This window comes from Lissotriton vulgaris, chromosome 9, assembly GCF_964263255.1.
Source record: "Lissotriton vulgaris chromosome 9, aLisVul1.2, whole genome shotgun sequence".
In the NCBI taxonomy this organism is placed as follows: domain Eukaryota; kingdom Metazoa; phylum Chordata; class Amphibia; order Caudata; family Salamandridae; genus Lissotriton; species Lissotriton vulgaris.
The window spans coordinates 909,860,278-910,004,456 of record NC_141697.1 but is presented as its reverse complement, the minus strand read 5'-3'; positions in this window follow the sequence as shown (position 1 = coordinate 910,004,456).

Here is a 144,179-nt window from a genome sequence, read left to right as displayed (position 1 = left end):
CTGTGAACACCAAAATGAGTAAATGCCTTCTGTGAATACCAAAATGGTAGTAAGTTTAGGATTTTGTCTTAAGTTAGTTCTGTGAATTGGGCCCGAAGCCACTACTCTATACCCCTCTACCCTGCACCACTCCGTTTCACTTCACTCTATGTTATGCCACTGCACTTTATGTCCCTCTACTCCCTTCTGTGCCACTCCACTCCATACCACTGCAATCAACGCTGCACCTTTCTACTGTACGCCACTGTTGTCTACTCCACTAATCTATGCCACTGCACTCTACCCTGCACCACTATACTCTTCCCTGCACCACTCCACTCTACTCTGAAACTATCTACTCTACACCACTGCACTCTATGCTATTTTACTCCACTCTGCGCCACTCCACTCTACACCTCTGCACTCTACGCTGCGCCACTCTATGCCACTGCACTCTATGCTCCACCACTCTACTCTAAACTATAGCATTCTATGCAAAGGCACCTTACACCATTTTACTTAAAACTAATGAACCCTACACCTTTGTACCTACACCAACTACTTTGCACCACTGCACTTTACACCACTATATTCTACAACATTGGACTCTATGACGCTGCACTCTACGCCACTGTTCGCTATGTCACTCTACACCATTGCATTCTACATCATTGCACTCTAAGCCACTCTATTCTACTCCGTACCACTGTACTCTATGTCACTGCTCTGCAACACTCGCGGCTTTGTGGAGCGTCGCGTGTGACTGCTGCATGTCTTGCACTGGTTGTTTTGTCCACCTTCCTCAACAGGGCATCCAGCATGTATTTGGTTTGTTTGTTTTTTAAGTTTTACACCAGGGTACCCTACAGGTTACTGGCATTACCATAGGAATCATTGATTGTTTTGTATTTTGTTCTTTCTGGGCACTAGTGGGTACTTGACTCGTGGGGCAAAGTATGAGCGCATGAATTTATGTGTTTGTTTGTCTGTTTTTGTGCTCGCACGGGCACGGGACAGGGCTACATATTGAGTATTGGACTGGGCGTTTTCTGGACGTCCTGATGGGGGCCTGGGGGCCTGAGAGGCCATTGTGGGAGGCTGGGTAATGTTGACGGGTTGGGTGTAGGAGTGCTGATCCCCCTATAGACACCTGTGGTTCACAATTTTGACCTTGACAGTGACACCCAATAGTGGAGGGAAACCAGGATATCTAAAGGATTCTTTATGTGGGGTGATACTGGCTAGGTTGCTCTGCTCTGGCTGGAGCTACAGAGTGGCAGAGAAAATCAATGAATGACGAGTGATTTTCCCGGCTAGTCCAAAACTTGTATTCTAAAGTGCCTGGTGGTCACCAGTTATTGATAATTTCCTCATAAGGATACTGACAGTGGAGTACGCAATGGGATAGGACAGGGGCCCAGGGCCAAACAGAGCAACACCATCACGCAGTACACATTGCAATAGGTTCTTCCTCAGAGGACTATTAGATGGCTGGGGCTCAGCCTCCGGCAGAACAGTAGGTCCAGGTGGAGGAACCATCAAGGGCCGACATTCTGGCGGCTATACATGGCTCAAGAATGGTGTTGGAAGGGGAAATTGAAACAGACTAAATAGAGGCCAATCTGCTATGCATGGACCTACGAGAAGTATTTGGAACAAATGGCTAAGATGACACCGGTAACCAGAAACCAGGAAAATAGGGCGGAGGATGCTGAGGGACAGTCATGCCGTAACTATTTGTGGTGGCTAGGCTTCCTGGAGCAAGGGAGAGTGACTCAGTTTAAACCTTCCTCGAGGAATGGTTTCTTTAGGAGATATAGCCTCAAGGACTATTCAGAATGCTTGCAGTCGAAAGGGCTCCCAAGGCTTTGACTGCTAGGTTTCTACCAGGTGCCCTGATTGCATGAATCTTCAAATGTAATGGTAGGGATTCCATCCTAGGAGCAGTCTGGGAGGCTGGTCCCCTTCAATATAAGAACCATAAAATTGCTATCTACTTGGATTACTCAGTGCAATTCCACAGGAAATCTTTTCTGAAAGTGAAGCCAAAACATAAGGTTGCCTTTGACCTTGTACAGTGCTCAGCTGCCTTCTGGCTAGGTTTGCACTATACAAATATCATATACATACATACACAACTATTAACCTTAAATATATGTTGTTGTATTTTGCACTGATGATCTGGGAACACTGCCTAAAATATCAAAGGAAGTAAGAAACCTCAGAATGACCATGGACTCCAAGCTATCGATGAATGCCCAAGTGGACAAACAAGCACGATCAAGCTTTGTTACTATAAAACTTCTGCGACGAGTCTTCCCCATTTGAGATTTCCACACAAGGTCCAGGCTACCATCTCATTTGTTTTGTTCAAACTCGATCATGCCAATAGCCTCTACCATGGATCACCTTTAACGACTGTGAAAAGAGTACAATGGATTCAGAGCTCGGCTGTCAGACTACTCTTACATATAAAACCGTGAGACAACATCTCCCTTGCCTTAAAAGCTCTGCATTGGTTACCAGTTGCCAGAAGATCCACTTTCAAGCTGCTTTGTATCACCCACAAAGCGATACATGGAACGGGATCGCTCTTCATCAGGAATAAATATACCAAACACATTCAACAAAGGAACCTCTGCTCTAGAGTGGCACCTCGCCTCAAAATCCCAAGATACAAGAAAGAAACAATGGGTTGCACATCATTCTCTGTTAAAGCAGCCAAACTATGAAACTCTTTACCCCCCTACATAAGATCCACGAATAACCACCTTATCTTCAGAAAACTGCTTGAGTTTTGGCTCTTCCCTACATAACCACTATATGCAAACAGATAGAAAGAAATAGCATATCTCTTTGTATATAAGCATGTATTTGTACTATAGATATGTACCTATATATGTGTACTGCTTTGTATAAACGTGTAGAATACTTCTATTTAAAAAAAGATTATATATAGATATTCATTAGTTCTGCTTAACAAATGTACATATTACTGATAGTTACATTATTCTGTGTTTTTAACATACATATAAGTGACTGCATAAATAAGTAAATCTTTTTATCATAGCTATTGTTAGATTGGGCGGTCTCGGTGGGCAGGGGTGAGTACCTCTGTCCCAGCCGGGACCTGCCTCCTCTAGTTAGGATAGGGGGCTATCCCCTTAGTAGTATCACCAAGCAGTCAGACTGAACCTCGAGGGACAGTGTAAAGCATTTATGATCATATACAGTAATATCTGGCCACACTACAAAGGGACACCACACTGGTTTTCTATGAAAATATAGTATCCTTTATATATTGATTTATCACAAGGCCCAATGACAGTACAATTCCACAATAAGTCAGTTCGGGTTGGGTTCGAGTAGCTAGGGCGACTCAGGTACTCACAGTACAAGAGTAGGGATGCGATTTTCAAGGTACGAGCCGCGACAAAGTCAGCAGGGCTCGTGATGGTGAAATGCTTTGCGTACAGGAAGTACGTTTCTCAAGGTATGAGCTGCGACGAGGTCAGCAGGCCTCGGGATGCTGAAATGCATCGCGTACCTGAGGTACGATTCTCAAGGTCCGAGCTGCAACAAAGTCAGCAGGATTTGGGATGTTGAAATGCTTCGTGTACCGGAGGTACGGTTCTCAAGGTCCGAGCTGCGGCAAAGTCAGCAGGGCTCGGGATGGTGAAATGCTTTGAGTACAGGAAGTACGTTTCTCAAGGTATGAGCTGCGACGAAGTCAGCAGGGCTCGGGATGGTGAAATGCTTCATTTACCGGAGGTACAATTCTCAAGGTCCGAGCCGCGACAAAGTCAGCAGGGCTCGGGATGGTGAAATGCTTTGTGTACCGGAGGTACGATTCTCAAGGTCCGAGCCTCGACAAAGTCAGCAGGGCTCGGGATGGTGAAATGCTTCGTGTACCGGAGGTACGGTTCTCAAGGTCCGAGCTGCGGCAAAGTCAGCAGGGCTCGGGGAGGTGAAATGCTTCGTGTACCGGAGGTACGATTCTCAAGGTCCGAGCCGCGACAAAGTCAACAGGGCTCAGGATGGTGAAATGCTTTGTGTACCGGAGGTATGATTCTCAAGGTCCGAGCCGCGATAGTCAGCAGGGCTCGGGATGGTGAAATGCTTCGTGTACCGGAGGTGCAATTCTCAAGGTCTGAGCCGCGACAAAGTCAGCAGGGCTCGGGATGGTTAAATGCTTGGTGTACAGGAGGTACGATTCTCAAGGTCCGAGCCGCGACAAAGTCAGCAGGGCTCGGGATGGTGAAATGCTTCGTGTACAGGAGGTACGGTACCCCCGGGTCCGAGCCGCGACAAAGTCAGCAGTGCTTGGGATGGTGAAATGCTTTGCGTACAGGAGGTACGATTCTCAAGGTCCGAGCCGCGACAAAGTCAGCAGGGCTCGGGATGGTGAAATGCTTTGCGTACAGGAGGTATGATTCTGAAGGTCCGAGCCGCGACAAAGTCAGCAGGGCCCGGGATGGCGAGATGCTTTGCGTACAGGAGGTATGATTTGTGAGCCGCGACGAAGTCAGCAGGGCTCTCTTGTGTCCAAAAAACGATCTGGCCTCTAGTTCAAGGGTTCCCTAGTTATATCCCAGAAGGTCTTTGAAGTCTTTGATCAAGTAGGGTGTTCCCCTCTACACAGGTTTATGTTGTGGGTCTTTTTGGCCAGATGGCACCCTCGTACTTTGAAGGAGGAGGCCGGGGTGTCAGACGCTCCACGGGAAGTGGGGCCGGCATTGTTGCAAGCAGGACACTTGCCAGAACTACCCCGCCTCTCTTCTCTGGAGGCAGCCAGCTACCCCCAGGCTGTGGGAGACATTCCACAATCTGGGGCCCACTATGAGGTTAGGAATCTGGACATTTCTCTGTAAAGGTCATTTCTATGCTCCGGGTCTAACCGTCATTCCCCGAGAAGAATGTCTCATATAACCCTGATGTTAGGGACACTAATTTAGAGTTCCTACTATTTACTCCCGGTCAGATACACTGTTTGTGGTTATACTTTGAAAGGGAGCACTTGCACCGTGGCCCTGGTTAGCAGGGGTGCAGTACTCAGCGCGTCTTAGTCCAGCACAAAAAAGGGGTCATTCATGAAGAGGGCGAAAAAGTGGATGGGGGACCCACACCAAGGATGTCAGGTCTAACAGCTATTTATCTACAAGTGCTTTACTATTGATCTAAAATATATATATATATAAATAATAAAACTAATTTAAAGTACAACACTTTTAATCTACATGTAATACCTTCCTTTATGCATCTATGTACCTTCCATGTACTTATGGATCTATATCTTTATTACTTTTGGATCTATATATTTATTACTTTTACTTATTTATTACTTTTCTTCTAATTCAGCATATCCAATGCACTACCCTATTTTTCACCCTATACCGCTGTCAATAGATTCTCTACCTCAACTCTCTGACTCATCTCAAACCTCCTTCTACTGCTCTCTCCAATGCACTAACCTATTTCTCACCTATACCTCTTTCAATATATTCATTATCTCCACTCTCCTATTCATCCCAAACCCCATCCCATTACAATGATCCCCAAAATAACCTTTTTGAAACTCTTCCCCACCTCACCCCTCCTTGCATCATCTCATTCCTCTTTTTACTATTCCGATCCCCCAAAACGAGCCTTTCTAAACACTCCCTCTGAATCCTCCCCTCCACCTCCCTTTTACGCATCCCAAACCTCCTCCTAGTGCTATCAGCTCCAAAGCAAAACAAAAAAATACTTCAAAATCCTTCCTTTCTATCCCTCCACTATCCTTTTCAATCCAAATAACAGACTAACATATCCACCACTCAAATTACTTTAATATTTCACTATTCTAAGTCACTACTAATCCTTTATGGGTTCCAAAGTAGCATGCTACTCACAGAAAACGCGCTTCAACACGTCATCAGGGGTAGCAAGAGCTATATAAATGCAAACCTTTTTGCCTTCTTTATCCCTCCACTATCCTTCTCACTCCAAATAACTGACTAACATATCCACCACTCAAATCACTTTCATACTTTCACTATACTAATTCACCACTAATCCTTTCTGAGTTCCAAAGTAGCGTGCTACCCGCCAAAAAAGCGATTCAACCCCCATCATGGGTAGCAAGGGCTATATAAATAAAAACCTTTTTTCCTCTTGTATCCCTTTGCTATCCTTCTCAATCCAAATAACTGAATTACATATCCACCTCTCAAATTACTTTCATATTGCACTGTACTAATTCACCACTAACACTGTTTGGGTTCCAGAGTAGTGTGCTACTCGCTGAAAAAAGACTCTAAACCCCCCATCAGGGGGAGCAAGCGCTATATAAATGCAAACCTTTTTCCCTTCTCTATCCCTCCACTATCCTTCTCAATTCAAATAATCTGACTAACACATCCACCACTCAAATTACTTTCATATTTTCACTATACTAATTCACCACTAATCCTTTATGGGTTCCAAAGTAGAGTACTACTCACAGAAAAAGCCCTTCAATGCCCCATCAGGGGTAGGAAGCGCTATCTAAATGCAAACCCTTTTCCCGTCTTTATCCCTCCACTACCCTTTTCAATCCAAATAACTGACTAACATATCCACCACTCAAATTACTTTCATATTTTCACTATACTAATTCACCACTAATCCTTTATGGGTTCTGGAGTAGCGTGCTACTCGCCGAAAAAGCGCTTCAACGCTTCATCAGGGGTAGTAAGTGCTATATAAATGCAAACCTTTTTCCCTTCTCTGTCCCTCCACTATCCTTCTCAATCTAAATAACTGACTTACATATCCACGACTCAAATCACTTTCATACTTTCACTATACTAATTCACCACTAATCCTTTATGGGTTCTGGAGTAGCGTGCTACTTGCCGAAAAAGTGCTACAATGCCTAATCAGGGGTGGTAAGCCCTATGTAAATGCAATTACAATACAATACTCTACTCCGCACCACTCTGTCACTACACGCTATACCACTGCGCTCTATGCCACTTCACTCTACAACACTGCACTGTATGGCACTGCTCTCTGACACTCTACTCTGCACGATTGCCCTCTGTGCCACTGCATTCTATTTGCCTGCACTCTACAGCACTCTATGGCACTCTGCTCTGCCCCTACTTCCTCCACACCCTCCCTAACAAGGAGCTCTTCAATGTTTAAGCTGCCCCCCACAGATGAAGCTCCATTGGGTCTTGTAGATCTTGGCCCCAGTTGACCCTGTCCACGAGGCCAGGATAACCCTAGTTTCAGGGTGGATAGAGTGGAGGGAAACCATTATATATTGAGGCCATGTCCATTTGCAATTGAGACAAATGCAATTTTTTTAGTTTTATTTTAAAGTCGCGGTGGGTATTGGCTGATTCCATAAAATCCAACGACAAGAAGCCTAAGGCCAAAAGGTGAGAGGTGTCTGAACAACAGTCCTAGACTGTAGGACCAGGATGGGCCTCCCTGTGCCTCAAGTTACATCGAGGTACTCTCATAATCTTCCATGCTAAAAGCATTCAGCACCAGGGACAGCTCCAGAGCTATCCAAGGGGCCGGGCTCTACGGGGTTAACATTTTTCCATCATAACTAAGAGCCGCCGTTTTAGCAAAACCAGACCTGTGAATGGCCCCTCGTGGGCGTGGCCGTAAAATGATTTGCCTGAATATCTCTTGAAAGTTCCCTCTTAATTTTAACTCGCATTTCTTTTTAACTGATTCCTTTTCAAAGCAATAGCCCTGAGTGCACAAGGCCTTTATTGTATGTGTGATTCTGAGGCGTCTTCCACTGTATTATGGATGGTGGGGGGGTGGGGGGGGGGCGTCCTTGCCCTCAGCCTAAACCACTAGTCGCCACCCTCCCAAGTTGTGGCGACAGGAATAACCCCTACCTTAGCAGCTAAGGTGGAGGTTGCCCCTGGAACTTGAAGATAGAAAGCATGAATAAAAGCAAGGAAGAGCGAAAGGAATTAAGGAAATATAAAAGGAAGGAAAGTTGAAAGAAAGGGTAAAAAGAACACAGAAAGAAAGGGTGCATGGGTGGGTGGATATGGAAGGATGGGTGCATTAATGGTTGGACAGAAGGGTGAAAAGATAGATGGGTGGATGGATGGATCAGTGAGTGAAGAGATTGCTCATTGGATGGATGGAATGCTGAAAAATTGGACGGGTGGAAGGATGAAAGGTGGATGAATGAATGTGAGTCGAAACAGAATTGATTGGTCAGTGGATGGCTGAAATGATGAGCGAATGGAATAAAAGGATGGATGGATGGATGAAGTGATAGAAAGATGGAAAGGTGAAAGTCGAAGGTGGACGGGAGGATGAATCAATAGATGGAAAGATGTAATGGTCAAGGAAAATAATCTAGAAAGAGTCAGGCATTCTTGGGTTGTTCACTCATTGTCTTTCGGCGCTTGGTCAAAAGTGGGGGAATTTTGCATTTCTGGCTAAATGTCCCGTTATGTTGCCGAGTGCCCGGTCCTGCCATCTATAATTGTTGGCTATCCCTGTGAGAACCTTGGGACATTTTTCATGCCACTTCCCAATAGCTAGGCCTTTGGAGCGCAACCAAGACTTCCGGGGCAGCAACGGCGGCTCGGAAGGGCCAATTTTCATTGCAGACCAACTGCCTAACGGTTTTACAGCTGGTAACCCATGCGCTCCAATCTCTGATACTGCCCGCAGCGTAACGCAAGATGATGGGGCCCTCTTGGAGAATGTGACGAGGGGCCCCAGAGTCTCCCATATGTCACAGTCATTCGTTGTTTCGAATAGGGCCCTCCGGAAGTGTTGGGGGCCCTCTGAGTGGTGGGACCTTTCTGGCACCGTAGGGGTAGTAGAAGCCTTTGTTGCGCCCCTGGATGCTGCCAGGTGGTTCCTCAACATCCGGATCTGGGAACAAGAAAGACGCCAGGGATAGGCTGGGGGGGGGGCAGCAGGAAATGCGCGAGAGTGTACAGAAGGGTGGGGCCAGCCATATGGAATGAGTGGAAGCTCCTTGACGCATGTGACGTTAGCAGTGGAATAAGTGACAGTCTATCAAATGAGTATTTGGTGTAGGTGAGTGGAATTCTGTAGGTGTGTGGGAGGTTAGAGTGCATGAGAGTGTTAATCTAGGGAGGCAGTGCGAGTCTAACTCAGTGTGAGGGCAATTCTAAAGAGCTGTTTGGAGCTGGCCGTGTAAATGTGAAATTTGAGGGGGTTAGTGTTGCTATCTGAATGACATTCTATAAAGCTATGTTAGGCTGGTGGGATACATTTTGGAATTCTTAATAATTGTGGGAGGTTCATGTTGTGTATGTGATGTTCTGTAGAAGGCAGAGAGAGGTTAGTGGGGTTCTATATGACAGGTTAGTGGGGTTCTATATGACATACTATAGAAGTGTGAGGGGTTATTGTTTATAAAAGTGAAATTCTATAGAAGTTGTGAGGCTGGTTGTATATATGTGATATTTTATAGATATGAGAAGGGTTAGTGTTGTGTAAGTGAGTGAGATTGTATAGAAGGATGTGAGGTTGGTGGTATTTAGATGACATTCTATAGATGTGTGTGAGATAAGTGTTGTGTATATGAGCAGTGGCGGCCGCCACTAACAAAGGGTGGTGAGGCTATAGACATCTGTGGATACGTTTTGTGTATATGAGCAGGGCAGCCACTAACAAAGGGTGGTGAGGCGGTTAGGGGGAGCGCGCGGGGAGGGCAGGTTGGTAATAAAAAAAGAACTTACATGAAACCGCCTCCTGCATTGCGTCGCTAATGCTGTCCTCTTTCTGGCCCCAGCAGCCCCTAGGACAGACTCCCATTCAATCCCTGTGCTGAAGAGCAGTGCCGAGATTGGCCTGAGTGGGCTGGAAAGACGCTCGGCTCAGGGAGTCTGGGGTTTCTCCAGCCTGGCTGCTGAATGCAGCCTGGCTGGAGAAACGTAAGTGCGCATTTGTGTTTTGGTCGGCCTGAGATGGCCGGTCGTACACATATGCACATGTAGGGAGTGCACAAGCACTCTTGCCCCCTTCCATGCCCTGCCCCTCCCTTCACAAGCTGGCTCAGAGCAGGCATACGAAAAATAAAACGATGCTAGAACATCGTCTTATTTTTCATTTGCTGGTTCTGTGCCAGGCAGTAGGGCGACACTCCTCTGCCATTGTGGGAGAGCCGCCGCTGTATGTGAGTGAAGTTCTATAGAGGTGTATAAGGCTTTTGCTGTTTGAGTGAGATTCTATAAAAGTGTGTGAGGTGAGGGTTGTGTACATGAGTGATATTCACTGCAGTGCTGGAGTCCAGTGATGAGGAGTGAGTGAGATTTAAATGAAGAGTGAGCATGAGAAGACAAATGGAGAGTGAGTGTGAGAAGCTGGTGGAAGGAATGAGTAAGAATCTCTTGATACATGTAAGGCCAGTAATACTGAATGAGTGATAGTCTATAAATGCGTGTAGGTTAGTATTCCGGATGAGTGATAGTCTACGACGTGCGTGAGGCCAATGATAAGGAATGAGTAAGATTTATATGAAGAGTGAGTGTGGAAAGATTTAAGTGCTGAGTGAACGTGAGAAACTGAAAGGAATGAGTAGGATTCTCTTGGACTAGTAACATTCTTTTAAAGTGTGCAGCTCTAGTGTGGTGTATGTGAGTTAGTTTCTATTGAAGGGGTAAGATTAGTGGAGCATATGTGGGGGTGGTTTGATTGAAGTATGTGGTGTTAGTGTAGTGTAGGTGGGGGGGTTTCTATTGAAGTCTGTGCTTAGTTTATTTGACAGAGGTTCTATTGAAGTGTGCGAGGTTCAGTTGAAGAGTGAGTTTAGTGTATGTGGGTGAGGGTCTGTTGAACTGTGCTATGTTAGTGTTGTCTACGCAAGAGAGATTCTATTCAACGGTGTGAGGTCAAGATTGTGTACAAGGGTGAAATTCGGTTGACGTGTGTACAGTTAGTGTTCTGAAGTTTAGAGCGATTCTATTGAGATGTGTTAGGTTAGTGTTGTGTATGTGGGTGAGGCTCTATTGAAGTGTTTGAAGATAGTGTGGCATATGTGGGTGAGATTCTATTGAAGTTTGTAATATTAGTGTTGTGTAGGGGAATCCTATAAAGTGTGTGAGGATAATGTATTTGTGAACGAGTTTCCATGGAAGTGTGTTTGGTTGGTGCTGTGTATGTGGGTAAGGTTGCATTGAAATCTGTAATGCTAGTGTTGTATATGTGAAGGGGGTTCTATTGAAGCTTATAAGATCAGTATTGTGTATGAGATTCTGTTGAAGTGTGTGAGGTTAGTGTGCATGTGGGTGAGGCTCTTTTGCAGAGTTTGAGGCTAGCATGGCATATGTGGGTGGGGTGCTAGTGAAGTTTGTAAGATTAGCGTTGTGTAGGGGATCCTATAACGTTTTAAGGCTAGTGTTGTATTTGTGAACATGTTTCTATTGAAGTGGGTTTGGTTGGAGCTGTGTATGTGGGTAAGGTTCCATTGAAGTCTGTAACGTTAGTGTTGTATATGTGAATGAGGTTCTATTGAAGCTTGTAAGATCAGTATTGTGTATGAGATTCTGTTGAGGTGTGTGAGGTTAGTGTGTATGTGGGTGAGGCTCTTTTGCAGAGTTTGAGGCTAGCATGGCATATGTGGGCGAGGTGCCAGTGAAGTTTGTAAGATTGGCGTTGTGTAGGGGATCCTATAACGTTCGTGAGGCTAGTGTTGTGTTTGTGAACAAGTTTCTATTGAATTGTGTTTGGTTGGTGCTGTGTATGTGATTAAGGTTCCATTGAAGTATTTAATGTTAGTGTTGTATATGTGAATGAGGTTGCATTGACGCTTGTCAGATCAGTATTGTGTATGAGATTCTGTTGAAGTGTGTGAGGTTAGTGTTGTGTATGTGGATGAGGCTCTTTTGCAGAGTTTGAGGCTAGCATGGCATATGGTGGTGAGGTGCCAGTGAAGTTTGTAAGATTAGTGTTGTGTATGGGGATCCTATAAAGTGTGTGAGGCTAGTGTATTTGTGAACGAGTTTAGATTGAAGTGTGTTTGGCTGGTGCTGTGTATGTGGGTAAGGTTGCATTGAAGTCTATAATGTTAGTGTTGTGTATGTGAATGAGGTTCTATTGAAGCTTGTCAGATCAGTATTGTGTATGAGATTCTGTTGAAGTGTGTGAGGTTAGCGTTGTGTATGTGGGTGAGGCTCTTTTGCAGAGTTTGAGGCTAGCATGGCATATGTGGGTGGGGTGCTAGTGAAGTTTGAAAGATTTGCGTTGTGTAGGGGATCCTATAAAGTTTGTGACGCTAGTGTTGTGTTTGTGAACATGGTTCTATTGAAGTGTGTTTGGTTGGTGCTGTGTATGTGGGTAAGGTTCCATTGAAGTCTGTAATGTTAGTGTTGTATGTGTGAATGAGGTTGCATTGACGCTTGTCAGATCAGTATTGTGTAGGAGATTCTGTTGAGGGGTGTGAGGTTAGTGTTGTGTAAATGAGGAAGGTTCTTTTGAAGTGTGTGAGGTTAATGTGTATGTGGCTGAGGTTCTAGTGCAGTGTGATATTAGTATTATGTATGTGGGTGGGGATCTATGGGAGTTAGTGGGATGTGTTGTGTATGTGAGTGAGATTTGACTGAAGCGAGTGAGGTTAGTGGAGTGTGTGAGATTCTGTCGAAGAGCGCGAGGTTATGTTGTGCATGTGAGGGAGGAGCTGTAGAAGTGTGTGGGATTTGTGATGTGTGTGTAGTGATACTCTTCTGAGGCGTGTGAGGCCAGTCATGGGGAATTAATTAGTACGAACGCGTTGACGTGTGTGGCCTGAGCTTTGAGGTATGTGCTAGTGCTCGGGGGGGGGGGGGGGGAGGGGCCTGGCACAATCTGGGGCCTTGTTTTTCTGTCACGCTGGCACTGCGCCAGGGCACTTACTGAAAAGCGGCGAGAGAGAAACATCTCTCAAGCCCCAGTCCTAAACTTCCTGCCCTCAGGAATCTCTCCAAAACAGGATATCCATGCCAGGCAACAGCAGCCTGGGGACAGGACCGAGAGTTCTCCCCACTTCCAGTGACGTCTTGCAGCAACCTGCCCTTGGCTGAGAGAAAACAACCACGCGGGCTCCTTCTGCCGTTACAAGGCGGACCCAGGCTCCAACCGCTCCGCCAGCGGGTGCAACCCCCACGGGCACGCCTCCTTCTACCCCTAGCCCCCTCCCTATGGTGGCGCCTACCACAAGTGTTGGTACAAAGCCGTGCCGGAAGCCAGCCAGGTCCTGGCTGGCAGCCTTCTGTCTTATCTGAGACAGGTGGCACCAACTCCCCCCTGTGGCCGCTAGATGGCGATCGGTAGAAATGGTTTAGACTGAAATCACGGCACGATCTGATTTTCCGCACTTTAAAGATTCTCATGTGTTAAGTGTTCTATGTATATAATGAACCGTGTATGCTATTTTATGTCAGCAACCGTAAGAATTCATTATTTCTACTAGTTTAGAATCGTCCAGCGCATTCCAGGAAGTTTGCGACATAAAATACAGGAAAAAATAAAGAACAAAAGCAGCAAACTATAAAGGAAATCGATGGGTTCGCATTGGCACCTTATCACCCATTACAATGGTGGAAGGGGTATGTGTTGCCAGTGTGTGAATTACCGTCACCTACAGAATATGTACGGTTATTACAGCGGCCGCCTCCCCTCCCACACCACCATTTACAGATCTCGGCGTCACCCCTTGCTTGATAGTTGGCATTAACAAAGCTCTGAAGTTTCCCGGGTCCATGCGCAAGTAACTCATCCAGTTCAGGTTTTCACTGTGCGTTCTGGAATTTGTAGCCACGATTTTATGTTTTAAATAGGACTACTGACCCCAGAATTCGATTTAAAAACCCGGATAGACTGCACTGCACGCACAAAAGACCTAGGACTATTGAAAACTCTGAATCGATGCTGGTGAACAACTCAGTCACCGCATCAGGCGTCTGAAATGTATCTTCAATTCATATCGACCGTTTCATGTGAGACATTTTCAGTCCTTCCTGACCTTGTAATCCGCAACACTTTCCTTTTAAGGACTTGTTATTTTGCACTTTCTATCACAGGTATAGGCATTCAAATCCCAACATGCGAAAAAGTCAGGGCAGGCTAAATGTATCAGGCATGACAGTGGGCCCACTTGGTAGCCACGTTTGTATGCAATCCTTCCTGTGTAATGCCACCTAGGTGAGTGAGTGAAGCTTGCACTGCAGCTGGCTGGCTCTACCCGCCCCTTGTGTGAAGGAAGCTTACCTTTCCACCTGTTCTGTGGGTAAGGGACGCTTGCACTGCAGCTGGCAGGCTCTACCCGCCCCTTGTGTGAAGGAAGCTTACATTTCCACCTGTTCTGTGGGTAAGGGAAGCTTGCACTGCAGCTGCCTGGCTATACCCGCCCCTTGTGTGAAGGAAGCTTACATTTCCACCTGTTCTGTGGGTAAGGAAAGCTTGCACTGCAGCTGCCTGGCTATACCCGCCCCTTGTGTGAAGGAAGCTTAGATTTCCACCTGTTCTGTGGGTAAGGGAAGCTTGCACTGCAGCTGGCTGGCTATACCTGCCCTTTGTGTGAATGAAGCTTAGATTTCCACGTGTTCTGTGGGTAAGGGAAGCTTACACTGCAGCTGGGTGGTTATGTATGCCCCTTGTGTGAATGAAGCTTACATTTCCACCTGTTCTGTGGGTAAGGGAAGCTTGCACTGCAGCTGCCTGGCTATACCCGCCCCTTGTGTGAAGGAAGCTTAGATTTCCACCTGTTCTGTGGGTAAGGGAAGTTTGCACTGCAGCTGGGTGGCTATACCCGCCCCTTGTGTGAATGAAGCTCAGATTTCCACCTGTTCTGTGGGTAAGGGAAGCTTGCACTGCAGCTGGGTGGCTATACCTGCCCCTTGTGTGAATGAAGCTTACATTTCCACCTGTTCTGTGGGTAAGGGAAGCTTGCACTGCAGCTGCCTGGCTATACCCGCCCCTTGTGTGAAGAAAGCTTTCATTTCCACTTGTTCTGTGGGTAAGGGAAGCTTACACTGCAGCTGGGTGGCTATGTATGCCCCTTGTGTGAAGGAAGATTAGAATTTCACCTGTTCTGTGGGTAAGGGAACCTTGCACTGCAGCTGGCTGGCTCTACCCGCCCCTTGTGTAAAGGAAGCTTAGATTTCTACCTGTTCGGTGGGTAAGGGAAGCTTGCACTGCAGCTGGGTGGCTATACCCGCCCCTTGTGTGAAGGAAGCTTAGATTTCCACCTGTTCTATGTGTAAGGGAAGCTTGCGCTGCAGCTGGCTGACTATACCTGCCCTTGTGTGAAAGAAGCTCAGATTTCCACCTGTTCTGTGGGTAAGGAAAGCTTGCACAGCAGCTGGCTGGCTATGTCTGCCCCTTGTGTAAAGGAAGCTCAGATTTCCTCTTGTTCTGTAGGTAAGGAAAGCTTGCACAGCAGCTGGCTGGCTATGTCTGCCCCTTGTGTGAAGGAAGCTTACCTTTCCACCTGTTCTGTGGGTAAAGGACGCTTGAACTGCAGCTGGCAGGCTATACCCGCCCCTTGTGTGAAGGAAGCTTAGATTTCCACCTGTTCTGTGGGTAAGGGAAGCTTGCACTGCAGCTGGGTGGCTATATCCGCCCCTTGTGTGAAGGAAGCTTACATTTCCACCTGTTCTGTGGGTAAAGGAAGCTTGCTCTGCAGCTGGCAGGCTATACCCGCCCCTTGTGTGAAGGAAGCTTAGATTTCCACCTGTTCGGTGGGTAAGAAAAGCTTGCACTGCAGCTGGCTGGATATGGCTCCCCCTTTTGTGAAGGAGGCTTAGAATTCCACCTGTTCTGTGGGTAAGGCAAGCTTGCACTGCAGCTTGATGGCTATACCCGCCCCTTGTGTGAAGAAAGCTTTCATTTCCACTTGTTCTGTGGGTAAGGGAAGCTAGTACTGCAGCTCGCTGGCTATACCCGCCACTTGTGTGAACGAATCTCAGATTTCCACCTGTTCTGTGGGTAAGGGAAGCTTGCACTGCAGCTGCTTGGCTAGACCTGCCCCTTAGATTTCCACCTGTTCTGTGGGTAAGGAAAGCTTGCACTGCAACTGGCTGGCTATACCCGCCCCTTGTGTGAAGGAAGCTTAGATTTCCACCTGTTCTGTGGGTAAGGGAAGCTTGCGCTGCAACTGGCTGGCTATACCCACCCCTTGTGTGAAGGAAGCTTAGATTTCCACCTGTTCTGTGGGTAAGGAAAGCTTGCACTGCATCTGGCTGGCTATGCCTGCCCCTTGTGTGAAGGAAGCTTAGATTTCTACCTGTTCTGAGGGCAAGGGAAGCTTGCACTGCAGCTGGGTGGCTATACCCGCCCCTTGTGTGAAGGAAGCTTAGATTTCCACCTGTTCTGTGGGTAAGGGAAGCGTGCACTGCAGCTGGCAGGCTATACCCGCCCCTTGAGTGAAGGAAGCTCAGATTTCCACCTGTTCTGTGGGTAAGGAAAGCTTGCACTGCAACTGGTTGGCTAGGTCTGCCCCTTGTGTGAAGGAATCTTAGATTTTCACATGTTCTGTGGGCAAGGGAAGCTTGCACTGCAGCTGGCAGGCTGTACCCGCCCCTTGTGTGAAGGAAGCTTACATTTCCACCTGTTCTGTGGGTAAGGGAAGCTTGCACTGCAGCTGGCTGGCTATGTCTGCCCCTTGTGTGAAGGAATCTTAGATTTCCACCTGTTCTGTGGGTAAGGAAAGCTTGCTCTGCAGCTGGGTGGCTATACCCGCCCCTTGTGTGAAGGAAGCTCAGATTTCCACCTGTTCTGTGGGTAAGGGAAGCTTGCACTGCAGCTTGATGGCTATACCCATCCCTTGTGTGAAGGAAGCTCAGATTTCCACCTGTTCTGTGGGTAAGGGAAGCTTGCACTGAAGCTTGATGTCTATACCCGCCCCTTGTGTGAAGGAAGCTCATATTTCCACCTGTTCTGTGGGTAAGGGAAGCTTGCACTGCAGCCGCCTGGCTATACCCGCCCCTTGTGTGAAGAAAGCTTTCATTTCCACTTGTTCTGTGGGTAAGGGAAGCTTGCACTACAGCTGCCTGGCTATACCCGCCCCATGTGTGAAGGAATCTCAGATTTCCCTCTGTTCTGTGGGGAAGGGAAGCTTGCACTGCAGCTGGCTGGCTATCCCCGCCACTTGTCTGAAGGAAGCTCAGATTTCCACCTGTTCTGTGGGTAAGGGAAGCTTGCACTGCAGCTGCCTGGCTATACCCGCTCCTTGTGTAAAGGAAGCTCAGATTTCCACCTGTTCTGTGGGTAAGGGAAGCTTGCAGTGCAGGTGGCAGGCTATACCCGCCCCTTGTGTGAAGGAAGCTTAGATTTCCACCTGCTCTGTGGGTAAGGGAAGCTTGCACTGCAGCTGGCAGGCTATACCCGCCCCTTGTGTGAAGGAAGCTCAGATTTCCACCTGTTCTGTGGGTAAGGGAAGCTTGCACTGCAGCTGCCTGTCTATACCCGCTCCTTGCGTAAAGGAAGCTTAGATTTCCACCTGTTCTGTGGGTAAGGGAACCTTGCACTGCAGCTTGATGGTATACCCTCCCCTTGTGTGAAGGGAGCTCAGATTTCCACCTGTTCTGTGGGTAAGGGAAGCTTGCACTGCAGCTGGCTGGCTATACCCACCCCATGTGTGAAGGAAGCTCACATTTCCACCTGTTCTTTGGGTAAGGGAAGCTTGCACTGCAGCTGGCAGGCTATACCCGCCCCTTGTGTGAAGGAAGCTTATATTTCCACCTGTTCTCTGGGTAAGGGAACCTTGCACTGCAGCTGACTGGCTATGCGTGTCCCTTGTGTGAAGGAAGCTTATATTTCCACCTGTTCTGTGGTTAAGGGAAGCTTGCACTGCAGCTGTTTGGCAATACCCGCCCCTTGTGTGAAGGATGCTCAGATTTCCACCTGTTCTGTGGGTAAGTGAAGCTTGCGCTGCAGCTGGCTGACTATACCTGCCCCTTGTGTGAAGGAAGCTTAGATTTCTACCTGTCCTGTGGGTAAGGGAAGCTTGCATTGTTACTTGGCTGTGCTACATCTGATCTTTATGCTTGTGCTTGAGTGGGTAAAGTTTGCACTTCTACTGGCTCTTCTGTTCTGTGGGAGTATGCTCTGCTACAACATGCTTTATAATTGCTAGTGTGAGAACGACTCATGCACTGCTGTCACCTGTCTCTTCTTTGTGGGAGTAAAAGAAGCATGTACTGCCTCTGCCTTTGTTATGTCTGTTCTCAGGGGTACAGTTTCAGGGGTGTTGCATGTGTGACATCTCCCAAGTAAATGCATTCTTGGCTTGGTAGTTGGGAGTTGGGGATCCTGATTTGGGTCTGCTATGTCTGTGTCATTTTATGTCATTTTGATTCCCGTAAGAGGCTTTAACTTGTTCATTTTTTGGATCAAGAAATTAAATGTATTCAGGTCTAGATTTACAAAGTTTTTGCGTCAGGGTTGCGTTACGTTTTAGATGCAGCCCATATTTACAAAGAGCTGTAGACATCGTTTGCAACATAATGGTGTGCCTGAGGATGCCATAACAAGGAGAAATATATGTTTTCTCCTTGTTGTTTCCTTCTTGCATGTGTTCTTCATTTTGCAGCACATATACAATGAAACGTAAGCCTCCTAAGATAGTTTTTGTGCAGGAAAGTACTTTTTCTGCACCACTTCTTTGTAAATATTAGCCCCTTACTGACTGGTTTACCTAAAAAGTAGCACATCTGCACCCATAGAGGTACTCCTTGAATAGAAGCAAAGTTACTACTTTTAGGAAATTCACAAACATTTGCAGTAGTAGGTTTGGAAACCTGTGCCAGTTTCAGGTTTCCAGGCATACTTTTGGCAATTAAATACCCAAAAGTTGATAGCATGAATATTTGCAAATAGTCTAACCTTTCCTCCCGGTAGCATTCCAAACCATTGTTTTTTGCCCACTGCCACCCTAGTCAGAGGGGCTGATTTAGGATTTATCAGCCGGAGTAAAAGAAGACAGTTTGGCAGAGGACATCACTGCATTTACTCTGTCCACCAAATTTAAAGATATTCGCCAGCCCGGCGGAGATCTGGCAGGAACCGCTGTAATGGTAATACCTGTCTTTGCAGAGGTTTTTATTTTACAAAATCAAACTCGCAAAGTGGGAGTGATAATTTTTCTTTTTTTGCTCACCATTATTATATACTTAGGGATGACGGACAGTGAAAAACAATAATGGCATCTCCCCGTCCACTCTAAAGAGGGTGGATGGTCGGAGATCTTACTTCTGACGGAACCTACTCCATCAGGCTGTTGAAGAAAGTTTTACACTGACAGAGTCATTATTATTCTGTCAGCGTAAAACTTGTGGTCCACCCAACTCAGTACCGGGTGGCAGACCTTAAATTTGGCAGACAGGATACTCTCCTGCCATTGCAACAGATTACTTGCCCACCAAACTCTAAATCAGCCACAGAGACCCAGCAAATGCAAAATTGTACTGACCCTGCTCCTCATGAGAACAGGACATTCCGAACCTTGGTCACCTTACACATTCACCCTGTTGCACACTGCTTTATAGGTCTCACCTATTATATCCCGCAAGGATAAATAGGCGAGATTATAGTAAGCGGAAAAGAAAAGTCTACCTAGCCTGCGGAAAGCGTACAGTTCATGTGAGCTATGCGCGTGCACAGAGCCAGCTACATCACACACCAACATTTTTCTGTGCCTCGGCATCAGACTTCAAAGGCTGCTGCTCCCCCGCCCCCGCATGCACATCGCACACCATCATTTGTCTGAGCCTTGGCATCAGACTTCAAAGGAATGCCCTCCACTCCCCTGCCCCCCCCCACTGCCACAGCAATGCCGAGAGCTTGTTTTTTTTCCCATCCATTTCGCGGGGAAGCCGTGTTTTGTTCGGCATTCTCTGCACCTTTCTCGTTTTTATGTTCTGGACGAAAGTGAAAGCCTACTGTGCTTGTTTACAGTAGCCTTGCTCCTCAAATGCTGTTGCTGTGTTGCCATCTCTCTAGGGACACTTAGCTTGAAAACACTCGACTTGCTAGCTGCAATACTACATCCGCTATGCTTTGCCTCTAGATACAATGATCCCTCGCTGACTGTGCTGACTCTGCCCCTCCTGATTCTGAAACTAACCAACGCAGTCACCATGCAGTCTCTTCTCTCTGTCTTATGATGTCTACCCTGCCACCATTTACTTCTGACCCTCACCCTCACACCTCCTCACCCTCACACAACCTCACACCCTCTCACCCACACACACCCTCACTTACCATCACACCCTCACCCACCCTCACACACCCTCACTCACCTTCACACCCTCACCCTCAGACCCTCACCCTCACAACCCTCTCACCCTCACTCACCCTCACCCCCTCACACCACCACACCCCCTCACCTTCACACCCCCTCACCCTCACCCCCGCTCACCCTCACACACCTCCTCACCCTCACACCCCTTCACTCCCACATCCCATCACCCTCACACCCCCTCATCCTCACCCTCACACACCCTCACCCTCATTCACCTTCACACACCCTCTCACCCTCACACCCCCTCTCACCCCCTCTCACTCTCACACCCCCTCACCCTCCCATCCCCTCACCCTCACATCACCTCACCCTCACATCCCCTCGCCCTCCCTCACACCCTCACCCTCACACACCCTCACCCCCACCCTCACACCCCCTCACCCTCACACCCCCTCACCCTCACTCACCCTCTCACCCACCCTCACCCACCCTCGCCCACCCTCACCCTCACACCCCTCACCCTCACACACCCTCACACCCTGACCCTCACACCCCCTCACCCTCACACCCCCTCACACCCCCACACCCACCTCACACCCCCACACCCTCACACACACCCTCACACCCCCTCACTCACCCTCTCACCCTCACTCACCCTCTCACCCACCCTCACCCACCCTCGACCACCCTCACCCTCACACCCCTCACCCTCACACACCCTCACACCCTGACCCTCACACCTCCTCACCCCCTCACCCTCACACCCCCTGTAATGTAATGTAATGTATAGGCATTTATATAGCGCACTACTTACCCGGAGGGTCCCAAGGCGCTTCGACCGCTGCAAAACCCTTCCTGGCTTCCCTGAGAGACGGTCCCTTAATGGGTATCTCCAGGGTGAGACCAGGCATCCCCGGCGGTCTGGTGGGGCCGTTAGTGAAGATGAGGCAAGCTAATGCCCAGAGTTGCCGAGTGTGATCGCTGATCAGAGTGGGCACTGAGGCGAGAGAATTATCGAGTCCGCTGACCCTGGTCCAGAAACCTGCCGCGCCGGGAATCGAACCCTGGTCCCGGGCCGTCCTCTGCTCTCAGGTCTGCCGCCTCTAACCAGTGAGCCACACTACTACCCCTCACACCCCTCACACCCCCACACACCCTCACACACCCCCTCACACCCCCTCACTCTTACACCCCTCACCCACCCTCACCCTTACACACCCTCACACACCCTCTAGCCCTCACACCCTCACCCACCCTCATACACCCTCACTCACCCTCACCCCCTCACCCTCACACCCCCTCACCCTCACAGCCACTCACCCTCACACCCCCTCACTCACCCTCTCACCCACCCTCACCCACCCTCTCACCCTCACCCACCCTTTCACCCTCACACACCCTCTCACTCTCACACACCCTTTATTTCTCACACACCCTCTCACCCTCTCACACCCTCTCACCCACCCTTACCCTCACACCTCCTCACCATCACACCCTCTCGCCCTCACACACCCTGAACCTCACACCCTCTCACTCATACCCCCTCACCCTCACACCCCTCATCCCCTCACACCCCCACACACCCTCACACCCCACACACCCTCACCCTCACACCCCCCTCACACCCCCTCACTCTCACACCCTCACACCCCCTCACACCCCCTCACACCACCTCACACCACCTCACCCTCACACACCCTCACCCTCACACACCCTCACCCTCACACACCCTCTCGCCCTCACACCATCACCCACCCTCACACACCCTCACCCTCACACCCCTCACCCTCACAACCCTCTCTTACCCTCACCCCCTCACACTCCCACACACCCTCACACACCTCCTCACCACATCACTCTCACACCCCATCACCCTCACACCTCCTCATCCTCACTCTCACACACCCTCACCCTCACTCACCCTCCCACCCTCACTCACCCTCCCACCCTCACATACCTCCTCACCCCCTCTCACCCTCACACACCCTCTCACCCTCACACACCCTCTCACCCTCACACACCTCTTTCCCCTCACCCTCACATCCCCTCACCCTCACACCCCCACACCCTCACACACCCTTACTCACTCTCTCACCCTCACACACCCTCTCACCCTCACACCCTCTCACCCTCACACACCCTTGCACCCTCACACCCCCTCACCCTCACACCCTCTCACCCTCAGACACCCTCACCCTCAAACCCTCACCCTCATACCCTCTCACCCTCACACCTCCTCAAACCCTCACCCTCACACCCCCCTCACACACCCTCACACACCCTCACCCACCCTCACCCTCCCACCCCCTCACCCCCACACACCCTCACTCTCACACACCCTCACCCTCACCCCGTCCGCCCTCACCACAATCACCCTCACCCTCCCTCACCCTCCCTCACCCTCTCACCCTCTCAACCTCACACCCTCAGCCTCACACCCTCACCCTCACACCCCCTCACCCCTCACCCTCACAACAACACACCCTCACAACCCCACACCCTCCCCCTCACACACCCTCACACACCCCTCACCCTCACACCCCTACACCCTCGCACCCCTCACCCTCACACACCACCTCACACACCCTCACCCTCCCACCCCCTCACTCCCTCTCACCCTCGCACCCCCTCACCTCACAACCCTCACCCCACACACACCCTCACACCCCCTCACCCTCACACCTCCTCACCCTCACACCCCCTCACCCTCACACCCCCTCACACCCCCTCACCCTCACACACACTCACCCTTACACCCCCTCACCCTCACACACACTCACACCCCCTCACCCTCACACCCCCTCACCCTCACACACCCTCACCCTCACACACTCACACACACCCTCACGCACACTCACTCGCCCTCACACAGCCTCACTCACCCTCACTCACCCTCACATACCTCACTCACCCTCACACCCCCTCACCCTCACACCCCCTCACACACCCTCACTCCCTCTCACCCTCACACACACTCACTCACCTTCATACCCTCACCCTCACACACACTCACACCCCCTCACCCCCTCACACCCTCACCCTCACACCCTCACCCTCATGCCCCCTCAGCCTCACACCCTAACACACCCTCACCCTCACACACCCTCTCCCTCGCACCCCCTTACCCTCACTCACCCTCACTCACCCTCACACCCCCTTCACACACAATCACATACCCTCACCAGCATAGCATTATAAAACATAGCATAGCATAACAAAACAAAGCATAGGATAGCTAAACAAAACATAGCAGAACAAAACAAAACATAGCATAGCAAAACACAACAAAGCATAGCATAACAAAACACAACAAAACATAGCATAGCATAACAAAACATAGCATAACAAAACAAAGCATAGCATAACATAACAAAGCATAGCAAAACTAAACATAGCATAGTAGCACAAAACATAGCATAGCATAACAAAACACAACAAAACATAGCAGAACAAAATATAGCATAACATAACAAAACATAGCATAACATAACATAAAACAAAGCATAGCATAACAAAACATAGCATAACAAAACATAGCAAAACACAACAAAACATAGCATTGCAAAACACAACAAAACATAACATACATAACAAAACATAGCATTGCAAAGCATAGCAAAACATAGCATAGCATAACAAAACACAACAAAACATAGCATGGCATAACAAAACACAACATAGCATAGCATAACAAAACAAAGCATAGCATAACATAACAAAGCATAGCAAAACTAAACATAGCATAGTAACACAAAACATAGCATAGCATAACAAAACACAACAAAACATAGCAGAACAAAACATAGCATAACATAACAAAACATAGCATAACATAACATAAAACAAAGCATAGCATAACAAAACATAGCATAACAAAACATAGCAAAACACAACAAAACATAGCATAGCAAAACACAACAAAACATAGCATACATAACAAAACATAGCATTGCAAAGCATAGCAAAACATAGCATAGCATAACAAAACACAACAAAATATAGCATGGCATAACAAAACACAACATAGCATAGCATAACAAAACAAAGCTTAGCATAGCATAACAAAACATAGCATAACAAAGCATAGCATAGCATAACAAAACATAGCATAACAAAACAAAGCATAGCATAATAAAACACAACAAAACATAGCATAGCATAACAAAACATAGCATAGCATAACAAAGCATAGCATAGCAAAACACAACAAAACATAGCATAGCATAACAAAACAAAGCATAGGATAGCAAAACTAAACATAGCATAGCATAACAAGACAAAGCATAGGATAGCAAAACAAAACATAGCATAACATAACAAAACCTAGCATAACAAAACACAACACATATCATAACAAAACAGCAAAAAACTACAAAACTTAGCATAGCAAAACATAGCATACCAAACACAACAAAGCATAGCATAACAAAACATAGCATAGCAAAACAAAGCATAGCATAATAAAACACAACAAAACATAGCATAGCATTACAAAACATAGCATAGCATAACAAAGCATAGCATAGCAAAACATAGCATAGCATAACAAAGCATAGCATAGCATAACAAAACACAGCATAGCATAACATAACAAATCAAAGCATAGGATAGCAAAACATAGCATAGCATAGCATAACAAAACAAAACATAGGATAGCAAACCAAAACATAGCATAGCATACTACATCACTCCGCACCACCACAGCATCACTCAGGGTCACCACAACATCACTATGTGCTACCACAGCATCACTGAACTCCACAGCATCACTCGTTCACCATAACAACATCACTCAGCGCCACCACAGCATCAATCTGTGCAACCATTCAACAACACCTGGTTCAAATATGTTCTCTCAATGTTTCAAGCTTTATTACAAATGTAACAAAAAGATGTTAATATTTCACTTCTGTTCTTGGATTTTCGTCACAATAAAATAAACTGAACATAATCTTCACAAAATTTACTTACAAAACTTTAAGCTATTGCCATTATAAATTACAATAACTTTTATTTAGGTATTAATTATGGAAAAAAAAGCCATTGTTATTTGTAATATCAATACATGTAAGTCACGTAAATACAGCACATATTGCATTACAAATGCTATAGGTGTCACATTTGTGAAAGTTATAACTATTGGCATTGTAAATGACAAAGCTATTAAGTTCGCTATTTTCAAAAAGAAAACATAAATAAAAAAAATTGCCATTTACAATACCAATAGCTCAAACTTTCCTAATGCGAGACCTATTGCATTGCAAATGCTTGTTTAGTTGGTGTTGGACCTGGGCCTCTTGGCAGGGTCATCCCTAAACTTTTTGCCTTCCTCCAATACTCTCTCTGACCTATTTTGTTTGGTTTAATGACTCTGGGCACTTTACCACTGCTGACCAGTGCTAAAGTGCATATGCTCTCCCTACTGAAAAGTGTACATGTGATTGATGTCCATGATTGGTTCATTGGATTTACTGTTAGTCCCTAGTAAAGTGCACCAGGAGTGCCAGGGCTTGTAAATGCCAATACTGCTAGTGGGCCGGCAGCGCTGGTTGCGCCACCCACAGAAGCAGCCTTAAAATGTGTCTAGGGTCTGCCATTGCAGAACCTGCGTGCAGTCTGGTACTGTCATGCTGGCTGGGCAAGTGCACCCACTTGCCAGCCTCTAAACCTTCCCTTAACTTCATATTAGTCACCCCTATGGTAGGCCTGAGGGCAGGGTGCATTGTAAGTGTAAGGTAGGACAAGCCCTGATGTGTGTGGCATGTCCTAGTAGTGAATTACAACCAAATTCGTTTTTCACTATTGTAAGGCTACCTGCTCCCCTTAGGCCAGAATGGGCTGCTGGAATTATTATACTCTATAATCCCAGCAGGCTCAGGGAACATGGTAGAGAGTCATGTTTAGTATGCCTGAACTCAGAATAATAAAATACTTATTTTAGTAAAGTTTATTTTAATATCCTGGGTTTGCAAATGCTACTTTTAGAAAGTTAGCATTTGCTTGTCTAACCATTTCAGCCCGCCTCTGCTCTTGTGTGTATCTGACTGTCTGAGTGTGTGAGTGACAGGGCTGGGAGTTGACAGGTTGTGAATAGCAGGATGACACCTTAGTGGGTGGTGGGAGTTTCCCCTGAATGATGCATCAGGCTGTGCTCTGCCCCCACAATGCTGGCTCCGCCCCCCTGGGGAGCGACTGATGACTCAGCCTGCACCTGGCCCAGGAAGGACCGAAGCTTGTCAACAAAGTGCTCAAGCTGCCCCTGTCTTCACAATGCCGGCTCCGCCCCCCTGGGGAGCGGCTGATGTGCCTGCCCTCACACTGAATGCAGAAGCAGAAGTACCCACCACAAGTGCTCAGGGACTGAGAACAGTTATGCAAAGCCCCCCCTGGCCTGTAAGAACAAAAGAAACTGGGTATAAAAGTAGGAGCCCTGCTCCTTGTAAATTAGATCCTGTTTGTGCTACAGAAGAAACTCTGCCCGAAGAGAAGGACCTGGAAGGACAAGGAGGAGTGCTGTCTCTGGCCTGTGTCTGGTGCCTTGCTGCAGAAGGAGAGGAAAGAAAAGACTAACAAGAGACTTTTGCTTTTATTGAACTTTGTGCCAAACTCTGCTGAAAGATCTCCAAGGGCTTGCCTGTGAACTTGCCCCCTGACCAGCGCCCCAGGAACAGTGGGCGCTACCCCTCTGAAGGAAGCTGCTGCTGGCGTGTGCTGTGTGTCTCTACAGCGCCGAGTGAAGGAGACTTGAGAGCGCTGTGCCCGCCACCACGCTCTCTGACAATTCGTGCAGCCGTGTCCCTCCCCCGACCACCGTGACTGTGGCCTGATCGTGTGCCAGCTGCAAAGTGAAGACCGGCCCCACGCTGGTCCGAGCGCCGTGACTGTCCGCGCCGTGCCGCGCTAACAAAGGAAAGGGAGGACCTGCCCGGTCCAAGCATCCCCGCCTGTGTGACCCCAGAGGTACAGGCTGCCCCGCAAAGACAGGCACTGCCAAGATTGTGCCCCTCGTAACTTGGGCGCTGAGACCCCCAGGCCCCCGCAGCTGGGAAGTGACTCGCTGCCGGGCCTCGTCTGATCTGGGCCCCGCGCTTCGTGAAGTGCGCCCCCCTCAGCCCCGCCTGCTGCGGCCTCTCCCCTTCGGAGAACGAAGTGAACCTTTTCGGAAGAGCCCGTGACCCCATCGAGCACCGCCGCCCGCCCGGGAAGCAACGCGACGTGGGACAGCTCCCCTTGAAGCCGTCCGCTTCAGAAGTCCAAGGTACTGTGCTTTTTGTCCTCACGGTGCGAGCATCCTGCAACCTGAGCTCGCACCGCGCTGCCTGCTTCACAACGCGAGCCGCCTCTGAAACCGACGCTCGCACTGCTCCTGGTCCTCGAGGCCCACGCGGGAAGCGTGAGCTTTGGCCGGCCGGGCCCGATCTCCTCTCTGAAGTGAGCGGAGACAGCGGAAAGCGCATTGAGGCGCTACAAGACACTGAACCTTGCTGAACCTGGGCAGAAGGCCCAAGAGATTGCTTATTGCTAGAAAGAACTGTGGCAACTTGAAACCAAGTAAACTGGAACCGATATCTAAAGTTTGAACCAAGACTGTATTTACAAGCCTGCTTGAAATTATATAAAGAATATATATTTTTACAAATACAGTTTGGTGTCATTGTGTGGTGGGTTGGTTGTGATGGTGTAATATTGCAAATGTTTAACCCTATGTGCCCCAGAGATTAGCCTAAGACTGCTTAAGCCACACTACCTAGAGGGTAAGCAGAGGTTGTCTTGAAGGTAACCCTCAGCCCTGACGAGGAAAGGAGAGTCCCTGCTTGTCGCTAGTGCTGCACTGCGCCAACTAGGGACTCCCCCTTCCTACATTGGACGCAGCGGTGAGGATCACGAGTTTACATTTGCAGTGTTTTACCTTAGCTACTGACCATTGCACAGTGATTACAGTCCAGTAACTAAGCCACAGACTTTTTTTGATTTATGTGTTGCTAGAAGAGATCTCCATGTGTTTTTGAAGTCATGCCTGTGTCAGTGAAAATGGAAAAGGCACCATCCTTTTCTTCTATTGACTGTGATTGGGAGAAACTAGAAAACTATACCGGGAAACAGCTCAAGAGCTTCTGAAAAAATTTGAACATTTCCATGACTGGTCTCTCCAGAAGGGAGCAGTTCCAAAAGGCGCTGAGGGCCTGGGTCAAGGCAAGGAATGCCCCTGGAAAAGATATTGAATTTGAGGATGCAGAACAGCAGCTGGAGGGACCCCTGACTCCAGAGTGGAGGGGTGCAACCTCCCCATTGAGTAGCAGTGTTTATGGCCGAGGTCTGTCGCCAGAGCAGCTGGCGGACAGACAGGCAACCCGAGATCATGAAATGAAGTTGGCGGAGCTGAAATTGAATTGCCAACTGGAGCTAGAATCTAGGAAGTTAGCCCTGGAAGAAATAAAAATGGAGCTTGCGCATGACTTAAGAATGAGGAAACTTGACTTGGAGCTCGAGGGGCTTGAGGCCAGGCGGGCTTCAGCCCAGCAACAAGAAATATGTGTAGCTCAGAGATTGAGCTTTGCTGAGTTGGAGGTGGAGTCCAGCTCAGATGGTGGCAGCAACATTAAGGTATCTAGTGCTGACAGCATAGTGCGCGCACCTAGAGATAAGGCACCTGACTTGGAGGGGGTTAAGATACATCAGGAGGTTCAAGGGCATGAGGTAGCTCCAGTAGTGCGCAGCGTCCCTGAAGGGAATAGGGTGGCTGGTGTAGGAGTTCTTGGTCCTAGTGGTGGGAGGGATTCCCCCATGGTTGAGGTCCTGGTGGGTGAGTGTAAAGACCGCCCGGAAGAGTGTGGGTTGTGTGACAGAGACAGTCCGCTACTGTCTGGCCAGTCTCAGAAGGATGGCGTGGAGTATGTGTGTGAGGCGCTGGATGGAGAGGCGGAGGATAGTTTGGTTAACCCTGCCAGGGGGCTGTGTAATCCAATTGTGGGAGAGCATACTTTAAGTCCCAGTTTTCCAGAGCTATGCCAACACCTGTTTGAGAGTGAGTTCTCTGACCCCAGGGAGCTCACATTGGAGGCAGACCTTGTGGTGGATTCCAGAGGGTCTGGAGAGGCATTGGGGTGTGATCCTGTGGGGAGTGGCTCAGGTATCTTCCAGCCCAGAGTGGTGGAAGTGGCGCAGAGTAGCCCAGCTAGGTCCTGTGGTAGTGAGAGGGGTGTAGGGCCTCACGTCCTGTCCTTGAGGGGAAGGAGTGAAGGAGTGAGAATGGGTTTTGTCCCGGTAGTGCCCAACCTCAATCTCAGAGCCTGGATGGTTCTTTAAGGGAACACCAGGTGGGGAGCCTAGGCTGTCCGGATGAGTCACCCGCTGAGGGGGATCCCCCAGTGGCTAAAGAACGTGGAGGCTCTGTAAACAGAGCTCCAGTAGTTCTGGTGTCTGGCAGTACCACTCCAGTTGGGAGGGTGCAGAAGTCCAGAAGGAGGGGCGAGAGGGGGAAACAGTCCCCAGTGGAAGAACCAGTGGGTCAGGGGCCAGCTAGCAGGGCTGCGTCCCCAGTGAATGACCATGGGACACCACTTCTGTCCTGGGGGATCTTCCCGCACTGTCAGATGGACAGGGGTTGGGAGATCTGCGCCAGGCAGACTGTCGCACGGCACATGAGCTATGTGCCACCCTCAGGGGGGGCATGCGTGCTCCCCGGGAAGTCCTGGTGCGCCAGGCAAGTGTTCAACTGCAGGGTTGGGTCCCTGAGTTGGAGAGCCAGGTTCAGGTGTTGTCTGATCTGGAGGGCAGGACCACTGTAATCAGTGTCCTGGCCCATGTCGCTTCTAGGGGTACCACTCCAATTGGGAGTGGGCAGTACTCTGGAAGGGGGTGCAGAGGGAGGAAGTCCTCGCCTCTGACCCCGGTTCAACTAGAGGGTCTAGACCCTAGGTTTAAGGGCCAGGTGCAGGGTGTCCCCCCTGACCTGGTGCCCCAGTTGCAGGATAGCACCCCTGAACTGGTGGGCGAATTGTGCAGATCACCTGCCACAGGTGCGCTGACAATTCTGGAAGGGGGTACCACTCCAGGTGGGAGGGTACAGAGCCCCAAGGAGGAGGACCGGGTGTGGGAGAGCCCACCCCAGTTTTTGGTTCAGCTGCCAGGTACAGGCCTAGAGCTGGTGGGTCAGTGCCAGGATGACATACCTGACCTGACAGGAGGGAGAGTGGACAAAGGGTGCCAAGCACCTGGGGCTACTGCCCCCACTCTCTGAGGCCACAGAGGTTTGGGAGCCCTGAGAGGCACGAGGCCTGGGTCTCAGCCCTGACTACTGTCAGTGGCCACTGGGATTTGATGACTTTCTGTTGGGACACACCTGTGAGCGAGTTAAGGTTAGAGGCTGCACAGGTGGTGTCCACAGAGGAAGAGAAGGGTGCCCCATGGAGTAGCTGGGTGGACCCTGAGAGTATGTACAGTGGATTTAAAATAGGTTCTGATTGGCGTAGAACTGGAATGTGCCCCTGCTGTTGCGGGCCAGGTCCATGTTCTATCACCCTAAGCAGGGAAGCCCATCACAGTGGTGATTGGTCTACCCTGCGTTTTGGCTGGAAGGGGGTTGTGTTGGACCTGGGCCTCTTGGCAGGGTCATCCCTAAACTTTTTGCCTTCCTCCAATACTCTCTCTGACCTATTTTGTTTGGTTTAATGACTCTGGGCACTTTACCACTGCTGACCAGTGCTAAAGTGCATATGCTCTCCCTACTGAAAAGTGTACATGTGATTGATGTCCATGATTGGTTCATTGGATTTACTGTTAGTCCCTAGTAAAGTGCACCAGGAGTGCCAGGGCTTGTAAATGCCAATACTGCTAGTGGGCCTGCAGCGCTGGTTGCGCCACCCACAGAAGCAGCCTTAAAATGTGTCTAGGGTCTGCCATTGCAGAACCTGCGTGCAGTCTGGTACTGTCATGCTGGCTGGGCAAGTGCACCCACTTGCCAGCCTCTAAACCTTCCCTTAACTTCATATTAGTCACCCCTATGGTAGGCCTGAGGGCAGGGTGCATTGTAAGTGTAAGGTAGGACAAGCCCTGATGTGTGTGGCATGTCCTAGTAGTGAATTACAACCAAATTCGTTTTTCACTATTGTAAGGCTACCTGCTCCCCTTAGGCCAGAATGGGCTGCTGGAATTATTACACTCTATAATCCCAGCAGGCTCAGGGAACATGGTAGAGAGTCATGTTTAGTATGCCTGAACTCAGAATAATAAAATACTTCTTTTAGTAAAGTTTATTTTAATATCCTGGGTTTGCAAATGCTACTTTTAGAAAGTTAGCATTTGCTTGTCTAACCATTTCAGCCCGCCTCTGCTCTTGTGTGTATCTGACTGTCTGAGTGTGTGAGTGACAGGGCTGGGAGTTGACAGGTTGTGAATAGCAGGATGACACCTTAGTGGGTGGTGGGAGTTTCCCCTGAATGATGCATCAGGCTGTGCTCTGCCCCCACAATGCTGGCTCCGCCCCCCTGGGGAGCGACTGATGACTCAGCCTGCACCTGGCCCAGGAAGGACCGAAGCTTGTCAACAAAGTGCTCAAGCTGCCCCTGTCTTCACAATGTCGGCTCCGCCCCCCTGGGGAGCGGCTGATGTGCCTGCCCTCACACTGAATGCAGAATCAGAAGTACCCACCACAAGTGCTCAGGGACTGAGAACAGTTATGCAAAGCCCCCCCTGGCCTGTAAGAACAAAAGAAACTGGGTATAAAAGTAGGAGCCCTGCTCCTTGTAAATTAGATCCTGTTTGTGCTACAGAAGAAACTCTGCCCGAAGAGAAGGACCTGGAAGGACAAGGAGGAGTGCTGTCTCTGGCCTGTGTCTGGTGCCTTGCTGCAGAAGGAGAGGAAAGAAAAGACTACCAAGAGACTTTTGCTTTTATTGAACTTTGTGCCAAACTCTGCTGAAAGATCTCCAAGGGCTTGCCTGTGAACTTGCCCCCTGACCAGCGCCCCAGGAACAGTGGGCGCTACCCCTCTGAAGGAAGCTGCTGCTGGCGTGTGCTGTGTGTCTCTACAGCGCCGAGTGAAGGAGACTTGAGAGCGCTGTGCCCGCCGCCACGCTCTCTGACAATTCGTGCAGCCGTGTCCCTCCCCCGACCACCGTGACTGTGGCCTGATCGTGTGCCAGCTGCAAAGTGAACACCGGCCCCACGCTGGTCCGAGCGTCGTGACTGTCCGCGCCGTGCCGCGCTAACAAAGGAAAGGGAGGACCTGCCCGGTCCAAGCATCGCCGCCTGTGTGACCCCCGAGGTACAGGCTGCCCCGCAAAGACAGGCACTGCCAAGATTGTGCCCCTCGTAACTTGGGCGCTGAGACCCCCTGGCCCCGGCAGCTGGGAAGTGACTCGCTGCCGGGCCTTGTCTGATCTGGGCCCCGCGCTTCGTGAAGTGCGCCCCCCTCAGCCCCGCCTGCTGCGGCCTCTCCCCTTCGGAGAACGAAGTGAACCTTTTCGGAAGAGCCCGTGACCCCATCGAGCACCGCCGCCCGCCCGGGAAGCAACGCGACGTGGGACAGCTCCCCTTGAAGCCGTCCGCTTCAGAAGTCCAAGGTACTGTGCTTTTTGTCCTCACGGTGCGAGCATCCTGCAACCTGAGCTCGCACCGCGCTGCCTGCTTCACAACGCGAACCGCCTCTGAAACCGAGGCTCGCACTGCTCCTGGTCCTCGAGGCCCACGCGGGAAGCGTGAGCTTTGGCCGGCCGGGCCCGATCTCCTCTCTGAAGCGAGCGGAGACAGCGGAAAGCGCATTGAGGCGCTACAAGACACTGAACCTTGCTGAACCTGGGCAGAAGGCCCAAGAGATTGCTTATTGCTAGAAAGAACTGTGGCAACTTGAAACCAAGTAAACTGGAACCGATATCTAAAGTTTGAACCAAGACTGTATTTACAAGCCTGCTTGAAATTATATAAAGAATATATATTTTTACAAATACAGTTTGGTGTCATTGTGTGGTGGGTTGGTTGTGATGGTGTAATATTGCAAATGTTTAACCCTATGTGCCCCAGAGATTAGCCTAAGACTGCTTAGGCCACACTACCTAGAGGGTAAGCAGAGGTTGTCTTGAAGGTAACCCTCAGCCCTGACGAGGAAGAGAGAGTCCCTGCTTGTCGCTAGTGCTGCACTGCGCCAACTAGAGACTCCCCCTTCCTACAGTTGGGAAATTTGAGATTCATACCCCACAAATCTCACTGACTAAGCTATACCCCTGCCTATTTGGTGGGCTAATGTAGCTTGGAAGGGGGTTGTCCATGCTCAACTGTTTCTGTATGTGCTGTGGGTGACGCCTGCCCTTTTGCTGACAGTGCTATACCTATACTATGTGAGGGGGAAACATCTTAGTGTTTGTCATAGGAAGCTTGCAGTTCTACTGCCAGTGCTGTACACCAGACTGAAGAGGGGAACGCATGCATGTTTTTGGTTAAGTGCATTTGTATACTGCATTTCCACCACTTATATGATTCAAATTCTTTTATTTCCAGGAAAACAATTCTTACAGAAATATAACATATTACCCAATTCATTAGCATGATAGAATTACAAATATTATAAAATCTCCAGTAATTTAAACTTAATCACATTGGTACAACCAGCATATAACACAGACCTAAAGCAAATAAAAAATGGTATATATAAATATCTCTCAACTACAGTGCATCTAACACGGATCTGTAACCCATGTATTCCATATGTTTCAGATTTGTTTGAAGTGCATCAATTTAACCTACAGCGGTACAACGGGGGGTGGTGATGGACTGAGCATCTGAATCAATCAAACACTCCCACCCAGTCAAAAGATCTGGGTTTAATCCATCACCGTTCTTTAGCCCACTCTGCCACCCCAGTTCAGACATGGCTATATGCAAATCAGTCTGACCCTGTGCCTCATGGTAACAGTCCAGCCCGAACTGCCAAGCCATGTCTTCCCTGGACCGGAAACAAGCTTCCGAGGACCGGTTTCTGGCATTCCAGCCGTCTTCAGCCCGGCTTGCTTGAATCCAGTGGCAAAGTGAGCAAGGGACTCACGTCTGAGCATACCCTGCCACACTTATGGCGGCCAAAAGCGGTACAAAAGGGGTTGGTGATGGACTGAGCATCTGAATCAATCAAACACTCACACCCAGTCAAAAGATCTGGGTTTAATCCATCACCGTTCTTTAGCCCACTCTGCCACCCCAGTTCAGACATGGCTATATGCAAATCAGTCTGACCCTGTGCCTCATGGGAACAGTCCAGCCCGAACTGCCAAGCCATGTCTTCCCTGGACCGGAAACAAGCTTCCGAGGACCGGTTTCTGGCATTCCAGCCGTCTTCAGCCCGCCTTGCTTGAATCCAGTGGCAAAGTGAGCAAGGGACTCACGTCTGAGCATACCCTGCCACACTTATGGCGGCCAAAAGCGGTACAAAAGGGGGTGGTGATGGACTGAGCATCTGAATCAATCAAACACTCACACCCAGTCAAAAGATCTGGGTTTAATCCATCACCGTTCTTTAGCCCACTCTGCCACCCCAGTTCAGACATGGCTATATGCAAATCAGTCTTACCGTGTGCCTCATGGGAACAGCCCAGCCCGAACTGCCAAGCCATGTCTTCCCTGGACCGGAAACAAGCTTCCGAGGACCGGTTTCTGGCATTCCAGCCGTCTTCAGCCCGGCTTGCTTGAATCCAGTGGCAAAGTGAGCAAGGGACTCACGTCTGAGCATACCCTGCCACTCTTTTGACTGGGTGTGAGTGTTTGATTGATTCAGATGCTCCGTCCATCACCACCCCCTTTTGTACCGCTTTTGGCCGCCATAAGTGTGGCAGGGTATGCTCAGACGTGAGTCCCTTGCTCACTTTGCCACTGGATTCAAGCAAGCCGGGCTGAAGACGGCTGGAATGCCAGAAACCGGTCCTCGGAAGCTTGTTTCCGGTCCAGGGAAGACATGGCTTGGCAGTTCGGGCTGGACTGTTCCCATGAGGCACAGGGTCAGACTGATTTGCATATAGCCATGTCTGAACTCGGGTGGCAGAGTGGGCTAAAGAACGGTGATGGATTAAACCCAGATCTTTTGACAGGGTGTGAGTGTTTGATTGATTCAGATGCTCCATCCATCACCACCCCCTTTTGTACCGCTTTTGGCCGCCATAAGTGTGGCAGGGTATGCTCAGACGTGAGTCCCTTGCTCACTTTGCCACTGGATTCAAGCAAGCTGGGCTGAAGACGGCTGGAATGGCAGAAACCGGTCCTCGGAGGTTTGTTTCCGGTCCAGGGAAGACATGGCTTGGCAGTTCGGGCTGGACTGTTCCCATGAGGCACTGGGTCAGACTGATTTGCATATAGCCATGTCTGAACTGGGGTGGCAGAGTGGGCTAAAGAACGGTGATGGATTAAACCCAGATCTTTTGACTGGGTGTGAGTGTTTGATTGATTCAGATGCTCCGTCCATCACCACCCCCTTTTGTACCGCTTTTGGCCACCATAAGTGTGGCAGGGTATGCTCAGACATGAGTCCCTTGCTCACTTTGCCATTGGATTCAAGCAAGCCGGGCTGAAGACGGCTGGAATGCCAGAAACCGGTCCTCGGAAGATTGTTTCCGGTCCAGGGAAGACATGGCTTGGCAGTTCGGGCTGGACAGTTCCCATGAGGCACAGGGTAAGACTGATTTGCATATAGCCATGTCTGAACTGGGGTGGCAGAGTGGGCTAAAGAACGGTGATGGATTAAACCCAGATCTTTTGACTGGGTGTGAGTGTTTGATTGATTCAGATGCTCCGTCCATCACCACCCCCTTTTGTACCGCTTTTGGCCGCCATAAGTGTGGCAGGGTATGCTCAGACGTGAGTCCCTTGCTCACTTTGCCACTGGATTCAAGCAAGCCGGGCTAAAGACAGCTGGAATGCCAGAAACCGGTCCTCGGAAGCTTGTTTCCGGTCCAGGGAAGACATGGCTTGGCAGTTCGGGCTGGACTGTTCCCATGAGGCACAGGGTCAGACTGATTTGCTTATAGCCATGTCTGAACTGGGGTGGCAGAGTGGGCTAAAGAACGGTGATGGATTAAACCCAGATCTTTTGACTGGGTGTGAGTGTTTGATTGATTCAGATGCTCCGTCCATCACCACCCCCTTTTGTACCACTTTTGGTCACCATAAGTGTGGCAGGGTATGCTCAGATGTGAGTTCCTTGCTCACTTTGCCACTGGATTCAAGCAAGCCGGGCTGAAGACGGCTGGAATGCCAGAAACCGGTCCTCGGAAGCTTGTTTCCGGTCCAGGGAAGACATGGCTTAGCAGGTCGGGCTGGACTGTTCCCATGAGGCACAAGGTCAGACTGATTTAGATATAGCCATGTCTGAACTGGGGTGGTAGAGTGGGCTAAAGAACGGTGATGGATTAAACCCAGATCTTTTGACTGGGTGTGAGTGTTTGATTGATTCAGATGCTCCGTCCATCACCACCCCCTTTTGTACCGCTTTTGGCCGCCATAAGTGTGGCAGGGTATGCTCAGACGTGAGTCCCTTGCTCACTTTTCCACAGGATTCAAGCAAGCCGGGCTGAAGACGGCTGGAATGCCAGAAATCGGTCCTCGGAAGCTTGTTTCCGGTCCAGGGAAGACATGGCTTGGCAGTTCGGGCTGGAATGTTCCCATGAGGCACAGGGTCAGACTGATTTGCATATAGCCATGTCTGAACTGGGGTGGCAGAGTGGGCTAAAGAACGGTGATGGATTAAACCCAGATCTTTTGACTGGGTGTGAGTGTTTGATTGATTCAGATGCTCCGTCCATCACCACCCCCTTTTGTACCGCTTTTGGCCGCCATAAGTGTGGCAGAGTATGCTCAGACGTGAGTCCCTTGCTCACTTTGCCGCTGGATTCAAGCAAGGCGGGCTGAAGACGGCTGGAATGCCAGAAACTGGTCCTCGGAAGCTTGTTTCCGGTCCAGGGAAGACATGGCTTGGCAGTTCGGGCTGGACTGTTCCCATGAGGCACAGGGTCAGACTGATTTGCATACAGCCATGTCTGAACTGGGGTGGCAGAGTGGGCTAAAGAACGGTGATGGATTAAACCCAGATCTTTTGACTGGGTGTGAGTGTTTGATTGATTCAGATGCTCCGTCCACCACCACCCCCTTTTGTATCAATTTAACCTACAACACACAAAGCTCATTTCATGTAGTTAGGCAACAAGGGTGCAATATACCAGCTCAACATAACGCAAACCGATGGAGAAGCAGTGAGCCCTATTGGAGCATAAGCATAAAATCTCAATATTACAAATAATGCGCATTGTGCAAGTCCATGGTTATCGGCATACAAATCTCATTTAAAGGTTTTTTTAGACAACAAAAGTACATTATAACAGGCCACCAAAGCGTAAACCGGCAGGTGATTAGTCTATCTTTAAAATGCCTTTTGGGAGGCCTCATAAGTAAGTATACAGCACACCACTTTTGCAGGCCTACATAACATGTTCAAATGGACAAATAGTTGACTCTGATAAACATGGGCATAATCTCAGTTTTAAAAAGTAAAGTCCTCTGTGCAAGGCCCTAATTATTAAAAGTAGGGTGGGGCGGAGCTAGCCGGCGAACGAGATGGCCACCTGATCCGTGAGCTCCTCCGCTATAATTAAGATTCATTAAATTATCCTGATATAAGAGGTGTCCTCCGCTCATCAAAGGTCCGCTTTGCTGCTTCGGAACACCGGGGGCAGCTTTTAGCGAAATTCCACCCTTGGACGACTGCGGGAAACGCAGCTACGGCCCGACTGCCCCAGTGGCCTGGGAGATGGAGGTGCGGCCTTTGGAGTGCTGCTCCAGGAATCCCTGGTGCCCCGGAGGTGTTGTCCAACTGACGCCGCTCGGAGGGAACGGGGAGACGAAACGCGGAGGTCACAGCGGCGGGAAGCGCTGACAGTGGAAGCGGCGAGATGAGGTGAGCGAGGAAGCATTGAGGGGGGGTTGCTAGGCCCGGAGGAGCTACGGCGGCCACGACCCCTAAATCTAGTCCCTGGTCTCGCCTGGGCCTACTAGGCTCCAAGACGCTCCCACGTGGAATCACCCTGCGGGCTTGGATGGGCAAAGAGGCGCTCCAGGACATATTCATGCATTCCTGAGGGACATTGCTCTCCCTCCCTAGCCTCACGCTGTGGGGCACTAACAGAGAAGTTCGGCTGGGGCCACCACTACAGTACTTTACAGGCCCCTGATAGTTGCACGCTGCAGAGGCCCAGAAGATGTGTCACCAGAGTGCGCGAATTCCTCAAGGAGACCGGTTTATTCACCCTCTCACCACCAACCTAGAGAGCAGGCGAAGCCCATATCAGACCTTTGTTGGCAGCTGCACCTGTGGCTGTGGGGTACCTGGGATCCTGAGAGGCGATCTGACGCATGTGGTCTGTGCCTTGGATTGCGCGTGTTGGCGCGGCGCGGGCCTACTTCTTCAGACTCGGGGGCCATGCGCTTAAGAAGACACCATACATAAGCGTAGTGGGAAGAGGAGGAGGGCGGTTCTGCTACACTTGAGCCCCTCTCCTCACTGGGGGCATATCGATAACGGCATATCCACGCTAAGAGGGGACAGCACTTACAGCACAGGAGGGGCTAGAGATAGGCTTGCGCTCCAGACCTGAGGACATTGGCACCACAGCTCGGAGTCCCTGATACGGGCTCCCAGCGATCACTGCCCTCACCCCGGCTATACCGTCCGTGGTGGTTCCACGCGCCATACACGCTCCACTTTTTGCGCTAACAGCCCGAAGACTCATTGGATTGGCGATTCTGACTTCGGAGTGAACCAATTGCACCACCATGGGCCGCCCGGATCGCTCGCAGCCCAAACTGTCATTTGATTCCAACAAGAAGCCCAAAACTACTGATCCCATGCCACCTGAATTGAACGAAGGTGTAGGAAATGCGTCAGAAGGAGACACGACAGACTCGGACATTCGATGTATATTATTGGCGATGAAAAAGAATCTGCAGGGCGGCATTACCTCCTTAGGCACCAAAATGGATGCCCTCACATATGTCATGGATCGGATGGCGGAACGACTAGATAAACACACCGAATGCCTGGACATGTCGGAGCGCCGAATAGGGGAGGTGGAAGAGGCGCAGACAACCCTAGACTCTGACCACAAACAGTTGGGCAAGGTGATTCAACTCTTGCAAGACAAGGCAGAGGATTTGGAAGCGCGCTAGCGCCAATGCAATATACGCATTACGGGCCTGCCGGAAAATACGCAGGCGGGGAACATGGAACTTTTTGTGGGATCCCTTTTGAAGAAGCTGCTGGGTGAGACTGCTTTTTCGGAGATGTTAGTCATTGAGAGAGCGCACCGTACCCTGGGCCCGAGACCTAAACCGGGGGCCCCACCACGCCCCATCGTAGCCAAGCTTCTCAATTACAGGGACCGGGACACTGCGTTGAAACTGGCCCGGGGGAAACAGCCACTGACCTACGAGGGCAGCACCCTCTCCCTGTTCCCGGATTTCACAGCCAGAGTCCAGGAGGCGAGACAACAGTTTGCACCGATAAAACGACAACTACGAGAACTTGGTGTGGATTACGCCATGTTCTATCCTGCTAAACTGAGGATCAACAGGCAGGGGAGGTCGACGATCTTCAAAGACCCCAGAGCGCTGCAGAAAGCCATGAAGAACTGGCGTAGAGTCGCTCCACATGAGATGGACGAAGAAAGACTAGACGAGGCTTCTGGAGGCTCCATGGAGGATCAGGACTGAGGGTATTATCAGCTCTTGGGTGAGGTACTCTTTTTCTAGATGATTGCGACACTGGGGACCTCATAGCATGGTTCCTGACAACGCCAGCTTGGGCGGGGGATAATGTCTATGTAAAGACTTTGACACACTATGCTCTGCTGTGATATTAAGGGGGAATAGAGAATTATGTTATGCGATGGATGGGGGACTTTTCTCCTGTAGTGGCTACCCTTCTTCTAATATACCCTTAGTTCCTCTCCCTCTGCGGGGTTGTCCCTCCTACGACTAGACATTTGCTGCCATTGTGCGGGGAGGCGACTCAGATGGGTGAAACGTAAAGATATTGGTCTTCCATATCTAAAGCGACTTATACAACGTGGCTGGAGAAGAGGAGGGGGAATAGTGAGATTGGGAGTTGAGATTCCATGTCCTCCACCGCCATGGTAGAACTCTTCATACTTAGGAGGGCACTGGTTATAATGTGATCTTTTTTCTTTCAGAGGCGGAGGGGTGGGACGGTAAGGTGGGAACATTGCTTGAACATTATAACTGACTTATTGAGAGTGGGCTACCTACGTCCCTGTGTGTATAACACCCCCCTTTTTCCCGTCTAAATCCCGTTATCGGGAGTTACATTCTTTATCTGGTTTGTTTTATTGCTTGTGATTGATATTGGGGTTGAGAATGGTGGGAGGGGGGAGGGGGCTGAAGGGAGGGGGCGGGATTTTCAGGGAGGGTGCGGCTATTTTTGCGTTTTGGGTCCTGATTTTCCTTTTTAGGGAGGGAGGTGGTGGGCTGGGGATGGGTAAGGAATCCTGAGTTCTGGTAAGGGATGTAGTATTGTCTAAATTGGGTAGGGAACTGGGACGCGGCCGAGTTGGGGTTGGGCAGGCGTGGGAGGAGTTGAGGGGGGTTTTGCATTTTTCTCCTATTATATTGTCGATGGGTAGGAAGAAATGTTTGTTTGTAGTATGTAAAATACGGACTTTTATTGGCACACGCACCACACAGTGGACGCACCGTACACAGCACGGACCTGTTGCAATGGACCAATTATATGCACCTAGATACCCGACATGACACAGCAGACACAAGATGTTGACACTATCACATTCCTGACATGGAATATTCGAGGATTGAACGATCACAGAAAGGTTCGACGTGTGCTACAGTACCTCACAAGGCATGCCATAGACGTTGCACTCCTTCAGGAGACACACCTGCGCCCAGACAGCCCGACACTGCACTACAGAGGGTTGCAAAATAACATACATGCAGCAGGATTTACCTCTCATGCCCGAGGTGTATTAACATGGGCTAACCCCAAAGCCTCTCTGACTCTAACCCCACTTGTTACAGATAGCGAAGGCCGATATGTCATTACAGAATGCAAGGGGAAAGGGATGTATTTCCACATTGTCAATTCTTATGGACCTAATTATGACTGCCTCTCCTTTTACATCACACTAGCTAGAAAGGTGCGTGACCTGTGTGTGGATAATGTAGTATGGGGAGGAGATTTTAACATGGTAAGACAGCTGATGTTAGATAGATCCGATGGCCCGTACCGTCGCCCCTCGGCTTCGGCTGGAGTCTTGGATGCTGAAATGATAAGACTTGGACTGCAGGACTTATGGCGCACAAGGCACCCGACACAGGGGGGCTACACGCACTACTCTGCACTGCACGACATCCACACACGAATTGATTATTGGCTGATCACATCCCACCTCCTCCTCAGGGTACAGACGTGTAAGACGTTGCCCCGCACTTATTCCGACCACTCGCCGGTGCTATTCACGCTTGGAACTATGACAGGTACGCCGCAGCCCTTCTCCTGGTGACTCCCCCCTTACTCTCCGTTAGATGATGCATTTCGGGAGGAACTAGCCACTGCCATAGAGGAATTCTTTGATAACAACGTAGGTTCGGTGGACTCCTTCCTGACAGTCTGGGAGGCGTTCAAGGCCTATATACGGGGTGTAGCTATATCCAAACACACAGGGGTACTAAAATCTATCCGTGGACGCCTGTCTTTAATAGAAAACAGACTCAGGGAGATCGAAGAGCGTAGACTGCATGACGCGGGAGCTGACCTGCTCCAAGACCTCGCCCAAGCGTTACGGGAGTATCATGAGGAAGCCGATGCCGAGGTAAAGCATTTGGGGAAATACGCAGTTGCTAAATCGTACGGGGAGGGGGAACGTCCGGGAGCTGTACTGGCAAATATAGCAAGGCAGAGTAGACGTAGTGCGACAACTCCTGCATTGCGCTCCCCACAGACTGGCGATTTGATACCAGAGGAGCTGAAAGCAGCCCGATTTAGAGAATACTATGCCGCTCTATATGCCTCTAGGAGTCCGGCTACGGAGGAACGTATCCTGGATTATTTGACACAAATACAGCTGCCATGGCAGACCGACACGCACCGTGCGTTCTTGGCCCGACCCTTTGAGAGGGAGGAGGTTGTATGGGCGTTGTCATCGATGAAGGCGGGCAGTGCCCCGGGCAGTGACGGCTTTCCAGCCTCCTTTTAAAAAACATACTCAGACCTACTGATACCCCGACTGATGACGCTGGTGGAACAGATCGCGGCAGCGGGTGAAATGCCCCCCAGGATGAGGGAAGCTATTATAGTGGCTATACTCAAGCCCGGAAAGCCCCCTGAGGACTGCGTCTCTTATAGGCCATTATCGTTACTGAACGTTGCTGCGAAAATCTTCGTGAAAATTATTGTGAACCAACTGAGCCCCCTAATTACTACCCTGGTGGCCCCAGAACAGGCGGGATTTGTACCTAATCGTAACTTCACATATAACTTACGCACTGTGTTTGCGGCATTCCAACACACACGCCAGGACGTACCAGCAGTGGCAGTTTTTCTAGATATGGAAAAGGCTTTCGACTCTGTTGAATGGCCTTTTCTTCGACTGGTACTCCATCGCATGGGAGTGGGGGAACTTTTCATACACCTAGTGAATACGCTCTACACTTCCCCCACTGCACGAGTCAGAATAGGGTCTTTGACCACTGACTCTTTTACTGTGAGCCACGGCACCAGACAGGGCTGCCCCCTTTCACCCCTTCTGTATGCACTGGTAGCAAAGCCCTTAGCTTGTGCCTTGCGTGAATATCATGGCCACCGAGGTATTCGTTTCCCCACGTACAATCTGATAGTGTCCACATATGCGGACAACACCTTGTTGTATGTAAGAAAACCAGAGGATAGTTTCTCGACGGTGCTGCATGAGGTGGTGTTGTTCAGCTCGCTTTCAGGGATACATGTGAACTGGAGCAAGACAATCATGTTCCCTCTTACCCCAGCCACCAAGCGAGTAGACCAGGAGTATCCTATTCAGTGGACCACTGATTCGGTCCGATACCTGGGTGTTCGTCTGCACACAGACCCTAAGATGGTTCTCATGGAAAACTATGGGGTAGCCGTTTCTAAGTTAGAAGACGATGTGAGCAAATGGATCAAGCTGCCTTTGTCCTTAATGGGACGTATATCCCTGTTGAAAATGATAATGCTGCCTCGCTTCCTGTTTCTCTTCACCAATATACCGATGGTACTGTAGGGGACTTTCTTCCGACAACTACACTCATTAGTTCTGAGGCTTGCATGGGCTGGGAAGCAGCCCAGAGTGGCATGGGATATACTCATTCGGCCCTACGAGGAAGGTGGTCTGCATGCTCCGGACCTGGAATTGTATTACCGGGCCGCGCAGAGGCCGCACGCATATGGGTGGATCCATGGTCCGAATGATGCACCAAACTTTCGAATTGAAGCAATAGTGGCTGCCCCAACCCCGCTACCGACCTTGATGTCTCGACCTAGAGATAGACGTACAGGTATTCTTGACCCGTTGAACGTTGTGACGCATACCTGATATCACTTGATGGACGCCCAAGCTTGCTCACTGTTGTACACCCCGAGTGCAAATCTGGCATGGTGCTCGTGGCTCGACCCCTGCACGGATAGAGGCATGATAGCGTCACTGCTTCGGCTGAAAATCGTCAGTGTAGGTGACCTATTTAAGGACGGCAGGGCTCGCACCTGGGAAGACATAGTACTGGAGGGCGAAGAAGGTGCTTCCCTTCTACCACGTTTCCAGTTCCACAGAATCCGGCATGCCTTGCGAAATCTCCTGGGCGAAGACATGACTGAGCTCCAGACAGTGACGGCATATGAGTATGTAGTGATGGCTAAAACGCCGGATAAATTAATTAAAAACTTGTATCGTATTACCCTCGAAGAGCGAACAATGGATTATACTAAACCTAGACTGGCGTGGCAGACCGACTTAAATGTAGACCTTACTGAGGAACATTGGAGATACTGTTGCGCCAACGTAAAGAAGATATCTATGAATGGGCGTCATCGACTGACGCACTTCAAATTCCTGAATAGAGTCTAATATACCCATGAACGCCTATACCGTTATAGGCTGCGTGAGACTCCGAGCTGTGAGAGATGCAGAGAACTAAAGGCGGATTTTCTGCACCTAGCTTGGTGGTGCCCGCAGAATGCGACCTTTTGGTGTGCAGTGTATAGGGAGGTGAATGAAACCTCCGGCTTGTCTCTGACTCCATCTCCACTGTTGGCCCTACTGGGGTACTCTAAGGATATAGTACCTGCTAAGCGGAGGCTGGTACACATGGCCTTCTTGGTCGCGAAGAGGTGTATCGCATCACACTTGATGCGGGGCCCGCCTCCGACATTAGCTAAGTGGTCAAACGATATGCTATTCTGCTGCACGCAAACGGAACTATATAGCGGCCTGCTTCCACCTAGGAACTGTCCTAAAAACTACTGGGCGCTGTACCTGGAGAGGAGATCGGCACAGAGTGTGGATGACCGGAGCGATACACAGACGGCTGCTGAGTTGAGGAACACACAAGAGGTTTGGACTGGAAACACCACTGAGATGACAGTCAACTAACAAACAATGTCTAGAATTACTGGTGATGGGCTAGTACCGGGAGAGGGAGGGACAGCTAACGCATGAACGAAGGGGAAAGTTGCTTGTGCACATGACAACTTTGATGTATGAACTGTAGAACTTTATTATGATCTCTATTCACTGAGTACGTGCTGAAGCTTGTTTAAGTTATCATTGCAATGTGGATGCCAATTTCTTGTCCCTTGTATGTTAATTTCACTTGAAATGCTAATAAATTGAATTAAAAAAAAAAAATTATTAAAAGTATCAATCTTAAACCAGGCAGGCCTAATTAAAGGGTCTTATTTTATGTAATTTCATTGCCAATATCATACTCAGGGCATCCACCTACTTTGGTCTACATCTACCCCATGAAGTTCAAGAATCATCCCAATCTCCTTAAGCGGAATTAGCGCCACTCTAGGACAGCACAGGAGGGGAAATTCTGGCAGTAGAATATACAATTTTATGTAAATATTGGCTAATTGCAATGCTACTTCCTGATGCCTCATCACACATACCTGGTTCAATCCCATTTCTCCCAACCGTATTTCATGCTTTTTTTTAAACTGGATACAGGATCTTCTTTCTTTCCTCTAAAAACAGTACACAGTCGGCGGGCGTGGCTTGCCGAGCTGCGGAATGGCTGCTCTGTGAGCGAGCTCCGCCGGCCGAGACACGATTATTCATTAATCCAATCATCTTGTAGGGAAGACGTCCTTCTCCAAACGCTTTTTCGGAGGCGGAACAACTGTGGAAATGAGTGGAGAAATTTTGGGTCAAATGCGTGGCTTGCTCGCTGAGACCGGAGGCCCGACGTGGGGTGAGCGGAGTGAAAGGCGATATTTGTGAAGCCGGGAGGCAGCCACCCAGAGTACCTGAGGCCGAGGTTCAGATGTGGGTCTATGCGGGATCGGAGTCTGACTCGGCGATGCTGTTGAACGGCTTGTGGCAGAGAAGTGAAGCGCTCCAACACTACCGCCTACATGAAGTGAATGTCTGAGGGGGTTATTGCTTAGAGCCTGGAGTGTTGGAAGAGGACTCATACGCGCTCGAGCGCCATCTTGGCTGTGGGGGTGCTCGGCCCTCATGCAAGACTGTCCTGGGACTTACAGGCTTGCTGTGACTGTGGAGAGGCCGGATTGTGTTTTGTGTTGGGGGTCGTGCGGTGGCTTCCGCACCTGCCCGCGGCTATTGTCGGAGCTGCGCAGCATCATCATTAGAATACTCACCTGCGGCCATTTTATTAGCATTGAACTTTTTACTGGGCTAAGAAAGCTGGTGAAGGGGACCCCCATTACAGCCACTGGCCGCGCTGCATATGAGAAGGTGATTGTACTCAGTAGATGCTGACTGCATATTCGCTGCCTTTGGACTCGCGGTGATGGTGCCTGGTGTGCGGGACTGCAACGCTTTGAGTGGAAGTGGGTTTGCTAGCCCCCTGAGGTCCAGTGCAGGAGCTGGGTCCGTCACTTCAACATGGGCAAACAGGATGCCAAACAGCCTAAAATTAGTTTTGAACAGCGGCGTTCCACTAGACAAATGGAATCGGACACCAACGCTGCCACTAGAGGGTCTGCTGAGGAGCAACATGGCGATCAAGATGAGGATATGCGCACACTTATGTTGGAAATGAGGTCCAGCCTGCCCACCATTGACACCAAATTAGATACCTTAACGACCCAGATGGAATAAGTTAAGACCCTGGTCGGAGTGCACGAGCATAGACTGGGTGTCCTTGAAAATAAGAAATCCAACCTACATGAGTTCCAGGTGGAAACAAAAGACCAACTGTCACAAATGGATCGGCTACTTAGCGTGATTTGCGCCAAGAATGAGGATTTGGAGGCCAGATTGCGTCGAAACAACCTACGCATCACGGGAGTGCCGGAGATGACGGCAATCACGAAGATGGAAGTATATGTGGCTGATTTATTACGTGACCTTTTTGCAGCGCACCTTTCCCCGGTCTTTGCTGTGGAGAGGGCCCACCGTAATTTAGGACCCAGACCACCGGTAGGAGCCCCTCCGCAACCCATATTAGAAGAATATTGAACTACCAAGACCGTGATGTGGTACTGCGCCAGGCACGGGCTATAGGGGAAACAACGCATCAAGGTAATCAAATCGCCTTCTATCCGGACTTCACACCAGCGATGCAGGGAGGCAGGCGTGAATTTTTGCCAGCAAAACAGATGCTACTGCAGGCGCAGATCCCCTACTCCTTGCTCTAACCTGCTAAACTTAAAGTCTCTCATGATGGTACTGCTCACTTTTTCACGGACGCCAAATGCGCCTTGAAATTTGCTAAACATATGGGAGGCAAGCGGAACAAGATCAGCCATAAATCGAACAAAGCAACTGATCTCCAGCTAAGTGACAATGACTGAACAGCGTGCTATTGTACTCGTTTTACTACTTATTTGCATATGTGTTCATAATTTTGGGGCAGGGTGCTATTGGAGGTTTGGGGGGGAAGAGAATGTTTCTGAATTTTTATGCAAATTTTATTATTATTTGTCGCTGTACAGTCTGCTACTGTTAGAAGACCACAGCTAGTAATTATTCATTGTGTTGGATCTCAAACGAATGTACGCACTTCCATCTGCTTAGATTTATTTGATGCTGCGACCTAGGGACGGAGGCATAGGCTTGTAACTACATGAGGTGAGATGGTGATAGTTATTCTTGCCTACGGATCGCACAGTTGTTTTTTCTTATTTTGTCACATTGCAGGTGTTTGTCCCTTGCAGTTTCTTGGTCACCCTGCTACGGTAGGGAAGTCAGCCGGTACTCACACGTCCCATGCGAAATTTCCCTGAAGCATTTCGTTTTGTGTTCTATGGGGGGTGGGGTACTCTTCAACCTAATTGGGGGATTGATGTGGGTGGGGGGTGAGGGTGGGGTTTGTTTTGTATTGGTTTGTTGGTGTGTGGCCATGCAATGGTTGGAATATGACAGAGAATGAGGAGGCGTTTATATGTCAGATGAGACAAAGCAATGTCTTATATGTAACTTTACTGACAAACACGAGACTAGAGTGAATTGTTTGACATGGAACGTAATTGACTTCATGACAGCAGAAAATCCCGGTTGGTTCATGCATACCTCACCAGACACAATACTGATCTATGCCTGTTGCAGGAGACTCATCTCCGCTACCAGCCTCTTCGAAACTCAAGCACAGACGTTGGGGTTCGATATATGCATCAGTGTATTCCAACTATTCCAGGGGGCTGGCAGTGCTGGTTAGACGAGGTCTGGACTGGAGGGAAAGCAAGGTCTACACAGATCCTGATGGAAGCTTCATTATTCTAGTGGGCTTTTTGGGAGGTACTTTGCTGAAAACTGTGGCTTTGTATGGAGCAAATACAGACTATCCTGTTTTTTTCCAGGATGTGTGGGCCAAAGTTAAGATGACTGGCTGCACCACGACTCTATGAGGTGGGGACTTTAATGCCATTCTTCATGACGAATTGGATAGACAAGGCACAGCAAGAACACACCACCCTGCGGCTAGTAAAGTGCTGAATGCCTTATTAGAAGACGGGGACATGGTTGACATTTAGCGCTTACACAACCCACTGACTAAGGAGGGCACATGCTTCTCTGAACATCATCGTGCCTGGTCTTGCTTAGATTATTGGTTAATGATGAGGGATATGACCAGTTGGGAAATGGGGTTGAAGCACTTATCGAGAACTATATCGGACCACTCGCCTTGTTTGCTGACACTCAATACCTAACACTACACAGAGGGAGTTCTCCTGGAGGCTGCCCCCACAAGCACTTCTAGACGAGGCATTTAAGGAGGAAATACGCACTGATATCACTGATTACTTTACATTAAATATGGGGTCCGTCGACACTGAGGCCTCGCTGCGGGAAGCCTTCAAGGTGGTCATTAGGGGACAGTGCATCTCTCGACAAGCGGGTGTCCTTAAAGCCATCAGGGCCACTTTGTGTAGTATAGAGACTCAAATTAAAGGCCTAGAGATGCATATAAATTCTGGGGGTGAGTCTGCACTCTTGGCTAAGTTGAAGGTCAAATTGTTAGAATATGAGGAGGAGGCACAGAGGAAGGTGAAGTTCCCAGGGAAATACACGAAAGCAAGGAGATATGGAGAGGGGGACAGACCGGGGAGAACACTTGCAGGTATGCTTCTGGCCCCGCTTTCCACAGCCTATGTTCCTGAACTTATTGACAAGGAGGGGGACACTATCAGGGTGTCTTCAGCTACTTTAAATGAGTTCTCATCTTTTTACGCCAATACATACACAGCCACACAAATAGAATGCCCGGAAGGTATGCAGGATGTTTTAGATTCCGTGGCGCTGGCGTGGTTTAATGAAAGACACAGGGAATATATGTACCTACCGTTCCCGGTGGAAGATGTCACTAATGTCATAACTAGCTTACCTTTAGATAAGGCACCTGGATCAGACGGTCTGACAACCGCATTCTATAAAACTTATGTGGAGGAGCTGGCGCCCAAACTCCTTGCGGTGTATGGGAAAGCTCACGAAACGAGTATACTGCCACAGTGTAAGTGCGAAGCTATCATTATAACTCTGTTAAAGCTGGGTAAATTGGAAACGGATATAGACTCATACAGACCACTGTCGCTTATTAACGTGGACGTTAAAATACTGGCTAAGTTGATAGCGAACAGGTTGCAGCCTATGCTCCCAATAATAGCCTTACCGGATCAGTCTGGTTTTATGCCCGGGAGATCCACTTCTCATAACCTTAGAACGGTGTTTTCAGTTCTACATTACTTACATCCTGATGTACAGGCATCTGTGTTTTTTTAGATGCAACAAAAGCTTTCGACTCGCTTGAATGGTCATATCTAATCAGGATTTTGGGAAGCATGGGCTTTGGCCCCCTTTTTATTCAATGGATAAAGCTGCTATACTCTGAACCGATGGCTAGGGTACGGGTGAATAATCTCGTTTATGATCCATTCCAGATTACCCGGGGCCCGGGGCAGGGGTGCCCACTGTCCCCCCTGTTATTTGCCATCGCAATGGAGACATTAGCTGCACGTATCAGGCAACACCACATGGACAAAGGTATAGGATTGAGCGCTCGTAGTCTCTTGATATCGCTATATGTCGACGATGTCACTTTGTATATTTTGGACGCCAGCGTAATCTGGACATAGTATTGAGAGAATGTATCGGTTTTGGTGGTTTTTCCGGTATAACTATAAATTGGAATAAATCTGTGATCTTTCCCCTTACAGATAACACTAGGGCAGTAACCTCGGAATTCCCACTAAAATGGGAAAACGATGAAGTGAAATATCTGGAAATTTGGATAAGTCTGGCTCTACAAGAGATATGGAACCTAAATAATGGTACAGCCATTGCTCGGTTGGAGGAAAAGTTAGCTCTGTGGGCCAAACTCCCACTGTCACTAGCAGGTAAAATCGCATTGGCTAAAATGATTATTCTGCCTACATTTTTATATCTCTTTGCGAATTTGCCAATTATACTCACCCAATCCTTCTTCAAGACACTGAGGTCCCTATTAATTTCTCTGATTTGGGCGGGAGGCCAGGCCAGGGTATCGTGGGAGCTGTTGTCTTTGCCGACCAAGCAAGGCGGGCTGGGTGCTCCAGACAGGAAACTATACGCGTTTTGTGCACAGGCGCAATTTTTACAATATTGGGTACACCAGACGCCTTTTCAGCCTCACGTAGCTATTGAGATGTATGCGGCGGCGCCTGTCCCTCTGCGGGTGGCAGTATACTAGACCTATAAACGTCCTATAAACTGCATAGACACTCTTAAACCTCTGAGATGGGCTTGGGATGGGTTGCGTAGATGAGCGGGTGCTCAGATATTGTATGCCCCTTCTACCCCCTGGCACAGAACCCTATGCTACCCAACATTATAGGTGAGATAAACAACAAGGTAGCGCAAGCTATGTCACTCCGTACATTTGCTGATCTTTACCCAGGGTGGGTGTTCAGAGACCCTCCGAGTGCAGAGGAAGGACAGCGGGTGTCTTTTGGTGAGGCATTTTTGTATCACAAAATTTGAGCAGCCTGCCGTGTGTTACACACCGACTTCCTATCTCAGCCAACCCCTTTGAATGCCCTAGAAAACTTGCTCAGTACACCATCGCCACGTAAGCTTATCACCAGACTATACACTTGTATGCAGACTGACACCCCCGTGGCAACCTCCAGTGCCCTACTTAAATGGAATAATGAGATATCCCCCCCTTTGACTGATGACCAGGGGTCGTATTGCTGTGCTCAAATGACTGAGTTGTCACCTAACTACAAGCTTCGGCTCATCCACTTCAAATTCATACATCGCTATTACAGAACACCCATTGGTTTACATAGAATGGGATTTAGGGACGATGACTGTTGCTGGCAGTGCGCGCGCACACTGCCTCTTTTCTTCACATGGCATGGGAATGTCCGGCCATTACTGAGTATTGGTTCCAAATTTTTGAATCCATAAACCAAATTCTGGGTCTAGCGTTGTCCCCATCCCCACTGCTGGGGCTGCTGGGGTATGTTAGAGACACACACGTTAAAAAAAGCAAAGTGCATGCGCTATTACTGCTGTTCGCCAAGCGTCAGTTGGCCCTGTACTGGGGGAAAAAAGGAAGTTTGTTTAAATGGGAGGAGGGACACACCTGTATTTTTAACTTTAATCTATGGTAAACTTGTATTTATCAAAGCACGCTGCCTAGGTTTACACAATGTCCCTATTGTGTTGTAGACAAAATTAAACAGAATCAAGTGGAACCACTTGACCTTGGCGCACTGTTGCTAACCACCCCAAGGTGACTAAATTAATCACACATTACATATTACGTATACCAAAAAAAATTCTTCTTTGACTTTACACCATGACACAAACTACAAATTAAACTTGATCAACCATCGTCTGGTTATTTTTACTCATTACTAATTATTCACAAAACATGATTTACATGTACAAATTCCATTTGAGTAAAGCACTGAGACATTGTTTTTTTACGTTTTTTTAAGCATGCATTTATCTTTATCGTTTTCTGTGGGGCACCTATTAACACAGTTCGTATAGGCTATGTAAATGTTTCTCATCGTATAAAGCAATGTTTTACAATACAAGGATGTGTGTCATAGAGTAATACCTAATAGTTGATATATGCACAGACTTGCTTCTTGGACTAAGAAAGGTTGATGTCATTGGTTAGTGACAATGAACTTATTTTTTCATTTCACAGATTGAGCCCCGGACGAAGGGCCGCACGGCCCGAAATGCATAGGGCAGTTCTTCAAACACCGCATGGAATTTAAATGTTACTGATCAATTTGTACATGTAAATCATGTTTTGTGAATAATTAGTAATGAGTAAAAATAACCAGACGATGGTTGATCAAGTTTAATTTGTAGTTTGTGTCATGGTGTAAAGTTAAAAAGAAGATTTTTTTGGTATACGTAATATGTAATGTGTGATTAATTTAGTCACCTTGGGGTGGTTAGCAACAGTGCACCAAGGTCAAGTGGTTCCACTTGATTCTGTTTAATTTTGGAAAAAAGGAAGCCCACGGCCAAGGCCTGGGTTAGAGAGATCACGTATGGTCAGACTCAGCTGGCCACATTCTGGGAGCTAATGCCATCTGCCTCCAGGCCCAAGGATATCTGGGGACCCCTTGTTGATTGGGTTCGTGAAAGATTTAATGGTTCTGATGATGCAGTGGACACCGGGGGAAATGCTGGTTCTGGATGACTCCCATAATACTGTGCCTCACTCTGGGCCTTCATTGGGAATTGGCGGAGTTTTTTTTTTACTGTGACTGGCATTCAATGTGCATGATGGGAGGACATTGCTTAATATGTTCCGATTGAACACGTTACACCGTTGAGTCTGTATGTTTACTTGTAAACACATATTGTCTCTGCATAATATGGCGGGCATCGCTGAGTTCATTATACTATTGATTAAGAAAACTGCTCTGTCTCTTTCTAAGGTCGTACATATGGCAATTTACACACCACTGTTTATGTTGTTTGTTTCGATTTGTATTGTATCGATTTTAAAAATCAATCAATATATTTTTTTTTTTAAAGAACAGTACACAGTCCACCAGTAGGTGGCTTACCAAATATTTTTTACTCCGCTTCCATGGCCACTGACCATGATTTTCAACTATTTTCGCCGTCAGCCCTGGCACCGCTATCCTGGCTCAATTCCTACCCTCAGCCGCAGAATTTCATTATGCAGAATCTTATATGGGATCCTATATAAATATGGGAAGAGGTTGATACCCTCCTGGGAGGTTATAAAGGGAACAATGGATCTCTTGTTCATCAAATACTGAAGCTCTTTACTCCAGCTAGTTTCCTCAGCATAGCGCATAAAAGTGCACTTTATTTGACTAATTTGTGATTGAAAAATAAAATCACAGGGCCCTTGCATCCGCCAGACCACTCCAGGCTTACACATTTGCTTTCACTGCTGTACCTATGCAGATTGGGAAAAGAATCCATCATTTACATCCTATGCATCTGTCGTCTGTCCGTGCAGCTAACAAAAATCTATGGAGCATATTACCAACAACTAGCGATAATTATCGCTATGTTGGCTTAGCGGCAATATTATTATCGCCGAGCTCCGCCGATTTTTATCGCTGATGAACCTTGCTATTATCAAGGTTTATCTCAAAAGCGATAAAAATCGGCGGAAATGCATGAATATCGCTGAAAAGTCAGCGATATTCATGCATTACCGAGCTAATGCTCTTAGCCATGTTATCCACCTACCATTGGATAACATGGCTAAGAACTGCTCTGGGCTGGCGTTAGCTTTTGGAGATATTCGCGCTTAGCGCGAATATTTCCAAAAGTAGGTAATAGGAGATAGCGATGTTAGCGACTGTTTCCAGTCGCTAACATCTTGCCACGCCCACTTTGCATGTCATTAGCGATAAATATCGCTGACATGCAAAGCGGGCCCCAAGATGATCGCTATCTCCTACTAGCTGTCGCTAACTGGTGTTAGCGACAGCTAGGTAATAGGGCGATAAAATTATCGCCGCTTTAGCGGGAAAAATTCCTGCTAAAGAGGCGATAAGGCCCTTGGTAATATGCCCCTATGTTCGTAATAATTTCATGAGTGCAGGAGTTTGATCTTGTTGACAAGTGGTAACAGCTAGTCTGAATCTGGATAGTACTATACAGAACGTTAAAGCTGTTAAGTTCCTCCTGATGGCCACGTCTAAACTGGACCCTGCAAATTCCATGTGTACCACAAAAACTTGAGCTTTATTATCTGATCACTTCAGCTATTAAGATGCAGGCCGGGAAGGATGTCTTTTAGACTGGAGTTCTCCAAAATGCGGATCGCCAGAAACCTATGGAGCCCCCACAGATTTCCCTTAACCCTTTCCCTGCTGCCGTCGGCCAACGGCCATCGCGAGCACTACCTTGGTAGCGCTGCGCACGTCCGTTGGCCGACCCAGCCCCGCCCACATAATAGAACCCCCCCTGCACTCCGGCGAAATTATCGCAGCGGTAAACAGGTTAAGATAAGGACATAGCGTCCTAAAGACTCCATTGGGAGAGAACTATCATAACCAGGGAAAATATCCTGTGTGGTCTTAGAAAGGCAGCTGAAAATCAAACTATTGTAGTGACGAAAGCTAACGACCCAAGAAGGCGCAAGTAGGCTGAAACATGTTGACCAGCTGTCTCTTGATATAGATGCGTGGGGCACCTACATTTCTCCCAACACACATCCTGTAAATTTTTTTACCTCGCCACTACCTCCTACATTTTGTAAATAAAGTCTAAAGATTTTGGAAGTAGGAGGTAATTTTAGGCACATTGTTTTATATCAAGGATCCCACAAATGTCTCTGGCATGAGAGTCATCTCCTCCTGGTAAGGATAGGCCCAATGATGTCCCTATCAGTCATCAGTACGTCAGCGGAAAACATGCCACTGATGGAACATCGCTGTTGAGGGTCCTACAAGAATTCCTGTTTGGGATCCTCAATTTGAGTGGAACGATTTCTAGCTTCTCCCTCCCCCTTTTGAGTTTTGAAGACACTACAACTATTATACAATATCTGAGTCACTTTTTGGGCATTCTTCGGAGCCGCTCTGCATTTGCCGCCCCCAAGTAGATCCTTGTGTGGCACATCTTTGGGCAGCTGCCACTTCACCTTGGGGCATCTTGCTGCTTTGACCAGGACCTTCCGTACTTTGCAGTTTGCGGAAAGCCCGTAGAGCACACTTGAGGCACTATTGGGGTTTCCCTTACGTTCTTACTTGCACAGCGCACTTTTCTCCTGGGCCCTTAAAAACAAATGTTGTAATGCTCCGGTCAGTCTCATTTGCGCTGTAACCAGGGGACATTTCTTTATTGCCTTGTGCACATTGCACTTTTATTCTTTTTAGCACGCCACAATGCATGCCATCATAACTCTGGCAGACATGTTCTATGACTTCTGCATTATGACTCTTCATGCATTTCTCCTCGTTTTGGCATGCTAAGACCAGGTTTTTTTTGGGTCTTAATATTGGCGCTGCTCCATATTTACTACACACTTGTAAATATGGGGCAGTGTCAAAATCAATGGGTGTTGAAGCAGAACTCCCACCTCAACACCCAATGCCCTCCCCTAACACTGCCTTGTAAAAAAGGCGAAGCCCCTATCGCCACAGGAACTTCGAAAAAAGTGACGTTCCTGTGGCGATTAGGGCCTTTTAAATATGCCCCTAACTTCTTAAAGATGAGTAGGTGCAGCTGCATCGAAGCTTTCTCTTTTGATATTCATGCTGTACCTGTGCTAGGCGCTAGGGAAGTGGGCCCGTGCGCCTGAGCATACTATTCTGCAGGCTTTGCTGCACCTGTTCTGTAGGGTTAGCACAACCTGCCCTTTCTCTCCGAACAGCTGACAAGCTATTGATAAACGAAAACCCAGAGAGCTAGAGCACTCAGCCTTGCTACCTTTTGATTGTGTACCCCTAATCAGGGCACAAGTCGTAAAAAAGAAGTGGGGGGACGCTGTCACCGGAAGTGACGTCACAACAGGAAGTGACGTCACGAAAGGTGCTGAGCTCCTAGTCCCAGAAAGGTCAAAGAGTGAAGTCCAGCTGTTTGGCAGGGGGGACGGCATCCCCCGTAAAGTAAATGGGGGGACGCCGTCCACCCGCGTGGTACCCCGACTCGAGCCCTGCCCCATATGTACTAAAAATATGCACCGAGTAAAGATCGACGAAGGACTGCATTGCTGCTGCTGTCACCATGACTGGGTCTCGGAGTCCATTTCCTTCCACAGGCCCAGACCTCTGCCTTACCCAGCGCCGAGGCTCAGCGCTAATGCGATCCTTATCTATAGATTACCCCAAATGAAGTGGCGCGCGGGCCGCCGAGCCGTCTTTTGAAGAAAGGAAGAAGTAAATTAGGAATAAACAGAGCCGGGATTGATTAGTCAGTCATCGATAGGGCCTGCCAAGGGGAGGCGGGAGGCCGAGTGCTCTCTCGGAGCACATCTATTAGTAAAGGCAACAAACAGCGGGGGACGCGATGAGTGCCGCAGAATGGGGGCTGTGTGTAGGAAACAACCGTCAGCATTCCAGTCACGGGAAGTGCAATCTGTGACGTGGGCGCTGCGGGGGGAGGGTCTGAATGGGTTAACCCAAAATAACTGGTTTTATGCCATGCTTGCTATTATAGCCTTGAGTCGTCTCAGCTTGGACAATAAAGGGTTTTTACTGGGACCGAACTCAATGGTCCTAATTGTATCGCCCTTTGAAGGATGAAATCACGAGTCGGCTCTGCTTGGATTCCAGCTGGTGACCCGCTTGTTGCCCACAGGTTTCTCCAGGAGATGCATAAAACTCAATTGACTGTCTTGTCAGTTGTGCTTTGTTTCTTATGGATCCAGGACCCAGCAGGGTGGTGCCTAATATAAGGTACCCTATGCTGGGATTGTATAAAGAGTTTGGTTCAGAAATATAAGGTGTGGCCCTGTAAGACTGGCTGTTTCAAAGGATGACATGACTGCACACAGCCTGTTGCCTTCGGACCTATAATTGATACAGGGGTCAAAGAAAAACTGTGCACAGCCACTCGAAGTGTAAAAGAGTTTATTAACAAGTCATAATGTGAAACGCAAATTCAATTAGCCAGGAGGTGCTCCTGCAAATCATAATGGAGCAAGCTCAGTAATCAAAAGCAAAGTACAAATATATAGTGCTTTACATATAGGCTGTCAACAGGAATCACATGACATTCAGGGGTGTAGCTTCAGAGGGGTTGTTTGGCGTGTTACACCCCCCCCCCCCCTCTAATGTATTTTCAGATGAGTATTTGGGTACAGGTGTTTTCAGTCGGGTATGATGAGGTCTCTGTCGCATTTCACCTGGGATTTTTGCATGCACACACTGACAAAAACACACACACTCCCACTCATCTCTGTTTTGAAAGCCCTAAAAAATGTTTCTTTTACAAAATATTGTTTCTCTCATTTAGTACTCCTATTAATCCGTATTCCTCTCCCTTTCCCTTTTCTACTCCCGCCTAAGCCCCACTCATGCTTGTCATAATGTATTATAACATTATATGCCAGCGTGATGTCCGGGAAACCTGATGCTCACGCCCCCCCAAATCTTACTGACCAAGCTACATCCCTGATGACTTTGTAAAACAAAGGTTCTCGGATCATGGGGAAGGAAGAAGGCGACCTTCAGTTGTAACAAGAATGTGAACTTTTTTAGCTGAGCAATCTAATCAACACCTTCTCCTCTCAGGAGCTAAGATGTGAAAGAGAGGCACTAATCACCAAAGATGCACACTTCCTTTAGGCATGGTAAGGGTGAGCTGGAAAACGTGGCTTCTCCAGGTACTGTTTCGCTGAAACAACGGCTCACATTACCACAGGGAAATAGATACCTCCATCTCTAGGTCTTGATGGATTAACAAATTACCACCTGGGTGGAGAGCCGTTCACTGAAACAACAGTATGTGTTCAGAGAGGAGCATAAGATGCTGAGCCAGTAGCCTTTAGGATTAGATTGTTCCGTAGACCAGAGGAGGAAAAACATTTCAGACGGTGCAGGAAATTGGACGAAGACGCGTAGACCAGAGGAGGAAAAACATTTCAGATGGTGCAGGAAATTGGACGAAGACGCAGGCATGACTGCTCTGGAAAAGGATGGTTTAGGGAGGGGCTATGTGGGTGTGGAGCAATGCTTAATTTGAGCCAGTGGCTTCCGGTGCTCAGCAATGGCACTTAATCATCAACACCGGGAATTTTCATGAGCACCAGTTGAGGACACATTCATTTATGATAGGCATGGGGAGATTACGTGATTTGCACCTGCGACCGCTGACTACCTCCAAATGACGTTACTATGGATAAGCATATATAGATTTTCTAGATCTAAACCCTCAAAAACGTACCTTGATGGTATATATGTATGTGAACAAGATAGACTAGTTCTGTCGAAACGCGTCATGCTGGGGCACAGGCCAGGACTGTCTGGATGGCAAAATGAATAAATAAAAGCACTTCAATCATCGACATTGTCCCTTGAGTGGTCCGTACCTGTTTTCAGCACAGTGTAGAAGTGGTGTTTTTCATGATTATATATATATATATATATATCCCACACAAAAGCATCACTTCACCGCCGTCGCTCCGCACACCTTGGGTGCTTCCTGAACGCAATGGTGAACCGCCTAAACTTCCCAATACAGTCCACTGAGATCGTGTCAGCCGACACAAACAGGAGCACACCACAAGTCCGTACAAACTGTGTTTTATTTCATACATGAAAAAGCCCCCTCCAGCGTTGACAAGCATCCTGGGCCCAGTTTCAGGGTAACACCCCTCCCCCTCAATCAGCCAGGCTAGCTTGATTCCAGTGGTAAAGTGACGAAGGGACCCACAACTGGGAATACCCTGCCAACTTAGGACGAACAAGGCAAACACAAGGAGATGTGCACCTCCCTGCTCAAAATTTAATTTTTCACTATTTTGGTCACTCAATATTCCTTCCACGACCCTACAACCCACTGTTGGACCTGGATACACACAAGGAGAAGGCACCAGAATCGCACACATTCCCACTTGCAGTGCCTGACTTCATTGGGCCACCAGTCTCTTCATGATTCTAAAATAGTACCTAAATTGCGAGAAACCAATACATTGACTGATCTCAAAATAAAGAACAAGAAAAGAGGCCAAAAAGTGTCCATGGAGGGTAGCTCCATGGCCTAGAGAGTGTCACAAGGAACTTTAGGGCTTTCACAAGGAAGTATGAGTACAAAAAGCAAGACACATTTGAAGTATCCTCAAGCAGTGTTTATAAGCCTCCAAAAAGACAATAAGAGAGGTGAATTTATGTATCCCATGAAGCCCTGAACAGACTGGAAATGTGGCTGCCTCAGCTATCTAGTCTCCAGTCTGACTGTGTTTGATCAGAGTTCCATCCTTCTTGACACAATGGAAATGCCATTACTAAAGAAACAGTTGTTTTCAAGATGTCTGGCTTGGGGCAGGAATATACATTTCTTTGAGCTAAGAAATTAGCTCATAATTTGCCTGAGATAGTGCAAATGAAGATGCACCAGTGGTCTATCATCCATTGTACCATGTAGCCCCCTAACCATAGAGGCTATAAGGACAAGAGGAAACACTCTATCACTGAGTAGAAGATGAAATATAGACTTGTGAAACTTCTCAGTGGTGTTCAACCCTAGTTGTGAGCTGCCAGAGATATAAGGCTCGATAAATGCCACCAGAAACTCCCAACTGTGACCATGCTTCTCAGGATAGTTCAACATTTTGTTCCTGTATCTCTAACAGGATTGTCGAAACATGTGGTGATCTGCAGGTCACATGCATGAATCTTAGCAAGCTCCACGAAACCTTCCATCTGTTCGAGCCGGCTAAATATTGAGTACCATTACATAAGGGTAAAGGTAATACCTGTTATGTATTGTATTGTATTGTAAATGCATTTATATAGCGCTTACTACCCCTGACGAGGCGTTGAAGCGCTTTTTCGGCGGGTAGCACGCTACTCCGGGACCCATAGAGGATTAGTGTTGAATTAGTATAGTGAAACATGCAAGTATATTCTAAGTGGTGGATAGGTTAGTCAGTTATTTGGATTTGGAATGATAGCAGAAGGATAGAGGAGGACAAAGGTTTGTATTTATTTATCGCTTGTTGACGCACGCTATTCAGGAAGCCTAAAATGATTAGTGGTAAATTAATATGGTGAAATATGGGGTAATTTCAGTGGTGGATATTAGTCTGTTACGTGGAGTGAGAAGGATAGTGGAGGGATAAAAGGGGAAGAAAGATTTGCATTCATATAGCCCTTGTTACCCTTGAGGGGTGTTGAATTGCTTTTCTGACGAGTAGCACGCCACTCCGGAACCTCTAAAGGATTAGTGTTAAAAATTAGTATAGTATAAATATGAAGTAACTTGAGTAGTAGATATGTTATTCAGTATTTGGGCAGTATATTAATATAGTTGAATATGGAATTTGAGAATTGAACATGTTAGTCTGTTAATTTTGATTGAAAAGGATAGTGGAGGGATAAAAGAGAGAAGGATTTTTTCTTTTAGATCTTAGCAGTAGGAAGAGGCTTTTGAATGAGTAAAAAGGAGTTTTGGACGGGAGGAGTCAGAGAGGAGAGTTTAGAAAGTTTGTTTTAGGGGATAGTTGTAGTAAAAAGAGGTGTCAGATGATGCAAGGAGGGGTAGAGCAGGAGAGAGTCTAGAAAGGGTTATTTTGGCGATCATAGTAGTGGTATGGGGTTTGGGATACATGAGAGAGTGGATGTAGAGGATATATTGATAGATGTATAGGATGAGAGATAGAGTAGTGCATTGGAAGGAGTAGTAGAAAGAAGTTTGAGATGAGTCAGAAGGTTGGGCTAGAAGATATATTGAGTGAAGTATAGGCTGAGAAATAGGCTAGTGCATTGGAAATGCTGAATTAGAAGAAAGTGATAAATATATAGATCCATAAGTACATTGAAAGTATATAGATACATAAAGGAAGTAAGTATATTTAGATTAAATGTATTGATAGAGGCACAGGATGAGAAATAGGGTAGTGCATTGGATATGCTTTTTCAGGAGAAAAGTAACAGACACACAGATCCAAGTACATGGAAGTTACATAGATGCACAATGGAAGTATGTGCATGTAGACCAAAGATGTTTTTATTTATTGATTAATATTATGAATATTATTATTATTATCATTATTCTTTTTTCTTTTCTCTTAACAACATAATTATTTTACATGTTTTATTAAGTAATATACAAAGATAGGTACATATCTATAGTGAAAACAAATGCTTACATACAGAGGGATATGCTGTAAATTTCTGTTTCCGTATGGTGCTTATGTGGGGAAGAACCAAATCTTGAGTAGTTTTCTGAAGATAAGGTGGTTGTCAGTGGATCTTATGTTGGGGGGTAAAAAGTTCCATAGTTTGGCTGCTTGAACAGAGAAGGATGTGCCACCCATGGTTTTTTAGGTCTCGCCTGTCGATGCGCATGCGCATCGAGCAAGCGAGACTATTGCGAGTTATCCACTCTTTATCCACACTGCAAGGAATCGTGGCGATTCCTTGCAGTGCCCGTGACTTTTAAGGTCAATGCGCATGCGCATTGAGCTTATGCGCATGCGCATTGACCTTAAAAGCGCGTGCGCGTGCACGTCCGTCTCCTAACAACACACACACACCCTCTCCCCCGCTCCGCCCCCTCCCGCCGTGTCGCATTTCTCCTCCCCCTCCCCTCTCTTCCTTCCGTCTAACGCCGTGTCGCACCTCTCCCCTCTCCGCCCCCTCCCCGCTCCGCCCCCTCCCCTTCCCTCCGTGTCGCATTTCTCCTCCCCCCTCCCCTCTCTTCCGTCCGTCCGTCTTGTTTAATTAAGCCTGTCGTCTTTTGGAATGAGAGTCCATTGGTTTGAGGTGAGCTTCGGCCTGGCATTTAAAAAAATAGTTAATCGTTCAACTCTCTCTTGCGATGGATTCATGGAAGTTCGGGGCAAAGAAATTTGGAAAATCTCTTAAAGGCAGTAATGAATGAGCTTGCCTGTTTATTTAACCAACTCACGCATTTCTCCTCCCCCTCCCCTCTCTTCCTTCCGTCTAACGCCGTGTCGCACCTCTCCCCTCTCCGCCCCCTCCCCGCCCCCTCCCCTTCCCTCCGTGTCGCATTTCTCCTCCCCCCTCCCCTCTCTTCCGTCCGTCCGTCTTGTTTAATTAAGCCTGTCGTCTTTTGGAATGAGAGTCCATTGGTTTGAGGTGAGCTTCGGCCTGGCATTTAAAAAAATAGTTAATCGTTCAACTCTCTCTTGCGATGGATTCATGGAAGTTCGGGGCAAAGAAATTTGAAAAATCTCTTAAAGGCAGTAATGAATGAGCTTGCCTGTTTATTTAACCAACTCACTTGTTAATATAGGTAACAAGGAAAATCAGTTTTTTGTTCAGTCCTATGTATGAGCTAAGATCTGATTAGACACTGATGGGGGTGCAGAGCGATTTAGTTCAGACTATGCATAGAGGCAAAAGAAAAGGTACTGCATATTCTCTACATGTGCTCAAAACTATGAAAGCAGCGGAAACCGCCGCTAAAACCTGGGATTGAGAAACGCAGCATAAGTACCCCCGCTCCGCCCCCTCCCCTTCCCTCCGTGTCGCATTTCTCCTCCCCCCTCCCCTCTCTTCCGTCCGTCCGTCTTGTTTAATTAAGCCTGTCGTCTTTTGGAATGAGAGTCCATTGGTTTGAGGTGAGCTTCGGCCTGGCATTTAAAAAAATAGTTAATCGTTCAACTCTCTCTTGCGATGGATTCATGGAAGTTCGGGGCAAAGAAATTTGAAAAATCTCTTAAAGGCAGTAATGAATGAGCTTGCCTGTTTATTTAACCAACTCACTTGTTAATATAGGTAACGAGGAAAATCAGTTTTTTGTTCAGTCCTATGTATGAGCTAAGATCTGATTAGACACTGATGGGGGTGCAGAGCGATTGGTTCAGACTATGCATAGAGGCAAAAGAAAAGGTACTGCATATTCTCTACATGTGCTCAAAACTATGAAAGCAGCGGAAACCGCCGCTAAAACCTGGGATTGAGAAACGCAGCATAAGTACTTCCAACAAAGCCATACACTTCGCTTTCCATGGTGAAAACCTGATGGTAGGCAGAATCGTAAAATCCATGGATATCGTTTTCAAATTGTTTATTTCTTTCCTGTTGATGTTTATTTAAGATTTATTGATGCTGTCTGATTCATTTAATTTTTTAAAAAAATTTTGTTTATTGACTTTTCACATGAACATGCAATTGACAGTACTGCATCAGTATCAGAGTGACGTCTGCCAAAGTTTTCGTATGTATAAACTTAGAGTAAAACTTTAACCCAAAATTAAAATCCTTACCTAAAATGAAAGTGCTCTTTAGAATGCATACACATTCAAAAGTAGAAAGTGAGCAAAGGAAATGTAGTCCTTTTCACCATTTTCAGTCGTGATAGAACGTGCTCTACCTGGGAACTGAGGCTCATCATCTGTAAAAGTCATTGTCTGCACTGTGGTCTATCTTGTAACACATTTACCCCTCCCCCAGTGGGAGTGCTTTGTCCCCAGTGCCACACCCTCCCTTCTCGAGAGAGGCCCAGGGACATTATTACTTTGTACTGAGGAGTGCAGTGTGCGAACCAATCACTCAAGGCTGCCTGACGGTTTTCAACTTCCTTACATTAGGCCTGTACAAATTTATGCCAGCCATTGTACCCTCAACCCCTCACTCACCCTCACTCTCACTCCTCACTCCCCCTCACCCTCACTCACCCTCAACCCCTCACCCTCACTCACCCTCAACCCCTCACCCCCTCACTCACCCTCACCCTCACTCACCCTCAACCCCTCACCCTCACTCTCACTCACCCTCCCTCACCCTCAACCCCTCACCCTCACTCACTCACCCTCAACCCCTCACCCTCAACCCCTCACTAACCCTCACTCTCACTCATCCTCACTCAACCACCCTCAACCTCACTCACCCTCAACCCCTCACCCTCAAACCCTCACTCACCCACCCTCAACCCCTCACCCTCACTCACTCACCCTCAACCCCTCACCCTCACTCACCCTCACCCTCACCCACACTCACCCTCACCCACATTCACCCTCACCCACACTCACCCTCACCCTCACTCACCCTCAACCCCTCACCTACCCTCACCCTCACTCACCCTCAACCCCTCACCCTCACTCACCCTCAACACCTCACCCTCACTCACCCTCAACACCTCACCCTCACTCACCCTCAACCCCTCACCCTCACTCACACTCAACCCCTCACCCTCAACCCCTCACTCACCCTCACTCTCACTCATCCTCACTCTCACTCATCCTCACTCACCCTCAACCCCTCACCCTCACTCACCCTCACTCACCCTCAACCCCTCACCCTCACTCACCCTCACCCTCACCCTCACTCACCCTCAACCCCTCACCCTCACTCACCCTCAACGCCTCACCCTCAATCACCCTCACTCACCCTCACCCTCACTCACCCTCACCCTCACTCACCCTCACCCTCACTCACCCTCACCCTCACTCACCCTCACTCACACTCACCCTCAACCCCTCATCCTCACTCACCCTCAACCCCTCACCCTCACTCACCCTCAACCCCTCGCCCTCACTCACCCCCACTCACCCTCAACCCCTCACCCTCAACCCCTCACCCTCACTCACCCTCAACCCCTCACCCACCCTCAACCCCTCACCCTCAATCCCTCACCCTCAATCCCTCACCCTCAATCCCTCACCCACACTCACCCACACTCACCCTCACTCACCCTCACTCACACTCACCCACCCTCACTCACCCTCACTCACCCTCAACCCCTCACCCTCACTCACCCCCACTCGCCCTCAACCCCTCACCCTCAACCCCTCACCCTCCCTCACCCTCACCCTCACTCACCCTCACCCTCACTCACCCTCAACCCCTCACCCACCCTCAACCCATCACCCTCAATCCCTCACCCTCACTCACCCACACTCACCCACACTCACCCTCACTCACACTCACCCACCCTCACTTACCCTCACCCTCACTCACCTTCACCCTCACTCACCCTCAACCCCTCACCCTCACTCACCCTCAACCCCTCACCCTCAACCCCTCACCCTCAACCCCTCACCCTCACTCACCCTCAACCCCTCACCCCCTCACCCTCAATCCCTCACCCACACTCACCCACACTCACCCCCACCCACACTCACCCCCACTCACCCTCACTCACACTCACCCACCCTCACTCACCCTCACTCACCCTCAACCCCTCACCCTCACTCACCCTCAACCCCTCACCCACCCTCAACCCCTCACCCTCACTCACCCTCAACCCCTCACCCTCAACCCCTCACTCACCCTCACTCACCCTCACCCTCAACCCCTCAGCCTCACCCTCACTCACCCTCAACCCCTCACCCTCACTCACCCTCACCCACCCTCAACCCCTCATCCTCACTCACCCTCAACCCCTCACCCTCACTCACCCTCAACCCCTCACCCTCACTCACCCCCACTCACCCTCAACCCCTCACCCTCAACCCCTCACCCTCACTCACCCACACTCACCCTCACTCACCCTCACTCACCCACACTCACCCTCACTCACACTCACTCACCCCCACTCACCCTCACCCACCTTCACCCTCACTCACCCCCACTCACCCTCAACCCCTCACCCTCACTCACCCCCACTCACCCTCAACCCCTCACCCTCACTCACCCTCAACCCCTCACCCTCACTCACCCTCAACCCCTCACCCTCACTCACCCTCAACCCCTCACCCTCACTCACCCTCAACCCCTCACCCTCACTCACCCTCACTCACCCTCAACCCCTCACCCTCAACCCCTCACCCTCACTCACCCTCAACCCCTCACCCTCACTCACCCTCAACCCCTCACCCTCAATCCCTCACCCTCACCCACACTCACCCACACTCACCCCCACTCACCCCCACTCACACTCACCCACCCTCACCCACCCTCACTCACCCTCACTCACCCTCACTCACCCTCACCCTCACTCACCCTCACTCACCCTCACTCTCACCCTCACTCACCCTCACTCACCCTCAACCCCTCACCCACCCTCAACCTCACTCACCCTCAACCCCTCACCCTCAACCCCTCACTCACCCTCACTCACCCTCACCCTCAACCCCTCACCCTCACTCACCCTCACTCACCCTCAACCTCATGCTAAAGATTTACAAAAAAACCCATAAACAATTCTAAAAGCACTAACTCTAATGCTGCGAGACCTATTGCATTTCTAATGCTTGTTTCTTGTATGGTGGGATTTTGAGGCGAGATGCTCCTTTAGAGTGGAGGTTCCTTTGCTGAATGTGTTTGGTGATTTTATTCCTGATGAAGAGTGGTCCTATTCCATGTATTGCTTTGTGGGTGATACTAAGCAGCTTGAACGTGGATCTTCTGGCAACCGGTAACCAATGCAGGGCTTTCAAGGCAGGGGAGATGTGGTCTTGTGGTTTGATATGCAAGAGTAGTCTGGCAGCTGAATTTTGAATCCGTTGTAGTCTTTTCATGGTCGTTAAAGGTGATCCGTGGTAGAGGCTATTGGCGTAATCGAGTTTGGATAGAACCAGGGAGATGGTAGCTTGGACATTGTGTGGAAATCCCAAACGAGGGAAAATTCATCGCAGCGCTTTTATAGTAGCAAAGCTTGATCTTGCTAGTTTATCCACTTGGGCATTCATCGACAGCTTGGAGTCCATGGTCATTCCGAGGTTTCTTACTTCCTTCGATACTTTAGGCAGTGATCCCAGTTCATCAGGCCATGCGGCAATCGGGTTGTAATTTTTCCAATCGCCACACATGAGTATTTCAGTTTTTGAAGCATTCAATTTGAGATGGCTCCAAGTCATCCACTGATCCACGGCTCTGAGACATCTGAAAATTGGTGATTTTCCAATGTCTTTGGGGCATTCCAGTTGAAGGAGTATTTGCGTGTCATCTGCATAATTGTAGCACGTGAGGTGAAATTTATTGATCAGTACTGGTAAAGACTTCATGTAGATGTTGAAAAGCATGGGCGAGATGATAGAACCTTGAGGGACCCCTGCTTTTGTGGAGTACGGTTTGGACAAGAAAGGTGGGGTATGGACGACATTAGTTCTGTTTCGAAGGTAGGACGTGATCCAGTCTAGAGCAGTTCCCTCTATGCCGGCTTCATAAAGTCTTTGTTTCAGAGTGTCATGGTCAACCGTGTCAAAGGCAGCTGAGAGGTCCAAGAGGAGTAGCGCAGCAACCCCGTTGCGGTCAACTGTATTCTTTAGGTCATCCCAGATGTCAAGGAGGGCAGATTCAGTGACTCTTCCCGGACGGAATCCTGTTTGGAAATCTGAAAGTATGTCATTCTCTTCAATGAATTGTGACATCTGGGCGAACGCTGCTCTTTCTATCAGTTTGCCCAGGAAAGTTCCATATGTAATGGGTCTGTAGTTGTCAGGGTTCAGTGGGTCCACGTTTGTTTTCTTCAGTAAAGGGCGTATGTATGACTTTTTGAGTTCTTCTGGAAATATTCCAGTAGTTAAGGAATCGTTGATGATTCTTGTTACTGGAATGGTAGCAGAGGTTGTTAAAATAATTGTCTTGAAAGTTTGTGGCGGACAGGGGTCAGAAGGGCTGCCGGCAGGCCTGCTTGCTTTGACCAGGTCCATAAATTCATCGTGTGAGATGTGTTGGAAGGAACGGAGAGGCTTGATTAGAGCATTCTTGGATAGTTGTTTTGTACAAGGTTTAGTGCTGGTGCTTTGTTTCTGTTTTAAGTATGAGTCCAACGTGTCAGCTTTGTCCGTGTAATGATTTGCCAGTTTGTCTGTGAAATCTTGAGTAACAGGATGAGTTCCTTCTAGGCAATTTGGTTTTCGAAATTAATTGAGTATTTTATAGAATTCTTTATTTGCGCATTTAGCGTTTTGAATGCTGTCTGAATAGTACCTTTTCTTAGCTTTTTTGATAGCCGACTTATATAATCTGTTATTTTCTGTAGGTGAAGTTTGTCTTGTTTGGCGTTTGTTTTGAGCCAGGTACATTGCAGCTTTCTAATTTGTTGTTTTATGTCTTTTATTTCTATGTTTCTCCAAGGCGCTTTTTTTCTTTTGTTCTTTTGTGTGGTTTTGAGTGGTATCAGGATGTCAAAAGCTTCCTGTAGCCACTCATATAGATTCTGAACAGAATTTATGGTTTCCAGGTTTATACTGGATGTTAGTTGTGTTTCCAAGTGTTCCAAATTGAGTTTGTTCCACGGCCGATAGATGGATGGATGTAAGGTAGTTTTAGGTGAGTTGCTTAGTGTTGTTTTATGTTGGAAAGCAAGCAAGTGGTGGTTTGACCATGTGACTGGAGTTATAGTTTGAAAGTTAACTAGTTCAGTGTTAGCAAAAATGACATCTAGGATATGTCCAGCGGTGTGTGTCGGATTGTGGACAATCTGATGCAGGTTCAATGTGTCTAGGCTGGTGATTATTGTTTTTGGATGGGTCATATTTGTTTTATCAAACCAAATGTTAAGGTCACCCAGAACGCATAGGTTGGAGTGTATTGTTATCAGGTTTGAAACTCTGTCTAGAAGTGCGTCTGGGAATGTTGCCTTGCTAGGTGGAGGTCTGTAAAGGAGCAGGAAGTTACAGGTGGAAGACGGTGTAGGATTGCATCTTGTTAGAAGAGCCTCACAATTCTTTATGGAGATGTTGTCAACTTTAGTGATATGTATTGTTTGCCTGAATACAACAGCTAGACCACTTCTTTTTTTGGCTATACGATTTTGGGTGATTATTTGATAGCCTAGAGGAATGGCTTCATGCAGGACTGGACCCATATCCTCTCCCAACCATGATTCGGTTATGAATAGTATGTCTGGTTTTGCATCAGTGAGAAGGTCCTAGATGTGATGCTTGTTTTTAGAGAGGGATCGAGCATTTATTAGTAGACAGTGTAGAGAGTGGCCTTTGGTGATAGTGGGACTTTGTTTTGTAGAAGAGTGATCAGTATTGTGTGTGTGTGTAGCAGGTGTGTTTTTAGTGCTGGTATTAGCTATATTAGGATACCAATTATGTAGCTGTTCTGTATCGTGTTCCTCATCCAGCAAGCTGAGAAGACATTTTGATGGGTTTGCATGTGTATGTGTTGGAGATGGTGTTTGAGAGTGAGTTGGAGTGCTGTGTTGCTTTTGTGGTGTAACATTGTTGTGATGTAGACTTGGGGAAGCAAAGTTGTGAGGTGTGGCATAGTGCTTATAGTTTTTGTGTGTGTTTAAGGCGGAAGGTGTATGAGTCAGGGGAGGTGGTGCAGCATGTGGGTCATGTCGTAATGTTCTAAATTGTCCAATGGATGAGAGGCGGTTAGAAGAGAGGTGCTGTATTGCTGTATCTGTGTTAGGTGTGGTGGAAGAGTGAAAGCTTAGCATTGGAGTTTGTTCCTTTGTGTGCTTTGAAAGGTGGGTATATGTATGGATTTTGTGATGGTAAGTATTATGAGGTGTTGTGCTCTGAAGATCTTGTTGTGCTGGTGTGTATGATATGTTTTGCTTTTGAGGTGTAGTGAAAAGGGGTGCTGATGTATATGTTTCATGCACTGGATTTGGTTGTGTAGTATTGTTTGTGAGAGGAGGCTGTGACGTAGAGGAGGTGGTGATGTGTTTATGAGTAGAGTGTATGTTGTGTGTAGGAGGGAATGAAGTAGAGGTGAGAGTGTTTATCTTAGACTGGTTTGTTTCAAGAATTACAAAGTAGGGTGGTGTGCAGTGTGTGTGTTGTGTGTTAGTGTTATTATGGTAGAAGTGAGAGGAGGGTGTTTGTTGGACAACTGATGGAAGGATCATTAAATGTTTGTTAGTGATAAAAGGTGGACTGTTAAGTGTAATTACAGCAGGGAGAGTGTGTCTGAGTGGGATGTAGTAATGTATGGTGTTGATTGGCGTTGTGTTAGTGATGAGTGTATTGGTTAGTGGTATAGGATAGAGTTGTGTACTGTTTGTGGGTGATGATGGTGGATATGTGTGGTAGTTGGGATAGTAGGGTATGTAGATGCGGTTTGGTTGGGTTAGTGGTGCATGCGGGTACATTAATCTGTGCATGATGTTGAGTGTGGTGTACATTTGGTTTGAGTGTGTTGCTCTGTTAGTGGATGTGGATGGATGGTGTGGGTTAGGTATTGTTACATGAGAAAAAGGGCAGCATTTCTGGCCCTAGTCCCGACCAGTCTCGAACAGGCTCAAACAGGCAGCTACCCTTGTCCTCCACGCCCTTAACAGGCTCAAACAGGCAATTACCCTTGTCCTCTCTGCCCTTAACAGGCTCAAACAGGCAACTACCCTTGTCCTCTCCACCCTTAGCCTCGACGCCCGTGTGTATGAAGCACTAGACGAGTAACAAGGTATTAAGAACCGTAACCTTCACCAAAAGAAAGCTTCTGGGCACCGATTGAAAGAAAAACTTAACTGTGAAACAGAGAAATCAAAGAAAGAGCCAGAAACTCAAAAACAACGATGGCGCATATTTATGAGGAAATTGCGGAGCGCGGAATTAGCCTCCTTGGCTTAACGGTGCACTCCACCATTTCCAAATCGCAGGGCTGCACCATATTTACAAGAATACGGTGCACCCTTGCATTTCCCCCAGCGCTGGTGCTAATGAAGCTGCCTAGCGCCAATGCAGGCACCCTTGCACCATAGAGCTAGAGTGGCTGCATTGAGGGGAATGATTGTTTATGTCCAGGGTGGTGTCCCTTCCTGCACATAAACAATCTGAAATGGCGTTTTGAAACTTCTAATGCAGCACACATAGAAGTTGCAAAACTTAATTTTTTTAATGGCTGTTTCTGTGCAGAAAGGGACACCTTCCTGCACATACACAATCAATGGTGTTTTGCTGTTTCTATGTGTGATGCACAAGGCAGCACACATGGAAACAGCAAAACCGAGGAGAAATTAAATATTTCTCCTTGCTGCGCCAGGGTAAGACCAGGTTTTCCCTGGTCTTAATTTTAGCGCCTCCCCATATGTACGCTATCCTTGTAAATATGTATCAGCGTCCCACCACAACACCTATTGCTCGCCCCTTTCATGCTAAGTGTACTGTGAAAGTGTGCCTTATTCACAAGGTGGCGTTAATGCCGCCTTGTGAATAAGGCGAAGCCCCTATCGCCAACTCAACATCGAGAAAAGCGACGTTGTGGTTGCAATAGGGGCTCGTAAATATTCCCCTTAATTTTACAAACTTTAATTTATTTTCCCAAGTCATAGCCACATCAGCAAGCAGGAAAGTAACTGTGATCTTCCACTTTAGTGTTATTTGTTTCAATTAACATATTTATCATGCAAAACTATCAGTAACAATGAAGATAAAAATAGAGATAAGAAAACGAAATATAAGAAATACTTACGTAGTCTTCCAAAGACCAAAGGGTAAAAGGTTCAGAAGGTATTAGATTTGATTGCTAATAAACATAAATTATTTATTGTTAATTAGCTAAATAAGTTAGAAGAGTACAGGCATAAAGTACTCATAAAGCACAGACAAGGAACAAAAATATGGCAAATAGCAGTAAAATAGTAGTGCAATGGTAACAGGAATGGTTTGGTGGTGTCTTATCAACAAACAGCTGGTTAAGGAACGTGTGTCGAAAGTAACCCCAAATGTGTTTCCAAACTGACATCTTTTCTCTACTGTGGAATGTTATGGTAAAATTGTTTATGGTCAAATCCCATGAAGCGTGTGTAGTAGATACTACTGTTTTTGCCAAAGTTAATCACTTGAATGCCTTTATTTATCTAACTATGTGTTAGTTAAAGATATTTATTTTAAAAAGCAGTATCTGTAACTTATAGTGATATGTATTTATTTAATTCATTTATTTATTTATTTATAAAGTTTTATATAGCGCGAACAAGATCCCGAAGGATGTCAGATGTGTGTTGCAGGCAGTGGTACTGGAATTACGTGTTTCAGCTGCCATGGTTTTTTTTCCCCCCATAATTATAGATTTATATCCCTTGCCACTCAATCCACCATCTGATCCATGATTTGTAGACTTCAACAATTTGTTTGTAGCTCATTCGGATCAAACGTACCTAAAGAAAGAGGCAGGAAGTTCTGGATGGTGGAAGAAAGAGGCCCGAGATGGAGCCAAAACTAGACAGCCTTCATATTTGACAGACTCGTTATTAGGCAGAACCAGCTGTGGGCTACTAAGAAAATCCCCTGCGTTTATTTATCTGTTTTTTTTGTAATTAAGCCCTCGACAGAGTCCCTCTTCAAATGTTAACTGGTAACTCTAATAAGTCCTGTAAGCCGAGTGCCATTCCAGTCCCTATACCCCAACCCGGGGGGCCTGTAGCCCAAGCTGATAGTGGGGCCCAAACGCTCAATTGTATACCCCCAAGTTTCACAGGCCCTAACCCGGTGAATTATGTACCCTTTAAGCAGGCATCTGCTCCTTTACCGGGGGACGGCAAAGCCTATGGGAAAACTAATGATGGTCAAGTAGGCCTGCCATCTCTAGTAAAAGAGCATAGAGCCTCTAGACCAAGCTTACCAGACTTTCCAACCGAGGCAAATCGCTTCATGGTAGTCTTGGCGGGAGCACCCACATTGGAAGAAGGGGAAGATGAAACCTTTAGCTCCCTAAAAAGTAAGGTAGTCAGGTGGCTCAACTGGAACAGACCTCTGCCGGCCCACCTTCATAATGAAATTATTATGGTAAGAAGGGTGCCTTGGCTGGGCAAAACAGTTAAAACCATAAACGGGGACTGTATAACTGTTAATTTTAGAGACCCCAGAACCGTTTCCCATATCTGTGCTGGTTTTAATAGATCATTTGATTCCACTAACCAGACCCTTCCCTTGTCCGTTTTCTTTCCACCCAATTGTATGCCCCATGGAACAGGAAGGGATGATTGGACTAGGGTTGAGCGGAGGGGTAGAAACAGAAGATATGAAGCATGACCGGTCCACATGCCCCTGGGCGCTCACTTTTGTGATTATAACAGGGTCAGTTGCCTGGATGCAGTCGACTGACTACCTCCAGTTGTCCAGCCACTTACACTGACACACTCTTCTGCTTCTACCACGAGTAATATACTAACGGTTGGAGTTGTTGAGCCCCACGGAAATACCCCTGTGGAGTGCTTGCCAACGGTCGTAGCTCCCGCGGGGATATATCATCTATTGCCCCTTACTACCACTTACCCACTAGATCATTCACAGGATGCAGACCCACCGGATATAGTTTATCCATTGGTATCCACTGCCAATTATGAGGAGTCACCATTAAACCCAGTACCCTCAGGGGATTTTGTTATCCCAGATGTTGCCCCTTGTGATCTTGGTTACAAAATAGTAAGTTGGAATATCGCCGGTTGGCGCCAGAAGGAGTGGTCTCTTGGTTGGAGGGAGACTATTACAAACTATGACATCCTCTGCCTACAAGAGACTTGGTCTACGGCAGAGATCCATTATGATGGTTTTGTGTCCTTTAATTGTCTAGCGCAGGAATCCACTATGGGCAGGGCAAAAGGTGGACTGGTGATTTTACTATCCGTTAATTTCCCAATACGAGTGAAGTCCCATTCCACCATTGGATTCCATTCGCAAGTTCTATGGCTGGAACAAAGAGGGGGCCGAGATATTTTGTTAATTAATCACTATAACAACATGTTTGACCCCATGAGTACCCGTGCTGTTAATGATCTTGAAACTGCTGTTATGGAAATTGGTAGGGCTATTCATAGTCATTATGACATTATATGGGGAGGGGACTTTAATATTCGCACATGCCTTCGCTCTTTTTCAAATGCATGTGGTTTTAATGGGGCAAATGGGGAGGACCGGGCCCACTTTGTCCACACATCTTATGGTGACTCTCTGAATACCCTCATGCTCAATTTTGACTTGTTAATTCTCCAGCCCGCTGACGATATTGAAAGTAATATTGTACCGACTTTTGTAGGGAGGAATTCAGCCTCTGTAATAGATTATTTGTTGGTCTCAGTTAACATTACCCCATATTGTGCCATGCCAGAAATTGTTGATCTAGGCCTTAGTGACCATAATGCCATTATCATGTCGACATCTATTTGGGGGACAAAGTCTACAGCCAAGCGCAGGATTGTCGATGAAATAATGCCTTGTAGACAGAATGGTATTAGGATCAAATGGTGCGAGGACAACTCTGATAAGTTGCTGCGAAAAATATTGGTAGCTAGCTCTGAAGAGCTGCTTCGTTGTCTAGATGACGATGTAGTCCCATCGTGTACCATCGCTGTATTTGAAGAACTTAATGGTATTATTAAAAAGACCCTCACCATAACCAATGTTAACACTAAGAGAGGTACTGTAGGATGGTTTGACAGAGCCTGTACGAAATCTCTTCAAGAATTGAAGAAGGCTCTCTCAAACCATCCTAGGGACAAGGAAGCTGTAAAACTCCTTAGGGCAACTTATAAACTCCATTTGAATCATAGAAAACAGGAGCTAAGGGAACAAGCGTGGGACAATTTGACTAAAGCGGCGGAGCTGCGAGACAGTAAGCTATTTTGGAACACCGTTAACAGTCCTTTCCTACAAAAGGAGGAATTTCCTGTTTTAACGGCTCATGTCAGCGAGGATAGCAGGGTCCAATATTTTACTGGAATCTTTGATCCGGCCGGGGAGGATCATATAAGCCTTAGTGCTGACATCATTGGGTCTAAGCTACCCCTCGAGATTACATTGTTAGAGGTTGACAACGCTATTTGTAATAGTAAGGGAGGGAAGGCCCCAGGACCGGACGGTGTCCCGGTTGACCTGTATAAAACAGACTTATTGTTATGGAGCCCCCTCCTGACCCATGTTTTTAATGTATATGTCAAAGAAAGCACCCCATCTACATGGGGTGAATCCATCATTTTGTCGATTTTCAAGAAGGGAGATAGAGGAGAGGCCAAGAACTACCGCCCTATCTCCCTTCTTGATTCTTCGCTAAAAATAATGAGCAGGGTCCTATTATTATGTTTGGAGGAGTGGGCTGAAACTAACGGTATCCTTGCGGATTCACAATTTGGATTCCGGAAGGGCCTTTGCACTATCGAGCAGTGTCCTAATTTAGATTTAATTATTGGTAAATACACGAAAGCCAAGCAGGGTTCTTTATTTCTCTGCTTCGCAGATCTTACCAGTGCCTTTGACCTGGTGGATCATGCTTTACTATGGTCTACATTGCTTGAAACGGGAGCCCCTGCTGCAATTATTTATTTTCTGGCCAGACTATATAACAAGCTGTCAGTTCAGATTCGTTTTGGCCCAGCGGGGGAATGTACCAAGAAGATCAAGGTCAAATCCGGAATCAGGCAAGGTTGTGTTTTAGCCCCGTTACTTTTCTCCCTTTTTATAAACGCTATGGACTCCGATCTGAAGAAAGTTCAAGCTGACGCCCCCCCCCAAGTAGAAGGCCAAGCAATTCCGGTACTGCTTTACGCAGACGACACTGTCCTACTTTCCAGAACACCTGTTGGTCTGCAGAAATTAATGAATTGCTTCTTTGATTTTATAAAGGGAAGGAAACTTAAAATTAATAATTCTAAAACTTTTATTATGGCATGCGGGAAAAGGGTGAATAAGCTTAGACCATTCCAGTTCAGGGACCATATAATTGAAGTGGTGGACAAATTCTGCTATTTAGGAATTACTTTTAGCAACAGTGGCACGTGGGCCCCAGAGATTCGTAATGTTAAGGCCAAGATGGGTAAGGGGGCCTCTTGGGTTTTTAGATTTGCTTCTAAATTAGGCAGCCGTCGTCTACCAGACATGCTAACTGTTTACCGACATAGATGCGCCTCAGTGGCACTCTATGGTTCAGGTGTCTGGGGACATTGCCAACAAGGGGATTTGCAAGTTGCCGAAAATGTGTTTTTAAAGAGGCTCCTTTGTCTTCCAACATCGGCTTCTAATGTGTTGGTTCCCAATGAAGTGGGGCTGGAATATTTGACTGATCTAACTGGATTGAGGCCCCTTATGGCCTGGAGGTCAATCTGGACCAAGGAAGAAACCGGCTTTACTCGGAGAATAATAAAAGATTGTCTCCGTCTGGATAAATTTAGTCAGATCCCTTGGCTCAAATATGTTTTGACTTCATATAAAGATGTGTTTGATTTGGATGTTTTTAGGGATCCTGTAAGTGCCACCAACATCTCCAAACAGGAGCTCAAACGTGTCTTTTTGGGGGATAAATCTAAACTGCGTGGAGAAGCTTGTAGCCAGTTTACCTCCCATCTATTTTATAATTCTAACAACCTGGCTGGTTCTGGCTTTTCTTAGTATTTAAAAGTAATTACTAAGCAATCTCACCAGTTCGTTCTTACCAGGCTGAGACTTGGTATTGTTAATAATTTGGTGGCATTCCCCCAGATGAAAAAACATACGTCAAATCCCTGCCCATGTGACGGAACCTCTAAACAGAGCACGTTGCACTTTTTGTTAATATGCCCCCTGTATTTGCATCTTCGTATAACTTATCTTAAACCCCTTTTTAAGAAATACTCTGTGTCCACTGTTACAACTGCTATGAGACTCTTATTTGCACTCGATGTCCCGGATGTCTGTTTTTATACTGCAACCTTTATCCTAAAATCAGTGTCCACCAGAAAAAGTTTGGAATTCGAATTTTGCCCTTTCCTGTATTAACTGCTGCTATGCCAATTATATTCCTCCCCTTATGAATTGTATTGAATCATGTATTTTAATCCAATTGTTTTAACAAATTTTATTGGATTTGTATGTAATATATTGTGTGCTTTTATGATTGTTTATTGAATAATCGAATAAAGCTTTCAAATCGAATCGAACTGGTCACTGTTCAGTTGCAGATTGAAATATTCTGGTGTTTAACTTGTACAAATTCTGTGGAAAACTTGGGAAGAAAGCATTAATGTGTGTTAAAATTACAAAATAGCAAAATAATACTGCCAGAGTATATCCCTCATTATACTGCGTAATCTGCCTTTTCTTGCCGCATAATTTAGTTAACCCTGCTGCCTCATATCATCCTCCCCCATTTGCATAATTCCAGCAGCAGTAGTGATATTCTGTTTGATACATACCTTCTCTCCAACTTTACAGAATACTTTTTGGCTGCTCAATAGCACATGGCAATAGAGAGTAAACGAAACTGTTTGAATCTGAAGGGGTCTTGACTCACAGCTGCAGTCCTCCAAGTATCCAGAAATGTGGGACAGCAGCGGTAACATGCAGTTTCCCCTTTCACACAGGTAGGTGTCAGAACCGTCTTAACAGCATTATAGTCCACCAGGCAAAGCAGTGCACTGGGCCCTGCCTACATAACTATTCACAGGAACAAAAATGTTAAGCGGAAAATTAGTAATAAATTCTGGTCTTCATGGGACCCCTATGCCCGTGGGGCCCTCGGGCAACTGCTCAGCATGCCCATGCATTAAGATGGCACTGCTAGGTGTACATTACAACCAACATGATCTGGTGAAAGAGCCTGACAACTTTATGAGGTCCACTTGCCTGAGTTGTGCTCAGGCTCAGGCACATTCTAAATGCAATTGTTGTAGTTTTTTGGGAAAGGATAATGGCCAGTAAGGCAAAACGGAGTGAACAGCGTTCGCGCATGGAGAATTTGATGGAAGCCATGATGTGCCAAATGGTTGATATGGAGGATAGATTGAAGAAGGTTGATGAGATGGGACAGGCTCTGGCAGACCTCATAGAAAAGGTAGACGGGCACGATGGGGTAGTGGAAAGTCTTAGGCGTACCATTGTGGCCCTCAAGGCGGCCTTCGCCCCCCTTCCCAAGCGGAGTAGAGTTAAGAAAGGGGTAGCAAATGAACCTGTTACACCAGTGGCCCCAGTGTCAGTCCCCCAGCCCAGGGAGGAAGGGGTGAAGCCTGGTCCATCGGGGGCTGTCCCTCCAGCGGGGACAGATGGGCAGCCAGCACCAAGTGGTGGTAGCCCACAGGCCCCAGTTGCCCCCGTGGGTGGCCCCCCCATGGGTGGTAGCCCACAGGCCCCAGTTGCCCCTTGGGTTGGGCCCCCACGGGTTGTAGCCCACAGGCCCCTGTTACCCCCAGTGGGGGGACCCAGTCCTCAGGATTTCATGTCTAATTTAGCAGCGGTCCTCCCTTGGTTAGGGAAGGTGGGGAACTGTTCTCTAGCAGCTGGAACATCTGTCAATGTGGAGGATTTACTCGCTAAATCTAGGCGGATAGTGGCTCAGTTGGACGGGGCACCTGGGGATAAGCTAGGGGAGGGGCTGGGTGCACCATCCCCTGTCACTCAAATGGGTGAGGCTACCCTGGATGAGATCAGCAAGGAACTGCCAGAAAATAACCCATGTGTGGATCTTGCAAAGGAGAAGCCGACAGAATCAGCTGGGGCAGCTCCATTAGGTAAGCAGCAGACGTTGCCTGTGCTGGGTGTGGGGGAAGCTTGCACACCTAGGGAACACCTGGCAAGACATGTCACGCAAGAAGTAAAGGAAAACATTTGGAAAGGGAGCTATGTCAGTATGTTCTCTTTGTTGCTTGATGAAAATGAAAGAAAGGAGGCCAAGAAAAAGAAAGATTGGATGCTCCCGAGGAAATGGGAATGTGAATTACAAAAATATAGGATTGAGGAGACTTTGATTAACTGGCTCAGAGGCTTCTCAATTTACAGTTATGGCAGAGCGTTTCCCCAATTTGCAGGCAGAAATGGCATGCTACCAGAGCAAGATCAAAGGGGCGCATGACAAATATGGTGGGGTAGGGTAGAAAGAGTATGACAAAAATTTCAGGAGAGCAAAGGCATCTGATCCTGCCCTCTCTTGGGATCAAATTGACATGATCGCATGGTTAGACCAATTTGGTTGTGGGTCACAGGACAGTGCCAAGGGCCAGTCCTTTCTGTCTCTTCGGCCACATCCCCCGCTAGTTCCAGCAGTGGGGGTGGGAGAAAGGGACGTGTTGGGACTTCAATAGACGCACATGTACTAGACCTGCAGGCACGTGTAAGTTCAAACATGCATGCTCTATCTGTGCTAACCCATCACACCCAAGTGTTTCAAAATGTCAAAGGATGGAGGGAGAAAGAAGCAAGAGTGAGGATATTTCCCTGCATACTGCACGTTCGCCCATTAGAACGACTGCATTGATACCATGGTTAAACAGATATCCTTGTCCTTCAGCCGCTAGGTTGTTGCTAGATGGTTTCAGGTATATTTTTAGGATTCCAGCACCAGATTATGTAGGGACACCTGAATGCAAGAACCAGCTTTCAGTAAGTGCCAATCCAAGTGTGGCTGCAACTAAAATAGAAAACGAGCTGCGCCTAGGCAGAGTGGCCAGGCCATTCAATGGCATCTCAGTAAAGAACTTTGTCTGTTCTCCTCTAGTGGTGGTCCCTAAAAAAAACGCTGGAGAGTTCAGGTTGATTCATATTCTGTCTGCACCTAGGAGGAAATCCTTGATTGATGCTATCAGTGATGAATTGTGCAGCGTCAAGTATTCATCCTTTGATCAGGCGGTTGAGATGCTCAGGGGTTTGGGCCCTGGCGCACTGATGGCAAAGTCAGATAGCAAGTCAGCTTTCCGCTTGTTGCCAGTCTATCCTTCAGACTTCTATCTGCTGGGCTTCCAGTTCCAGGGAAAATTCTACATGGATATGTGTATGCCCATGGGGTGCTCGGTCTCCTGCTCCTACTTTGAGAAATTCAGTTCATTTTTGGAATGGGTTTTTAGGCAGATGACAGGGCACCAGTATGTCTTGCACTACCTCGATGACTTCCTTCTCTTGGGGTCACCGGGCTCCCGGAAGTGTGGGTGGGCGCTGCATGAATTGTGCGAGCTCATGCAGGCTTTTGGGGTCCCTTTGGCACCAGGGAAGATGGTTGGGCCATCAACAACTATTGAGTTCTTGGGGATAGAGTTAGACTTCATCCAGGGTTGTTTTCGTTTGCCCAAAGAGAAGATCGCAAGATTCAGGAAGGGGTTGCAGCAATGCTTGGCTTGGTTACCTTGCATCAGCTGCAGCAGACTGTAGGGCAGTTGAATTTTGCCTTGTGGGTTATCGCTATGGCATGACCATTTTCACAATCCATCTCACAAGCCATGTCAGGTCTCAAGGAGAAACACCACCACACCAGGTTGTCTGCTGAGGTTAGGCAGGATATGCGGATTTGGATGGCATTCCTGCAGGACTTCGATGGCATGGTACTGAGTCCCGGTCCGCTCATCACTTCTGCTGAGTTGGGTTTAATGACTGACGCTGCGGGTAGTGAGGGATTTGGTGCTATACTCGTACTGAGTGGGTGGCACAGCGGTGGCTGGCATGGTGGGTGCAGTGGGGCTTGACAGATAACATTGGATTTTTGGAGCTGTTCCCCATCTGGGTGGCATTGACAGTGTGGCCAGAGCAATTGCGTAATCAATCTGTGGTGTTTTGGTCAGATAACATGACAGTTATGGAATGCATCAATCAGCAAGCAGCATGGTGTAAGATGATCCTCCATTTGTTGAAAGAAATAGTTTTGTTATGCATGAGATTGAATATGCAGTTTAGAGCTAAGCATGTACCAGGGGTGCTGAGTCATGCTGCTGATGCACTCTCTCGCTTCAAGATGCAGGTTTTCAGGGCACATCTCCCGACCGGAGCAGAGAACCCCACACCTTTCCCAGAACTACTTTGGCTGATTGGTGCCCCCAACTACCGGAACTCGTGGCAGCTAGCCTAGCACCCAGGGCCAGGAAGGCATACTGTACCTTTTTGGGAAGGGAGTGGGTGGAAAAGTGGCATGACACGGGCGGTTCTTGCTTACCTGGGGCATTCCAGGAGGAAGGGCGCTCAGCGGCAGAGTTAGGCGACATGTGGCAGCAATCTCTTTCTTCGCACAGGCAAAAGGTAGGGGGGATCCCACCAATAGCTTCACGGTCCAGAAAGTTTTGAAGGGGTCTGCAACTGATCAGGAGGCCTGCGGGGACGGGGTAGTACTACACTGGGCACGCAGTAATCTTTGCTGCCCTACTACAAACCTAGAGGCATATCTGAGGGAAAGGCCCAGGGACAAGGGGGGGGCATTGTTAATTCAGGCTGATGGTCCCCACTCACGAGATTTCAATTTAAAGGAGTCATGGATATGGCAGTGCAGAAGGCAGGTCTAGATCCCAGTTGCTTTGCAACACATTAATTCAGGATAGGTGCTGCCACCGAAGCAGCAGCAAGGGGTTTCCCCAGAAGCGATGTGCAAAAGATTGGCAGGTGGTCCTCCAATTGTTATAAGCGTTATGTGCAGCTGCATATGTTATGAGTAAGACACGGACCTTGTTCTGATGCTTATTTTCTTCTTGGCTCAATCTTTCAGTTCTCCAGCCTGTCACTCAGGGGAGACTAGGGGCACGCAGCAATAACATGGTTCGGCGCAAGAACGGGTGCACGCCATGAAGCAAGGACCACATGCTGTGTGGGTCATTGGTCATTCTTACGTGAGGCGCTTGAATAACTTTTTCCTTTCAGGCAATTGCGAGTCCAGAGTAAGGCAGGCGGGTTTTAGGTTGTCATTTCATGGGCAGGTAGGTCTCCGCTTCAGTCAATACAGGGGCTTGGTGTTAGACTTGCTAGACAGGAGAGGGGCTCTTCCCAGCATTGTTATCCTACACCTGAGAGGGAACGACCTGGTAACTCTGGGTAGAAGAGGGCTGGTGGAGACCCTACTCACCAAAGTGGGTTGGTTAGCTAGGACATGCCCAGGGTGCACCATAGTTTGGTCACAAATGGTGCAGAGATTCTTTCGAATGGCGGGGAGAGAGTCTGCGAGAGCATTGAACCATTCGGGAAGGAGGATTTATAAGAAAATAGAGCGACTTTTCAGGGTTCCACATTTACAAACAATCGCCCACGGGTGCATCAGGGGAGAGCTGTGCTATTTAAAATAAGGCGTCCATCTGTCTAAACTGGGTAATGAAATCTTCATGGAGAATCTGCTGGAATGGGTAGGTGGCTTTAGAGACAGGGCATGACCTTTCAGTGAGCATTAAGGGGGTCAGATAGTCGGGCAACTATGCAGACCTGTGCTGGTAAGGTCATGATTGGTGAGCAGTAAATTTAAGATCCTTAGAAGGCGGCGCCATTCGTGAATGGGGTCGGCCAAGGGGGAGGGAAAGTGGTCTCTCATAGAACTCCAAGGGCAGTTACAGCCGGTTGGCTGGATGGGTGTGAGGGAGTGGGAGTTACGCTTTCCAGTAGGCTGGTTGGCCACCCCGCATGTGCACAATGGCGTGAGTAAACGGCGCATAACTGCAATGGCCTTTTATGGAGATAATCTACAGGGCGTATGGGGGTGACCGGGGGGGAAGTACCCTCACGGTGAACGGGCCCTCTGCGCATGCGCACTCCGGTTGGAGGGCGGGCATAATTTGATAAGGATCTGAGGCCAATTATTGACCTTGCCGTAGGCTCAAATAGGGATACGCTGAAAAATTAAATGCTATTATGATATTGATTATGGTATGTTTAGATTCGGATAGGAATATCTTTGTATTAGAGATATGTTAAGGTTAGCAATCTGACATCTGTGCTTATCAATGTACTGCAATGGTTTTCTGCGTGTTGTGTAAATAATGTATATATACATTTGTTTTAATTTTAATGTTAATAAATACGGCAAGGGGTTTAATGATGCCCTAATCTGAAAAAGTCCCTTGTGGTAACATGTTACTATCTTAGTATTGATAAGGGAGGAGGGGGCCTAGGCCATTCCTGGCCATATGCATATTTGATGTTTTGCTTTAATTTGGATTTGGTTGTGATGTGCTGTGTTGCATTTGTGCTGGATCATTCCATTGGTCTGCTGTATTGTACTGTGGTTGTTGTGCTTCATTCTGTTTTGTTGTGCCTTTTGATATTTTAAATGTGTTTTGTTAATTTGGGCTCTGCTGAGTTATGTTCCGTTGATTTAATTGATGTCAACAAATACTTCTATATTTCCTGCCAAAAGCAGTTCATTCTTTAAAGTTTCTAGTCCCAAATAACCATTTCCTACTTTCTAAGATGATAACATACTGCTGCTTCAGCTCTTCCACAAATGAAGGCCAGCCTTCATTTCAGCCTAAAATTGTGGCAAAGACCTCTCTTAAATTAGTGCTGTCATTGCTCACTTTATGTGATCCAGCCCTCTTCTTAAGTCACAATGCTTGCCCTTCTTAGGTTCACACTGGCCTTGCCAACTTGTCAACTTAGTGAACCTATTGGTACTGGTATCACTAAAAATGTTTGGTTTTTACTTTCCTATATTCTAAAATTTTTATTTGGATATTTGATGTATTGGGATAGCCCTGAAGAAGTGGAGAACTTATATGTGAAATGTGAACATTGTCCTGTTGGTCTTTGATGGCTGTCATCCTTCACTAGAAGCTGAAGAATGCCCTTTCGAATGTTGTATTTAATGTCAATCAATCAATCAATCAATCAAACGAGCTTTATTCTATTTTGGGTAGTAAAAATCATAAAAGCATTACATATAAAGACATTTATCTAAAATACATCTATATACATCAGTCTACTTTATCACAATAACAATTTCAGACTTTACTTCTCATCTTATGGATCAAGCTAGCAAACACCCAATCCGCAAAATTCAATGATTATTTACTTTCCTATTTTTCATCACGTTCTTTAAAAACCCTGCCATAGAGCTGATGCAATAAAAACTATCCAACATCTGCAAGTAGATGAAGGCAGGCTGACATTGTCACCATCCTCCCCTTTTTAATATCAAATGACTGTAATATTGTTTTTTGCAGACAAAATTAAACTTTGTAGATGTTAACCTTTGAATAGAATTTATAATTGTAAATGTGATGTATTCAAATGAACTACATAGTTAACTGTCAGTAATATTAGTTGACATAAAATAGCTAAGTTGTTGTCAGAATTGCTTTTCCCTATCAACAAGTTATTAAGTTGTTGAAATAAGCTTGTCAGTTGGGGTTACTGACTTGAAGGTTAGTAGTAGTGCAGGGCTGTTGGATGTATTCATGTTTTATCCCAATTACATCTACGGTGCTTATTATGGGAAATTCTACATTAGATCTGGTTTCTCAGAAGTGTAGTTTTAAAATAACAAATGTAAATTATTTTTCATAAAAAAACTCATTTTGATAAACTTCCATCATTATGTGCTAATGCCCATTTATGAAAACGGCCAATGGCAGCTGGCGATCTTAGAAACAGATGAGGTGTAAATAGCTGAATACAGCTGCAGTAAGTAAACCAGTTGTTCCACTGAGAAATGTTGAAAACATGGAGCCAAGTGGTTCATTGTACAACACAATGTCACAAAGATATTGTCTAAAAGTTAAAAGGTTTTATAAGTTTTTATGAAGTGGCACTCATAAAAATATTCCACTCTTTTATAGTTTCTATCCTTTGAAAATAACTGCCACCAAACTTTGTATTGTGCAGCAAAGTTAAATGAATAAAATAATTTTTTTATCATTGCAGTTTCCCAAATGTATACAAACACTTAAAATCATTGCAATTTTCCAAATTTATACAAACACATTGCGCTAAAAATAGGATATAAACCGTACTAATACAAAAATATTCTGAGTGTAGCTTGTCAATTGCACTCAATTTGGTCATTGTTCCATGCTTACTTAAAATCATTGCAATTTCCCAAATGTATACAAACACATTGAGATAAGGTAAAATAGGACGTGAACCATACTGATGCATATATATTTTTCCTGAAACTTGTTAATTGCACTCAGTTCAGTCACAATGTTGTGGATAGGTGGTCAAAATAATGCAACATGAAAATACATTTCCCTGCAGTTTGTTATTTGATCATGCATAGTTGGCTATGGAGCCAAGCAATGTGAAGGCACATACATTCCCCGCTAAGAATGCCTATCCTCTTTAGCAACATTTCCAAAATAAATTGGCTAAAAAGTTCTTGGTTTCCCAAATTTGAAATATTCTGAATAAGCACTTTTAACCCCTTCAGCGCGGTGCAAATTTTCGCGCTGTGCTGAAGGTTCTAATGAGCCTATCCCCGCTCTGCCCACCACCTGAACAGCTTACTGCCTCTTCACCTGGCTCTTTTGCCTGCCATTGCCTGCCTCGAGACCGCAAGTACCTAGTAGCGCTAGATTGCCTGAGAGGCTGGGACACTGTCGAGCATTGTATAATCGTAGCGCTCTGTTTGCCTATCTACGCTGTAACTTACATTTTAAAATTGCTGCGCTGCCTGTCTAACTAATTGCTGCCTGATTTTACCGGTGCCTCTGTCATCAGAGTTGCGTTATTTACCTCTGTGCCCCAATCTGGTTTCGATTTTGGCTGAGGCCATTTTGTGCTTGTTGTTGTTGCTTTCTGTGCCTTCCCTGCCCAGATCTCCGCCCAGCTCCCGCCTCCCAGCTGACCATCCCTCCCACTTACACCGTAAGCCCCGCTCCCACGCTGCAGCGCTGTGACTGTCCTGTTCTTCACAGACACGGTCGCTCCAGACCCTGCTCCCCGCTCTGCCCGCCACCTGAACAGCTTACTGCATCTTCACCTCACTCTTTTGCCTGCCATTGCCTGCCTCGAGACCGCAAGTACCTAGTAGCGCTAGATTGCCTGAGAGGCTGGGACACTGTCGAGCATTGTATAATCGTAGCGCTCTGTTTGCCTATCTACGCTGTAACTTACATTTTAAAATTGCTGCGCTGCCTGTCTAACTAATTGCTGCCTGATTTTACCGGTGCCTCTGTCATCAGAGTTGCGTTATTTACCTCTGTGCCCCAATCTGGTTTCGATTTTGGCTGAGGCCATTTTGTGCTTGTTGTTGTTGCTTTCTGTGCCTTCCCTGCCCAGATCTCCGCCCAGCTCCCGCCTCCCAGCTGACCATCCCTCGCCCCTCCCCTCCCACTATCTGCATATGACAGACGCCTTTGCGCGCAGCATTCACGCGCAGCTGTCGCGCCCAATGCGCGCCGAAGGTGCGCCAAAGGTAAGCCCGTCTACGCTCGTCCGCCCCTGGACCGCGCCCAGCGCCAGACCCCCTGCCCCCCCCAAACCTCACCTCTCCTATGACGCCGCCACCCTCTTAGCACTTAACCCCGGACGCACGCCACAATGCTACGAAGCTGCCCCAGGAAGTACCCACGGTCCCTTCACCTGCCACTCCTGCAAGTCCACCTGCTTCGAGACCCACACCAAATCCACTACCTCCAAACGCAGCTCCGACTCTAACCACCTGAGGTGCATCCTACTAAACACCCGCTCGATCCACAGACACGCCACTGAACTCTGGCAGCTACTCGACACTGCGTCACCAGACATCGCCTTCCTTACAGAAACCTGGATGAACGCATCATCAGCACCCGACATCGCCATAGCCATCCCGGACGCTTACAAGATCATCCGAAAAGACCGTACCAACCAAACAGGAGGCGGCATCGCCATCGTCCATAGGAACACCATCAGAATCACGACCAGCTTCGACGATAACCTTGCAACCGCCGAACACCTCCACTTCCAGATCCACACCGACCCCAGGACCACACTTAGAGGCACCCTCATCTACAGACCACCAGGAACCCGTAAACAATTCAGCAAAGACATCACTGATTTCATCAGCCCACATGCCCTCCCCTCCGAGAACTACATTCTTCTGGGAGACTTCAACTTCCACCTAGAAAAGAAAAACGACTGCAACACCACCACCCTTCTGGACAACCTGGCCAATCTCGGACTCAAACAACTTGTTGACACCCCCACCCACTTAGCCGGACACACGCTCGACCCTATCTTCACCTCCAGCAAACACATCTCCTTCAATCATACCACAGCTCTCCATTGGACGGACCACAGCTGTGTTCACTTCAGCTACAAAACTACCACTACTCACAAACCCCCATAAACTATTCCTCGAAGAAACTGGAACAAAATCACCACCGACCAACTCTTCACATCGCTCAACCAAAACCCTCCAGCCCTCTCATCGGACCCAAACGAAGCAGCCAACAAACTCAAACAATGGATCACTCACAGCGTTGACAAATTAGCTCCCCTAAAAAACCACCAGATCAAACAAGGTATCAAAAAGGCCCCCTGGTTCAACGATGACCTTAAGAATTCCAAGAAACTATGCCGTACTCTCGAAAAAACATGGAGAAAAAACCCAACTACTGACAACCTGACCACCTTCAAGGCAGCCACCCGCAAACACCACCACTTGATCCGATCCACCAAGAAATCAGCATTCAAGGATCGACTCGACAACAACGCCCACAACAGCAAGGAACTATTCAACATAGTCAAAGAATTTACCAACCCCACCGCAGCCTCAAACGACATTACTCCCTCCCAAGACCTCTGCGACTCGTTATCCTCCTTCTTCTACAACAAAATCCCCGACATACATAACAGCTTTAAGAACATTTCGAAAGACCAGCCCACTCCACCCACTTGCAAACCCGAACTGCTCTCTAACAACCTTAATGCCTGGAACCCAATCACCACTGAAGATACCATCCGCCTAATGAACTCCATCCATTCAGGTTCGCCAACCGACCCCTGCCTCCACCACATCTTCAACAAAGCAGACTCCATCATCGCACCCCACCTCCGTGATGTCATCAACTGCTCCTTCAACTCCGCTACCTTCCCAGAAAGCTGGAAACACGCCGAACTCAGGGCCCTCCTGAAGAAACCCACAGCCGACCCCTCTGAACTCAAGAACTACCGCCCCATTTCCCTCCTCCCATTCCCTGCCAAAGTCATTGAGAAAGCCGTCAATAGCCAGCTCGCCGCCTTCCTTGAATCCAACAACTCCCTAGACTCTTCACAGTCCGGCTTTCGAGCCAAACACAGCACCGAAACCGCCCTCATTGCAGCGACAGATGACATCCGAACGCTACTGGACAAAGGAGAAACAGTTGCCCTCATCCTACTCGACCTCTCCGCCGCCTTCGACACAGTCTGTCATAGCACCCTCGTACAACGCCTCAGCAACATCGGCATACAAGGAAAAGCTTTGGACTGGATCATCTCGTTCCTCGCCGGGAGAACCCAGAGAGTCCGCCTCCCCCCATTCAATTCAGAGGCCACCGAAGTCATCTGCGGAGTCCCACAAGGATCATCACTCAGTCCCACCCTCTTCAACGTTTACATGACTCCCCTCGCATCCATCGCGCGACAACACAACCTCAACATCATCTCCTACGCTGACGACCCCCAGCTGATCCTTTCCCTCACCAAAGACCCTAACACCGCCAAAACCAATCTTCATGAAGGAATGAAAGAAGTAGCCGAATGGATGAATAACAGCCGCCTAAAACTTAACTCAGACAAAACGGAAGTTCTCATCCTAGGTTCTTCCCCCTCTGCCTGGGACGACTCATGGTGGCCATCGGCCCTGGGCACAGCACCCATACCCACAGACCACGCTCGCAACCTCAGCTTCATCCTAGACTCCTCCCTCTCGATGACCAGACAAGTTAACGCCGTCTCATCCTCTTGCTTCAACGTACCCTGTATGCTCAAAAAAATCTTCCGTTGGATCCCCACCGAAACAAGAAAGACGATCACCCACGCACTGGTCACTAGCCGACTGGATTATGGAAACACCCTCTACGCCGGAACTACAGCCAAATTACAGAAAAAACTCCAACGCATCCAAAATGCATCTGCCAGACTCATATTGGACATCCCTCGCCAAGCTCACATTACCGGCCACCTGAAAGACCTCCACTGGCTTCCCGTCAACAAGAGAATAACGTTTCGTCTCCTCACCCACGCTCACAAGGCCCTCTACAAACTAGGACCCGAATGCCTCAACACACGACTGTCCTTCTACACACCCACCCGCCAACTAAGATCCTCCAACCAAGCGCTTGCCGCAGTTCCGCGCATCCACAGATCCACCATGGGAGGAAGATCCTTCTCCTTCCTGGCGGCCAAGACCTGGAACTCTCTCCCCACTCACCTCCGCCTCACACAGAACCACATTTCCTTCAGAAAGGAACTTAAAACCTGGCTATTCGATAAATAATGCACCCCCTCCTACAAGCGCCTTGAGACCCTATGGATGAGTAGTGTGCTATACAAATTCCGAACTTGAACTTGAACCGACGCTCATGACGGAACCGTTCCGTCATGAGCATGGAAGAGGTTAAAGACATTTAGACCTCCTATCACCCAGAATGCATACAATATCTGCTTTGAGCTGTACCAGAGTGGTGTTTTACCTTAGTTTGGATTAGAAGCATTTTAAATAAATATGAATACATTTTTGATTGATTCACTCATTTTTAATTGGTTAATATAATTAATATGTCACTTATATTATGTTTGTGTTTACTATATTCAATACATTGTGATAATTACCATTTTTTTTGTGTGTGTTTTTGTATTTGTATGGAAGTAGTGTGGGGTCTGTTTATAAATATATTTGGATCAATTTTAAAATGTATTTCTTAATTATTAATTGTGAAACTTTGTATTAATTCTGTGAACTATGGGGGATATTCTCAAGAACGTGTGATAATTATCGCAAAATTAGCCTAACGCAACTTTGCACATTGCAGTCTATTGCGGAAAAATAACGCTGTGTTAACGTTGTATTCTCAACAAGGTGGTACCATAAGATAGTCTCACGATAACGCATCAAATGACCACGTTAAAATCAAGGCGACGCCTAAAAAAGGCAAAACACGAATGCGGAAAAAGCGTCGATGTCCCAAAACGCAATACAAAAATCAGCGATAACCAGCGACAGGCCTGCAATTCCAACGCGTCATGTGGGAAAATGCACTATGAAAGCAGAAAACAAAAATTATAAAAAAAAATTAACTGCGTAGCACCATGGATGCACCCGGACCGAGTGCAGAGGATAACGCGAACCCCACAGGGCCCACAGACAACCAGCAAGGAACCTCGGGGTCGGGGAAGGCCAAGGAGAAGAGGAAGACGCGGTTCAGTCCGCAGGAAAACAGGGTCATCGCTACAGAGGTGATAGAACACTACCAACAACTGTTTGTCACCTCCAACGTGTCATTTACAATAAAGACGCAAATATGGCAGACCATCTTGGACCATGTGAATACAGTTGCAGCGTTGAGGAGGACAAAGGAAGAGGTCAAGAGGCGCTGGAATTATGTGAAGGGCAAAACCAAGAAGAAACTCCATACCAACATGAAAGCAGCAACGCAGATTGGAGGTGCGGGTCCTGCGGCCCAGCAGGAGCTGGCTGATATGGAGAAAATGGTGGCCACAGTCATCAGTCGGGATACTGTGCCAGGAGTTGGGGAACTGGACACTGCTCAACATGACCTTACACAACTTCAACAGGGTGAGTACCGCCAAGGACTGGGTGGATGCGGGAGATGGGCACAATGGCACACATGCACAATTAAGTACAGCACACTGCAAACCCACAATGACTCTGGATCATGTCCCTGATACCTGTGCCACACGGTAGCACACATACAAACACCATGTAGGCCCCCTCCACCATGTGCCCAAAGGGGTCCCACCCCACACATCACCAATCTCATCACCAACACATGCACATGTGCGAAACCCAGCAAAGATGCGTGTTTCTGAGCCACACTGACAATTCAAGTGACACTACATGACAATTAGCATGGCGACAGTCCAATCATCATGACATTGTGCACGCCACAACACTGAGGTGGCGGAGTGTGGACCACATCCGGAAAGAAGCAGGTCACACTCTGACACATCCACGTGCACAAAAAACCCCTGACGTCAACAGCACATCTGTGGACAAACCATGCCCAAGAGTCACAACTAGACCAAGAGTCCAATTTACCCAAGTCCGCAACATCTCAGCATTGTAGAAGCACAGAAGTCAAAGGCACACCACCTGAGAGGGATAAGGGGCAGCCAAATCAGAGCTGCAGGGGCAACTCACCCACAATGCAGCACCCACACATAAGAAGACGAGCACCTCAACATTGACTACAATGTGGTACAAACTGCAACACTTTCACAACAGAACACAACTGGTGCTGCTTGTGTGTACAAAATGGCCAATCACATCTTGCATTGCAGGAAACCAAATATCCACTGTCCTGCATCAAATAGGCATCGCCTCACAAACAGTCACAATGTACTTTGTCTTACAGTCTGTATGTAAACTTCGCCAATGCGTCAACATACATGGAACACACTGTGAAACGGCAACTCCTCTTTACAATGCAGAGGGACTATCAACACCTCCTGCAGAGCAGACCCTACATCACGTCAGTGATGATGGAGACGACCCCCAGGGCATCGACTACGACGAACTCCAAGTGTTCATGGACAGCTTCGGCACCACACCTCCAGTAGCAGGGCAGCCCAGCACCATCGAGGTGAGCCCACCCCCTGCACAGACTACACAGCAGGGGCACCCACCACCATGTCTGGCTCCCAGCACCTAACCGAAGAACACATGGCATTCCAACGCTGTGTGTTAGACTGCCAGAAGGAGCTGGCTGAACAGGTGCGGGTGGGGTTCGGCCTTATGGCAGCCAAACTGAATGTCTGACATAATATCGACAGACAGAATATCGATATGCAAAAATATCGGAGCAAAAATATCGACAGCAAAAATATCGGAATCCTATCTTCATTAAGGTAAGTACAAAAATATCGAAAAAATAATATCGAAGTACAAAAATATCGGAATCAAAAATATCGTTTTTTTAAATGTATTAATAATAATGTAAAAATAAATTTAAAATACATATAATTTTACAACTATTAAATAAAAATATTAAAACTAATACATATACATTTAAAATAAATAAAACACTTAATAATTTAAAGTAATTTTAATTTTTTCATGTAATTTATTTGATTTAATTTTTTTTTTTTTGTTTTTACCCTGTACGCCTGTACCCCAAAAACCCAAAACTGACCCTGAACCCTAAAAATATCCCTGTACCCCAAAAACCCAAAACTGACCCTGAAACCTAAAAATACCCCTTTACCCAAAAACTGAAAACTGACCCTTATCCCTAAAAATACCCCTTTACCCAAAAACTGAAAACTGACCCTAAACCCTAAAAATACCCCCTTACCCAAAAACTGAAAACTGACCCTGAACCCTAAAAATACCCCTTTACCCATGAACTGAAAACTGACCCTGAACCCTAAAAATACCCCTTTACCCAAAAACTGAAAACTGACCCAGAACCCTAAAAATACCCCTTTACCCAAAAACTGAAAACTGACCCTGAACCCTAAAAATACTCCTTTACCCAAAATTAATTAATATTATTTAATTACCAATTAATTATTAATTAACAATAACAATAAAGTAAATATATTAGCACATTTGCTGTAATTAATTTAATTTAATAATTAATATTATTTTTCCCAATTAATTAATTAAGAATAACAATAAATTATATATAAAAAACATTACTATAATTAATGTAATTAAATAATTAATATTAATTAATTACCAACTAATTAATAATTATAAATATGTCAAAAATTATATTAATTATTTAACTAATTAATAGAAATTAATTACCAATTAATTATTAATTAAAATATGTACAAACATATATCAATTAATTAATTATTATTAAATTACTTCCCACCCTATTCCCCTATAAACCCATAACCCGCTACAGAACATATTTATCAATTAATCAATTAATTAAAAATAAATAAAAATTATTTCTCAATTAATTAATTAATAATTCCTACTAATTAATAATTAATTTAACATAATTAAATTACTTCCCACCCTATTCCCCTATAAACCCACAACCCGCTACAGTAGTAAAAGACAATATTTAATTAAATTACATTAAAAATAAATAATAAAACATAATAAATACAATATAATATACACTAAATTTATTTAAAAATTGATATTAGTAACATCAAAGTTATTAATTTCGATATTATTGACATCGATATTTACAACTTCGATATTACTGATATCATACCAATATCGATATTAAGACTGTCGATATTACTTACCTTCGATATTTTGTCCCATCGATATTTAAACTTCGATATTTTTGTATATCGATATTTAAAAATCGATATTTTGTCTGTGTACCAGCCAAACTAGATGCCATACATGGGTGTCTAAGTCCCATCAGGGACCACTTACACTCCCTAACGGACACCAACACTCCGCCCCATGCCCTCAAGCAATCCTTGGTTGGCGGCGCTTAAGTCATGACTCGGATACAACAACAACTGTCAAGGAGGGTCATGGAGAACATGGAGCGGATGCAGGCGCAAAGAATGGCAACCACAGCTGCACACAAGAAATCTGCAGATGGGATCTTCCATGCCCTGCACATCCTCATCATTGGAGTGATGCCACAGGACTTTGCACAGATGAATGCTGATGCTACTTCTACATCCACATCTCCAGCCCCTGTTGTGTCAGTGTCACACATTGCTGCAGACCAAACACCACCACCCACATGTGAGGCACATGACACGTCAGAGGACGAAGATGAGGATGAATCTGCCTTAGTGGTAAGAAGGAAGCAGTAGCACTCATCTCCGCCATATGGCTTGTTTCTGCTTGTTTATGCCCTCTGCATCATGCCCTGGAATAACACCTTCCACTGTCCCCCAATATACTCTGTGACACTAAACTTGAACCTCGACATGGAATGCCATATTTTGTTTGCTTAACAATGACAAAGTAATCAGCCTGCGGACTGGACTCTTCCTCCTCCGAGTAATTTGCCAATCCCTAAAGGACTCTAGCTGGCCCTCCACTGGGCAACATTGTAAAGTGTTGTCTGCATGGCCCAGTACTAAGACAGCTTCAACACTCCACTGAACGTGAACAATACATTCTAATACACACAGATGTGTCATGACTATGATTAATCAAGTATGAAAGCATGGACGAATATAGGGGCAGTGATACCCCCTTACGTCCATGTTGCTCATGTTGTGGGACGTGAGTCACAGGGCATCCCTGCATCATGGTGCTACATATTTGAGCCCAAAAGAAGCCCTGTTGTCAATTGTAGGTCACAAATGACAGCCTATATGTAATGATTTGGGACACATGTGGAACGCTGATGAGTGGGATTCCGTACTATCTTTGACACACAGAAATGGCATTTCTGATACGTGACACCCTAAACAGCCTCTCTGTACAGAGGTGACACACCCACCTTCTATTTTCAATTTCTGACATTGTTAGCACTACATTTTTCACTTACACTTGTCAGAGAGATGTGCTTGTACAAAGGAGTGACATGCACTCAGGGAATGTGTGTTGTAATGAATTTATTTGCACATTCTGTGCCTGTGGTCATTTTGTACTGTCCCATGATTGCTAAGAACTGTCACAATGTGACGTGCTCATGTGAAGAAATTGTCAATGATGGTATTCATACGGGCTATTTCTGCTGCAGCTGCAGTGGAGTGTGGTCCACCTGCCTCATCTTCCTCATCATCGTCCGGTGCATCTGGCACTTGTAGCGGGCAACACACAACATGAAACGATCACCTTTCACGCGATGTCTGGGCTTGCATCTGTGATGTCCAGGCACCTGAAACTTGACTTCAACACGCCAAATGTGTGTTCCACGATGTCCCTGGTGAATTTGTTGGCCCAATTATACTGCTTCTGGGCCTGTGTGTTCGAGGCTCAGAGGGGTGTTATCATCCAAGGGCATATCCTTGATCACCTGTGACAGTGCAGAGAGACATGAGTCAATAGTTAGTTCTGCATGATGTGTTGGCAGGCTCACTAGTTCATTGTTGTGTGATGTGTGTGACTTAGTGATTCCTGTTTGACGTGTACTGAGTGTAGCAAATGAGCAGCATCAATGTGTATTACATAGCCTCAGTGCTGCTCCTCCCTCCCCCAAGCCTATTTACTAGTGTGCGCAGCATGGTTGCATCACTGCTGCACACCATTGTCATGCCTGTCTGCGCATGTCCACAAGCCTGACAATGACACTGTGATGTTGTGCGTTGAAGGTGGGTGGCCACGTGTGTGTAGGCCAATGTTAAGGATAGGGCGGACACAGATGTAGAGTTCATGGCTGGCTGAACTCGCGATGCGGTTGAGGGTAGACCTTTGGCTTATGCTTCAGTAATAGCGACACACACAACAGTTGGCATGTATGATCCCGGACCCCGAGCAGGCTTGCGCTCCTTCATTTATCCCGTAGGCCGAGCCCGCACTCCGGGCGCATGCTACATTGCAACATTGTCTATTGAGGGACGAGTGGCGCCAACACTACAACAGAGACACACACATTTGTTACTTCCTTGGCAAGGCCAAAACAAAACCACGCCCAGAGCCCCGGGGTGATCATCCACACCCCTAAGCTGGACGCCAGCCCACTCCGCTTACACTTACAGGGTGTACGACACAGCTACATGTCCCAGGTCTTCCCCACTGCCTGAGGTGATATGGTTGCATCCGTTGTACACAGCACAATGTAATGTGGTAGGGCCCGGGGCCCTCATGCATACATAATGACCACACTGACACACTTAGATTGTTTGTGGAACTGACTACGGGCACGTGCGCCCGGCCCTTTTTATTGCCAGGGTCACATGACCAGTGACGCCTGTGCTGGATGGGTGTGGGGTAAGTGTAAGCCAGCCCTCAGGGAGTGGTTGGTGCTGGCAACAAGCACAACAGTGACCCGACAATCAGAAGTTAAAAGTTCAAACAGCAAGGGCCCTTGACTTGAACTGCACAGAGTTAGTGGCCCCATATGCACTGCGGCCGGCAAAGGCCCACTGCCACAGGACGGTGACTTGCGGTGCACTGAGGTAGGGCCACGAGAGCTGAGCGGGTCCTAGTCGATGTTGAAGCTGAATGTCACAGAGTGTTTCAGGGGAGAGTAGAAGGTGTTCTTCCAGGGCATCATGCAGAGGGCAGAACCAAGCTGAAACAGGCAATATGGAGGCGTTGAATGTTACAGACTCCTGTTTAACTCCAAGTCAGTACCAGCCACATAATGATGAAGACAAACCCCAGGCCATAGACTCAGATGCCACCAGAGTTAAACCAGAGAGTGTCCATGAATTTTGGGGCACAGAGTTAGTGGCACCAGAGCTGAAAGGGGATGCAGTCTGCGATGAGGTGTGTACAATGGTATAACCTCTGCCATAAAAAAATCAAGACTCAGTTCCAAATGTGTGACCTACTGGACCGCAGTGTAGGGCAGAGGCAGCGCTCAGCAGGGACCTACAGCCATGTGTCGGCTTGCGATACAGAGTTAGTGGCACCAGAGCAGTTGTTGATAGTGTTTGACCACCTCCATAACGATGATCCTTTTTTCTTCCGGACTGAACCACATCTTCCTCTTACTCCTCTCCTTGCATACAATGATATGAACTTGGCAATTGAAAAATCAAGACTCAGTTCCAAATGTGTGACCTACCAGACCACAGTGTAGGCCGGAGGCAGCGGTGGAGTACGTCAACAAAAAAGGAGTGCTGGGGGCCTGTGTCGTGGAGGCCAGCAATGGTCTGAGGAGGCTGCCATGGTCGCGGGCCTCGGTATTGGAGCTTGCACTGGCACCTGGTAGACCCTCTTTGACACACAACGGTGTCGGCAGGTGAGCAGTGAGGCCTGGGTGCACAGGGGCGGCCAGGAGGGGTCTGGAGACCAGCGGCCTGGGGTGCAGCAGGCACACAGGATCACAGGCATCACCGCTCACGGTGTCAGCTTCGTGGCGTGGTGAGAGGCACTGTTCTGGCAGACACGTTGGCCATTCAGGAAGGGAACCACGCCCAGAGCAACGTGCTTTTTATTCCCCCCCCCTATGCTAGCCGGGCGTAAGCGGGGGCCAGCCCACTCCGCTCACGCTTACAGGGGGGACGTAACAAGATACATTTCTGCGATCTTCCCTCCTGGCTGAGGTAGCATGGTTGCGTACACTGTCCACTACACTCCAAACACCAGCAGTGTATGTCAATATGGACATGTCTGTGGTCTGCATACTGCAGTCTGGCCAGCACATCCATGCCACACTTTGCATCGTGTACATTCTCATTCATGGGTCACTTGCCTCCTTCGCACATGCCTGGTCCCCACCTCTCCCCACATTCTGCTATTGTGTGGCTGAGGTGACATGCCGTTGATTGCTTATGTACATGGCTAGCCCAGGCTACCACAGTAAGTTGTGCTGTCGTGTCTGGCAGGTGGGCATGTTGTTTGGCATGTTGTATGTGAGTTTGTAATGTGTGCATTCCCAGAGCTGTGAGTTGCATGATTGTGGAGTTGAGGTGTGTGGTATGTTCATTTGGTACTTACCAATGAGCAATGCATTCCCATAGGTGCCAGCCTCAAAGTGCTGGTTGATGATGGACTGTCTGAAGATAAAGGAATCATGCACACTGCCGGGGTGGTTGGTGACGACATTGGTGAAGAGTCCCAGGTGGTCCACTATTGCCTGCACGTTGATGGAATGTGTGTGCTTCCTGTTGCGGTAATTGTGTGCAGTGGCGGCAGGGGGCACGAGGAGTACATGTGTGCAGTCCATTGCCCCCAACACTTGCGGGAACCCAGCTATGGCATAGAAGCCTTGTTTGGTCTCCAGCTGTTCCTGCGCAGTGTGTGGGAGGTAAAGGTGCTGGGGTACCAAGCTGATGATAGCATCCAAGACAGGTGGGAGAAACTTGTATAGGGCTGGCTGTGAGACTCCTCAGACTCTGGCAGTTGTTGGTTGGAAGGTCCTAGAGGGCAACAGGTGTAGCACAGCCAGCAGCCTTGTCTGAGGTGGGATGTTGGTTGTCCGCTGTGATGGTACCGTCAGCCTGGGGGCAATGATGTTCAGGATGCAGAGGATGGTTGTCCTTTTGAGCCTGTAGTGGGCAATGACATCCTCTGATGTTAAATCTGTGAGGCTGGTGCATTTTCTGATGGTCAGCTGTCTTTGTCTGCGCTGCCTCTGTGGTAGTCCGGGGGGCATCTTGTGGGGGGGGGCCTGGGTGTGGTGGCGGTGGGTGTTGTGGCCCTCTTGGGGCTACAAGCTGCATTATCAGTAGCTCCATGGCATCTGTTGTTCCTCAGGTGGGGCTCTGTACTGGGCTCCCTTTTATGGTGCAGGGTGTTGTCCGACTTAACACCAGGTAAGAGCAGGTGTTAAATCCCTGTTGCTAACGCGCCTTATCACCTGTTTTGGGATCTTATCGCCAATCTAGCTGGTCGTTGAGAATATTGTGAAGTGGTGTTATCATGGTTTTTTGCACAGGAACGCCTACTCTGCATCTCGTTGGCGTTAGTTGCCGATGTCATCCGTGGTGATGTTTTTTGTGCCTGCTATCGCAGGAAAACTGGCGATATCGGCTGTAGACACCAGCTTGTGAATAGGGCAATAAATCTATTGCCACTTTGGCTATGATAAAGTGCAGCTAACTCGGCGATAAGTCCTTGAGAATATCCCCATATGCGTTTAATATTTTGTGTAGCATTTTGTATTTTTGTTTATTTGGTTAGAATTTTTAATTTACAAATTTCTTACATTAAATAGCATTTTTAACTTTTTGGATTCTTTTGATATTTTGCAAATTTGTGTATAATGTTTTATTTATTAATTTAAAGTATTTTTATAATGTAAACTTATTTTTATTATAATCATATAATATCTATTTTTGAATTAATATTATTATATTTATTTACATTAATAAATTAATTGTGTTTGATATGATTTTTGTGGTAATAATTGTATTTTCGTTTTATTTTTTATATTAAGTTAGTTGGTTTACATGTTATTTTAATTTTTTACTAACTGTGATTTTTTGAAATTCCTAAACATTTTGTACAGCTGTTCAAATTGGATTGGGAATAATAAATTCAATCCCACCGAAGTCCAACACTTTCCCTACTGTTGCTCAGTTTGATGTGTGAACAGTGAATCTCACCTCTCCAAAGTTGAACACTTTCTTTACTGCAGCTCAAGTAGGAGTAGAATAGTAAATCTGACCCCTTGAGCATCCAATGCTTTCTCTAATACTGCTCAGGTTGGGATTGGGGAAAAATACCCCTGACCCCTTCAAATTCAACACTTTCTTTACTGTTCCCCAGTGTGGAGTTGGAATAGTAAATATAACCCTTCAAAATCCAACACTTTCCCTACTGTTGATCACTTTGGAATAATAAATTCAATCCCACCAAAGTCCATCACTTTTCTTACTGTTACTCGGTTTGGAGTGTGAACAGTAAATCTGGCCCCTCCAAAGTGCAGCACTTTCCTACTTTTGCTTACAGTGGAATGGAAATAGTTAACATGACTTCTCTCGAGTACAGTACGTTCCTTATTGTTGCTTAGTTTGTTGTAGATTCGTAAATCTCACAAAAGTACAACTATTTTCAATTTTTTAAATTTGGAGTGGGAATAGTAAATGTCACCTCTGTGAAGTCAGACACTTTCCTTACTGTTTTATTTATTTATTTATTTATTTATTATAGTGTTTTGTATAGCGCGAACAAGACCCGTGGGTATCAGAGCGCTTAACATCGAGGTAGGTTACATATTGGCAATACAGAATCATTTATACAAACAAACAGATATGAGGTAGAGGAAACTGTGGCTATGAGAGGGTGCCTAAATCTAACTAATCCAAACGCATGTGCAATTAGCAATAGAGGTAGGTGAGGCTTAGCTTATATCCATGTCTATATCGACGACTAAGGTGAGGTAGAGGTTATATAGTTTTGGCTTTAGAAAACAATTATAAGTTCGCCTAGGACTGTGGTAACGTTCAGGACACAGTCAGGGCTTGTGTGAGGAGTTAGTTCCTTATCAATGATAACATTCTTGAATAATATTCTTGAGAGGGCCCTCCATCCGCTGACATGAGTATTCGAACCCCCGATCCGCCTGCTTCCCTATGCAAGGTATTTACTCAACATAAGACTCTTCAGTTCCCGTTTGAATGTTACAATATTTTGAATCTTCCTCAAACTTGGAGGGAGTGAATTCCAGACTCTGGGGGCAGCTCCGGAGAAAGTTCGGTCATAAGACTTTTTCTTTCGGAAGATGGCTGGCCGCAACAGCAGCTCCTTGGCGCTTCTAGTTGGTCTGTTTCCTCCCGATAGCTTGATTTTCTTGGCTAGGTATCTTGGCGTGTTATAGTGCACAGCTTTGTGGGTAATACATGCTAACTTCATTTGAATTCTGGCCTCATAAGGAAGCCAGTTTAGTGCTTTCAAGTGAGGAGATATATGATCGAATTTCCTAGATCCTGTGATGAGTCTTGCCGCTGCGTTGAGACAGGCTTTTAGTGGTGCTGTGGATGTTTTAGGTAGGCCAGCTAATGTGGAGCAACCATATTCAATCCTTGATATAACTAGAGATTGTATAGCCAGTTTTAGATCTGCCTCTGAAATGAATGGTTTTAATCTTCTTAGGTAGCTCAAATGGTAGCGGGCGCTTTTCGCCATTGAGTTAATGTGGGCTTTCATGTCAAGGTTCTCATCCAATGTGATTCCTAGTGATTTAGCAGAGTTGACTAGGGTTGGGGTGCCGTTAAGCGCAGTCACCAATTTGGTCCATTCCTTTATTTCAGAGTGGCTCCTTGGAGGTGAAATTAGCAAGAATTCTGTTTTATGGGCATTTAGTTTCAAATGATTAGTAGTTAACCATTGTAACGCCATCTTTAATGTCTCATTCATTAGAACGATGTCATCAAGGGAGGTGATCTTCAAGTATATTTGCGTGTCATCTGCGTACATGTGGTAGGCTATCTGAGAGTTCCGAAAAATGTCTGTAAGAGGTTCGACATACAGGTTGAATAGATCCGGTGATAGCGTAGAACCTTGTGGGACCCCAATTGTATTAGGACAAGGGGGTGATATTGCTTGGTTAACCAGAAATCGTTGTGTTCTGTTCCGTAGAAAAGAATTGAACCATTTCAGCACTTTCCCGGATAGTCCCATCCTGTCCTGCAACCTGGACAATAATGCTTCATGATTTACCGTGTCAAATGCGGATGATAGGTCAAGTAGAATCAATAGGCATGCTTGATTTTGGTCTAGGGCTTGAAGCGCGTCATCTACAATATGCAAGATCGCTGTTTCCGTGCTATGTCCTGCTCTGAATCCTGATTGGCATTCGTCTAGTAAGGAGAACTTGGTGATGTGTTGTTTCAATTGGCTCTGCACGCATTTCTCAATTACTTTGGCCAATAGGGGGATGTTGGTTACTGGTCGGTAGTTATTCGGATCTGTTGTTTCCGCTGTTGGTTTTTTGATTATTGGCACAACTTGTCCTGTTTTTAGACAGTCAGGGAGGATCCCTTGTGAAAGAGATGCGTTTATTATTTTGGTCCAGATCGGGACCACGATATGGCTGATTTCTTTAACACATTTTGCAGGTAGAGGGTCCTGATAGTGGTTGTTCGGTCTGATTTCAGACAACGTTTTGGCGATCTTGTCCTGGTCGTATAATTCAAATGTGTCCCAAATTGCATTATTTTTTGTCTTAGTATTCTCTGCCGTCAAGGAAGCCTCGCTGGTCGGCAACGGTTGGGTTGGGAGGATAGCCACAGCGTTTGAGAGCTCCGCCTCTAGCGATTTGGTCTTTTCCGTGAAAAATGATGAGAATTCCTCGCAGCTTAAGGGCGTTTTTGAGTTCTCTTGGGCCGATTTGGCTAGTTTATCAGACTGTTGCTTTAAGATCTCGAAGAGTTTCCGTGGTCTGTTTTTGGCATTGTCAAGTTCTGCCCTTATAAATTCTTTTTTGGAGTTGATTATCTTTTTGTTATATTGGTTCCTGATTTTTCTGAGGTCATTCAGCTCTGGGGAGGAAGGGTGTTGTCTCCATTTTCTTTTGGCCATTCTCAGTTTGCGCCTGTCCTCATTCAGTGACTCACTAAACCAAGGATTTTTTGGCTTTTCTGTGACTCTTTTTAGTTTTAGTGGCATGGTGTCATTGACAATATTTCCAATTGAGGTTATGTAGTGATCGGTCAGCTCGTTTACATTCTGCATGTTATTAGGTGGCTTTAGGCTTCTTTCGCAGTTAGCAACCAGTAGCTCAATATTCGCCTCTTTTGTATCTCGGATCGCTTTTTTGGACTTGGGGGTTGCACAGTCTTACCCTTTTTCACTTTGGGAATCACGAATGTTATGGTATGATGGTCTGACCAATCACATGGATCTATAGCGCGGATTGATGTCTCTTCCTTTTTTGAGATAATCCAGTCTAAGGTCGCTCCTTGTGCATGTGTAGGTTGTGTGCATGCTTGTGTAAGGTTTAGTTCGGCCAGGAACTCTTTGAGCAAGTTAACCGTTTTATCATTATCGTCGTTCCAGTGTAAATTAAAGTCTCCCAGGAAAATGTTGTTGGTCGTAGAATTGGAGTTGGCTGTTATGATCTCTATTAGTTGCTCTGTGAACTTTGCGTTATCACCTGGTGGATGATAAAACGCATGCAGGTTGCATTTTTGGTTACTTGATGATCTTATATTCAGACCAAGGTATTCACAGGATTCCAGGGGGTCGGCTTGAATTTGGTGGACCTCAATCTCTGAACGGTGGATGCAGGCTATACCTCCTCCTACTTGCCTTAGCCTATCCAGTCTCACGATGTTATATTGAGGTGGTACTAAGAGATCAATGACCGGCGATGATGATTCATTGAGCCAAGTTTCCGTGAGGATTGCCAGGTCAATTTCTTTATTGATGATGAGGGCTGCTATGTCTGATGCATGTTTGTTTGCAGAACGACAATTGAGTAGAAGGCAATTCAAGGGTTTTTCTGAATTAATGGGGTTCCCTTTTTCAGATTCAGTTGCTGTTAGCTGGATTTGTTGTAAGTTGAGGTGAATTGCTTTCCTGTCATGTTAGTCATGTTGCAGTAGGAACATACTGTTACTCATGTTGCAGTAGGAATAATAAATGTGACCCCTCCAAAGTCAAGCAATTTCCTTACTGTTGTTCAGTTTGGTGTGGGTATAGTATATTTCATACTTTCAAGTCCAACACGGTCGCTATTGTCCCCTAAATTGGATTAGTGACAGTGGCATGGCGAGAGCTTTTGCCACCTGAGGTGGTCCCTGAGCTTGCCGGCCAGTGACGGCTGGTGCAGGTAAGAGCGGGGTGGGGGGAAGGGGAGTTGATTGCCAAGGACTTGGGAAAATAAAAGAAAAAAGAAAACCACTTAACTTGCGCTTGCTAAAATTGCTTACCTCGCGTAAAGTCCCCTCCAAGCCCTCCCCTAGCTACGCCACTGATTAGGAATGGTAATGCAGATCCCTACAAAATCCAACACTTTCCCCAATTTTATTAAGAGTGGAAATAGTAAATCTGACCTCTCAGAAGTACAGCATTTTCCCCATTCTCTACTGTTGCTATGTTTCTCTGTTGTTTGTAGTGGGAATAGTAAATGTGACCCCTCCAAACTCCAACACGTATTGCGAAATCCCAGAAATTACTCAAGACTATCCCAGTTTTTTTGTATGTTCTTATATAGCACTCGACTACCCGGAGGCATCTCGGCGCTTGCCTTGGGAACCCGTCCTGGCTTTTCCCTGTGAGATAGCCCCTAACGGGCATCCCCAAGGTGAAAGCCAGGCATCCCGCCGCGGGGGGCCGTTGTGGAGATTAAGCAAGCTTAATGCCCAGAGTTGCAGAGTGTGAACCCATGATTAGGTCAGGCACCGAAGCGAGAATTATCGAGTCCGTGGACATTTGCGCTCAAGACCCTGCCGCATCGGGAATTGAACCCTGGTCCCGGGTCTGACCTCTGCTTCAGGGTCTGCCTGCTCTATCCAGTGAGCCACACTTCTCCACTCCAGTGAGCCACACTTCTCCTTTTCTCATGGTACCCACCTCTCCAGTGTAAAGTAAATTCCACCAGGGCCTAATCATCTCCAGAATATGATGACTGCTACAGTGCTTAATTTGTCAAAATAATAATTATATACGCTCCAGAGTTTATCACTGGAGTCCACCGCCACCACTGTTGAACGCTGAGATTGCCAAATACCAAGGCTGCCTAATCTTGATTCCACCTCATGCCTCTTTCTTCCAATACGCCACCTTTCCTGTCTTTTTATCTCACGCTTGCGTGCTCTATTTATTCTCTTGGTCCCTTTCTTCTTTTTCTCCTCCACCTTCTGTCCCTATTTCTGTGTTTCCCGTAGTCTGAATCAAAGTCTGAAAATGAACAATAAGCCCCAGCTCCAAAAAGCATTGTCAAAGCCAACAGATCTCCCCATTGGCTTAGCCAATGTATGTATGTTGTTTTGGGCAATGTTTTTGCTTATGCTGTCTGCCATCAGGAAAAGAAAAAAGTGTTCATTGCTTATGCTCAGAATCATCCTAAAAAATATATATATATCTAATTATGTATATTCCCTGGAGCGTGGTGGTACACCGTATCCGCTCCCCCTTTTCTGCTCCATCTCATGGTACCCACCTCTCCTCATTCAGAGGGTGACATGTTGTAACTGACCGCACGGAGAGAGAGCACGAGGCCAAGCAAATCTGTGACGAATGCAGGACTAGGCCCAGAGCCCGTACTTCCGCCTCACGCTTTACCCGCCTGTCAGACACTCTGGGGGTCTTATCGCCCCTCACAAGCGACCACACTTTCTGCGGCCTTGTGCTCCGAGAGATAAACTTGGTGTAAAATCCCCTTACCCATGGACCCATTCCCATAAGGAGGGGGCTGCGCCAGGGCCTGGGGCCGGGAGCTGTGTTCCCACACTGATAGCTCTGTTTTCCAAGCTCCCCGGCTTTTCTACAAATCCCCTCAGTGGGATTAGTATCGCCCCGAAGCAGAGGCGCCTAGAGAGAGGGGGCGGGGGCAGCTGCTGGAAGAAGGGTGTCTATAATGCGACGCTTAGCTGCATGAGAGCCCTGAACCCGACATGGAAACACTTTGTAAATTATACCTACTGTGGCTTATAGCATGCATGACACCTTCAATCTATACCGGCTCTTTATCCAGCAACGCACTGCATGCCGGGAATTGTAGGCCCAAATCTATAAAGGGCACTCATTGCAGGTGAATGAAAGAGAGAATAAAACGTGCTGTTGATTATTTTAACGTGAAAAGTGATTGAAGGTTTCATTCAATCCATGAAACCTCTCGGCGGCTCTGAGGTCCCGCCGAAATTAACATTTTGGAGGCAGCAATCGGAAACCGGACAAAAGGGAGAGAGAACTAGAACTTGTGTCCAAAATATTTTAAACACTGGTTCCGGACAGCTTTATTAGAGCTAAAAAGGAACAGATGTTAGAATAGCGTGAAAATGCGTTTCACAGGGGTCGATTCACAGAACTGACTTAAGACAAAATCCTAAACTTACTACTTTTGGTATTCGCAGAAGACATTTAGTAGTAGTAAAGTTAGGATTTTGTCTTAAGTTTGACTTAAGACAAACTTAAGACAAACTTAAGACAGACTTAAGACAGACTTAAGACAAAATCCTAACTTAAGTCTTAATTTAGTTCTGTGAATCGGGCCACAGTTTTGTTCTGGAGCGTGCTGGCTATTATTCTCACTTCAGTGGCAGAATGTTCGGGAAAAAGCGTCTGTTGTGAATTATTTTATAATTTAGGTGTTCGTGGGCATCGCAACAGGAGAAAGAGTCAACTAGACCAGAAGTTTGTGTTTTCTTTTTCTGGGTGTTGGTGCAGGTGCCCGTCGACAGTCCATGCCATGTATAGTGGTGAGTTAGATGTCAGGCTTTCCCTGCAGTCATCTTTGTGAGGAGAAGAGGCCATGCAACCTTCAAACTAATCCCGTGTGAGAGTGAAAGATTTTGGGGTCATCTCTGGGAGTTACATCGCAGTGGGGGGCGGATATTTAACTGTCTATATCCCTAACCCGAGGTCAACTGAGCTGGAAAATCTGTCACTTCCGGGTTTTGTTGGACCAATGTTATAAGTGGTATAACTGCACATTCCTAGGTGTGTGTGGGTGTAGTGTATAGGGATGATTATTTGAGTGGAAGAAGTATAGGTGGATGATTATTTAAGCAGACGGAGTGTATGCAGATTATTGAGTAGGAGGAGTGTATGCGGATAATTATTGAGTGCGAGGAGTGTATTCAAATGATTATTTGAATGGGAGGAGTGTATGCAGCTAATTATTTGAGTAGGAAGAGTGTATGCAGATAATTATTTGAGTGTAAGGAGTGTACGCGTATCATTATATAAGTGGGAGGAATGTAGGTGGATGATTAGGATCATTATTCGAATGGGAGGTGTGTATGCAGGTGATTAGTTGAGTGGTAGGAGTGTATGTGGATAATTATTTGAGCGAGTGGAGAGTATGTGGATGATTACTTGAGTGCGAGGAGTGTATGCGGTTGATTATTTGAGTGGGAGGAGTGTATGTGGATGATTATTTGAGTGGGAGGAGTGTATGTGGATAATTATTTGAGTGAGGGAGTGCATGCATATGATTATTTGAGTGGTAGTTCTATTTGGATTATTATTTGAGTGGGTGGAGTGCATGTAGATGATTATTTGAGTGGGAGGAGTGTATGTGGATGATTACTTGAGTGTGAGGAGTGTATGCGGATAATTATTTGAGTGGGTGGAGGGCATGTAGATAATTATTTGAGTGGGAGAAGTGTATGTGGATGATTATTTGAGTGTGTGGATAGTATGTGGATGATTATTTGAGTGGGAGGACTGTATGTGAATGATTAGGATGTTTATTTAAGTGTGAGGAGTGTATGTGGATGATTGTGAGTGGGTGGAGTGTAGGCAGATGATTATCATCAGCAGTGTATGTGGATGATTTTATTGCTTATGCATGAATAAACTGATACTGGAGTTAGGGCTGCTGAGTTGATTTGTTGTTCTGGTCAGCTTGTAGCTGACCAGGGGCGTAACACAGGTCCCCGCATCCCCCGCAGTGCGGGGGGCCCACAAGCTCCAGGAGGCCCCTTCAGCACTGCACTTCGGCGGGGGAGATCCTGATAGAGTCCCGAGGGGGCCCCTCTCTGTACCTTGCAGGGGGGCCCCCTCAATTATCGTTACGCCACTGTAGCTGACTCATTTAACACGGCCGAAGTTATCATCCATTGCAGTACATTCTTCATTTTGGAACTGTAGCTCACTCTGTGCCCTTCACCTATCCTCGCAGGGGACATCAAAGGAACAGAATATTAGCAGTGTTTCTTGGAGGGATACCAATGTGGCTCTAGCAGGGTACACAGATTCTGCCCCAGGCATTGTTGGAAGCTGCCCCATCACCATGCAGTAAAATGGGGCAGGATAACATATTTCAAGGGCTAGTCCCCAGGATAAGCACCATCCGGGTCTTGGGGCAGGTCCACAAAACTGCTCTGATGCCATACAACCGCCTGTTTCGTCTTTAAGGCGGGCTTGCACTGCAGCCTTCTTATTTGCTGGGGTGGTTGGTTGCAAAGATAGTGCCGCTCTACTGTTTCTGGAATTTGTGAAGATACAGCTGCCTCTCCATCACTATCAACACCTTTTGGTGTGTGTGGATGGCCATATCGTTGTGCAAGCCTTTTCTGTTTCACAGAGTATTTGAAAGTGGAAGCAGCCAATAAACCGCCGCCTTTGCTCCTGTAAACTAATACTTGTGGTCTCCATTTATGGGATTTGGGGTGAGAGACCCTGTAGGGGTGTTACTGCTGTGCCCCTTGAACTCCCTATTCCTGTGTTTCCTGTCCCTATTCTCCAAGATCCCCAATTACAAGCTCATGTACGTTTCCTGAACTTCATAGTTTTTCATCTTCCACCAGTTACTTGACCTCTAGCGAGCTGTCTCCCTGATCCAGGCTTTTGGCTTCACAATTCATTGATGTCTTGTGTATGAAAGCTATATTTTAATATACCAATTCAAGGAGGCTGGCAAGTCTTTGTGCTTTCCCCTTTTGATCAGGATATCTTCAGACATGACTATTTCTTGCTAAATATACTTTTAGCATTGCCAGTCTCCTTTTAAGGGGGGTTGTACTATGTAACTTTTTAGGTCTCGCCAGGCAAAAGCAGTGCATGTGCTGCTCTCTCCATGGAGAGGACCTTTTGGAATCAATTCAGCCAAAGCTGAATTCATATGCGTCCAAATAGACAAAGATGGCTGCTCTTGCCATCGCAAAGCTAAACATGCATGCGTAGGGATAAAAAAATGCATGTGCATGGGGACAGCACAACGCCATCTTTGTCCACACGCACGCTCCTTTTTTTGTCCCTACCTGTGCGTGCTTTCGCTTTCCCAGACAGGCTGAAGGGCCCGACCCCAGTGCTGAGGAATCCGCCGCAGCCCCAGGAGCTGGCGCGAGGATTCCCCCAGCAATTCTTGTTCTATATATAATGCACGATAAACCTGACGGCAAGAAAGCAATCAACAGGCTAACAACTGCTCTAATTATAAATACTAGACCGCACGTGTTGGATGACAGCAGCCTCATTTGTAGGTAAGCCATTTACTGTGTGTTTCTTTGGTGGCTCCCCTAGGAGGAGCAATTGCGAGAGGCATAGATTCCCGATCACAGTATTTGGTTTGTAACTTCAGCCTCTCAGCGTGTCGTTCTCACACCCTTGAAACTACCTCCACCCTCACGCTGGTGATCTACACCCCAACACTCCCTTTTGAAGGCAACAAAATTGGAACGCCTTGGTTGGTCACCAACGTCACAAGGCCATGTCAGAGGTTACCATGGTGAATGGCGTTCCCATAGAAATGAGGTTCTCTGGAAATATGATATGCTTTACTTAAAATTGCTTGTTATAACAAGAAAAATGAGCTTCACCTTACGAACCGGCTATTAATACGTTGTACTTTGCCATATTCTTCTACTTGCCTTTCTTTTATTTTTTTATGTTTCAATTCTTTATTGTATTTTTCAGAAAGTTATACATGTAGCATATACAGAAAGTGTTCTTAAAATAGTTCAGTGATCTCCACTCCACTTGCCGTTGGTCGAAACCTGCCTTTTGTTTCAGATTCGTTTTCTTTGTGAGCAGTTGAAACTTAATTTTAACAAGCATTTGCAATGCAATAGGCCTCGCAGTTACAACAGTTTCAGCTATTGGCATTGTAAATAACAATGCCTTTTATTTATGTTTTTAAAAATAAAAAATAAAAGGCATTATTATTTGCAATGTCAATAGCTCAAACTTAAGTAAATGCGAGACCTATTGCATTGAAAATGTTTGTTTACTAGAGGCCGGGGTGCCCCACTGCCTTTCAGCAGTAAAAACATGAAAAATAAATAATATTAACGCAAGTTTATTATTATTTTTAGTGCTGAGGCAGTTTTGTGGGTGGTTGGCTAGGCTAGGCAGCACAGGGGGGAGGAGTGGCTTCGCTCTCTAAGGGCCATATGTATCAAGCAAATTAGCATTCGCAAAGGCCGAAATTCGCAGAATTTCGGCATTTGCGAATGCTAATTTGCTAAATGGTATGTATGAAACATTTTGGCAGCAAAATAAGGAATCGCAAAATTTGCCATTCCTGATTTTGCGATTGCACTTAAGGAATCGCAAATTGTGCGATTCCTTAAAGGCAATGTATCAAAGTAAAATTAATGCAAAAATGGCCATAAGGATTCGCAAATTACCACCAACTTCTAGTTGGTGGTAAGTTGCGAATTCTTTTTAAAAAGCAATTTATTTAAAATCCAAAGGTGCCATATGACGCTCATACATGCCCTTAGGGCATGTATGTGCGCCATATGCCCACACATGTTCCTTCCCAGTATAAGAATTGGCTTGGTAGTTTGGTCTGCCCTGTTCCCATGATGCACTGGGCCGGGGACAGACTAATTTGCATATAGCCAGGTTCTGAGCTGGGATGGTGCAGTGAGCTAAAAAACGGTGATGGATCAAGCCCTGATCTCTTGACTGGGTATGAGTGTTCTGTTTAATTCAGATACTCTGTCCATCACCACCCCCTTTTCTGAATCATTTACAGGGGTGCAGCAGGATTTTCTTGTGACACCCCTGCAACCTTGAAAATATTTCTAAATTGCGATTAGCAAATTGCTAATCGCAAATTTCCCCTTCATTCCTGTGGGCCTCCTGGCCCATAAAAATGAATGGGAAATTTGCGATTAGCAATTTACTAATCGCAATTTAGGAATGTTAAGGAATCGCTAAAAAGAAGCGATTTCCTACATACCATTTTGCGATTTCTAAATAGCGATTCCTTAAAAATCGCTATTTAGAAATCGCAAATGGTCATGATGATACATATGGCCCTAAGTGTGCATGACTGTTTGGCCGGCTGTCTTGAGCCGGCAAAACAGTCATGGGCACTTTACATGTTCTCCACCCAGGCTGCATTACAGCTTGGGTGGAGAACATACCCTGGCTTACATTCCCTGTCTGAGCGCCGAACTATGGCGCTCAGACCAATCACAATGCTGCATTGCAGCATTGGGATTGGCTTAGGAAGCTTTGGTGGTTCCTGCTTCCTGTTTGCAGAGAAAAAAGGAAGAGAAAAGAGAGGATGGAGACAGCCGGCCGGCCGATAAGTAAACTTCTTTTTTTTAATGTCAGCTCCCATAGGCCCACAGTGACTCCTAAAATATGGACTGGTTTCAATTCACTTACTCACACTTAGTAGCTTGGTTTTTTTCAGAGCAATGCATGAGCGACATGGGCAACAACTAACAAGAATAACAAGAAAAAAATGACAGGTATTAAATTATAGGCTATAAATAGCAAAATCAGGTTAGTTAAAAATAACGTAATATAAATGCTGCAAAAATAAAGACAATCTGGAATAACCCTGGGCAAAGTACTACGCTACGCTCGCGTAGTTTGCGCTACTTCGCACTACGCGAATTGCATGTAGCACAGTGCAAACCAGCAAAGTGTAGCGGTCCTTTTTTGCTTGCTCGCGGTCCTCAAAGTCAAGTTGGCGACCGGGAGCGAGCAAAATGACATGCTGGAGAGACTTTTTCCTCCTTCGCGATCAGCAACATCAAGTTGCTGATCGCGGGTGTGGAAAATAAACATCCCGGAGAGATTCTCAACGTGGGGAGGTCAGGCTCTCATTGGCAGTGGTCGAGTATGCTCGCGACCGCTCGCGATGAGAAAATACTAGTACGCGTTGAGAAAGCTGCAGCTCCAGTAGAAATCTACTCGAGCGGGAGAAAACGACCGCTTGCACTATGCAAGATGCGGTTGCACTGATTGCACAGTGCGGACAAGCATCTGGCACTGTGCAATCAGTGCAAACAGCATTTTGCATAGTGCACTATGCAGTTCGCGTAGCTATGTGTAGCTCGCGTAGTGCGAAGTGCTACTACGCGAACTACGCCCAGGGTTAATCTGGAATAAAGATCAAACGCAGGGGGAGGAGCCTTCTTCAGCCCAACTCATAATTTGCTTCTGAAAACAGCCACAAGAGGGCACCAGTGCATTCATTCTTAGCATTGAAAGAAACAACTCCAAGGGGACTTTATGTAGGATGGAGAAAATACTTAAAGGAAGAACATATATATATATATATATATATATATATATATATATATATATATATATATATATATATATATATATATATATAGCACCTCGACTCCCTCTTGGTCAAGAAAGAGAGTGACACAGCTCCGGGGGAATAAGTGAAGATTTATTGATTTTTCTTGCGCAAGTCCTGAAACGCTGGGCAGACGCGTTTCAGCCATCCATTGGCCTCATCAGTGCCCGTCTCAGCTGCCTTCTCGTTGTTTCTGGGCGTCCGTTGTGGTGATGTTTTAGCCTGTGACCACTCTTGATCATGTGATCACTGGCCCCACCTTATGCCTCACAGGTGTGAGACATGTTGCGCTCTTCTACAGTCCCACTGCATGCTGGGCGTTGAAGTCCTTCGTCAGAGCCCATACAGTGAAGGGGTTTCCAAAACACCAGGTGGTGCTTCCAAAGTTATTTGGCTGAAGAATTCACGCCTTTCTACAGCCGGGATTGCAGGTAAATCTGTCCTTTGTCCCCCTTTATCAGGCAAACGCCGCGTTTGCCTCCTCTCTCCCCATGCGTTCAATCGCCTCCAAGTGGAAATCCAACGCCGGGGGGGCGACGCGTATTCAAACAATCCTCCAAAGATTGCAGGTACGACGCGTAGCTCCAGACCGAGAGGGCGTGTCACAAGACCAGTACCTGCGAACTGGTAAAACATAGCACCTCGACTCCCTCTTGGTCAAGAAAGAGAGTGACACAGCTCCGGGGGAATAAGTGAAGATTTATTGATTTTTCTTGCGCAAGTCCTGAAGAGCACCTCAATGGTTCCAACAACAGTACACGTTATTGAGAAAAAACGAAGATCAATTAAACAACAATGATTAAATGAAAATCTTCCAAATCGCGTTATGCGGCTTTTATTACATATTGGTAATTTAAAAAAACATAATATGCAGAACAACAGGGTCAGCATGACATTAAAACAGAAGAGGTTTATGATACTAACAATTAGCAACGTTGGGCTTATAAAAACAGTTGATGTTCAGCAAATTACTACGGATTATGATAAAATGAGATCGGATAAAAAACAGCAGCAAACAGATCAATAGCAGCGGGTTATGATAAAATGCTATCAGATAAAAAACACAGTTTTAGCAGCTTAGAAATGGACTGCAATTTAATTTAAACTATTCCTTAAAAGGGAGAAGCATTGGCAGGCCCTTCCGGTAACTGCGTAAAATTACGGTATGCAAAGTGTATATAGGTTGTAAGGCCTATGTTTAAAGACGTATTTTCGGGGCTCAGAGCTGCAATAATTGCCTGTCTGCAGGTCCGAATAGCCAACCTGTTGCACTCCGTTTTCAATTTACGTCTGCGCTGTAACGTAAGGGCGGGGCAGAGACAGACCACGTGTTCCAAGGTTGCAGCCGTCTTGCCGCACCCTCTGCACAATAAAACCTCTGACGTACGACGCCAAGAAGGCAAATCTTTTAGGAATTGCCAGTCACCCAATCTGATAGCCATAAAGCTAATTTTTAAATACAGGGACTAAGTGCAGGACAGGTAGGTAGCAGGAGATAACCGCCCATAAGAATTCATAATTGCCCATGCATGTCTGAGTTTGGCAAAATGGGCTTTGTCAATGATAAGGGAGCTCATTCTGACACATTTCTTAATGCTGGTTTTAAATGCTGTCTTACTAGGGTTGAGGGCCCATAGATCGCCCGCAGACTTTTCGCGGATGGAATCCTTAAAGAGGCGACAATAGGAGCCCCCTGGGTTTTTCTGGTTAATGTCAAGCCAAACTAGTGACTCTAGTGAGCCTATGCCTGCTTGTCTAAGTTTGCGGCAAAGGTTTAAGTATGTGCCGATGTTAGAAACTTCATAATTTAATATGCCAATTCTAATCTGATCTGGGCAGCAGAGGCATTTTTAGGCAGATGGGGGACTTTTTTTTATAGATTTTGTGTTGGTCACGTGTTAGTTTAAGTTGATGTTTAGATTACCCCTGAAAATCTCAAGGCCGTATGACAAGGTCGGCCCAATTTTTGCTCTCATAACTTCCAGTAAAGGTGATAAACTTGGGCCAGACAGATTTTTTGAGAGCTTAGAGAGGGTCACCTGTAGGGTCATGGCTTTTACTGATATCTCCTTGCGCTGTTTGGCAAAGTTACCCCTAGAGTCAAAATTGACCCCTAAGTATTTATATGTGCTTCCTGTTGCAAGGCTCATATTGTTATACAACCAGCCACCACCGACGTTGCGTTGTCTTTCAAAGGTAACCACTTGGGTTTTCTTTAGGTTAACCTCTAATTTATTCACGGTGGTGTAGTTGTATAGTTTGTCCAGAAGCCTTTGCAACCCTACCAGTGTAAGACTAAAAAGAACCAAGTCGTCGGCGTATAGAAGGTTGCTTATTGGCAAACCTCCCATCTTGGGTGGATGGCTGTTTGTTTCTTCTAGGGCAGCCGACAAGTCTGCTATGAACAAATTAAAAAGAAGTGGGGCCAGCACACATCCCTGTTTGACACCTCTGGTTGTCATGATTTTCCGAGAGAGATGTGTGCCGGGCCCCAACTTCACTTGAACCCATGTGCCTGAGTGTAATTGAATAATCGAAAAATTAAGTAAGATAGTAAGACTGGGTGCATGCTAGTGAGGAGAATCCCCCAAACCCTCTGAGAAGAAGTCAGGCTCGCTCACTGGAACTCGTGGCAATGATCACATCCTAACACTTTTAAAGGCACCTGCCACCACTGCTCCACCCATGGGACTCTCAGCTGCCCCTTTGCGGTAGTTACGGCTGCTAAATAACAGCAAATCTGTTTTGTCTCTAGACAGAAAGAGCTACAGGTTCTCCTATTGCGGTGAGTTGTTTCGTTCACCCTTTTTGGCTCAGCAGTCGCTCTGCCTTCAAAGCATAGCAGCGCCATGACACACAGCCCTCTTCCTGCCAGGAAACCTAAGGCTTTCCTATTAAACTGAGCAGACTGCACATACATTCAGGATTCAGCATGCTCCTCAGAAAGGAGAGAACAACTCATCTCTTCAATGAACTTCTTATCTGCCACCAATCAGGAAACTCGCAACTCCTTTTCCCCTAGGGCTGAACCCCCACCAACCAGGGGTGTAGATTATGGGGGGAGGGGTGTTTGGGGTGTTACACCCCCCTAATAAATGTATTTTCTGATGAATAGTTGGGTATAGGAGCTTACAGTAGAGTTTCCAAAGGATGTATGTATGTACACACAGATTAAATAACACACACACACTCTTTCTCACCTCTGTTTTGAAAGTCCTCAAATGTTGGTTATTTTAAAAAATATTGTGTGTTCTCTCACTTAGCACTCTTATGAATCAGCATTTCTTTCCCTTTCTACTGCCCCTTCAGCCCCTCTAATGCACCCTGCTTGTCGTATAATGTATTTTAACATTATATGTCAACATGATTGTTGGGAAATCTGAAGCGCATATACCCCAATCTTACTGACCAAGCCATGGCCCTACCACCAACATTTGGCATATAATCTTCAGTCATGACCCACCTCTACTATCTGCAGACCATCGTCTTTGTAAACATAAATGCACTGCACATGTGATTCCAACGGGTGTAGTAAAGCACGTGTTGAAGGATAAAAGTGTGGACAATGACAAACCTGATTAGGTTGTGCAATGCACACTTAACCTCATAAGTGCTGCGCCTAGTCCAACGGCCGACGGCACCACTACCTCGGGAGTGCTGCCGTCAGCCGTTGGACGTTCCAGCTGCACCTGCGCAATGGAACGTTCAGCACTGGAGCTGGACGTTCCATAGCTGCTAAGGTGATAATGACAAAAGGTAGGTCAGATATATTGTGCTTTCCAAAAGTGAAAGAACTAATGTGTCAAAGCAGGTGATGCAATTCACAGTGGATTACACGCATTGGGAAAGCCAATAGGTCTGGGTCGCAATTTCAGTTATAAGCCAAAACCATTTGGCTTTGGTTATAAATGTATTTAATCGGCTGCATGATGGCAGAAGCAGAGCATGTACCTGGTGCACTGAATCTAGTAGCCTGGCGGCTGAATGTGGTGGCTTGGGAAACCAAAGGGTTTTTGCTATAATGGAAACCACTAGAGGAATGGGCCTTTGGGGTATACTAGCAATTCATTTATTTTGATTCATTTATTTAGCTGCAAAGTGAAACTTAGGCCTTCATTATGATGTCTGTCTAAGTTGCCTCTGCCGACACCATTTCGATGAACGAACTGCCCGACCATAGGTCGGCAGTACTGGACACCTGATTAGGCTGCAGCCACACACAGTGAGGTTGGAAACATCAATTTTTCTATGGGAGTTTGTGCGGCGGCCGGAAACACATGCAGAGAAGCCACACGGTACAGGGATATTGATGGGGGCTCTACTATTGGCCCCACAAAACAATTTTCGGCAGCAGTTCGCTATCGGAAATGCCAACATGGAACTGCTGTCGGAAAGTGCCGAACTAGTCCCAAAGGCGGAAACACCATCCTTAAGGGAATATGAGGCCTTTCGGACTGGCTGATGCACCCCTTGAGCCTATCGGAACCGAGTCGAATTCCCTGGCCGGTTTAAACTCCGACTGTCGTCATTATAATACAGCGGTCGGACTTTAAATCTACAATGCCGGTCTGAAAGGCTTTCCAACCGACATGGTAGTTAGGCCCAATGTATCTTGCAGAGAAAACAAAAAAGGATTGTTTTTTGTAAATAATGCATATATGAGATACATATTTGAATGTGACAAATTATGTGATGACAGTTCTTTTCCTCCATACAACAGTCCCTCATGTAATTCAATGAAAGCATTACCTAGGAGACAAAAGGTATACCCAATATCTCAAGCCAGCGGCTGACACGAGCTCACCCAAGCGAGTGAAGGGTTTGAAGGGGGCTGACTCAAAGCCCTTGCTCTACAAATTGAACAAAGAGGTTGGATTCAGCAGACCTATCAAACACAGGCGTGTTTGAGCTACATTGCTCCATGAATTCCTACAGATGTTCCATACTTAACTGGCAAGATGATTCCAGAATCTCAGGAACAAGACCACTTGTTATGCCTTGTTTTATCCCCGAATTGTTATGCTCAGATCAGCAGTCTTGCTGGGCTCAGCAGATTCTCTGAGAAACACTCTGGCCCTCATAGGCTGAACAGCAGGTTGTAATGACTGCTAACCCTGATCATCTTTATTGATCTGAAATGGTGGGTACAAAACAATGTACCTGCAGTGCACACAGCACTTAATTTGAGCCAGTGGTTTCCAGAGCTCAGCGCTGGCACTTAATCATCAACACCGGTGCTTTTCATGCGCACCAGTTAAGGACACATTCATTCACAGGGCGATTAAGTGATTTGCCCAGAATCACAGGATGTTGACCTAAAGCTGAGATTCAAGCGCGCTTCCCCAGCTCTGAAGTCGCCAGCTCTGGCCATTTCGCCACAACCTCTCCCAACTTTCATGGTTAGTAGTTGGTTCTGCTTTAGACCGCGCTAACAGGAGAAATGGGCTGGTGCAAGCTGCCTCCTGACAAGAGCCTCAGCACTTCCTTTTTTACAGATTAACCACTGAGTGCACCAGAATGGTTCTTAAACTTACTTGTCACATCTCGGTCACTAAAGGGCAAAAGGTGACAAGATACCTCCTATTTTTGTCTGAGACAGCATCCTGTGCTCTGGAGCAACCTTCTGAGGCAACACAGCACAGCAACCACAGTTTTGTGCTGTGTTTTTGCAAGGGTAGAAATGCACAACATCACAGAGGTCAGTGTGTACTGTCTAGTGTAGGATTTGTACGAGAAGAACGCACTTCAATTACAAAATCCTATATCTAGGTAAACACAGGCCTATTCCATGCACTAGATGTGTGCTGAGCACTTCAACATACGTACAATGTGCAGGTTTTTTGAGAAATGAAAACATTTCTACTTGTTAGATCCTGTTTCAAGGAAGTGTTATTTATGACCGAATACCCTATCTTGTTTTTTTTAGTAGATCAGAGTTTGCATCAAGACCTACGTGTTTACAGCGATCTGCCCAAGTAACAACCTGGAAACGACCCCTTGGTGCACAGCAGTGCATAGCAGCACAAAGTGCTTTTTTTGTGCTTAGCAAAGGATACCTTTCCAGCGTAATTTGCCCTTTGCACTGGAAAGAAAAAATATTGCTCTATTTTGTGTCACTTTACACTGGTAGAGGGCCATAATGAAATCTGGACAAAGGTGTTTATGTTCCAAATTGGTTTTAATCAGTTTTTAAACTGAACAACTGCTTTCATAAATTACTCTTATTCATGCTACTTTAACTTTAACCTACAATTGTATTGATGACCATTTTATATTACAGGTGTTAGTATTGCCGCTTTGTCAACTTCAAAGGATTTAACAAGGATATAACCTGCACTTCTTAAAAAGTAGCTGCAATTTGTGTAATGTGCTGCACTTTCTCGTTGTAGGTAGACAAAGATAGGTTTGGTGATTACAATTGGACGTAACTAAAGTATTTGATCAAAGAGAAGTTATTCTTACTTTTTCTTTAAAAAGAGCATTTTTATTCAGCAACAATGGGTATTGGTGCATGTCATATAGAAGAACCCTCCAAGAAATGCTGGGATCTCTTTGAGAAGCCCAAGGGCTTCCAGCTTTCCTTTTGTTCATTCACAATAAGTGTACATTTTTAGGAAGAGAGAAATTAAAGCACATCTAAACAAGGAAGTAATATGTACAGTGCGGGTACCCCACAGACATTTTATCCATTGTACGTGCAAGCCAGTGCTTAATTTGTACAAGTGGAGCAGATGGTGTGTACCAGAGCTCAATAACCGGGGGGCATATTACCAACAACTAGCGATGATTATCGCTATGTTGGTTTAGCGGCAATATTAATTTCGCCAAGCTCCGCGGATTTTTATCGCTTAGGAGCCTTGCTAGTATCAAGGTTTATCTCCTAAGCGATAAAAATCGGCCGAAATGCATGAATATCGCTGTAAAGTCAGCGATATTCATGCATTACCGAGCAAATGCTCTTAGCCATGTTATCCAACTCCCATTGGATAACATGGCTAAAAACAGCTCTGGGCTGGCGTTAGCTTTCCAAAAGTTGGTAATAGGAGATAGAGATGTTAGCGACTGTTTCCAGTCGCTAACATCTTGGCACTCTCACTTTGCATGTCATTAGCGATAATTATCGCTGACATGCAAAGTGGGCACCTAAATGCCCGCTATCTCCTACTAGCTGTCGCTAACTGGTGTTAGCGACAGCTAGGTAATAGGGCAATACAATTATCGCCGCTTTAGCGGGAAAAATTCCCGCTAAAGCGGCGTTAAGGGCCTTGGTAATATGCCCCCAGATTTTTATCCAGAGCACAGGAAAGAGCAGAAGATCGCGCTAGCAGGCAGGAAAGGTAAGTTTAGGTTTTTTTAAATTATTTTTTTCCAAATCTCGGATTGGCAGCGGCTGCACCTATGTTTTTTTGTTTTTTTTTTACAAATTAGGCAATGTGCAGGCCACAGGTCAGTGAGTTATAGTTGAGAACATCTGCAGCAACAGCTTTTTTTCCTGGGTGACAAGAAGTCAGACGATGAGAGGAAGATTCGGTGTAACAAAGGTTAGAGCAGCCATTTTGTCTTTGCAGGAAATGACCTGCAAGATTTTATAATCCATCAACTAGCTCTCTCAAATTCGGGGTGATGTTATAATGTAATCTCACATGACGTATCAGAGCACGCCCTGCAGTGCACACGTGATTAGACCAAGCGTGTCACACCAACAGGAACTTGTGCAGATTAGCATAATATATGAACTTAATGTGAGAAGGCTGCGCCAAGGGGTTTCTCCTGGGTGAGACCATTCACAACAGTGGGGTGGCAGCCCCCGGCTCAATGCGTCAGCTTGGTCATCCCGCCTCAGGATAGCTCTCTTCTCCTATTTTGACCGGGGGTTTGTGACTTTAGAACCACCTATCTATTGTTCTTTTCTTCGACTCTTATGCATCCTCTCATTTACATCTTGCAAATGTAATCACAGAACATGTAAAGCGCTCTGATACCCTCGGGTCTAGCTAGCGCTATGTACAACTCAAAATAAATAAATAAATGGCACCGAGGATTGAAACAAGTGTGTCAGGGCTGGTGGGTGTGCCTCTAAAGTTACCAAAACTAATACTGCAGTTTGTGGCATACTTGCTACTAAAAAGAAAGCCAGTCTGGAATAATTGTTGGCCCGAATGGTGAGAATGGTGTCCAAGACCTGTTCATTCTTGACGGGGGATCTAGGCCTTGTGAGCTGGCCTTGCACCAGGGTGCACTTCCTGCCTCCTGAGCAATCTTTCCCAGCCTGAATAAGCAAACATCATTTTCACCTCTGTTTTCCATCCTTGTCTAACGGGAAATGACTTCCTAGTAATCAGTAAACAGGAAAATGCTCTTAATTTAGAATTTCCACTAAAAGCCCTCAAGCCCCCTCTTACCTTTTTCAACACAAATTTTTCTCATGCACCAATGAGAGGAGCACAGTAAGATCATTTGTGAAACACACACATGCACTATCATCCACTGATGCATGCACTGCTTGGATACGCCTCGTAAAGCGAGATCTAAGCTGTGTTCTCTTCGCCCTACTATATATCAATGCACCTATTGTATGGTTATGTTTAGATCGGTGAATAAGTAGCTACTCTGTCTGGATAACTTAGCGATTTGTAGCCTTGAGAAGTCACTGGACGTAGAAGACTGTTGAGTTTCTGGATGCCCTCAAGTTAGGTAGGTGAACATGTCTTGGTTGCATCACACTGTTATGGTCTGCTTAGTTCCAGGCAAGTGAGAAACCCTTTAGGAAGGGCCTGGCTAAAGTCACCCAGATATTGTACTTTGCAGTTGCCAATATGGAGCCCCAATATTCACTTTCAAGAAGGTGTGACTCTGAGATCCTGCCTATAATAGTATAATAGTGTCTATTACAACATCCAGTGCATGTCTTACCATCTCTGCCCTACTCACACTTCTTCCCTGCTCTTATCATGATGCTAGTAGAGCTTGATCTCTCAATGCCCTACAAGATATATTGCACGGAGTTCTCGTGCTCAAAAGAGGCCTAGCTTCGCAGCGGCACAGATGCTCTGCTCCGTGGCATGAGGTAAGACATAGTAGCCAATGAGCTATTGTAGTTCCTATGCATGCTATGCTTAGGGCTCTACGTGTACTTCAAATGATTTGACAGCTCAGCCTCAAACTGATGCCCTTCTCTGCTTGGCACTAGACCGACGTAGCTCTGCGGTGGTTGAGCTGTGGTAGTTTTCTACTGGTGTACTGAGGGTGGGCGGAGGGCTCAGTAAATTAGATAGAAGTTTAGCCTTTTAAATGATGGCATTTTGGGTGTTATAGTGAGTTTCCACCCAGATGTAACACAAACACCCAATTCCTGCAGATAACCAGCATCAGTTTCTCAGTTGCTACTATCCCATCCCACCTTCAACACAGCCCTTTGCTCCAATTATCACCATTCTATCCCCAGATGCCACAGCTTTAAGCTTTGCCCTGATCTCCACTTCCAACACGCCACTTCCTGTCGCCAACCACCATTCCCTTCTCAGTCCCCACTACTCATTTTCTGTTCAAAACCTGCAGGACTGTACTTCCACCAAACAAACACACTTCCCTTCTAAGACCAATGCATGACTGTGAATGAGCAACATAAAAGTCAAACTCCAGCCAAGTCAGAGCTGACCTTTAAAGTACTTTGGCTTTGTGGCCTAACGGCTAGAGTGGTTGACCTTGAAGCTGGGGAACGGGTTCGAGTCTCGGCAGGGACGCTTAACATCCTGTGATTCTGGGCAAATCATTTAATCTCCCCATGCCTAACAAAATTAATGTGTAAATGTATAGGCATTTATATAGCGCACTACTTACCCGGAGGGTCCCAAGGCGCTTCGACCGCTGCGAAACCCTTCCTGGCTTCCCTGAGAGATGGTCCCTTAATGGGTATCTCCAGGGTGAGACCAGGCATCCCCGGCGGTCTGGTGGGGCGGTTAGTGAAGATGAGGCAAGCTAATGCCCAGAGTTGCCGAGTGTGATCGCTGATCAGAGTGGGCACCGAGGCGAGAGAATTATCGAGTCCTCTGACCCTGGTCCAGAAACCTGCCGTGCCGGGAATTGAACCCTGGTCCCGGGCCATCCTCTGCTCTCGGGTCTGCCGCCTCTAACCAGTGAGCCCGTCTGTGATCCAACTGGTTCTCCAGTAAAGCACGCTGATACCTTTTTGGTCGAGTCCGCCTATATAAAACTACATTTTTTTTGAGAGGTTGCACAAAGAAGAGTGGACGTGTTTTTATATTACTAAGAAATTAGGTCATAACAGGATACACCTTCTTCAGTAAGGGTCCTTTGGGGGCTAATACAACACGTGCCCTGGGTTGTATGTCAGAATATCATGAGAAATATGGTCTGGGATCAATCTTGTTTTACAAAATTGATATTACTAACTCCAATGGGGCAATATGTTTGTAAACAATATTTAAGGCCCAACATTTGTGGCAGACGATGTTCTTTGACCTTGCTATTCTGGTACCATACACTGCCCAGGCTACGCCACACTCGTCAAATTGCAGCTTCTTCAGCATCAACTGCTTTCACACTCTGCACTACCACTTGTGATGAACTGCCCTCATGCAACTACTAGTCTCAGACTCCACCGCAACCCACTGCACTATCTTTAACACTACTCTGCTTCGCTGGCCACAATCAATCAAGGTTACTCTGCCCACTCCTGTCCGAGCTCCTCACATCCACTCCAAACCGATTGCATGTCTTTCACTGGGACCACCGGTGTACTATGCAAGTCATCAATAATAGGGGGGTGCATTTACTAATCTTTCATGCCACGCAGGGCAGCAAGCAAAGTTGCTGAGCTGCATTGCATGAAAGGGCAGACATGCTCCATAATTACAAAGGTATGGAATATGTCTGCTCACACCTTGCACTGGCGCACTGTGTGCAGCCTAGCGCCAAGGCAGCCACTTTGCACCATAGTGCAAGGGTGCCTGGGTTACAGGCAGAATTGTTGTTGTGCAGGAAGGGGCACCTTCCAGTACAAAAGTGAATCTCAGAAGCATTTTCCTCTTTCTACATGTGCTGCCTGTAGAACTCACACAGCTGGAAAGGGAAACAACGAGGAGAAATAAGGATATTTCTCCTCGTAACCCCTCACCGGGGAAGGGGTAGCATTTTGACACATTCCCAGATTAACCAGCTGTAAAGCATCTGGAAATGCACCAAAATCCATGGGTAGATGCAGGACAACTGGCAGCGCCCATGTTCCACCCATGGAATGCCACCAAAGATGAAATGTAATGCAACACAGCGCAAGCCGCTTCATTACAAACTGTAACTTCTTTACAAGCCATGCAAATTAGGCCCTGCATGGCTTTGTAAATTACAAATAAGCTTTTGCATCGCCCTGGGCCACCTTGGGCAAGGGGAAAACAGAGGGCAGAGACTCTTCTGGACCTCTGTATGGCCTGTTCTGCTTGAACGTTGCCAAGGGCTATGCCAGCGCCGGGGAAACCCTTTTTGGGTAGCTGTCGCGCTCTATAAGCTTCATAAATAAATAAATATGTGAAAATCACTTGGGCGATATATGAGAGTCTGTCAACCTCTATGTGAGTGTCTGTTGGGAGCTATGTGAGCAACTACTGGAGTTATATGAGGGTGTGTCGGGCGGTGTTTGGGGTCTATCTGGAGCGCTAAGAGGGTCTAACGAGGGATTTGTGAGCATCTTTTATGATCTGCTTGAGGTCTTGTTGCAGCTACTTCATGGTTTGTTGGGAGCTTCTTCAGGGTAACATGGGAGCCATTTTGTGGGTCTGTTTGGAGATTTTTGAAGGTCTGTTAGGGAGTTATGTGATAGCATAAGGAGGGCTTTGTGAAGGACTGTTGGGATCTGTCTAAGGGTCATTTTGGCTGCTAGGTTGACACCTGAGGGTGGTCCTCTATGGATACATTGTGAGGAGTTTTGTGGGCTTTCTGAGGACATCTTGAAAGCTATGTGAGGGAGTGTCTGGGTGCAGATGCTTTATTTCTCATGGGAGATTTAATAAGGTGCATCGGATATATTTTGGGATCTGTGGAAGCCTATTTGAGGATTCTTGAGGTGAGTTGATAATTGTGTTGTTAGCTGTTGGGAGCTGCTTGGGGTCTGTTTTATAACCTATTTTGTGATTTTTCTGGGTTCATTGCTGAAAAGTTTAGAGAGGACTGCATTCCTAACACCCAACAACCAAAAACTAATGATGTAGGTTGTTACTGCTGTGTCTGTGACGTGCGCGCTTCCACTCTAGCACTATTCTCCCACGCTGACAGACACCCAGCTTCCGCGACACATCCGGCCTTGCTCTCACGGGCGGGAGGCCCCGCTGATAGTATCTGCTGGAATGTCACATCTGGGCATGTTGTTGAAGCATCTGTCAGGGCCGCAGCGCATCACTTCCTGTTTGTGCAGGAAGTGGAAAGCCAGGACACCTTTGTGTACAAACTTCCAGGGGCCTTGAGCAACTTCCTGTTACTGAAGTGCGGAAAGAATCTCTCCGACGAGGCACAGCGCGGATCTAGCTACTGACCCTGCCTCTTGCATTCTCAATTTAGCTGCGCCATTTAAAGCCCAAGACACCAAAGAGCCGCCATACTCTCTGAAGACCTACAAGGGCTAGATGATAACTGTAAGAATTGTAAACAAAATGGCGGCTTTTCAGTATAGCAACACTGTTGTCACGTGACCTCTTTTTCAAGGGAAAGTCTTCCCTTTTGCTATTATCTTTTCATTTTTTCTTCACCGACACTAAGGTTTTTAATCTCCTTAGCTAATACAGATCAAAGGTAGTTAGTAAAAGTCCCTAAAATGTCCACATTTTCCCTATCCTGTTCCTCAAAATTGTCTCAGAGATGTGACACACTTCGGTTCCTCAGCTCGGCTCTAATAAGGAATCTTTATTTCATTTTTTTTGTTTTGGCAGCAAAGTGTGCATTTTGTTCTATTGCTTGTTTGAGTCAGTTTCAGTTTTCAGTATAATAAAATCTTTATTTCTGATTTACAAACCATAAAAGATGACAAGCCAGTAATACACAATTTATGTTAAAAGTATATCCATATAAGAATAAACAAACTGCTCAGGCTAATATTAACCACACTCCGTATCATATTAAAGATATCTCATTTGACAAAAGATAACCGTTTCCTATTCTTTATAGCCCGGTTAAAAAAAAAGTGCATCAGCAACGTGTTCAAATATTTTGGATCGAAAGTACCAAATCACAGTCTGAGAGTGGAAAGCAACTTTTTTTTAGAGCAGAATCTAAAAGTTGGTTTGCAAAATTCTTTTCCATTAAAAAAAGTTATTTCGCAATTTACAATCAGTTTTGTAAATGGACATTTCGAACATAAGGACCCTTGAAATGCAGAGTAAAGGGGTAAATTGATCAGGCCTGCACCCCTCATCTGCTTCAAACTATGGACCCAATTTATCAATTACTGATTACAAAAATGTACTGATTTATGTAATATTAGGTTAGCTTGCTAAATTCCGATTTGGAGTGGGTCACAATTCGACCTACTTCATAAATATTCATGAGGTAGGTTGCAAATTGCGACTCTCTGCGATATGAAGTGGGTCACAGTATAACCTACCTCATGGATATGAATGATATTGTTCTCAAATTGCAACTTGTTGGCCATCAAAGGGTTTGTGGCCTACTAGGGTCAGCATACCACCATGTCTGTGATTGTCTTTCATTAAGGTAAACTTTTTTTAATCAAAGCCGTTTTCCTTAAGAGAAATAGATCTGCGTTAAAAAAAAGTTTTCTTTTTTTAAAATAAAGTTTGTTTGAATTTTGGCATTTGCACCCTGGTCCTCTGCCTACTCCCCATCAAACGTTTGTTTTTTTTTTACATTCACTAGGAGGAAGAACTCCCAAAGGGACCCCATCACTTTTGTAAATAAATGATCATCCCAACTTTGGAATCGGTACGTCAGTAATTTTTCATGTTATAGCGATCAGATTTTGGGGAACAGGGTCAAGACTGATTATGGCTGGGTTTAAACTGGAATGGCATGGGTAGCAAAAAAACATTGATTTAGGGGGCCCAGATATCTGTACTGGGGTGGATGTTTGACATGCATTCGATTTTGGTAGCAAAACTTTGACACATTGCATACTAATTTAGTATTTGGAAGGGACGTCTACAACACACATCTTCCTAATGCCACCCGATATGATTGTGTAATCTGATTTTAGGAACTGGTAAAAGTTTACCAAGTTCTAAAATTGGATTAATACATTCGAAAAAAAAAGTTTATGTGATTGCAAACTCTGATTTCAGTGTTTTCAACCGTAAACATGCTTTAAAGATCGGGCCATATGTTCCTAAGGTACATTATTAATAGTTAGTGTTTGTAGGGTCCAAGAAATAATTCGGCATCGTGAACAACTTAGTGTTTTTATTTCACCCTGCAAATTCAAATTAGATTGGTATAGTAAGACCTCATTCTGTGAATGTTAATAATACTACCATTTGTTGTGCGTTGAAGCCGAGTGTGGTCTAAAGGCGTCCTCATGTGGTTTATAATGGAAACTGCAACTGTGTTCAGAAACTCTGTACTTTACAGCTAGCTGTACACGCCGGGCCTTCTAGCTGACCTGGATACAAACAAAAGTATCACAATAGCATTCATTGTGGGTTCTGTACTGGTATAGTCTTGGTTGGGGGCATCTACAATGAACGGAGTCTTCAATCTGAAGTCTCTGTGCTAGCGCAGTTTAGGGGCCATAAGGTGACACGAGGCTCTATATGAAAACGGCAAATAATGAACTAGGGGGCATATTATCAAGCCTGTGCGCTAAAATTATCGCCGCTTTAACGGCCGAAAACGGCCGATAAAGCGGCGATTATGGGCTTGATAATATGCTCTGTGGAATTCCAATCGAAGCCCATGTTAGATGTCTTCACATCTAACATGTGCTTCGATTGAAATTCCATAGAGCATATTATCAAGCCCATTATCGCCGCTTTATCGGCCGAAAACGGCCGATAAAGCGGCGATAATTTTAGCGCACAGGCTTGATAATATGCCCCTAGATTATTAATGGTTGGCTATAGAATTCCGTTCGTCGAGAATCGTTGAATGGTGTTTTCGTGGATAGGAGCCATTTTTAAAGGGCCCTTCGACATTTTCTCATAGTGCATCAAAGTTAAACTATTTCTGTTTCGGGCTCTTCCCTACAGCTTTAAAAACAAACTTGAGGTTGTGCCCTGATAACTCCAGAAATGCATTGCGAAGCTACATTTCCTTTAGTCTCAACACGTTTAGAGTATTAAACGGTACCTAATTTGTTCTAAATAAATAAATAAGAAGTGGCAGGACCCAAAGTATTTCTCAGAAGATCCACTGTCCGTACCGATGTTCCCTGTAAATCATCACGATACTCCCTAAAAACCATCACACCCCTACAAAAGTGACAATATGGGTTATTCCAGGTCACCCAAAGGTGCAAGAATAGCTTAGGTGCACTGGTGTTAACCGTGTTACTATTTTGTTTTCCCTATATTGAATTGGCTGATGCCTAGTGTTTAAAATTGGACAGACAGTGCCACCACGTGGTGTAATATAGTAAAACAAGTTTATGGACGGAGTGTTGAAACTTTTCAAACTATCACCCACAGTCAAATCCATCGCTCTCTTGCTCTCACCATGCTATCCCAGTTTAGACCCAGCTATATGCAAACCTGTCTCAACCCTGCCCCCCACACCCCCACCCCTGCGTACAGTCCAGCCTGAATTGCAAGACCCAGGCTTCCCTGGGCCGGAAACAAGCATTCTGGGACCAGTTTCAGCAGGGCCGGCTTTAGCACTATTGGCGCCCTGTGCGACAAAGTTTGTTGGTGCCCCCAATGACCACTGCTGCTACAGATTCCCTCACTACCACTATTTAACAGAGCCCCTCAAGTCTCCATAACAAGTCTCTCAGATTTATTTAGTTTTATAGCGCCACTCATACCAGTGTGAGCCTCAGAGCACTTTACATCATACACACATTTAACAGAGACAATCAGACGTGTAAATCAGTGTATAGGAAATGTTACATAAGACAGAGGATTACAAGATGTAGGAGTCACATATCATCCATAGTGGTAGGCAGTATAGTTTGAGTCCTTGGTCGGAAAAGCACAAATTCAGAATTTAAAACGTACACTAATTGTTAGGGGTTCTCTTTAATAATAATAATTCATTTCTACTCAAATTAACTGTTTTTGCAAGATTAGGTTAAGGAAAGACCAGACAAAAAACATGTGGGTCTAATATACACCTTGCAGTTTGCATGCAGCTCTTTGATCACTACAGTTAATAGCTCATTGTTCCATATTAGGATTTTAACTTATAAACTGCAAGTAACAAAAAGATCTCTCTGACAGAAGCAGTAACCCATTGGCCTATTAACAATATATGCACTTTGTAATCTGCATGGCACACATTCTTATCAGCAGGCATATGAACCTTCTGAGCTACTTTACCAGGAGTCAAACTTCCACTAGACAAAACTCCATCACTCTCCAGGAAGAACATTAATCAATGGAGTGATCTTGACATTTTTATTGATGTCTGAAAAGTTCTGGAGGCAAGGAACTCGGCAGCAGGTGTTTTTCAAGCCATAATATATTTGCAAAAAGGTAGCCCGGTGCGGTGGTACCGATCGCACTGCCCTAGAGCCGGCCCTGAGTTTCAGTATCACCCTAGTTTGAATCCAGTGGCACAGAAGCAAGGGACCCACGTCTGAGCTTAGCCTTGGTCACTTAGGGCAAACATAGCATACACAACAAGATGATGGAGGGGGTGTTGAAAGTTTTCTACCACTTACCCCCAGTCAAGAAATCTGGGTTGAACCATCATTATTTTGCTAAAACTGCTACCCCAGTTTGGACCCAGCTATATGCAAATCAGCCTCAACGCGGCCCTCCTCCCCCTCCCCCACCTCCGTCCTCTGCCCCCCACCCCCTGTGAGTACAGTCCAGCCCGAACTTCAAGTCTAGGTCTTCCCTGGGCCGGAAACAAGCACCCAGGGACCAGTTTCTGGGCATAGCCCCTCATCAGCCAGGTTTGCTTAAATTCTGTGGCACAGCAAGCAGGGACCCTTGTCTGAGCATACCCTTGGCCACTTAGGGTGAACATAGCAAACACAACAAGATGATGGATGGACTGTTGAAACTTTTCAAACACTCACCCCAGTCAAGATCTGGGTTAAATCCATTTTTCCTTTTGCTCACCATGCCACCCCAGTTTGGACCCAGTCAAATGCAAATCAGTCTTGAGCCTTCCCCCCAAGGGAACAGTCCAGTCTGAACTGCGAGGCCTCCTCTCTGGATCGTAAACAAGAATCCTGGGATCGGTTTCGGAGTATCACCCCATATCAGCCAGGCTAGCTTGAATCCATTGGCACAGTGAGCGAGGGACCCACAGGCAGTGGCGCGATGCTCCTCCGCCATTGCAGAGGAGCCGCCAGTGTTTGCGTGGGAAAACCCACAACAACACTCATGGAACGCCCCTTTCACACAGAGTTATGCGTGAAAGGGAAACATATTTACAAGGCCATGAAAAGTCATGCAGGGTGACTTTACATGGCCTTGTCAACATGGGGAAGCCCATTGCGCTGCCGGTGTGTCAATAAAAGTGACGCACCGGCGGGACAATGGGCATGTAAATAAACCCCACAATTTCTCATCATGTCCTCCCCTCCCTCACATCTTTCTCTGTAAGAGGCCACCTACCATGTGTGTAGATTGCAGCCACCACTTTAATTTTTTTTAGAATTCTTAAATGATTTAGAAGAATAAAATTGTGAATAACAAGGATCCCCTCGTACTTGTTGAACAGAAGTTTTACCCTTGTTACTATCAGATGATGCCCAATATGATGTCTAGAATCCTTAAAACTCACAGGATGCAGTTGAAAATGTTTGTTCTAGAAGTAGACAAAATCCTGTGAGGCATCTGCTAGGCCTTCAGACTTGAGAGGCATAGTGGCCATTTATAGCAACCTATGGGGTTTTTGGGACAGGATGCTGTGGCAAAAAAGCTACAGCCACCATAGTATTCCATATTTTCTTTCCTCTCCTCTATTTACAAGCCCCTATTGCCACTGGAGCGTCACTTTTTTTGACGCTCAAGTGGCTTGGCCATTTTCCATACTTACAAGGTGGCGCTAAGCCACTTAGCATGGCTTTACGCCACCTTGTAAATATGCCCCTTTCAGCCGCAGTCCTTTGCAACAAAGGGGTGTGCCGTGGGTGTTACTGTGGGCATTCTACCCATTGCTTTTTGATTCTGCCTCATATTTACAAGGCTGAGGCAGCGCCAAAAATAACGCCATTCTAACGCCATGGAATACCAGGTGTTAGAATGGCGAATAGAAGAGAAATTATTAATTTCTCCTCGTTTTTTGCTCCTTCCAAGCAGCACCCATGGAAAGAGCAAATCACCATTATTGTTTTTTTATGTGCAGGGTGTCCCTTCCTGCACATAAACAATCACCCCTGCAGCGCAGGCACACTTGCAACATGGCGCAAGGGTGCCTGAGCTAGCACTAGGCAGCTTTTTTTGTACCAGCCCTAGGGGAAACACAGGGGTGCACCATATTCTTGTGAATACGCCACATCCCTGCATTTTAAAAAAGTCAGAGTGCTGTGCTGCTAAATTTGGCTCAGCTCCGAGCTCCAACATTTTTATGTAAATTTGCCCAGCCTGTGTCTTATTCACCCAACGCTGACCAATACGTTAGTATCATGCCGCATTATCGCCTATTGTGAAATAATTTATCTGACCTTGTCGAGTTAAGACATTGTTCTGAATTCTCCTTTTGGTGTTTACTGTCTGCATACGGCTATTCCCCCCCCCCCCCCCCCCATGCTTCAGTGTTACATGTATAACCATTTATATACATTTATTTGTTAATGTAATTATTTTGTGTGCTCCTAGTTTCCTTTATGCGTCTCTAATCCTGCATTTCACCTTGCATGTTTTTTCATGGAATGTTATGTGTGAAGCAGCTCATGCTGGACACCTCTTAGTCGGTCAGTACTGGAGTCCTGACCACCACACTGTTCTCTGTGAGCTCGCTTAGTTATGCCTCGAAGGATCAAAATACTTCAAGAAGGGTTCCGGTTTCTTTGTTTCTGTTCCAGACTCCAGTCTTGCACACCCTGGTTCACAAGCAGAACCTTTTAAGGCTTGGCCTGCCGACTTTGGGGCTTGAGAATAGTGTTCGAGCTTTGAGGTCGCGTCCACAACCTGTGATTCGGGGCAAATCACTTAATCTCCCTGTACCTGAATGTTTAATGTAAATACGAGGCTCATGTAAAGCACTCAAATACCTTCCGGGCGAGTTTACGATATATAAATATGCAAAAAAAAAAACTTGTCTTAGGCAAGTAATGGAATGTCAGGCATCGCCCATTGCACCACCTGCCAAGACTCTCACAGTCAAACTCCCCTTCATAATAACAGTGTGCTTAAAAGAACGATTTAACCTTTCTTTCACTCACCTCTTCCTCTCATTGCCTCACCTCTTTCTTTCACCCTTACCTTTCCTTACCTCACATCTTTCTGCATCACACTTATCACTCGAGATGTTCATTCACTTTCATCCTCATCTTTTCCTTACCTCTGGCTTTATCACTTCCTCCACCTCTCTCCCCGTCTCTCTACCTCTGACTCTACCCAGCCCTACCTCACTACTCTCTTCCTTTTTATTAACGTCCTTCTATCTCACATATACTTTGCTGTGTGACTTCCATCTCCCTCCCTGACCTCAGCCACTTTACCTCGCTCTCCTTCTCTGTCTGCCTCCCTCTTAGTCTTCACCCCACTCTAATCTATTAACCTTGCCTTTCTCTCTACCCCCCTCTCTTTCTAACTCATCTTTCTGTCCTTCACCTCTCTCTCACTACCTTCTTGTATCTAATCTGTCTCACCTTCATCATTCACTAAACCCCTGATTTTCTCTCGCTTTTCTTTTCCCCACACATTGGCTACCTCTTTGACACATCCTCGTCTTTCCCTCTCTACCCGCCTCTCTCTGCCTCAACTCTCTCTCCACATGCACCCCCTCTACACACCTCACTACCCAGGGCCCTTCTCACCTTCCTGTGACTTTCTCCTGCTTCACCCTTCTCTCACCCTCATCTCTCGTTCTCTCTCTCTTTCTATCTCTTGATGTCACTACTCTTATTCTGCCACATTAATCCATACCCTCCCTCTCTCTGCTTGAACTCATCTCTCTACTTTTTTATCCGTCTCACCTCTCTTTCTCTACCTAACCTCTATCTCCTTACTCAGGGTTGGATTGGGATGCAACTTAGGAGTGGGCACACCCAAAAAAAGTGGCCCACATTTGCGGATTGCGCCGTTTCGCAAAACGCTGCTTCAGTGTTTTAAGTATTATTAAAAGAAGGGGGAGGGTTGTCTAAAAGAGGCATGTTTTCCTAACTTCACTGCAAATGCTGCCAGGGCTCTTTGTGCAAGGATTAGTTGACACTGGTGAACCACACCTGAATATAAGTGAGACCACTTCAGCTCAGCCCCCCTGCTCAATCTGCATACATTAATGTGCCGGCCTTCGAGAGACTGGGAATCACACCTCTGCCCCTTGGTAAAAAAGAGGTAGTAGAGGCCCATCTGCCTCTGATGAGACACACTGTACCGCTGGTGCATCTGAACACACCAAACACAGCCGAAATCAGCCACCATTCCTGCCCATAAAGCGGCCCACAGTTGCACCTCAGATTCCCATTGCCTGAGTTCTCCGCCTTTACCAATCCGACCCTGTCCTTACTTCAACTTCGTATTCTGTAGACTTCATCTCTGTTTCCACCCTTCACCCTTGCTCAACCTCTCTCTGTACCTTACTACTCTCTTTACCCGTCCTGTCCTTCTATGCCCCATTTTTTATTTGCCCCTCTCTCTACCTCACCACTCACTCTCTAATTTGCATTTCTATATACTACTCTCATTACCTCAACTCTCTAACGGTCTACCTTTTCTTCCTCTTCTTTCCAACTCACCTGTCTTTCTGCCCTATTTGTCTCTCTTTCACCATACTGTCCTCCTATGTATGGCGAGCTGGCAATTCTGCCACTCTATTTCCCAAGTAAGCTTTAAGTTATGGAGCTGCTTGTAATCATGCAACAATGGCCCTATTCCAGCCATGGCCTTATGCAGGGTGGGGCTTTTTGATGAATTTTTCCTAGGATTATTTTGGTTTGCAGCCTGGCCCTGTCTTTACCTCTCTGTCCTTCTCCTTTCTCCCGCCCTTCTCACTTCTCTTATTCAGATTATCTGACTTTACCGATGGAATGTCAGTGCTTAATTTGAGCCAACGGTTTACGGTGCTAGCACCAGGAATTGCTTTCCGGTGCTTGGCACTGGCATTTAATAAAACTCTGCCGCATGGTGGCGCTGCTCATCTAATTTAGAGATGAGCAGAACTACTGTTGTTTATGAATACAATATACATTAACAAAAATACTAATACTGGCCTCCCCAGCCATTCCTTTAGATTTGGGGACCTGGAATAATCTGAACTATCGCATTTGGTTAGTCGAGATCAGAGGCGCAACTAGAGCCAAATTTCGGGGGGGCTAGGAAAAAGTTTCGGGGGGGCTGAACCTTTAATCAGTAGGCAGAGTGGAGCTGCAGGGGCTCTTAGAAGGGGTGAAACAACTGCAAGGCCTAATTAACATTCAAATGGTCTTTTAGAGACCTGTGAAACGTTCGGGTGCGGCTCTGTGTGTGCCCGGGATCTGTCTCATCCCGGGCTGCCATACACGACGGGGGAGGCTGAAGCCCGGTGAGTCCAATGGGTGTTGCGCTCCTGGTCGAGATGGTTAGTAGTTATTTTGGTACTGGCATTGGCAGCGATGACAGGGTCAATGGGTGGTGCAAGCAGGGCCGGACTGGGCGTAGTGGGCACCGGGCAATCCCCCGGTGCACCGCACGGGTGGGGGCCGGTTTTGTTCCCCTGGGGGGCCTGTTTTGTTACAGGGCCGTTTTTTCAGAATCGCTGCAAAATCGGCCCTGTAACAAAATCGGCCGAAAACCAGCCCTGGCAAAGAGCTCGGCCGCATCCCCAATCCCCCCCGAGCACTTTGTCAGGGCCGGTTTTGGTTCCCAGGCAGGCCCTGGGTGCAAGCTGCAGTAGCCTCCTTGTCAGGGCCCCGACATTTATTATTTTACAAATTAAGCAGTGTAGAATGTTAAAAAGCCCCTGAACAGGGCTTTGATTTTCACTGATGAGAATGCCAGTCCTGAAGGAATATTTATCTGTAATTATGACTACTGTGCATATGAAGCATTAAGGGCTTATGTCTTATTTTAATATTTTGGACTAGTCCAATTAACATTCGCCAAGTCACCCTTACAGTGTCTTTCATACAGTAAGAGCCAAAGGCTGTTTAGGCAATGAATTCCCCGTCAAATACAAAACAAAAGCCTCAGGTTAAAGCTCACAAACCAATGACTAACAGTGTTTTTTGTGTGTCCCTGTTTCTGAAAGTTTATCTTCGAATGTAATACTGGTTTACTTTGCAAGAGCATGAATTAACTGAAAATGGGGGATACATGGAAAGTTGTTCTGGACATCAGTGCCCAAATTATGGCTTACTGTGGACCCTAAGAAGTCTTAAGCAGGCATTGCTTTTACACTCACGGTTCTTGCCAAAAGACCAGTCATTAAGAATGTGCCTTCTTTAATGTCTTTTTAATTTACTACTTGCTTAAATAGACTCCTGTGTCGAAATAAAATTCACTGAAAAAACTAAATTTGTCTTTCAGCAGATCCTATTGCTGCCTTCACTGGAAGAGGTGTGGCGCAGCGGCCAGGGGCCTGACTCCAGACCACAGGGTTCATGGTTTGATCCATGGCTCCGGCGGCAGATTAGCCCAGCACCATGTGATTCTGGGCAATAGCTTACTTAATCTTCCCGACGGCCCCTGTGCCGGCACACGTCTCCAGAGGTAGCTGTGCGCTTTACAAATACTGGTATTTTATTTCATTTCACACTCCCTCGGCACTACACTTAACAAATCCATACAGCTGCAACCCAAATCTCAAACAGACCCGGAAACGCACTCCTGGACTTTGACTGTGCTATATTTAATATTATTGTAACCGTCCGTCTTTGCAAAAGAATAATCAATATGGATCTCTATTCACCAAAATTCCAGGGGAAGTGACACCACATACCCTTTTACCTTAATGACATTACAGGAAGTGACATCTTTTGCGCTTTCACCCCATATGTTCCCACTAAGTGATGTTGCAATACCTGCACCTTGATGACATCATAATAATTGATACTGCTGATGTTCCATAATGACTGCACGAGTAATATGACAACACAATATAGACAAATGTCTATTTTAAATACCACCTATTAGGGTGCCGAGTCCGACATGGGCTTTGAAATACTACTCTTAAATTGTAGTGAGCGAGGGAATCAAGTGAGACATCGCACATGTTCTAAATACATTCATGGGGGTTTGTCATCTCAAGAGAATTTTGAAGAAAAATAGGATCAAAAGTCGATTTTAAAGCAGAATTTTCAAATAAATTTGCTAAAAAGGGTTAGGCTCTGAAAGCGCTCTAATTAAAAATTCAAGTCTTTTCATGGCGCGCTCAACTAATAAAACCTGTAGTTCCCAAAGAGTTAACCAATTTTTACATAATGTGCTATGGGCACCCTTGTATGTCAAACATTACCTCTTGTGTGCCATGGTCACCATTTTGTCTTCGGTGCCTCTGTATGCCATGTGTGCCCATGACAACATCCTGCCAGTAGACTGGTCGGATCACCACATAATCTTATTCCACATCAACCAAAGAGTCTCATCCCTGCCTCCTGTGCAAGACCCTCCCAGATGGTCCAGAAATCTCTCCAAGATTCCCCTGGACGTCATGGAAGATAGGTTAAAGCTACTCCTACCCAGCGACAAAGCTCTATCCACAACCGACCTTACCTCGCTCTATAACACAAATATGGTAATCCTTCTTGACCAACTAGCTCAGTTGAAACAAAGAAAAAACCGAGCCATTCCATCCAGATCTTGGTTCGACTCTGACACTAATGAAGAAAAGAGACAACTAAGAGCTGCAGAAAGACGATGGAGGAGCGTGCCGACTATCTTCCACCGAGACAAACTCAGATCTATCCGGAAGAAATACAACAATCATATCAAGAAAAAAAATCCATGTATTTTCGCTCTGCTCTGGATAGCGCAAAAAACAGACCCAAAGAGCTCTTCAGTATTATCAGACAGCAAACTTCCAAACCAGATTCCTCCCTGGGGCAGGCCTCCAAGGAACATTGTGACAACTTCGCCAACTACTTCAATGATAAGATCTCTAAGATCGAGAGCTCTCTGGTTACCAACGGTTCTCCCCCTCCCTATAGCAGCATGGGGTGGGTGCTTGGTGGCGCTCCCCCACCCATTACTAAACCCTGGTCACTCTTCTAGCCCATTCTACAAGAGGAGATAGCCAAACTTATCTCTACTTCTAAACCTTCATCTCACACCCTAGACCCCCTTACTGCTCAACTTACCAAAAAAAATGAAACTCTCCCTAGCCACACTGTTGTGCAGGATTATTACCAGCTCCCTAAAAACCAGAATCGTCCCAGACTGCCTGAAAGTTGGACAAGTCACTCCATTGCTAAAAAAACCAGGCCTGGACATAAATGACTTAAATAACTTCAGACCCATCTCTAACCTCCCTCTCCTTTCCAAAATCCTAGAAAGATGTGTACTCAAACAACTAACACAGCACTTGGATAACACCAACCTCTTCGACTCTCATCAGTCAGGATTCAGGAAAGGGTGCAGCACGGAAACCGCAATTCTCAACATAATTGATGACATACACAAATCACTGGACTCAGACCAATGCTGCCTCCTCATTCTCCTTGACCTATCGGCGGCATTAGACACAGTTGATCATAATCTTCTCCTGAAAGCCCTCGAGGAAAGGGCTGGTCTAGATGATGTGGTCCTCAACTGGTTCTCCTCATTCCTCCACACCGCTCCCAAAGAATCAAAATCAGAAGCTTTGAGCCCGACCTTCACCCAGTCCAGAGGGGAGTGCCCCAAGGCCCAGTGCTCTCCCCTCAACTCTTCAACATTTACATGGAACCCCTCTCCACTCTACTCAGAAAAGCTAACATCCCCTTCCACCTCTACGCGGATGATACCCAAATCTACCTGGAAATCTCCTCTGCCAATGACATTCACAGACTCAATGAAACACTAAAGGAAGTGTAACGCTGGCTGTCAAGCAACCACCTAAAGTTGAACCCTGACAAAACTGAACTACTCCTCATTTCAAACAAAGAAGAGAACCCACAAATGATCGAGTTGCTAAAAGATATTGTCGCTCTCAATGGGAACCTCGCCCTAGCTGACTCTGTCAAATCGTTAGGCATCACGCTCGACTCCAAACTTGACCTGACCAAACACATCAATATCTCAGCAAAGAGCGCCTTCCTTAACTTGAAGCTACTAAGCAAAATAAAACCTTTAATTCCATACAATGATCTCAAACAAGCCACCCAAGCATTGGTGCTGTCAAGACTTGACTATGGAAATGCAATCCTCTCTGGAATAGCCAAAACACATCTTGCTCCTCTAAAAACAACCCTCAATGCGGCTGCCAGAATGGTCACTGGAATAAAGAAATTTGACCACATTTCTCTTGCACTAAAAGATCTCAAGTGGTTACCAATAGAAATGCGGGCGGACTTAGAACAGCCTGCCTCACCCACAAAGCTCTTCACACAGGTAAACCCGAATATCTGTCGTCTAAACTTAAAAAACAGCAGGTCAGAACAGGAACCTGAGAAGCTCTAACACCCTACTTCTGATCCCGCTTAAAGCTCGAAAACAAAAAAACGCAGACAGATCCTTTTCCGAAATGCACCTAAAATATGGACCTCTATCCCCCCTCACATCAGAACTATTCCTTCCTTCCCTAAATTCAAAAGTCAGCTCAAAATCCTGTTCCTCGACCGCTCCTTATCTAACAGATAGGAACAGTTTGGAGTGTCTAAAACGACATTGCTCCCCTACCGGTTGCGGAATGCCAAAACCCTGTAATGGATCCATTCTTCTTTCCCCTTACTACGATTCGTATCCTGAATGTCTTGCTTTACTGTATTGTTTCTGCTTTTCTTTTGCACTGCTCTGTAATTATGTGAAACGGTCCGATACCTTCCGGTCAGCCTAGCGCTATATAAAACTTCCTAAATAAAATAAGCATATGCTAAAAATTGCATACAATATGCCAGTGTCAGAATTTTACAGTGACGGCTGTTCTTATACCATGGCTGAGGTCTATGTAAACAAGCATTAGTAAATGCATTAGGTTTCGCCTATGTGATTAATAATAACAACATATTGGTTGTAAATTTTAGTTTATTGAGCAGTTGTGCAATATAAGCTACTGAAACTTTGTCAACGTTTTATGACTTGTTTGTTGAGAAAGGCAATATGTGCAGTAACGGTGTTTGTCACATGGATTTGCTGCATTTGCTACATAATCCATCACCTGATGCATAATCTGCATATTTGACAAAAAAGTTTCTAGCCCAAAAGATTTAAAAGTTACTGAAAGCACAGTGACGTGTGTTGCCGCGCAGTGGAATGCCCATTGCAAAGGTAGACTGGTCAATTTTCTGTTGCTTATTGCTTTATTTAGGTGTTGAACCGGTACTAATGAGCTGTGATCTATGCCCAGTGTAAAAACAATGAAGTAATACTACCATAAAATGGGCCACATAATTCAGCTTTTTTGTCGCATGATTTAGTCAACCCTACTGCATATTTCTTCTCCTGCTGCATAATTCCAGTGGCCCTGATCTTATACTAGCCGTGATTTATTTAAAGAAACATACTGCATCATATGCATGATTTGTTGCTGAAAAATATATTTATATATTAAAATCTGAGGGTTTATGTAAAACCCTATGAATTGAGTTTTAGAAAAGAAAGCAGACTTTCATCCCTATGAGCTACCATGAATTATTCTTTTCGGGGTCACGCAGATTGGGAAATGTGATCTAATGACAAAGTTGAAGATTTTGGCACTAAAACCTGTGTTGCTATATAATCTTTCCGACTTGAACAAACTATGTGACCCTATGTTAACCTACTGCATTTCCTATTGTTTAATTCCACTTTCCAGTGTTCACAAGACAAGAACATATTTTCTTTTATATTCAGGTAATGGAAAGATCACAACTCCACTCAAACATGAGGGTGTGAAACTCAGTCACAATAATACCAGAGCGCCTAAATTTAGAGTCTTCAATTAATTACACATACCAAAGGGCCGGGGGGGGGATGGGGGGGGGAGGTCATTTCAAAATTTAGCAACTTCTATGCAAACACATGAATTCACTTCACGGAGTCAATCCGGTCCTATCAACAACAACATAACATTGCCAACTGGACATCAGTAACAATAAGGTGCAAGTTCATGGAAGAGTGTTACCTTTGGAATGTCACCCGGTGGCAAACTTACTGGCTTTAAAATGCGAAATTTCGATAGTATAAAATTACGTTTTGTGTCTTTTTCCTCCAAATTTCTTTTTGATATTTGATATATGAAGTTGAAAACTTTTTTTCTATGAAAAACAGGTCAACTCTAGTAAAACAATACGTTTGTTAGGACTTATAATTTGCACATGGTAGCTAAAGCGACAGGAGGATTTTTGTGTATTCCTGGGATGCTGGGTGAGCAATACACACCAGGATTTTAACCTGTGACCGTGAGGTCAAACACATGCCCTTTTATTGGACGCATCATCCCACTAAGCCACCACACCTGTTCTGATTCCGGACTCACAGCTCTTGGGCTCACTGCTCCTAGGATATAGTATTCTCCCTCCTGCCGAAACTTGGTTTCTCAGGAACCCAATAGAGACTGAGGAGAGTAACTAAATGCTTCTTCCTGAGCGTAGCCAACCTATGTTATAAAGCATGTTCATCTACACTTGCTATTATTGACAATCATCCAGCCAGTGCTTAATTTGAGCCGTTGTCTCCAGTGCTCAGCACCAGCACTGCACTTAGGTTAGTCTGCCACATGGTGGTGCTGCTCTTCTAATTTAGAGATGAGCAGAACAATGGTTGTTTATGAATACAATATACGTTAAAAATGACTAATACCTAACTCCCCAGCAATTCCTTTAGCTTTGGGGACCAGGAGTAATCTGAACTGTCGCATTTGTAGGAGAGAGAGATGATTAGTAGATGTTTTTGGGTACGATGACAGGGGCAATGGGTGGTGCAAGCTGCAGTGGCCTCCTGGTCAGGGCTCTGGCACTTATTGTTTTACAAATTAAGCACTGCAACCAGCCCGTACTTGCCGCAGAGGATACATTTTATTTAGTAGAACCTCACGAACCCTGCTGTATTTTCTTGCTTTATCCAGAAGACTAGTGACCCTACTGCAACAACAAAACCTGGGGAACTACAGTATTGGCAAGAGATGGGTTCGATGACCCATGAGCATTTAAATTTAGAAAGCCTGTACCGTGTGGCCAAAGGAAGTGACATCACCCAAAAACTGATGCCAGATATCAATAAGTAAAGAGATAGCAAATCTTTTAAAGGTGCTGGGGTACCAGAAGAACGCCAGTTTAGCTGATACTTCCCACAGTAAGGCATCATGAAGGTATTGCCGTACCGTGCCACATTAAGTATCCTAATAACATACACATCAGACCCACATGAGATTATACACAGGGTGGATGAGATAGTTCATTATTTTGGCATGAACTATTCCAAAGCAGAAATCATGGGCTGAAACAAAATACCTGAGAATATATATATATTTATTATTTTTTTAGTCCTCATACCACCGTAAGCGTCTGCCATCGTAACATATTAGACCCTGTTGATCCTGGACGCCCTGGGTTCATGTTCCTGCATTCGCTTTCGGGCCCATCAGGCCAGCTTCTTTGTACAAGGCTTGGTGTAATCATCAGACTATTTTAAACCAGCCTTAGTTCTTTACCCCAGCATACCAGGGGCGACCAGGTATTTCCCTCGCTACGATCCAATCTTGCCATATTCAAAGCAGCTCGAACCCACTTCTCATAAGAGTGGGGAACCAGATCCTTCCATAGTATACAGATTTCCCTTCGGGCTAACACAATCAAACATAAAAAAAAGGCCCATTTGTGGTCTAGGTACACAGTTTATAAGATCCGGGCTCAAGCCAAATACAACCAACTCTGGATCTGGGTTGATTTCTAAACCAAAAATTCCCGCAATGCCAGCTCTATATTCTGCCAGTAGCCCTTTAGCTGAGCTCACTCATAAAACATGTGCAGATCATCTGCTTCTATCAAACCACATTTAGGGCATCGAGGAGGTGGATCTGAAGCAAACTTGGCAATTTTTTTGAGAGTATAGTACAGCCTATTAATACTGAAAAAATTATTTTTCTTGAGGGAAGCCAACTTAACAAACTTATATAGGTTTTTAATAGACAGAAAGTAAAGCTCTGAGGAGCTGTTCTCCAATATAAATGAACCCCAAACTAAGTATGGTGAAGGAAGCTCGATATCTTCCCTATCTAGTAAACTACCATACCATAGCCCAACTTCTTTTTTCATGGGACTGTATTTTGGAGCTTTAACTCCACCTCATAGTTCCCGCCTATATTCTCCTTTTCCGCAGCATACCATGAGCATAGTTGTAAAAATGTAAAGCAGGAGAAGGAATCCCCAATCATTGCTCTCAAAATCTCCCAAGGTAGGACCCCATCTGAAGATATTAAATCAGACCACATCAGGGTACCCGCACGCTCAGTTGGGACGGACAGACTATCTTTTAAGCAGTCGGGAAGTCCCGGGGAATCCCGGATTAGGGCTAAGTCTGAGTAGTATTTTATCCCCACCTTGCTTTAATATTTTGCCAAATGTTGAGTGCAGATCTAATCACCTTTAGGCGGACTTTCTTGAAGAACCTGGGGGCCCCGAATTTATACAAAAATCCAGCCCCTTTCCCCCCCCCCTCTTGGTTTGCCATGACACTCAGGATCCTCCCCCAGTTATTATTGGTGGGGCTGGCCAGTAAACAACGAATATTCTTAAACTGAAAGGAGAGGCAGTAGCAGAGGATGTCAGGTAATGCTAAACCCCCCTTGATTAGCATTCTCTTTAACATCTTCCAGGACAATCTGGAACTCTTATTGGCCCAAATAAAACTCCCAATCTTGCTCTGGATTTTCCCCAGTAGTTTACCGGGGAAATCTAGAGGGATAGCACTGAAGAGATAGGTCAATTTAGGTAAAATTACCATTTTGACTACGTTCACTCGACCATATATTGTAAGTGATAGATTTTACCACCTAAGGAAGAGATGGTCAATTTCCTTTGAAACTCTTCTCAGATTTGTCAAGGGAATGTTCGCCACGTCCTGCTCTATACTTATCCCCAGGTATTTGAATCCAGTGCTAACACTCCTTTCCCAGCCTTCAATCCCCCAACACATTATCTCCGTTTTAGAAGGATTGCCTGCGTACCCAGAATACCATCCAAACTCGCATAAGGTATTCTCCACTTTAGGAAGAACCTCTGTAGGATTACTAGTATAAATTAACAGGTCGTCTGCATAAAGAGCGAGTTTAATACAGAGGTCTTGCACACGGAAGGGGGTAATTTGAGGGTCTAATCTGAGTGCTTGAGCTAGGGGTTCAATGTATATATCAAACAACAGGGGGGAAATAGGACACCCCTGACGTGTGCCTCTCTGGATTTCGAACCTTGGTGTTAATATCCCATTAAGAAGAATAGTGGCCGAAGCCCCCTCGTAGCATTTAATTAAAGATTTTATAAACATCGGGCCAAATCCCATTACTCTAAGGGTTTCCCAGAGGAAGATCCAGCTGACGCGGTCGAACGCTTTGGCTGCGCCGTACGCGGCCACTGCGAGAGGCTCTGCCCGTGCTTCTGCCAGGTCTATACATCCTATTAATTGTAAGGTCTGTTCTTGTATGTATCGGCCCGTAATAAACCCCTTCTGGTCTATACCTATTAATTGTGGTACCACTTTGACCAATCTCCCTGCCAAAATGCTAGTAAAGATCTTATAGTCTGTATTTAGCAGGGAGATTAGCCTGTAGGAATCTGCCTTATAGTGGTCTTTTTCCAGGTTTTAGTATGAGCACGATTGTTGCTGCTTTCCAGGACGGGGATTCCCCCCTCTAATATATAAATATAATTAAATAGCTCATGTAGTCTAGGTATAATTATCTCATCTAGAACTTTATAAACTTCTCCTGGGAGGGCATCTGTCCCTGCAGCCTTATTATTTTTGATCTTTTTAATATGAAGCCTGATTTCTTCTTCAGTGATCGGCCTTTCTAACATCTCTTGGCTATCCCTAGTCAATAGTGGTAGAGCTTTGTTGTTTTACCACGCTTGAATGCTATCTGTATCTGGTGCAACATCCTCTTTATATAGTTGGGAAAATAAAGAGAGAAGGCATTGCTGCATATCTTCATGTTTACTAGACGTAGCACCAGCCTCATCGATTATTAATTTATTGATGTTATTCTTTGCTCTATCCACTTTTATCTTCCATGCCAGGGTAGCACTTGCTCTTTCTCCGTATTCGTAATTCTCCATTCTATGCACTTCCCACTGGGCTCTCACTTTTTCTTCCAGCTTAGTTCTATACTCTGAGCGAACTCGGTCTAACTCCTTAAGAATTTGAGGGGTTTCCTCGGGTCGACAATGCATCCTTGCTTCATCTAGTCTAGATACCTCCGTATCCATTTTTAGGTCTCGTGACCTATCAATGCGCATGCGCATTGATAGAGAAGCGAGACTATAGGGCTTTAAACAAACTTTAACTAACTGGGCGATTTGGTGCTGTGCCCGTGGCTTTTAGGTCAATGCGCAAGCGCATTGACCTAAAATGCGCGTGCACATCACCAAATCGCCGTCTGTTCCCTCAGCCGCACTCAGGCCCCTGCTGCTTTCACACCCTCTCCCCGCTCCGCCCCCTCCCCTGCCCGCCGTGTCGCATTTCTCCTCCCCCCTCCCCTTCTCTGCCTTCCCTCCGTCTTGTTTTTTTTTTTACCCGCTCTGCCCCCTCCCCTGCCCGCCGTGTCGCATTTTTCTTTCAAATGCTTCCACCCAGTTTGCGATCCTGTACACATTCATTCCCATTGTTTCCAGTTGTTAGACGACGTGAAACATTGGCAATAAACGGATGGATATTTTGCTGGCAGTAACGTATCTTCTGGCTGACTGGATTAGCATCGATATTTGAAGACAGCTTGCTTGTAGCTAAAAGGCAGGTCAGTGCAACGGGATTACATTGCCTTAGCCACGGGTGTGGTATCTGACTTGGGAGCAGACATAGTGGGGAGGTACATACCAGCTCACACTGAAGCAAGAAACACAGGCGAACTCGCACAGTTATTTGAAAAGTGTTCCTAATGAAATAAAGCAGTCTCAATCACTGGTAAGTCCTTGGCATGCCTACTCAATGGGTGGCAGTGTACTGCACTGAGATATAATACCAACTCCTCAGCAACTGTAGATTATTATATAAATGCCTTCCCTCATTCTCCGTTCCCTCATTCTTGTTCCCCTTCTCACCGCTACTCGAGGGGCACCCCCGGCTGCCCAGAGAGCTGTCGATGCCACTTCCATGTCTTCTTTACCCTCCCTCCCCTCCCTTCCAGCGGAGCCAGGGACAACCTGCGACCAGCGCCCTAGAGTATGGTCAGAGCTGTGTGTCTCAGCTTATGAAGTGGACTAGGCCGTGTCCTGCCTGCTGCAT